The 141,097-nt window shown below is 38.4% G+C and overlaps 14 protein-coding genes and 1 long non-coding RNA gene across 23 annotated transcripts; 7 read left to right on the top strand and 8 right to left on the bottom strand.

The window, feature by feature from the left end:
* The first annotated feature begins 2,459 nt into the window (after positions 1-2,459).
* LOC112164381 (TMV resistance protein N-like) lies at positions 2,460-3,221 on the top strand. The gene is made up of 2 exons (XM_024300582.1): positions 2,460-2,774; positions 3,210-3,221. Exons 1-2 carry the CDS (start codon positions 2,460-2,462, stop codon positions 3,219-3,221), a joined length of 327 nt encoding a protein of 108 aa, XP_024156350.1.
* Positions 3,222-11,982: 8,761 nt separating this feature from the next.
* LOC112202602 (TMV resistance protein N-like) lies at positions 11,983-14,246 on the top strand. The gene is made up of 5 exons (XM_040506048.1): positions 11,983-12,918; positions 13,178-13,218; positions 13,486-13,654; positions 13,793-13,843; positions 14,052-14,246. Exons 1-5 carry the CDS (start codon positions 11,983-11,985, stop codon positions 14,244-14,246), a joined length of 1,392 nt encoding a protein of 463 aa, XP_040361982.1.
* Positions 14,247-16,646: 2,400 nt separating this feature from the next.
* LOC121049056 lies at positions 16,647-17,501 on the top strand. Its single transcript, XR_005799231.1, has 3 exons — positions 16,647-16,762; positions 17,048-17,135; positions 17,214-17,501. It is a non-coding gene; the product is annotated as an uncharacterized LOC121049056 (long non-coding RNA).
* Positions 17,502-19,718: 2,217 nt separating this feature from the next.
* On the bottom strand, positions 19,719-21,869 carry LOC112166548 (peroxidase 15). Its single transcript, XM_024303421.2, has 4 exons — positions 21,572-21,869; positions 20,830-21,018; positions 20,431-20,593; positions 19,719-20,281 (listed from the first exon to the last, which is right to left on the bottom strand). Exons 1-4 carry the CDS (start codon positions 21,779-21,781, stop codon positions 19,869-19,871), a joined length of 975 nt encoding a protein of 324 aa, XP_024159189.1. The 5' UTR covers positions 21,782-21,869; the 3' UTR covers positions 19,719-19,868.
* Positions 21,870-24,614: 2,745 nt separating this feature from the next.
* Positions 24,615-26,281, bottom strand: LOC112166914 (peroxidase N). Its single transcript, XM_024303855.2, has 4 exons — positions 26,008-26,281; positions 25,749-25,931; positions 25,473-25,638; positions 24,615-25,266 (listed from the first exon to the last, which is right to left on the bottom strand). The coding sequence occupies exons 1-4, from the start codon at positions 26,236-26,238 to the stop codon at positions 24,842-24,844; spliced, it is 1,005 nt and encodes a 334-aa protein (XP_024159623.1). The 5' UTR covers positions 26,239-26,281; the 3' UTR covers positions 24,615-24,841.
* A 6,907-nt stretch (positions 26,282-33,188) lies between these two features.
* LOC112201738 (probable plastid-lipid-associated protein 12, chloroplastic) lies at positions 33,189-36,172 on the top strand. The gene is made up of 11 exons (XM_024342645.2): positions 33,189-33,469; positions 33,576-33,629; positions 33,721-33,795; positions 34,098-34,217; positions 34,323-34,514; positions 34,668-34,751; positions 34,842-34,928; positions 35,258-35,311; positions 35,441-35,520; positions 35,646-35,756; positions 35,846-36,172. The coding sequence occupies exons 1-11, from the start codon at positions 33,239-33,241 to the stop codon at positions 35,931-35,933; spliced, it is 1,176 nt and encodes a 391-aa protein (XP_024198413.1). The 5' UTR covers positions 33,189-33,238; the 3' UTR covers positions 35,934-36,172.
* A 266-nt stretch (positions 36,173-36,438) lies between these two features.
* Positions 36,439-39,933, top strand: LOC112201737 (FT-interacting protein 7). Its single transcript, XM_024342643.2, has 3 exons — positions 36,439-36,565; positions 37,278-39,629; positions 39,722-39,933. Exon 2 carries the CDS (start codon positions 37,297-37,299, stop codon positions 39,613-39,615), a length of 2,319 nt encoding a protein of 772 aa, XP_024198411.1. The 5' UTR covers positions 36,439-36,565; positions 37,278-37,296; the 3' UTR covers positions 39,616-39,629; positions 39,722-39,933.
* Positions 39,934-41,569: 1,636 nt separating this feature from the next.
* LOC112202841 lies at positions 41,570-45,096 on the bottom strand. Of its 4 annotated transcripts, none has more exons than XM_040505440.1 (3): positions 43,047-45,096; positions 42,057-42,517; positions 41,570-41,951 (listed from the first exon to the last, which is right to left on the bottom strand). In XM_040505440.1, the coding sequence occupies exon 1, from the start codon at positions 44,824-44,826 to the stop codon at positions 43,063-43,065; it is 1,764 nt and encodes a 587-aa protein (XP_040361374.1). In that variant the 5' UTR covers positions 44,827-45,096; the 3' UTR covers positions 41,570-41,951; positions 42,057-42,517; positions 43,047-43,062. The 4 variants fall into 4 exon arrangements, with proteins under 4 accessions (XP_040361374.1, XP_024199623.1, XP_024199625.1 ...); XM_024343855.2 differs by having other exon boundaries at positions 42,057-42,467; XM_024343857.2 differs by having other exon boundaries at positions 42,057-42,401.
* Positions 45,097-46,207: 1,111 nt separating this feature from the next.
* On the bottom strand, positions 46,208-49,721 carry LOC112201801 (chaperonin CPN60-like 2, mitochondrial). Of its 2 annotated transcripts, XM_024342714.2 has the most exons (6): positions 49,530-49,719; positions 49,261-49,440; positions 49,025-49,115; positions 48,486-48,556; positions 48,119-48,202; positions 46,208-46,882 (listed from the first exon to the last, which is right to left on the bottom strand). In XM_024342714.2, the coding sequence occupies exons 1-6, from the start codon at positions 49,578-49,580 to the stop codon at positions 46,460-46,462; spliced, it is 900 nt and encodes a 299-aa protein (XP_024198482.1). In that variant the 5' UTR covers positions 49,581-49,719; the 3' UTR covers positions 46,208-46,459. The 2 variants fall into 2 exon arrangements, with proteins under 2 accessions (XP_024198482.1, XP_024198483.1); XM_024342715.2 differs by lacking the exon at positions 48,119-48,202 and having other exon boundaries at positions 49,530-49,721.
* A 4,518-nt stretch (positions 49,722-54,239) lies between these two features.
* On the bottom strand, positions 54,240-77,764 carry LOC112168408 (callose synthase 9). The gene is made up of 52 exons (XM_024305525.2): positions 77,607-77,764; positions 76,980-77,184; positions 76,043-76,140; positions 75,512-75,675; positions 75,113-75,209; positions 74,554-74,664; positions 74,355-74,480; positions 73,801-73,890; positions 73,098-73,195; positions 72,850-72,967; positions 72,145-72,270; positions 71,198-71,274; positions 71,049-71,127; positions 70,546-70,668; positions 70,041-70,140; positions 69,759-69,882; positions 69,403-69,592; positions 69,244-69,296; positions 68,648-68,708; positions 68,468-68,549; positions 67,854-67,903; positions 67,402-67,488; positions 67,026-67,111; positions 66,899-66,923; positions 66,267-66,361; positions 66,088-66,169; positions 65,827-65,987; positions 65,590-65,710; positions 64,833-64,930; positions 64,662-64,752; positions 64,409-64,569; positions 64,210-64,319; positions 63,842-63,976; positions 63,226-63,294; positions 62,947-63,130; positions 62,282-62,396; positions 61,622-61,741; positions 61,334-61,449; positions 61,171-61,254; positions 60,970-61,082; positions 60,654-60,706; positions 60,411-60,587; positions 58,201-58,248; positions 57,678-57,836; positions 57,339-57,452; positions 57,166-57,254; positions 56,718-56,876; positions 56,528-56,630; positions 55,391-55,510; positions 55,114-55,164; positions 54,828-55,010; positions 54,240-54,732 (listed from the first exon to the last, which is right to left on the bottom strand). Exons 2-52 carry the CDS (start codon positions 77,179-77,181, stop codon positions 54,496-54,498), a joined length of 5,715 nt encoding a protein of 1,904 aa, XP_024161293.1. The 5' UTR covers positions 77,182-77,184; positions 77,607-77,764; the 3' UTR covers positions 54,240-54,495.
* A 2,417-nt stretch (positions 77,765-80,181) lies between these two features.
* On the top strand, positions 80,182-81,662 carry LOC112164380. Its single transcript, XM_024300581.1, has 2 exons — positions 80,182-81,505; positions 81,619-81,662. Exons 1-2 carry the CDS (start codon positions 80,182-80,184, stop codon positions 81,660-81,662), a joined length of 1,368 nt encoding a protein of 455 aa, XP_024156349.1.
* On the bottom strand, positions 81,636-87,288 carry LOC112168409 (callose synthase 9). Its single transcript, XM_024305527.2, has 4 exons — positions 87,179-87,288; positions 86,630-86,838; positions 85,341-85,438; positions 81,636-81,805 (listed from the first exon to the last, which is right to left on the bottom strand). Exons 2-4 carry the CDS (start codon positions 86,829-86,831, stop codon positions 81,740-81,742), a joined length of 366 nt encoding a protein of 121 aa, XP_024161295.1. The 5' UTR covers positions 86,832-86,838; positions 87,179-87,288; the 3' UTR covers positions 81,636-81,739.
* Positions 87,289-88,943: 1,655 nt separating this feature from the next.
* LOC112202371 (callose synthase 3) lies at positions 88,944-104,213 on the bottom strand. 3 transcript variants are annotated; one of them, XM_024343364.2, is made up of 44 exons: positions 104,091-104,213; positions 103,890-103,928; positions 103,532-103,767; positions 102,949-103,049; positions 102,510-102,634; positions 102,328-102,421; positions 102,105-102,215; positions 101,893-102,009; positions 101,651-101,743; positions 101,373-101,464; positions 100,981-101,107; positions 99,987-100,124; positions 99,674-99,750; positions 99,498-99,594; positions 99,248-99,370; positions 99,047-99,164; positions 98,028-98,362; positions 97,888-97,940; positions 97,730-97,790; positions 97,399-97,480; positions 97,260-97,309; positions 97,088-97,174; positions 96,698-96,832; positions 96,516-96,610; positions 96,285-96,369; positions 96,043-96,203; positions 95,777-95,900; positions 95,578-95,684; positions 95,357-95,495; positions 95,126-95,277; positions 94,106-94,215; positions 93,877-94,014; positions 93,708-93,776; positions 93,400-93,589; positions 93,156-93,312; positions 92,846-92,965; positions 92,253-92,368; positions 92,077-92,160; positions 91,687-91,799; positions 91,368-91,597; positions 90,484-91,281; positions 90,333-90,383; positions 89,639-89,824; positions 88,944-89,544 (listed from the first exon to the last, which is right to left on the bottom strand). In XM_024343364.2, exons 3-44 carry the CDS (start codon positions 103,722-103,724, stop codon positions 89,296-89,298), a joined length of 5,883 nt encoding a protein of 1,960 aa, XP_024199132.1. In that variant the 5' UTR covers positions 103,725-103,767; positions 103,890-103,928; positions 104,091-104,213; the 3' UTR covers positions 88,944-89,295. The 3 variants fall into 3 exon arrangements, with proteins under 3 accessions (XP_024199132.1, XP_024199133.1, XP_024199134.1); XM_024343365.2 differs by having other exon boundaries at positions 89,296-89,544; positions 103,532-103,764; positions 104,091-104,203; XM_024343366.2 differs by lacking the exon at positions 104,091-104,213 and having other exon boundaries at positions 89,296-89,544; positions 103,532-103,773; positions 103,890-103,915.
* Positions 104,214-121,337: 17,124 nt separating this feature from the next.
* LOC112202018 (putative E3 ubiquitin-protein ligase LIN-2) lies at positions 121,338-128,206 on the top strand. 3 transcript variants are annotated; one of them, XM_024342924.2, is made up of 9 exons: positions 121,338-121,747; positions 122,366-124,262; positions 124,588-124,824; positions 124,911-124,938; positions 125,022-125,664; positions 125,949-126,093; positions 126,659-126,922; positions 127,400-127,709; positions 127,834-128,206. In XM_024342924.2, the coding sequence occupies exons 2-9, from the start codon at positions 122,406-122,408 to the stop codon at positions 127,950-127,952; spliced, it is 3,603 nt and encodes a 1,200-aa protein (XP_024198692.1). In that variant the 5' UTR covers positions 121,338-121,747; positions 122,366-122,405; the 3' UTR covers positions 127,953-128,206. The 3 variants fall into 3 exon arrangements, with proteins under 3 accessions (XP_024198692.1, XP_024198693.1, XP_040361447.1); XM_024342925.2 differs by lacking the exon at positions 121,338-121,747 and adding an exon at positions 121,772-121,849; XM_040505513.1 differs by lacking the exon at positions 121,338-121,747 and having other exon boundaries at positions 121,779-124,262.
* An 8,306-nt stretch (positions 128,207-136,512) lies between these two features.
* LOC112165827 (dirigent protein 22) lies at positions 136,513-137,345 on the bottom strand. Its single transcript, XM_024302496.2, has one exon. The coding sequence runs from the start codon at positions 137,298-137,300 to the stop codon at positions 136,716-136,718; it is 585 nt and encodes a 194-aa protein (XP_024158264.1). The 5' UTR covers positions 137,301-137,345; the 3' UTR covers positions 136,513-136,715.
* Between the last annotated feature and the right edge of the window lie 3,752 nt (positions 137,346-141,097).

Below are 141,097 nucleotides of genomic sequence, written 5' to 3'. Positions count from 1 at the left end.
AAATAAGGACAAAAAGGAATATATATATATATATATATATATATATTATATAGCAAATACTCTTCTTACCAGCCCCCTTTAATATAACATTCAATTAAACATTTTTTTTTTCAAAATTTCCTTATATTACCTATATAATTTTATAATGTACCTAAAAACATTAAGTGAAAATAAATAATTTATATACATGGCCCCATCATTTAATACAAAAGTAAATTCAAAACAATCTGATTTGGAATTTTTTTAAACTAAATTCGTTGAATATTTTGGTGTAGTTATTACTAACTAAGATTCAATGTCAACTTCTTTTAAACAAGCTAAAAGTAGTCTTCTCTTATAGACGAACCTTCATAAGAAAGCGAACCCTAGAGTTCGAGACCAGCGACAGCGGAAGTCTCTCCACCTCGAGTAGAGTCAGCCTCGCTATTGGCTTCTGCGCTCGTGTTTCGGTGGGTGAAGGAGTCGGTGTTCGTGGCTGGGTTTTTGGGGACGGTTTTGGGCTGTGGGTGGACCAGATCTCGGAAGTCTTTGAGTGCTGTTGGTGGCTGGATTTTGAGGCCGTTCTCCTTGATTCCGGCCTGCTGCGTAGGGAGTGAGCTGCTGTAAGGGATTGCTCGATCCTTTGGCGGTCTCTGCTCGGATTTTTTTGCCGGATCTGATGTTGTAGTGGACCGGTCGGCCGCCGGACAGAAGGTCAGTGGCAACAGCAGGTTGGCTAATGAGGGCTAAGGTGACGGCTTGGGTTTGGGCTTGGGCTTTCGAGTCTAGGCTTAAACTTGTGCTATTGGTCCCTATGTCTTAGTGATGAGAGGTTTCTTTCAAGCCTGTGTGAGTTTGGTGAAGCTTCTATAAGTCTTCTATGACATTTCTAGTTTCTTGTTTGTACCACAATTGCGTGCCTGGCAAGTGAGGACTAGTTGAATGATTTCTTTTCCGTAGAAGGTGAGGTTTGATCATTCTTGTATAGTCTTGCTAAACAGTGAGCATCCCAGAGATTGTAATAGTTTGCTATAGCTTAGATAGGGCAGTTTGTTGCTTTGGCTTTCTTATGTAAGCTTTGTAGACTATAGCATTTTAGCTGTTGATCTAATGAATTTCAACTTCTATTTCAAAAAAAAAAAATGTCAACTTCTTTTAATTAGATTTAATCAATATATATTATTTATTTGAGAACCAAAGTCTTTTCTAGAACCAGTCATATTGAATTGATAGAGATAAAAAAATAATAATAATAAATTGTTGAAGATAGAAATTTAATTGTTTAAGGGTTGTTTTGATAAAATTAAAGAGGTGTACTTAGCCTTTTAAGTATTCAAAAAAAAAAAATTGAAGGTTTAATAAGTACGAGATATTAAAATATCAAATTTAGATATCCAACTAGAATCATAATATCATATATCATTCTGTTTTTATTGCCAGGCATCCTTTATAATAATAATAAAAAAATGGATATCCCATATATATTCCCATTAATCTTGTAAAGTACTTTAGCAGGATGCTACAATCTAAAGCGTGTACCATGCAGCATTTTTTCACCTCCAATATTGCCAAAATCTGGTTAGATTTCCGAGGAGAAGTTGGAGGGGCATTGAAAGCTCTACTGTTTTTCTCGCTATTGTTTGTTTTGTTTTCTTTTGGCAGGCCGGTTGTCAAAATCAATTGGCCGGGCTAAACCACGTACCTCTGTAATTTTTAAGTTTTTAACTTGATCTTCAAGTTTGAAACTTGTGCAGAAAGAAGCTAGGAGGAACTCGTTCTCAGTCAATTTCCTCGTTAAAAAAAATGTTGGAAAACACTACAACAAACTGGTGTTTAGTTCCATACAGGCTTTCTTATGTATAATTCATTGGTGTTCTTGTCCAACTGGCAAGTAGGCAGTGGCGGTTTATATTTTATTGTGATTTTCACTTAACCTAATCAGGGGAATGAAGACTAGCTCCGATCTTTTATGATCTATCTGAACATATATTGCCTGATTATCCGGATTGCAGTCACGGGTGTTCTGGATACAGGGGACGAGCTTTCAAATGCTCAGCAGCTATAAGCTGCGGCAGAGAAGATATTATATTTAAAAAGTTCTAGATCGGATGGGGCTCCTCTAAAATTAGAAAGTTGTGAAGTTACTATTCTATTGTGAATTTGTGATGCTCTAAATCTAAACATCTCTAAGTTTGCCACATCATGCATGTACAACCAAACTTAAGAATTTGTAAGGTAACTTACAGTTGGGTAATTAGCTTGGTAGGGGAATCGTGCTACCCAATACAAATACAAACGTGCATGACAAATACAAACATACAAATTTAAACTGCTTTGACGATGTGATGACAAACAAGGGACCTACTAATCTATTATATAACAAGCTAAAGATAGCCCTTGGCGGTCGATATGATCAACAATACCATCCCCGAACTCTTCAATTTCAGCTTGGTTAATTATCGATCGTACGACTTACAGTAATGGCCATTCACTTTGGAGCTTCTTCCTCTTCCTCTAGTACTCCTACCAGCCAGTCCGGAACATATGATGTTTTTCTGAGTTTTAGAGGTGAGGATACACGCAACACTTTCGTAGGCCATTTGTACCACAATCTGGTTCAAAGGGAAATCAAAACGTTCAGAGATGATGTTGAGCTTGAAGGAGGAGATGAAATAGCAGCTGCTCTTCAGAAAGCAATTGAAGAAGCAAAATTTCTTATCGTCGTTTTCTCTAAAAATTATGCTACCTCGAATTGGTGTTTAGATGAACTCGCTAAGATTATGGAATGCAAAGAGGTAAACAATCAAATTGTTTACCCTATTTTTTATAAGGTAGATCCATCGGAAGTACGGTACCAAAATGGTAGTTTTGGTGAGGCACTTGCTAAGCATGAAAGAAGATCCAAGGGAAACACGGAGAAGATCATAAGATGGAGGAAAGTTCTCACACAAGCAGCAAAGTTGTCTGGTCGGCATTTCTTGGACGGCGGGTATGTTCTTAGTTACCAAATTAAATATTGTTTAATTTTAGGTATTTTTTTTATTACGTTTAATTTTAGATGTTGGCTATTTCAACTGGGCAAATATTGTAGTGCACCCAGCATTCAAAGATTGTACTGTATTACTTAAACTTATTTAATATAGAAAAAATTAAATATATACCCAAATATCCAAGCTTATATTAGAGAAAACTCATGCATATTTTCTTTTTAATCTATATCCAATTCACAGGAGCTCTTCTAGTGAGTAAAATGAAGACTAGTTAAAACTTTTGTGTTATACCCACTTTTTTATCATATTTCTGCAAATCAACCGTTAGATGTTTATATATTTATGTGCAGATTATTTACACAATTTTTCAACTAAATTGAAAATAGTTAAGACATTCATAATCATGACTTATCAGTTATGAACATGAACGGTTTATGTTTGATAGATTTGATGCGTCCACTGATTTGATCTAGTTCTGTACCTTAACGATTAATAATTTGGAAGAAAATTTTTCAGAAGTGATCTACTCATGCAAACCTTATCTATAGAGTATATGTCTATGATTAAGATCTTTTTTATATTCTTTTTATCTGATTAATATACCTCATAAAAATTCCATCATCTCTATAGGGAGATCAATGAAGTGGCTCACCAGTTAGCTATTCAATTTTTTAACTTTATTTCATTCTCGACCACCTATTTATATTTTATAGGAGATAGGAGTACGGTAATTGAACGTATGTTCTATTTTGAATAAAGTTTGACAATTTGTCATCTCTTTCTCAAAAAAAAAAAAAAAAAAAAAAAAAATATAACCCACAGGAATATCAGTTAAGCATAGAGCAAACCCAGCAAATTAAAGACAATAACCGAAAACCTCGCACTGTAACCAATTGACCAGATAGGCGTACATCAGGCAACTTTATAACCAAACCCAGTAACTAATATACCAGAGAACACACCTTATGAACACACAGCAAATTCACAACCACCAGGCCAGAAAAAAAAAAAAAAACAATAAAAGAATTAAAGAATTAAAAACAATAAAATACCTCTTGCCCGGGCTAATAAGAAGCATACTGTCGTATCTCTTAAATAGACAAATACATAACCAGTCCAAATAATAAATATACCTCATACACAGTACCATTATCGAACTGCAGTAGTGTTCACCTGGTCACTTGCTGACCAAAGAATTTATGCTCAATAACCCTTAGATTTACATCCAAGGGTGGAAAACAAAACACTTCAACTTAATAATAATTCTATCTGCCATTGGATTTACATCCAAGGGTGGTTGAGCATTATTTTCTTGGTCAATAACTGACCAGGTGATCATTTTCGTATCCAACTGATATACCTCATGACCTGAACTAAATGGAACTAAACAGAAGGTATGCAACTAAATGCTTAATAAGCATTTCATCGAGTAACTAAGGGACGGTGCACCTCAAGAAAAACACAAATGAACCATGAGAAGAATTATTCTCACTCTTAGTCTAAACAAGAAACAACCTAGAGAGTAGGAATTAAAGATCTTATCTCTGTGACATAAGGCATGCGTAGCCGAACAAATGCAATGCAACCCACCTACACAATCCATTTACACCACCAAACAATCGACATGAACTTGAAAAAGAAAACAACAAAAGTCGCATGATTCCAGCAATGTTAGTGAGGATACTGAAGCCAAAGTTTACATAACCTCCTATCTTATTGGTATAGTGCATCTCTGACCTAGCTCTACTAGGGTTTACTCGACCGTGGTGGCTTTCGACAAACTTCTCAAACATGGCCGTTAACGATGAATCTCGGGGAGGGCAGGGTTTTGTTACCTTTTTTCTTTGGTTGGTTTGAGGGCGGTGGCGGCGGGGGATCTCTCTGACGTGCCTGTCTGATTTTTGTTTTCTGTTTTCTCCTCGTTCATGGGGTTGATCTGGCTGTTGGATCTCCAGCGTCGTTTCGGATGGGTGATGGTTTGGTGATGGGCGGTTTTAATTTTGGAACCAACAAAGATAGCCTGTTTTGTTTTGGTAGCTGGTCCCGAAATCAGGAGCAGGGATCTGATAGGGTAAGAACCCTAGCTAAGCAAGTAGAGAGAATTGGGAAAGAAAAGAAAACAAGCAGAAGGGATTTTTTCATAGATAATTCTCCAAAACGATTACAACCCGAAGTTTATATCTCATACTGCTCACACATAAGATGACACGTGTCAGCCATGAAGAGGAGATAAGTAATTAACCCTAACAATAGTTAATTAGCCCTAACAACTAATTAACAGATAAACTAGCAACTAATTAAAGAACCATGTGCGTAGCAAGTGCAACTGAGGATTCCTGGTTGTACAGGAAGAGTCTGGAAATGGGATTAACATCGATTTCGTAACATTCCATCCCGCCCAAACAAAGCTTGACCTCAAGCTTGAAAATCAGGGAAGCGCTTCAGTAAGTCCTCAGCTTCTTCCCATGTAGCCTCCTCCACTGTTGACCCAAGCCATTGCACAAGCCACTTAGTTGCAGCTGCATTACCCATTTTGAACATCTGCCTATCCAACACCTTGGCAGGGTACCACCTGGGGTTGTGAGGATCGACATTGGGAGGAAGGTGTGCTGCTATCACTGATGCATCACCAAGTTTCTTTTTCAAAAGGGACACATGGAAGACCGGATGTACTCTAGCAGAGGTTGGAAGCTTGAGCTTGTAAGCAACTGGGCCAATTCTTTTCTCCACCTGAAAGGGACCATAGTATCTAGGTGCCAACTTGTGTACCAGCCTTTTTTCCACTGACTGCTGCCTATAAGGTTGCAGCTTCAAGTATACCCAGTCTCCCACCTCAAAAGTTCTTTCCGTATGTTTCTTATCATAGAAGTGCTTCATCCGAGCTTGAGCAATGTGTAGGTTGCGTTTGAGGATTGCCAACAGTTCATCCCTAGACTGGAGTTGTTGATCGACTGCATCCACAGCAGTAGAGCCTGGAGTATAGGGGGTTACAGATGGAGGTTCATATCCGTAAAGGGCCTGAAATGGAGTCATACCAATAGCTGAATGATGAGCTGAGTTATACCACCACTCTGCCCAAGGAAGAGCTGCAATCCAGGTATGAGGCTTTTCTCCAACCACACATCGGAGATATTGTTCCAAGGTCCTATTGAGGCTCTCAGTTTGCCCATCGGTTTGGGGATGATAAGCAGAACTCATGTTAAGTGCAGTTCCCTGAACCTTAAAAAAAGCTTCCCAAAAGTTGCTCAAGAAGATAGGATCCCTGTCGGAAATGATTGATTCTGGCATACCGTGAAGTTTGAAGATATTATTGATGAATTGCTGAACAATCATAGAAGCGGTGTATGGATGAGCTAAGGGAAGAAAATGTCCATACTTAGTGAACTGTCCACTATTACCATGATGACAGTTTTCCCATGAGAACTAGGTAAACCCTCGATAAAGTCCATAGAAATGCAAGTCCATGCTCGTGCTGGGATTGTGTTAGGTTGTAGCAGGCCTGGGGGATTGATTGTTTCATAATGATTTTGCTGACAAATATGGCAAGTGGATACAAACCTCTTGACATCCTGATGCATTCCTGGCCGGCCAAAAGATCTTGTTATTCTCTTCATTGTTCTGTGCCTCCCAGCATGCCCTCCACTTAGGCCATTATGAAACTCAATTATGATTTTGTGTCTCCAATTATCCTGTTTTGGGACAAATATTTTGTTCCTGTATAGCAACTGGGAATGAAGCACTGAATATTGAGGGTATGAAGTTGGAGCAAGCTGAACCTGTTGTAGGATGGCACTAGCTTCAGGATCAGCTAAGCAAGCTGCTTGGATGTCTTGTATGAAGTTATGAACAGGCGAAGATATTCCAGTGCTAGTGTGTAAACTCCCATACTTTGTAATAACTTGAGTGTCATGATTCTGCACTTCTGCCATTCTAGAGAGGGCATCAGGTGCAGAATTATTCTTACCAGCCCTGTAATGGATTGAGTAGTCATAACCAGCCAATTTAAGCAGCCACTTTTGTTGCGTAGGTGTCGAGATCTTTTGGTCCAAAAAATACTTAATGGTTCTGTGGTCAGTATAGATGCTAAAATGATTCCCTAAAAGGTATGGCCTCCAGTGCTGCACTGCAAACACAACAGCTAGCATCTCTTTGTCATAAACAGACAATGCCGCATGCCTAGGAGCTATCGCCTTACTAAGAAAAGCAATGGGATGGCCTTCCTGGGATAGCACAGCTCCAATGCCCACTCCAGAAGCATCACATTCCACAACAAATTCTTTTGAGAAATCTGGAAGGGCTAGTACAGGTGTATTCATGAGTGCTTCCTTTAGGTTTTCAAAAGCTGCTTCAGAGTTTACAGTCCATATAAAGCCTCCAGTTTTAAGCATATCAGTCAAGGGTTTTGCAATCAAGCCAAAGTTCCTGACGTACTTTCTGTAATATCCAGCTAACCCCAAGAAGCCTCTTAATCCCTTAATGGTAGTTGGCTTGGTCCAGGCCTTAATGCATGCAATTTTGGCCGGATCAACAGAAACTCCTTCTTTGCTAATTACATGACCTAAATACTCTACTGATGTCACCCCAAAGCTACACTTGCTTTTCTTAACCTTCAAGGAATGTTCTTGCAGCTTTTGAAAGATCTTTTCCAAGTGCTCCAGATGAGCTTTAAGGGATGAACTATAGACGAGGATATCATCAAAGAAGACGAGGGCAAATTTCCTCAAGTATTCTCTCAATACATCATTCATTACTGATTGGAAAGTGGATGGGGCATTTGTCAAACCAAAAGGCATAACCAGAAATTCATAGTGGCCATTGTGTGTTCTAAAAGCAGTCTTGCTTATATCAGCAACATCCATCCTAATCTGATGATATCCTGACCTTAAGTCAAGTTTTGTGAAAATTGTGGAACCATGCACCTCGTCTAGCAATTCATCTACCACAAGAATAGGATATTTATCTTTAACAGTTGCTGCATTCAAGGATCTATAATCTACACACATCCTCCATGTACCATCTTTTTTTTTAACCAGCAACACAGGAGAGGAAAAAGGACTGACACTTGGCCTAATTACACCATTAGCTAGTAGTTCTTGCACAATTTTCTCTATCTCAGCCTTTTGAAAATGAGGATACCTGTAGGGCCTCACACTCACTGGAGGTGTGTTAGGGAAAAGCTCAATCTTGTGGTCTTGTGTCCTGCAAGGTGGTAATGTGGTTGGGGTGGTGAAGAGATCCTCGTACTTACTGATTAGGGCTTGCAGCTGTGCATTTGGGGTATGCATCTTCTCATTATCCACAACAGGGTGCACTTGGACTAACATGGCCTCCTTTTCTTTTTTAAGCAACCTAGTCATGGCTTTGCAACTGATAGCAGTGGCTTTAGCAGTAGTGTCTCCTTGCAACTGATACTCAAAACCCTGTACACTAAACCTCATCCTCATCGTATCAAAATTCCATAGAATATCACCAAGGGCTTTCAACCAACAAGCTCCCAAAACTATTTCACAGCCAGATACAGGAAGGATGTAAAAATCATCTGTAAAAGTAAATTGCTGGAGTTGAAGCTCAATCTTGGCTTCCCCACTAGTCTTCATTTTTGCACCACTAGCCAATATAACATTTAAAGGAGATAAGTTGTGTACCTATACCTTGGTACCGCGGAGAAGATGAGGATGGATGAAATTGTGAGTCGCTCCTGAGTCAATGAGCACATGGACCATCCTCTTGTTGAACTTCCCTTTAAGTTGCATAGTGGCTGGGCTGGAACTACTATCACTCATCACTTGCAACCTGATGAGTGGTTCCTCGAGATCAGTAATAGGTGGAACTTCCTCTTCGATAAGGTCCGATGAACTTAAGAGATCACCTTCTTCAGGGATTACCTCCATAATCATTAGTTGTCCCTTCCTACAATTGTGGCCTGGCTTGTAAGTCTCGTCACAGAAAAAACATTGATTTTTTGACCTCCTTTCCTGATATTCAGCCTGAGATAATCTCCTGCCTCCAGTATGGTGAATATTTCCACTTGAAGTTTGAGCAATTCTGTTCAGGGGATGTCCTTGCAGTTTGGCATTGTTACTAGAAGAAATGGTCCTTTGGTTCGGAGTAGGATTAGAGCCAGCACTGTTGCCCGTGAGAAGTCTAGGATGTGGCTGATGGGAACTTCTAGCATAAATTCTATGGCCTTCATTCCTTGTTTCATAGACCCTGGCTAATTCACAAGCCTCATAAAGTGTTCTAGGCTTTTGTGCCTGCACATCAACCCTAATGTCTTCTTTCAATCCCCCAATGAAACAGGCAAGCAGTACTTCAGGGGGGAATCCAGGGGCTCTTCTAGAGAGTTTGGTGAACTGTTCCTTGTAGTGTTCCACACTTCCGGTTTGAGACATTCTAGCCAACGCAGCCTGGTATTTAGACCTGTTATAGCTACTAAATTCTCTCATGAGAAGGTCAGCAAGTCCTTGCCATGTGTGAGGGAATTCATGTCGAAACATATACCAACGGTCTGAAGCTTTATCAGTTAAGTGCATAGTCGCAATGGATAGTTTCCTTTCTTCTGGAATCTGGTAGAATTCAAAATACTGTTCTGCCTTGTTGAGCCACTCAACAGGATCACCTCCCCCGAAGATATTGAATTCTAACCTCATTTGTTTCATGGTTGGCAAAGTGGGATCAATGTAAGGCATGGGGCTAGGTTGGTGAAACGCAAATGGGCCAGAAGGATTGTGAAAACTTGGAGTAATCATCTGTGGGATTGATGAGGGTGGGGAAGTAACTGGGAATTGGTTGCTATGAGAGGTACCGTTTGTAGTGGTGGTGGTAGCAAACGTAGGAAAAATCATGTGATTTTGAGCTGAGCCTTTAGGTTGTGTGAGGTATGGAGCAGCACAAGCAACTGTGGTTGAAGGAAACGAATGCATGGTCACATTGTAGGGGCCGGAATAAGTCATGGTGAATGGATCAGGTTCCCACACAGGTTGGCTGAACCCTGAGACTGGGGGTTGGCTGAACCCTGAGACTGGGGGATGCATAGTATGTTGCATACTAGTGCTATGAGCGCTCAAAAATTGTGAATACGGAAATTGCTGTGGCTGAGAGGTGCTCCCACTCCCCATCTGCAATTGAGGTCCACAGCCACTGCTCCCACTAACAGGCATAGAAACGCCAACAGATATAGGTTTAGTGCTAGGTAGAGGCATGCCCATAGTCGAATGAAGAGTACTAGATGGAATCATGTGCTGGCTAGTTGGGCCATCAGGTAATACTCCCACAGTGCTAGTCACAGCTTCACTAAGAAATCCTAGCAACACATCATCAGTACCAAGCTGAAAATTAGGGATCTGAGGGAAATTACCGCTCTGAGACATATGCCCCTCCGATCTGGCTAGAGTTGACGAGGTCGCCTCCGACGGAGATGGAAGGAGCGATTGAATCACTGGGGCTGAGACCGAACCAAATCGCACCGAGCCATTCGGAAGAGGAATAGCAGTGCTACCTTGCTTGGTGAGCTGGAGTTGTTTGATCTCCTCCATAAGCACCGATTTGAACCCCACTAAGGAGGCGGCCATGGCATCCTGGAACGAAGCCTGCAGAGTGGCCTTCATCTCCTCGAGACGAGCAGCAGTCTCATCACGATGGATTTGAAACTCAAACTCAAGGTGAGAGAGCTCACCGGGGACGTGCGGTGGAGATGAAGGTTTCGCCCCCGCACCCTTAAGTTTGACCATAACTTGGCTTTGATACCACTTGATAGGGTAAGAACCCTAGCTAAGCAAGTAGAGAGAATTGGGAAAGAAAAGAAAACAAGCAGAAGGGATTTTTTCATAGATAATTCTCCAAAACGATTACAACCCGAAGTTTATATCTCATACTGCTCACACATAAGATGACACGTGTCAGCCATGAAGAGGAGATAAGTAATTAACCCTAACAATAGTTAATTAGCCCTAACAACTAATTAACAGATAAACCAGCAACTAATTAAAGAACCATGTGCGTAGCAAGTGCAACTGAGGATTCCTGGTTGTACAGGAAGAGTCTGGAAATGGGATTAACATCGATTTCGTAACAGGATCGAATTCGGGGAGAAGGTCTCCAGTGAGCTTGATGGTGGATCGATTGGCTGGCTTATCATCGGACAAGTCCGTTGAATTTCGTACTTTTGCGGACATGGTCGACGGAGGTCGGAGTCTACTTCCTTCTAGCGTCGATGGTTGTAAATAAAGAATTTACTAAATATAAAAAATTTAATTGGACAATCTACTAATGATCTAAACTCTAAAGTGGGTGTAGATCGATAAAAACAATGAACGGGTTTAAATTTATAATCACTAGCCTCTTGGCATGCGCTTCGCACTTGTCAATTTGCTTTCATAAAAAATAATTAAAAAAATGAAAACTTTTATGTGGTAGAAAAGTGAAAGTTTAAGACAGCATTTAACGGTTACAAACATGAAATTTGATGTTCTTATCTTTTGTTTTGTTTTTTTTTTTAAGGGAAAATAACTGTTTTGGTTTATTTACTATTTTAGCCTTCTAATATAGTTTTTATGAATCAACAAAGGGCATAATAGAAGTTTCAAAAATTTAACCATGAGAAGTTAGAATTTGCTTAATTATATAAGATTATCAAATTGAGTGTAGAACTATTTTTCTCTTATTAGACCTTAACGTGTTTCTAATCAATTTCAACCGGATATTGTTCGTACCAGGAATTTTTGATGAATCTCGCGTGGAGTATATTGGCTAAACTCTGCACTGTTTATTAGTGTTTATGTTCTTAATTTGTATTTTTTTTCCCTGACATATGTATATGTATATTCATCAACTATTTTCATTTATTTTTTCAACTGGCAGACATGAAGCTGATTTTATTGAAACAATCGTTGGAGAGATTTCGGCAAAACTGCTAGACCTTACACATTTAGAGGTAGCAGAGTATCCAGTTGGAATCGAGTCTCGTGTAGAAGATATGCTCAATCTTTTACATGTTGGGTAAAATGATATTCGGATGGTAGGTATATGGGGAATTGGCGGAATTGGAAAAACTACGGTTGCTAAAGCTGTCTATAATCAGATTGCCCATGAGTTTGAAGGTAGATGTTTTCTGAAAAATGTCAAAGAACATGGACACCTAGCTCAACTACAAGAGCTTCTTCTTACAAAGATGCTGGGGAACCTGACATTTAAGGTGTCCAATGATGATGAGGGAGTCGGGATCATAAAAACAAGGCTGAGACAAAAAAAAGTTCTCATAGTTATCGATGACGTGAATAATGAGAACCAGTTAAAAAAATTAGTGGGAGATTCTGATTGGTTTGGCCCAGGTAGCAGAATTATCATAACAACAAGGGATATGGGTTGTTTGGATGCCCATAATGTTAAAAAGATATATGAGGTCAAGAAACTAAATGATGCAGATGCTTTGAGGCTCTTACGTTTGAATGCCTCCGAAGGAAATAGAAGTCTAGATCAAGATACTATGGCAATTATTCATGACGTACTTCATTACAGTCAAGGCCTTCCATTAGCTTTGGTCGTTATAGGGTCACTTCTACGTAATAGGAGTAGAGATAAATGGCCAGCTGCACTAAGAAGTCACCGAAAATCTGGTAAGGGAATTCATGAACTCCTGAAAATAAGCTATGATGCACTGGCCGATGACGAGAAAGAAGTTTTTCTTCACATTGCATGTTTCTTTAAAGGTAGAAACAAGAATTATGTGATAGATATACTGGGGGGTTGTGGCCTCAACCCCGGAGATGGTATTGACGTACTAAGAAAAATGGCCCTCATTAGCATCACTAAAGAGGAGGAAATTTGGATGCATGACCTGCTAGAAGATATGGGCAAAAATATAGTTATCCAAGAGTCACCAACTGAACCGGGAGAACGAAGTAGATTGTGGAATTACGAAGATGTGCACCATATTTTTGTGGAAAACACGGTAAGTTATCTATGGCTTATATCTAATGTTACTAATTAAATGTGTTGCTAATGTATAACCAATGTTTATGTAAACACTGAGAAATTAAATTATAAATTTAAACATTTAGATATATGATTTAGGAAACAGTCACACACAATATTTGCACAAAAAGTCACTCTAAATTTTGATTTCTCACGTTATGATAACTTCACAATGGTTAAACTCAACCATGCATGTATTATTCATACTTCCTGTTAATAACATTGTTATTCCATAGATAAAAAAAAATGGCATAAAGGTTAGCGGTGCTATTGACAGGTATGAATAATGGATCGGGTTTATGACTTGAGGTACCATTATGAAGTTATTATTACTTGAGGTTTCAAATTTAGAGGGAGTGTTCCTGAGATAAACGTTTCCTTACTATTTTGAGGAGAGCTTGTATAGTTACTCCGTTGCTTTTTCATAGGGAACACACAAAGTTAGAGGCATCGTGGTCGATGGCATCTTTCAACGACAACAGATACCCTTGAGCAGTGAAAGCTTCTTAAAGTTGAAAAATCTTCAAATTCTTATGATCTCCAGAGAACTATTCAATGAAGAAATTGTGTGTGTGGATTATCTGCCCAACGAATTGAGGCTAATTGATTGGGTGGGTTGTCCTTTACGGTATTTTCCGTCGAACTTTTATCCGAGGAATCTTGTTGTACTCAAGATGGATTTCAGCAGCCGACTACCACTGACGCGATCTGAGGTATTTGAAATTATTGATCCAACATTGTTATTCAGAGAGAGTTTAGATTTTCTTTTGTTTTTTTTTGTTTTTGTCATACTTAACTTTTTGAGTTGATCTGAATACTCTCATTTTGTTATTTGTTTTTTGGTTTCAAAGATAGTGATTCCACCCATACTTGGGACGTCACCACTGGGGAAGGGATTACAGGTACTTTAAAATATTCAACCAATATTCTTACCATCAAAAGTTTAGGTTTTAGAGTTTAAAGATTACATACAATCTTACCATTTCATCATGTTTTCTTTTCACACAGACCATGGAAAATTTGAAAACAATCGAGTTGGTTAGTTGCAATGGTGTAACAAAAATTTCCGACTTGTCTAGATTCCCAAATTTGGTAGACTTGAAAGTACAGTTATGTGGAAGTTTAAAAGAAGTTACGGTTGGGGTTCTGAAGAATCTTGTTAATTTGGAACTTAGTAGCAACAGAGAACTTAGTAAGTTCAAAATTGTGGGGGAGATGGAATCCTTGAAACGCCTGAATCTGCAGGGCACTGCCATCAAAGAATTGTCTTCATCGTCAATCAGATATCTCAAAAATCTTGTATAGTTAAATTTACAAGCATGCAAAAAGCTTACACATGTGCCGGGCACCATCTTCGAGTTGCAACATCTACAGCATCTTGATCTCTCGTGGTGCGAACTGGTTACATTTTCTGAAATGTATTCTAGTAACCGGAGGAATTAGCATGTCAAGTACTACGGCCATTTATTTGTCAATGTGAGGCGATGCAATAGTGTGGTAGAAATTTCAGAATTCGCAAGGGAAATAGATTCGTTAAATGCCGGTAGTTGCTATGCATTGAGAAGAGTTTCGAAGTTGTCAAACATTTTGGAAGGTAAAGAGTCAAACATGTGTCGTCGGATGAACTTGTTCGGTTGCCGTATCCTGTGCAGCAATCTGGCTCGTGACGTTTCAAAGTTGAAAGAAAATTTACCGGATAGTTCAGAAGTAACGGCTCTGTTGTCTCTTTTTCTCTCATGTCTTCAATCTGGATTCGAGGTTACGTTTCCCGGAAATGACATTCCAGAATGGTTCACCTGCCGTACGGGTTTTGGGCCGTTACCCTGGTCTCGGGATGTCAATTACAGAGGGCTTCGAGTATACAAGTTCGGAATTGAGTTTCCTGGAAATTTCAAATGGGAGAACAAAGGATTGGCTTTCTGTGCTCAAGCTGATAAAGATTCCCAGTATCACTTTAGACATTTCAAATTCCACTCTATCTACATTAATGGCGTATGCATAGAGTCCATAATCTGGGAAGACACTTGGTTCAGGTTGGTGTTTGGTCATGTGTGGTTGTACTATATTCCATTCCATACAATAATAAGACTGCTCAGGGAGAGTGGCTTACCACCACCTTCCTTGTGTCTAGTTGATTTTCAATTTGAATATCAAACCCTCCAAAATTACTACTGGTTATAGGAAACGAGGCGAGCACTGATGGGAAGCTGTGGACTCCACGTAGTAATGCCAGAAGATGAAGGCGTTTTTGTAAATGGACTGGTTCATCAGCGAGAATATGAAAATCATCAGCAGGAACCAACAACTGTTTGATTACAGTCCTCCATCCTGCATAGAAGCTATGAGCTTCTGGCACGCCTTGCAGCATTCCGTCATTGAAACCTGTAAGATGTTTTCATGAGCAGGCATCATCTTTAAAAGTCGATTCTGTGTTGTGTGATTGTTTAATTGACCTGAGAAAAATGGATGCTTATATATGCATACATGTGTGGTCTTTCTTATAAGTTTGTAAGACAAAACATATCTGCTTGCCATTTTACAATCTTCTGTCTATTCTGATCAAGGATGACATTGATTTTGTCTGGACGTGCAGGCTTGCAGACATTGTTCACATCTCACGAAACACTTACCGGTAGAGAGCATGCCATCGAGAGACTATATGATTGTCAAACTAATGATGCTAAGGTTACTTATTAGCTGTTTTCTTTGGAACTAACAATTATAGATCTATATGGTTTTGTTGCTATTCAATTTGATACTGATAAGGATTTATTTAGGTTGACAGTGATTTCAAAGAATACTTTGGGTTCTTGGTAGCTTGCTACAACGGATACATTCATATGATTAGTTAGTTCTCAGTATGTAGTAATGTGCACCATAAATCTCTCTCTTGCTAGATCTTGATAAATCTCTCTCTTGCTAGATCTTGAGTTCCTCTTTGCTTTTATGGTAGAGAGGTTGTCCAGTCTGATAAAGTAATCTGGGGTTCACATCCAAAACCAATTGGCAATGGATGGAGTGACCCCAACTCTTATAAACCCATAGGCAAGGTCCCATTTTTCTCATGTGGGATGTATATATTCTCAACACGCCCCCGCACGTATGGCGAATTTTCAAGTCATACATGTGGACAACTTTTGGGTGACGTGGAGCCCGTGTGGCCGTTAGGCATGCACACGTGGGTAACCCGCTCTGATACCATGATAAAGTAATCTGGAGTGGCCCAAACTCTTATAAACTCATAGGCAAGGTCCCATTTTTCTCATGTGGGATGTATATATTCTCAACACGCCCCCGCACGTGTGGCGAATTTTCAAGCCATACATGTGGACAACTTTTGGGTGATGTGGAGCCCGTGTATCCGTTAGGCATGCACACGTGGGTAACCCGCTCTGATACCATGATAAAGTAATCTGGGGTTCACATCCCCCAAAACCAATTGGCAATGGATACCATGATAAAGTAATCTGAGGTTCACATCCAAAACTAATTGGCAATTGATGGAGTGGCCCAAACCCTTATAAACCCATAGGCAATGTCCCATTTTTCCCACGTGGGATGTATATATTCTCAAACACAGTCCTCTCGGCACCTGTGGCCTATTAAGTAAAAGTTACTTGGTTGGCATTAATGATTAGAGATAGTTGAGTACTTGAGTTGCTATAATTGTCTGATTATGGCAATTTTGTTACCTTTATGTAGGATGCTACAGATTGTTAAGGCCCTGGAAATTGACGTTGCGATGGCAAAGAAAATGTGGGGTGATATGATATGCTCCTGTGGAGGAAGGAATTTGCAATTGGTGCTGGCACTAGTATGGGGTATATATCTATTCTATAGCTCTTTGCTTTGAACTTGCCGTATATTCTATAAACTCTGTAGGGTGGATTCTAATTAACAAGCTTGTCATGCAAATGTGACAACTATGGATGGTAGTTTTGACTTTTGAGAGGTCCTATGTGTTTATATTTATTTCCAGTTCTATAGCTGCAAAGAAACACTTTATCATATACTACCAATCTGGATGCATGTATAACAAGTGGTTTTGTTACAGTCTATCTGTTTGCAACTTTCTTTGTAAATTTTTTTATTTTTTTGTATACTAGGCACACTAGACTTGATGTTTTGTTGGTCTGAAGCAGAGCTGAGAATTTTATGAAACTTGATGGTCCCAATATATATGGCTCAAGACAGGTAATTGTTTCTTCTAGAGCTCTGCATTTGGTTAGTGAATTGGCAGGCATTAACAGTGGACCTCTTTTGTATTCTCAGGAGGAATTTATATGTCTGAGCATGATTGAAAGGTTGGAAAACATGTGTTTGAACTCGTGAAGCTAAAGTTCACACAGACCGACCAAATCTCATTATCTTGGAATATTAATAGGGGGAATGAAGACTCCAATCTTCTATCTGAACCTCACAGAATGACTGGTTTCCAGATGGATAGTCATCCTTTAATTTACGAAAGCAGAATTTGACTGAGCACCTTAAACGCGCGCTTTGAGATAATCCCATCGCAGTCACTGCTGCATCTCTGGTTTTCCTGATACGGAAGTTGTGCTCTTTGGATAGATACACTCCTAAAATGTTATGGAGACAAATTTTATGTAATCGATCTTCTGTGGTCATCACACAATCTAATCTGCTGCAGTGTTCATCAAACCTCATGGCATTAATATGTAGTGCCACAATCAACAATGCATTTGTTATTTTTTAATTTTGGTCATTTCATCATTTAAAATTTTGAAATGATCCTTGAGAATATGATCAATTTTGTTTCACCTTCAGCACTGATCTCAACCCCTTCCACTGCATTCGCTATATTGATTTGGGATCTTTTCCCACGTGTGTTGCTTTTTGGGCCTTCCCTTTGTCCTTGGATATCAACTCCAGTTTCTCCAAAAAAAAATAAAATTAAACGAACAAACAAAAATTCGATATTACCACAAAATGTAGACTCATGAGAAACCCAAACATTTTATAACGTCAAAACAATGAAAATGTCAGACTTATATAGATTATCAAATAGATGGACTAAGATTTTGAAATTCAAAACAAAGAGATTGAAATTGCAATTGCACAAATACACACTAATATAAAGGCCATAAAAATTAACTGGCCCTCAAATTTAAGAAGAATGGGCTTAAATTGTTTTAAAAGGAAGAAGAGTGGGCTTAAGGATTGGCTTCAACTATGTTTTAAGTTCCTCTTCGGCACCATAATAAAGTCATTAATAACAATTAATCATGATAGCTGATATTGCGTAGTGGGTCATGTCATTTGAGTCTAATTGATTTATTGTATAATGATGTTTGATTTATAATTGACTTGCCAAATAGGAAGAAAAAAAAAATAATTACAAGGGAGGATAGTTAGGGTAATTTATATAAAAAAAATTAAATTAAAGTAATAGAAAAATTGAAAGGGTGTGTGAATAGAGAAAATGGATGTGTAAATAGCACCATCCTTTTTTTTTTTCTTTTTTCCCTTTTCTTTTATCCCAACCCTACCCAATACGCCCACCCATTATGTTTGTAAATTAAATCCGTGAGCCAAATATTAATTTAACAGACTATGTGGCCCATAATTTACTTGTGATCGAAAAAATAAGTAGACTCCAATTTGTAAAATTTCAGCTCAAAACATCTTTAGTTTTATAAATCTTTGGTATAAACCAACTGATGTAGGACGAGAATGGACCCAGTTTAGCCGAAAAACCATAAAAGTAAAGAAGCGGTGTAGAATCAAGAAGAGTGATTGGAAAATAGGTAACTCACGCGTAATCAGGTTACTAGCCGCTGGAATATTCAAGAAGATTTGGTTTTGGACTTTTCGGGTTTCTCGTGCGAAAAGTCAGGTTTTGATTTTGAATCAGATTTGACTAACTTTTGGCCAGAATGTCCGTTTGAAACGCATGATACCTTTCCAGAATGGGAACGACGAGATCTTCAAGACTCACTTTTGTGAGCCCTATCAGATTTAAGCCAAAATGTATCGTCTTAATTATCCGATTCGTGATTTAATATTTTTATGTTAGTTTTACATTATTTTTATTTTAGGTTTTCTAGTTTATTTTGGATTTGTTTAGTTTTAATCCGTGGGCTTTAGGGTTTCATTGTTAGTCGCCCTAGGGTTTCTTTTCCCATATATAAGCAACCTTAAACGGCTGCAGAACTATCTTTTATCATATTATCAATCAAAATTGAGAGTTTTCTCTTTTATCTCTGGTGGACTCCAGAATCTTTGTTTTAGGTTTATTGCTTGTAAACCTAGGGTTACTTCCTCCCGCATCATTTGGTATCAAAGCGGGTATCGCCCGCTTCTTAGCAGACGACGATCCAAGGGAGAAGTTCACTACCACCAACCTCAACGACGCTGTAATTTCACGATAGTAAGAGGCGGTAGTGAACTTCTATGTGCCCTATATAAGGCACCTCTTCGATTGTAATTTTCATTCAAGTTATCAATAAAAACCCAAATATTAGAGAAGTTTCTCTATCTTTCTTACGGCTGTGCCCGTAATTGCTAGTGGATTCTAGCTCATCTCATATGGCTTTCGACGCTTGACGGAGCCTCTTACTATCGTGTTCACGCTTCCCGCATCATTTGGTATCAAAGCAAGATGTTTTGAGAAGTTCACTACCACCTACCCAATACGCCCACCCATTATGTTTGTAAATTAAATCCGTGAGCCAAATATTAATTTAACAGACTACGTGGCCCATAATTTACTTGTGATCGAAAAAATAAGTAGCCAATTTACTCCAATTTGTAAAATTTCAGCTCAAAACATCTTTAGTTTTATAAATCTTTGGTATAAACCAACAATACTAGCAGCTACAGTACAGTACCCTTTAGGGCATAATCTTAAGTTCTTGACCCATGATCTTTATTTCAAATTAAACACTATTAATTGATGTTGGTCACTTAGTTAACTCTTTTACAATCAGACCTAATTTCTCCATCACTTCCCGTCAAAGGTTTTATATTTCCCATATTGATCATGGACTTGGCAAAAGTGTCAAAGAAGTCGCTTTGGCTATTAGCAAACCGGTCCACAATGGAAATAGTGTCGGCTCCACTGGTCGAAAACAGCTCCTGATCCGTCTGGAGAAGCCCCTGCTTGTTCTGAAGGTTTGTGAAGTAGTTGTTGTCGAAGCCATTGGGCGTAGAAGGATCAAGGTTGGCCAATGTACCTCCATTGCCGCCTTCGGGACATGTTTTGCGTAGGGTTTCCAAGTAAGTTGTGTCCAGGCTTGGGTCGGGGTTCCCGGTACCACTGAAATTGTATAGGCGGTGGACGAAAGTTGAACACTGTGCCCGGCCAAATGTATGAGCACCTGAAAAAGAAGACAGCTAGCCATATGTTAAACAAGCGAGTGGAGTAATCGAGTTTTTAATTCGAGCAATTCTTTGACTACGTCAAACTCTAATGACAATTGTGTGATTAAACTTCAAACCGTAGATTTTAAGCAAAGAATGTATGTACCAGACAAAGCAACGAGATCTGTGGAATCAAGTCCTGCATCAGTGAACTTTTTGGTAATTTGCGCAAGGGTCTCTAAAGGGCTTGGAATGGCAGTAGTACCAGCCCGGTTGGCTGTCCTACTGTCTCTTCTTCCCAATTGAACTTCCCAAGTCGGTCCTCCATTCTGCAATATTAATAAGTACATTTAAATTAATTAAAGGTAGAGAAAGTATCAAAAAACATTCTTGACCCAATTAGTATATTTCTATTAATTAATTCTGTTTTACTATTTTTTTATTTTGCCGGGTAGGAGTAGACCATATCCTTGAGCTGTTCATTATTTGACCTTCTAGCTAGGTAGCTAACTTAGTCATACCATTGGAACCTTAGAAGATTAAATTGAAAGAACAGAGAGGTTACCTCAGAAACGAGTATCTGAGAAGCAAGAGCTACAATATCAGCACAGGAGACAACACCAGGGCAAACATTCTCGAGTGCAGTTTTGATGTCATCAATCACAGGATATCCAGCTGTGGATAGATTCGGAACTGCATTTTTTTCACTGTCTATGTCGTCTGCATCGTCGAGCAAAAGTGATGCATCACACCCCTGCATATGTGCATCACCCATAAAATTATATATTTTGAGTGCTAACATTTACTCAAAGTCATTGACATGCATTTATGGTATATACTCATAGTCATTGACATGTAATTCATGACAGTAATTATTTGGTACTGAATTCCATACACGACTTGGTATATCATACCTCCCAGATACAACCATTTGCTAGTGCATAGAAGCAAATACTGTGAGGTACACATTTAAATTTTATAAAAATAAGCACTAGACTCTGAAATATGAACCGTAGCTAGACCTGAAATCTATATCATCAATATCATGTAGTTTATACACCGCTGAACTGGTGTATTGGATACACAAAATAATTTTTTTCTGATCACATAGTGACTCTTCACAAAAAACTGGTGAATTTATCACACATAAAGGTAAAAATCAACCCCATAAATAGTTTAATATCATTGTAGGTGTCAAACTGCTGGTAAGAAAACAATTAAATGTGTGTGTAAAGCGCATCACAGAACAATATGCAGAAACCCTTGAAATCATGACTTAATTATGAGAGATTATAATGTATCATTACATTGACGAAGCAGTCGTGGAAGTGAACCCGGATGAGTTTGGCGCCAATACGAATATCATTCTGTTGAGCTTTCTCCACCACATTACGAACCACCCTCGACACATTAGGGCACGTTGTGTCGTAAAAAGTGGAGCTGAGCTGAGCATTGGAGTTGCCCAACACAAGGGTAAAGAGAACAATTGCTGCTGCAACATATGAAAAAGTAGACATGATGATTATGATAGATGAGGAAATGAAACTTTGATGAGGAGAAGCTATATATTTGCTAGGAATTGCTCTAACGTTGGAGGTGAGATTGGTTTTGATTGGAGACTAATGCATCTCAACCCTTTTATAGAGAGCTGACGAGTAAGTAGTAGGTGAGTGAATAATGTATAATATCTCAGTCCTCCCTAACTTTTATTTCTATCATTCTACTTTGAATATTATTAGTATATATGTGAATCAGAACTTTTCTACGTAAGCTTAACTTACTAGTACAAGAATTTTCAAAGCTCCGAGTGGAGGGCGCGAATATTTCTATATAATTTTGGAATAGTAGAGCTAGCGAGTTAGTTATATATTGTCAACAAATTATTAATTGAAGGATTGCTACTTAACATATACCGTAGTGTGTAATTACTGTATATAAGTTAAATTTCTTCGAGTTTTGATTAAGACCGTTCTTCCAATTGATCAGAGTTTCTATAGCCATTCAAACCTGTTTATTTGAATCATGATAGGTTCTGCGCACCCTAGGGCTCAGGGGATGAAACTAAAGATGACGGTCAAGTCACTAATTTCGCTTACTGAGTCAGTACCCATTACAAATAAGACGCCTACTATTAACCTTAATTCATTACTCGGTTGCTTTCAATTGTTGAATACTTATACCTGTACAGTGGTGCTTAATTAATTATTGTTTGGTATTCATTGAATTTCTCCCACTTTTGATTACTACTGTTTATTCAACTGTTCAGATATCAAAATAGTCATTCACACAAACAAGTTTATTTTGTCAAACCGTGTGATGTTCAAGCTGAGCTCAGATGTATAACTGAACACATGGGCATTGATTAAAAAGAATCAAATTAGCTATCTCTTTGAGTTAGTCATAGCCATGCAAATTAATTGATATTATTGCATATTAGCTATCTCTTTGAGTTAGTCATAGCCATGCAAATTGATATTATTGCATGGGAGAAGACTTGCACTGTACAGAGTAAATTACCCCAAAAATGATATTTCATCCACTTTTTTAATAGGATCCACTTCGTCCAAGCTAGCCTCCCAAATTTGACTGCCATTACACTTCCTGAAACTCAATTAATTAGCCAATTTATGAAATGTGTTCGTCAGTCAAGTAATTTTGAAGTATCTTTATTTACTTTGTCATAAATATAGTTGAACTTTGATGAGCTTATATAATTATAGATAGTTTCGTGATTTAGGATATTGATTTAGTCTTTAGAGCAGTATACTATACAGAAAAGATTTAAGGCTTGCTAAGAAATGTAAACATATATGTCTGCGTGTGCATGAAGAGTCGATCAGGAATTTGTGCTCTCAAAACCGCTCCTTAATTAGTTATTGAGTTATATTTGAGAACTTCTCATTGTTAACGTCAGAGGTGTGGATTATAGCTAGACAGAGACACAGAGTTTAAGTAAACAATACATAAAAATGAGAAGAAAAAATGTTCTTGTGAGTATATCAATTTATGATTAGTTGAGAACTCGGATTTGTTTTCTAGATGGCTGACTACTCGGCTTTATCCATAGTGTATCTATTTTCAATTCGTTTTATTCTTTGTAGTCATTGGAACAGAACATGTTAGGGGAGTCATATTTTAAATATCATCTAGAAATGATTTTATGTTCCAAGACGTGGTATAGAAACTAATTAACTTATCAGAAGGGTTCCATTAAACAATATAACATTATAAGGTATATCTTATGTGGTACCTAGATTGACAATTCACGGTATTCACCTATTTCGATTAGGTTCGTATTCTATAGTCACGATTCTACCATATATTTGTTTTTCATTCCGTTGAAACGGTATAGACGCTTATGACCTCCCCCTCTATGCCTTGCGGTAATGATTCCTCTGGCATTACGACCTTTACTACAACAATGCTGTCCATTCGAGAGGGCTTGGTGGTCTTAAGAATGTGGCATCGGTAGTAAGTAATAAAGTAGAATGCCTAAAGAAAGACCGAGCTTAAAGCCCCCACCGCCTCTTGCTTCCAGGGGCAATCCCCAAACCGAACACGTAACGTAATTGTACAGCTCTAAATTAATATGTTCACCCTAGTACAAATCCTTATTGCATAATGTGAATTACTTGTATTGATAATTAATAATACCTTGACTATTTTTTTTTTTTGGCAATAATACCTTGACTAGTTCGAAAGCTTAATTTCATGAGGTTTGTAGGCTTGTAACTGAACCTTTATGCATGCATGGAGCCAATAAAGAATAATAGCTAGCATACTTTGAAACTTTAGAGAAAAAGAAGGAAACACTGTTCTTGTTTGACAGTAGGCGATCATCGACATCGTTAGATTATGATGTTCCTGGAGTAACCGCCAAAACTTGAGTTAGTGATGTTGGCCAGGTCAAATCACACTTTCTTTCTTTTTTGTTTTTTAGTAGAACTGATCGACAAATCTTATTGAAGCTCAAGGGAGAACTGTCCTGCACCAATTCTTTTATATATGGTGTTGATTTTGGGTTGTTCATTGCGGATGAAATCACAGACAAAAGAAAGATAGATATATATCTCACTATTACAAGCTTCCAATCTCATTATTATTAGCAGCGACTGCTTTAAGATAAAACTTAGTCTAAATTGGTGACTGGACTATTTCAATCTTCTATTGGACTAGCTATATATAGGCCGGTGATATTGATATTGAGATAGAATTAGTAGGAGTAAGTCACTCTCATCACATGCATACAAAACCCAGATTCTTTTGTACATGCATGGTCTAATTTTACCGATTTTCTTTTGTTCGGGTTGAAGGATGAAAATCTTGGTGCATGTTAATAGTGCATATATATGACTGATGAAGTCTCATTTGATAAATCAGACCATTATGCTCTCATGAATTTGGTCACAGGATCGAACATGGCGCGGGAGCGCGCGCGCACACACATTATTGCTTAATTGATGGAAAGTCACTAATTTACTTTCTTTCTCAAGGCATTATTAACTGAAAATTACATGTGGAAAGTGAAACTACTTGGTTCTGACTACATGCAACTTTTTTGACTGTGTACCATTTATTCAAGAATTAACAACCCTGCAGTTCTTTCTTATCTCTCCAGCAGACCCGGTGAGTGGACTTATACTTCCCATTTTGATCATAGAATTAGCAAAATCTGCCAGGAAAAGGTTGGAATTAGAGCTATAGCTTTGGACCAAGCTCTTGATACTTGTTGTATCGGCTAAATCACTAGAAATTAAAAGCTGATCAGAACTGAGAAGGCCCTTTCCGGTGAGCAAGTTCTGAAAGTAATGGTTGTCGAATAAATCTCTAGAGTTCCGATCAAGAACCGCAGTGTTGTTTCCGTCGCTGGTCACAGGGCATAGGTTCTGTAGATCAGTTGCCATACTTGAATCTAACGTGCTGTCTGGACCACCTGTTCCTTGGAAGTTGAACAATCTGTTGCTGAAAGTTGCACACCTTGCTAACCCAATTGTATGAGCTCCTACAAATCATTGAATCCATTAAGCAACAAACCTAGTGGCCAAATTATCCAAGTACGTATGCTAATTCTGTCCTATCGATCCCTAATTCATAGTGGCAATTAGATAACAATTACGTCTAGAAGCTAAGCCCCTTAACTACTCAGCTAGCATCAATCACGAGTATGTGTGTGTGTGTCTGGTATGTGTACACGTGTAATATATGTACCTGATAAGGCTACCACGTCTGTGACATTTAGGCCTACATTGGCGAACTTGGAAATGATGACATCAAGCGTGTCAAATGGAGAAGGAAGCCCAACGTTTGCTCCTGTCTGGTTTGCCACAAACCCGTCTCTTCTTCCCAGCAAAACTTTCCATGAATTTCCTCCACTCTACAGTTACATGTACATGTACGTTCAAGTTTATATTTTAATCTTTGATCAGGTACCAGTAACACTAAGGATCCTATTAAAACTTGATTGATGTTAATTAACTAACTTACTAAGACCACAGAATCTCGGGCAGCTATGGTTAGTATATCAGTACAAGAAACAACTCCACTACATGCACTCTCCACGGAGCTCTTGATTGCATCGATAACTTCAAATCCTCTCGCTGAATTCACGTTCGGAAAGGCAGACTTCTCACCATCAGGTAAATCGAGTAGTATCGACGCATCACAACCCTACATTTCAAATAAGAAAACAGAGTTATATATATTGAGTTCCATAATAGTATTTCAAACTACTGAAAGTACTCACGTTGACAAAGCAGTCGTGGAAGTGAAGCCGAAGCAACGAAGCAGCCATTCGCATTTCGGATTTGATAGCATTCTGAACCTCTGTCCGGACGATTTTGAGAAGATTTGGACATGTTTGCTGGTAGAAATCCGTACTCAATTGGGCTTTCACAACCGAACTCAATGCAAATAAGATCATAACTACCAAAAAACAACGACGAAGATGAATGAAACTACTGAATGACCTTTTCATGGCTGCACTCAAATGTATGAGACACTCCAATTAGTGTTAATATATCTGCGTAAGGGGTAATTAAGCAATTTATAGACAAGATCATGCGAGAAATAGCAATTGTTTAGTCATACAATATAGTACAAATTAATAAGCTATTCTAGTGCCAGTGAATGATGTAAGGCGGCTGCACCTAGTGCTTGCCGGAACTGAGAGAAATGCACTGAGCTAGAGAAGTAGTAATCTTAATCAGCAATATGACAAAAGATTAGTGCTTTTAATAATACCGACATTGGATCAATAGCTCAAAAGAGTGGTGGCCTAAAGCTTATCAACTGGCTGATTCCATGTACTTAACTCCCTAAACCCTAATTAATTAGCACTTAATCACACTATCTAGCTATATAATGCCTTCCAAATAAGAGAAATTAGTCAATGCTTTTCTCGCTACCACGTACATCGGCGCATGATCAAATTGTGCACGCATTAAGAGTTTTAAGAATAAAATGTTCAATTTGATAACTTACAAAATTTTAAAATTTTGTCTTTCCTTAATTCTTCTTGATTTGACCTCCACCCTGAACGGTCCAAACACGAAGATATGGACAACGAATATCAAGACACCCATCTAAAATAAGACAACAGAAGAAAGCCAGCCAAAATCCAATGAAAATTAAGTATCAAAACCCAAACTCCATGGATCAGAATGAGTCCACAACAAGCACTACTAGTAATACAGACATCTCATACATTTTTTTTTTTGACAAACGAAGAAATTTATTAGATAAAAAGGATAGCACCTAAGGGGGACATGAAGCTAAGAACCCTTAGAAAAAACAACAAAATCAAAATGCAACTAAAACACAAGAAAGATTAAGTAGAGCCAAGCTAATTGAATCAAATATCAAAACGCACAACTGGCGCCCGATTGCGGGTAGGGTAAGGGTCTCATGCATTAATCTCTTTTGGTCTTTGATTTTTTATTTTGAGACTTTGGGAGAGACTTAAGAAGACCGAAACTCTAGAAGATTTTCATCTTTCAGAGTTGTATCACCCTCATCAAACCAGGAACACAAAGTCTCAACCCGAGTGTAAGTATAATGACCAAGGGGTTCCTCATTTTCCAAATCACCCCAACAGAATTTAGCTTGATGAGCACTAAATTCTACCAAAGAAGAATCCACATTTTTAGTGCCAACCAAAGTGTCATCGCACTCTTCAACTGTCTCTTGCTCAACTGCAACAATGCTCTCGCCTTGCTGCATTTGAGCAATAATCTCAAAACTATTACAAGAGGAAATATTGGCATTAGCAATACCTAGAGAGTTTGTTGGAACTGAACTTGCAATTGAATTTGTTGGCTCCTAAACCATCATCGCCATCATCAAGCTGATTAATAATTCCCTTGCCAATATGGCTAGCACTTTGATCCTCTAGCTATAGGGAAGAACTTTGTGAATTTCCTAGAGTAGCATGCTTCATGCTGGGCTCTAAGTCTTTAGGAACACTAGACTCATTCGTTACAATGTTAGCTAAGCATTTAATATGCTCAATAGCAACCCTTTCAAAAGCTTCATTAACCAAAGCAGCATACAGGCTGTTGTCAACTAGATTCGTTACAATTTGTGATGTACTAAGAACCATATATATATATATATGCTTGAATCAAAGGCTCCTGAATAACGGTGTTAGTAACAGCTTGTTCATAACCTAATTCACCTCAACTACACCATTTTGAATAATTGAAAGATCATCCCCTTTATTGGAAGTACGATGAATTTCTCTATACTCCTGACGGCTGACGCACAACTTTGCGTTGTTTCTTGTCCCGATGGGAGTGTGTCTTATGAACTTGATTTTGCAATAGTTTACAGCGACCCATAGAGTGACCAATGACCTCGCAATTGGATCACTTATTTGGCAAATTTTCATACCGAATCTCTACTGGAAAATAAAAAGACTCATTTTCAACCATAACCGAGGTAGGGAGATCAATAACTAAATCCACATCAACTAAGACACGAGAGTAGTAACCAAAATGACTTTCCTTCCACTACAACAAAACTGGTCTTTTACGACACACAATGTGCGCCGTAAAAGACAACTTTACGGCACAAAAAAGTGTGTCGTAAAAGACAAATTCCTCTTGTGGCACACAAAATGTGCGCCGTAAAAAATATTTTTTGCGTGGCGTAAAACACTCTTTTGTGTACCGTGAAAGAAAATTTTCAACTTTGCGTGTCGTAAAATACCCTTTCGTGAGACCATTTTGCATGTCGTAAAATACCCTTTTGCGAATCTTAAAATGCCCTTTTGCGTGTAGTAAAAGATCATTTTACGTGTTGTAAAAGATGTCTTCATTCACTCTTCTAATAGAAAATACTTTCAATTAAACCATTTCATTCAAGCATAATAAACAAAAGCATTCATGTAGTGAATTATATCAATTAAATAACTTCACATTACAAAATCATATTATAATTAAACTGGTTTTCAAATATAGAACATGCTAGCTAGATTAGAATTGTCTTCAGATTGATTACATGAGTACTTGAAGGGGCAGATTATAACTTGATATGATGCCACATGCCAACCATTTCCCATAAAGAAGTCGTACATCATAGAGCCTACAAAGACAAGCAATTACAAGCATTAGTGAAGTTTGGTGAAGTTGGCTCTTCAATCAGTACAAATGAATAATCCATGAAAGTCAAAACAAATAACCAAGAGCACAAGAACTTTGCTTTTACCTTAAGGTTATCAGCATTCCAGACTGCACCTTCCACCATTGTCATCTCATCCTAACAACCCCCATTCCATTTACAATTTCTAACATTGGACATTTAGCATAATCCACAGTAACCCCATTATCCAAGATTATACTAAAGGGCTCTGATAAACGCAATTCAAATATAAAGGACCAAATTTCATCAAGAACTGAAGATTTGTTCACAATTGAAGGGTATATTCAAATTGGACAAGTTTTGAAAAGGCATGATCTAATAAAAACAAATCTTTAAACTGCTCACGTCAAAATCAAAGTTCAAATTTAGCATATTACACCCAATAACCCTCCCCACAGTCCCACCCCCACAATTGTCATTTCCAGAATTTGTTTCTTTACTCAAATCATGAAGCATAATTAATTGAAAATACCAAGCCATTTCCTTCTCAAAACTTTCTTGACAACCAAACAAAAGCAAGTAAATTGCAATAAGAACTGTCACACTAAACCCATATTAGCAAAACCCAGTTACAGAAAAACCCCAAATTTTTGGACAATTTCTAAACCCCATAATCCACGGTAAATTGGACAATTTCTGAACCCCTATATTCAATCTTGGCTTTTGCAGAGAAAGATTCAACACTAGGAACAAAGCTTGATGACAAGAGAACAAATTAGCTCATCTTTTCATCCTGATCAGTATCAATTCATCAAGTGGGAAAGTTAAACCAAACAGAGTCCATAGCATACTAAGTGAAGAGTCTTGAATAGATGATTTAAACAATTGATTTTTTTTTTTAAAAAAACTTTCTGTATGCATTACCAACATATCCAACTTTCATCCCCTTACACACACTTACGTTTTCTATTTCTACATGAACTGCCCAAAAATTAGAAATGCATTGCCTGTGCAATCCATGTAATTTTCAATAAATAACAATTCAAATAAACCTAATTTCTAAGCTCTTGTGCCCGGCATAAATACAAACTGTTTCCTTCTATTAGTCATCAACTACTTTTCAACATTGTTCGGTCTATCGAAACCTTTTGAGGTATGTTCTCAATTTCAAGTCATGAACAGTTCAAACAAAACTCACAACTACCCCAGAACAATCAATAAGGGATGGCAACAAAAGGACTGAACAAGCATTTGCAGATTATCTAATCTAATGCACAAGAAGCAACAAGTAGATATACACCAACCTAGAAACATGAACTTAATAGACGGTGAATAATGAGGATCATGGAATTAAGAAACTGTGCTATATATGAGTAAACCATTATTTATATACAATCAATAGATATCTGTAGCACCAGGATCCCTACCTTTTGTCCTTCAAAGAAGCAATAACACCGGCAGCTTCGGTGGGAAAAACAGGTGACGGGGAGTTACCCCTAGAACTCAAATTGGAAGAAGAAGAGGTTCTACTAGGAGTTATTTGCATTGGTGATTTTGCTCTTTGACTTTTGCAGAGTGAGGATAATAGGACTGCTGTGCTGGAGCATCCTCGGGACGTGGCTGAGCTTGTGGCTCCTGTGATCCCCTGTACATAAACACAATCAAAACCTCCATCTTCCAAAGCCCAACCATATCAAAACCAAACTAAAATCACAATTCAATGCAATTCGCAACCAATCAAGCATACACAATCAAATCAGTTCATAAAATTAAATTATCGCAGTTTCACAAACCAATTCAATCAATCAATACATCAATTCTCACAAACAGTTGCGTAATTTAAACCGTCATCTGCTATGAAATTGTTAAAATGAAGGATTCGGTATCGGAATTCACCGCTGGAATGACCTGAATAAACACATTCCGATGGCACACATGATATGTGTGTAGTAAATGACGGTCTTTTTTATGGCGCACGTCAAATGTGCACCGTAAAAAACCGATTTTGCTGTAGTGTTCGTTGCCTTATCAAGTTGTAAAGGAGTACCTACACCCGAGCCATCTCCATAAGGAGGTGAGGATCTATGCCAGTGAGGTGTGATCTGTTGGTAAATTATAATTCCAACATTGTAAAGTCATAGATTTGATTCTCAATGGCATATGTAAGGATAGGGTGGGCTAATAGGTTTTTGAAAAAAAAAAAAAGGTGAGGATACCAGTAATCCTGGCTCAACCACAAAATTTGAATCCAAACCTGCGCATGAGTTTAGGGCATGACATCACTAGGCTTGAAGTCCGGCTTCCATTCAGAGAGACAAAATATGCCACTGACAAGAGTTCATGTACCCCCTCCCCAGATGCGTCGCATGTCCTATTCAGTGCTAAAGTGAATATCAAAATAACCCTTTCCCAGAGGAACTAAACGCTTGAGCCCTGAGGGTCTCCATAAACTGTCAAGAGTCACATTGAGATCAACTATCTTCAGAGGAACCGAACCCTTTCTCAATAATAATCTCCTAATGAGGTTTGGGCAAAAAGATTTCAATTGCTCTTGATATATGCCATCATTAATCTTGACATAGATCTTATCCCCACGAACCACTGGGGCTGTCAATTCACTGAGGTTGATGGAAGACTTTACGGAGTCAGAAACGGTGAAGGCAAAGGTCTTGACTTTGAAATGAGGCTTAGGAACAGAGGTATCTGGGACGCTGTGGGATAAACTCCACCGGCAAGCATTTTCCCTAGGTCTGCCGAAAGGGTTCTGCATCACAAACTTACAACGGCACCATGGCGTGAAACGAATGTGGAACGGAGGCTAGGGCTACTGCTGCGACAAACCCTAGATGCTTTGTGTTTTTTCGGTGGGAGGGATACAATACTGTACTCGATCCTCCTTAATTAGTGAGGGAGGGGCGAAGGACTGAGAGAGGTTCTCCCAATAATAATGGTTTTTAAAAGACATATTTTTACTTATACAAATTTTTTAAAAGCTACATGTATATGTATGAAAGACAACTTATACAGATAATTGAGTTTAATTAATATAACTGAATCTCCTCGCATAATTGTGTGAGTTGAGCATTAGTGCCCTCTATCCTCTTGCAAGAACACGGAAAAGCAATCCATACGTGGACTATAAGTAAATGTTTTTTTTTTTTTTTGGGAGGTATAACCATTAATAAAACCATAGAATACAGTGGGGACATAGTGCCTAAACCCCAACTTATAATAAACAATAAGAGAACGTCCTGAAATAATATAAGGAGTCTCTACTAATCCTGTTCATTCTAATACACATCAATTAGCAAAGAACACGGAAAAGCAATCCGTACGTGCCCTCTATCCTCTTGCAAGAACACGGAAAAGCAATCCGTACGTGCACTATAAGTAAATGTTTTTTTTTTTGGGAGGTATAACCATTAATAAAACCATAGAATACAGTGGGGACATAGTGCCTAAACCCCAACTTATAATAAACAATAAGAGAACGTCCTGAAATAATATCAGGAGTCTCTACTAATCCTGTTCATTCTAATACACATCAATTAGTAAAGAGTGCACAACTGGCTACTTTATTTGATTTACAATTTTGGCAACGTACCGGAAAGATAATGTTCACGCGAAGCCATAATACACTAAAACTAACTTTCCCACTATGTTGCATGCCATCGAAAAATAAATGAAGTGACACTTGTTTTATTCTACCACTAGAAGACTGCGACAATTTGACCATGCAAGAAACTCGTTGCCGTCCTAGGCCAAACACGGTACTCATAAAGTGTACAAACCGAGCCGATGCCCACCTCGCCCTATTATCCTAAAGCAGGAATTTATTAACAGCTGAAAGCCAGCTAAAAATAAAAAACAAAAAGCAACTCCATGACCAATACTAAAAGGTAAACATAAGCTAAAGCAAACAAATAATAAAAACACAAGCAAGGCCCAAATGGGTCCAGGCCCAAAATCAAGCCAAGAGCTGGTTTCAGAAGCCCACCAGCAATGGCCCAGGCATGCCTCTAGCACTAACACCACCACGCACCACCCCTGCCGGATCACCTCCGATGGTCGTCGACCACCGTCGCTTCACATGTTTCTGTGAGAGAAACTTATTTCACACATTTTGAAATCCCGCAAGTAATCGTTGTTTTGCGAGTGGTGAAGCCCCCCCCCCACTATTTGTTTGAAACAAAAAAAACCAATAAAAATATCCACTAGTAATTTCTGGCGCCAATTCGTCGCGGAAAGGTAAACAGTATCCCAATCCCATTCGGGACGTGTCTGATCCAAAACACTCCACGTGGCAACACTAAGATATTATTAATCAAAGCATGTACACACACGCACGCTGTGAGCTTCAACCTCCTCATTCTTCTTCTTCTTCTTCTTCTTCATCAATGGCTCTCAGAGCTCACACAGTGACGTCAGCACCGACCTTCCATTCCCGCCAATTCCAAAGGCCCACATTCCCGCCCACAACTACTCTTCGCTTCAGAAACTCTTCACCAACCCGAGCGAACTCTCTCACCGCCGAACAAGTTTCCTTCACGGAGGAAGAGAACTCCCTCGTCGAAGCCCTCATCGGAATCCAAGGCCGCGGCCGCTCCGCCTCTCCGCAACAGCTCAATGTAAATAACCAAAACGCCGTCGTTTCGCTGACATTCTCATCTCTATTAACTTTCTTGGCTTTAAAGAATTAATCTTTTTTTTTTAAAAAAAAAAAATTAATTGCAGGAGGTTGAGAGTGCAGTGAAGGTTCTTGAAGCTCTGCAAGGAGTTCCTGAGCCGGTTAGGTTTTTAATTTTTGGTCTCAATTTCTGTTAAAACGATGCCGTTTTTGGTTTTTGTATGTAATGTATATGTAGGTGTAATAATGCAGACAAGCTCAAGTTTGATTGAAGGGAGGTGGCAATTGATGTTCACTACAAGACCTGGAACTGCCTCTCCAATCCAAGTATGATCTGCCAAATTGAAGTTCCAATTTTTTTACGTGTTTTTCCGAGAATTGTTATTGAAATTTGGCCTAAGTTTGGATCAAATTTTGTTTATCAAGATCCGGAAAATAGTAGCTGTATAAAAGATGAATACGTGCAATGTGTTATGTGTGAAGATATGGATGTTTGTAACGGACACCGAAATTGAAAACAAGAATTTTCGTGTGTACTAATCTGTAGGTGATCAGAATTTGGATTTTGTAAAGTAAATACTTGGTTTCACTCTGTGGTGATGTTTGCTTGATGCTTACGTAATTTGCAGAGAACATTTGTGGGGGTGGACTTCTTTAGTGTATTTCAAGAGGTTTATCTTCAGACAAAGGATCAGCGTGTATCTAATATTGTAAAGTTCTCTGATGCAATAGGTGAGCTGAAAGTAGAGGTATGATTTTGCTCTCCCCAACTGCTAAATACTTTTCATTTGGGTTTTATAAAAAAATTGGGCTTTTCTTCTCACTTATGTTTTGACTATTTTGTTCTTGCACAGGCAGAAGCATCAATCAAAGATGGAAAGCGAATACTTTTTAGATTCGACAAAGCAGCCTTTTCGTTTAAATTTTTACCATTTAAGGTTCCATATCCAGTGCCATTCAGACTTCTTGGAGATGAGGCAAAGGGTTGGTTGGACACCACATATCTGTCCCAATCTGGCAATCTTCGTATCTCAAGAGGAAATAAGGTAACAGGGACTTTGATTATCTAGCACACTCCATATTCTAACTCTCTCTCTCTACTGCTTTATTTTATCTGACCATATAGTGATATATAATTACTTCACACTAAATTGAGTTTCTCCTAGCTAAGAATATGGACAAATAACTTTGTAGTGCAGGGAACAACATTTGTTCTGCAAAAGAAAGCTGAACCTAGGCAAAGACTATTGTCAATCATCTCGACTGGTACAGGAGTTAAAGAGGTAATATTTGTGAATCCAAATGTTTTCTTTGTATGTCAAAGTGAGTTTTCTTTGCTGATATGGTTTCTGGCGACCATATTATTACTGCAGGCAATCGAGGAGTTTATCTACTTAAATCAAAACATAGGTGAATTGGAACTCCAAGAGGGAGAATGGCAAATGGTTTGGAGTTCACAGGTAATCCGATGATATATAGTCTTTGATGTTGTCTATTCACCAATAATAGAGGAAGACGATTCCAATGTTTTTGACCAGAAAGTTTAGAACGGGCAGTGAGAGACTTAATTTTGTACTGTTCAGGAGTCAGAAACCTGACTTAGCTGATCATGTGATGAAATATTGATGCATTAGTTTGAAACCAAACATGGCTTGCCGTTTGTTCAAGCAACAGCATTAGCTTATATAACAATGCAAACTGTGTTACATATGAAATTTGCATTTTTTTTTTCATTTACATTTAGTCCACCATGGTACTTAATGTTAACTTGTGCCTCTGTATGTGGCAGGAAGAGACGGATAGTTGGCTTGAGAATGCTGCCAATGGTCTTATGGGAACACAGGTAAGCAAAAAATTGTAGCTGCTATCGTTTTCAACCGATTTGTGTTTTACTTGCTTTGTATATTTAGAATCTGAACGGAATTATTTCAGTTGGATACTTTCTCAAAATTTCTTAATGCTGTGATTATAGATTGTCAGGGGAAATGAACAAATAAAGTTTGTGGTTGACGCTTTCCTTGGGCTCAAATTCTCCATATCTGGAACCCTCGTGTAAGTTTCTCGTTACTCAATTGCAATAGTGGTATTGTAATTTCTAGAATAAATCTGTCACCCAGTCACCCTGCCCAAATAGGAGACTTACAATGAAACATTTTCCTATTTTGTACACTTTGCAGCAAATCTGGCTCCCGCACTTATGATGTTACAATGGATGATGCAGCCATCATTGGCGGTGGCTTTGGATATCCCCTAGAAGAGCTAGGAAGCAAGTTTGAACTAGAATTGCTGTAAGATATCTAATCCACTCTACATACAAGTACATACAAGATTTTGATTTGCTGGCGTTAGTGCTTTAACATGACAATGTATGTTGCAGATATAGCGATGACAAGATCAGAATTAGCCGGGGATATAATAAAATACTCTTTGTGCATATACGAACTGATGGTTTGAAACAGAAATAGTAAGGCAACCAAATGTGACAGATCGAAGACCCAATTTCAAGTGATATAAATTTTGCTTTTGGTGGGTGCTACTCTCTATTTGTCAAAACGAAAGCATATCAAGTAAGCAACTTGATCGGGGATGGAAACCATCACCTCATGTGTTTGTTAATGGAATCATTGCAAGAAGTTTATATATTGCAACTCCAGAAACTAAGTTTACATCTGGTAATTACTTTTGACATGATTTTCTCCGTTAATTGTTGTTTTCCTTGTGTACCATCTAATGTAATTCTATTGAGAGATGGAGTTGCAATTGACCAAGTAGTATATGAAATGTAATTATTTTCTGTATGCTCAGAAACGAGGGTTATTGGCTTCATAAATGTTTCTGTGCATATTGTGAAGTCATAATTAAGTTGATGAAACATGGATTGTATATTCCAGCCAACTTATGTAGCAATCACAAGAACAAAATTCGACATGGAGAGCTTAAATGAATCCCAACAATCTTAGGAAATAAACATTACAGCAGCACGGAAGAGAAGCAAACACTCTCCATTAAGAATCATCTATGTGCTCATTAGATGAGAACTGCAAAGGGGTGCTTGTCAGATAAGAAACCCTATATTGAGAAATCCCCGTCATTTCTGGTAAGAACTTGCGTAAAAAGAAAAGGTGAATCTTATGACTAATTTGCATGAGATTTTCTTAATCGGAAATGTTCCCTTTTCTGTGCTAAAGAATCTTGCGTAATCTTTTAAGGCTGATTGCAGAATTTTGGGACGAAGCTGCTTTGTGTGAGTTGCTTCATTAACATGCCCGATTTAACCATATATTTGTAAACAAAAAATCAGTAGCATGTCAAAGATTTTCATATTAAAACTTTCCGTACTCAGCATGCTGTAGATTTCTTTAGGTATAAAAAATCCCCACTAGATTCTTTCTATTTTCGATTCCACCACCCCATTCATGTTATAAATCTCTGTTTCATAAAACCCTAAAACCACCCAAAGATAATCTCTCTGTTCATTCTGTACGTTCAAGCGTGCCACGGTACTTTTCCTATTATACTCTGTCTTCTCTTTGGTTTTTTCTTATTCCCTGATATTTAATCGAGTGTTGTATGAATTTTCGGTCAGATTATATCTGTAGTTTTATTCCAGATGCAACACATTCTCGGTTTTGAAATTCTTTTGCAATGAAACTAACTTTTAAGTCTTATCTAGATATGGGTTTCGGGTTGAAATTACTTCTTCTCTTCAATTAAGTAAATAAAAGCAGGGCATCAATAAGCTCTTTTTATTTCTCATATCAATCTTGTTAGCTGTTCTGATTTGCAACACTCTCTGACCTTTCTTGCAGTGTACGTATACAAGCAGCAATGGCTAATCAAAAGAAAGAAGTTTTTTCTGTCAAGGAGACCAAACCCTCCATCCGTGCCAAGAATCCGCTGAACGGTCCCACCACCTCCTTTGATCTTGTGGAGGAGATGCTGTATCTATATGTTAGGATTGAGAAAGCCAGACTACTCGTGCTTGATCACAGTGTCCTCCAAGTTGAACTGAAGATTGGGAACTACAGAGGAGCAGCAACAACTGAGGCGAATCCACAGGGGGAGTTCAAATGGAACCGGGTGTTTGCTTTCACCAAAAGCAGACTTCAAGATACAAGTGTGCAGGTTTTGGTGAAGGATGGTGTAAATGTCGTCGGCCAGTGTAGCTTTGGTGTATCAGAAGCAGAGAAGAGAGTACCACCTGTTCCTCCATTGTCACCTCAGTGGTATGCACTGGTGGACCAAAAAAGGAATGCTAAAGGAGAGTTGATGATGGCATTTTGGACTGGGACACAGGCTGATGAGGTCTATAATAGCGCTTCGCATTCTGATGAAGCAGTAGATCTAAGCCATAAGGGTTTACTCAGTATTCGTCCTAGCGTGTATTATACACCAAGGTTATGGTACCTCAGAGTTAATGTAATTGGAGCTCAGGATCTGGTGCTTAATGACATCAACAACAGAGAACAGCCGGCACAGATTTATGTAAAAGCTCGTGTTCTGCTTTGTGAATTGAGCACTAGAGCTTGTTTAACCAAGACCGCGGATCCTAAGTGGAATGAGGACTTGATGTTTGTGGTTGCGGAACCATTTGGTGAAACTTTGGATGTGGGAGTCTTTGAGCTAAAGAAAGATGCATCAGTTCCTTCTGAGGAGCAAAAGAAATATGGGAAATATGAGGTACTTTTAGGGAGTTGTGAGATTCCTTTGAAGAATGTGGGGAAGAGGACTGATAGATCACCGGCTTCTAGTCCGTGGTATGATCTTACGGTAATGGAGGGTGAGGGGATGAATGCGAGATTTGCTAGTAAGATTAATATGAGGATCAGTTTGGATGGCGGATATCATGTTTTCGATGAGCCTACTGAGTTTTCTAGTGATCTTAGGCCGTCGTCAAAGATATTGTGGAAGCCAGCAGTTGGGATGTTTGAACTGGGAATTATGAGCGCCTCTGGATTGTCCCCAATAATGCCTAATACTAGTGTAGACGCTTTCTGTGTCGCCAAATATGGGCCAAAGTGGGTGAGGACAAGAACAGTTGTTGATAATTGTTCTCCAAAGTGGAATGAACAATATATGTGGGAAGTCTATGATCATTGTACAGTCATAACCATTGCAGTTTTCCAAAATAAGTACTTGCTCAATTGGGAAAGAAACCGTGATCGGGAAATTGGAAAAGTAAGGATTCGGCTATCCAATCTTGAATTTGACAAAGTTTACACAAATTCCCATCCCCTTGTGAGTCTAGAACCTTATGGGGTGATGAAGAGAGGTGAACTTCAATTGTCTTATCGATTTTGTTCTACATCTAAGTTGAATGTGTACCATAGTTATACACAAGCCCTTTGGCCCAAACTGCATTATGTTCTTCCACTATCAGTAGCTCAGATTCACAGACTAAGGCCTCAAGCTGTTAAGCTTACAGAATCAAGGTTGCAGAAGGCTGAGTCACCACTAAGCCCAGAGGTTGTGCAGTATGTGTTGGATGATAATAAGCATAAGTTTAGTCTCCGAAGAGCTAAAGCTAATTTTTTGAGATGTATGAAACTTTTAGAGTGTTTCTCACTTTACAGACAGCGGTTTGATCGGCTGCGGAAATGGACTAATCCATTGCATAATGCTGTCTTTATAATTTCCCTCATTGAGGTCACTTGGTTCCCTTGGATGGCACTGGCTTCTATGTTTTTCATGCTTTCTGGTATAGGGGCTTGGGGTTACTGGAAGAGGCCTAAACAACTTCCTCATATAGACACTGAATTGTCTCAGGTTTATAGTGTCCACCCTGATGAGATTGCTGAAGAGTTTGATTCATTTCCAACAAGTGCATCTGGGAACATTTTGACGATCAGATATCATCGACTCCAAGGCATTATATTGAATGTTCAGACAACGCTTGGTGACATTGCAACTACAGGGGAGAGGGTGCAGTCTTTGTTGAGTTGGAGGGATAAAAAAGCTACACTTCTCGCTCTGATCTTCTTTTTCTTTGCTGGGATGGTGTTTTACATTTACCCTTTTAGCGTGCGAAGTCTTGTTTTCTGGACTATATTGTATATGACCAGGCATCCAATGCTTCGTATTGACCTCCCTTCATATTTCCACAACTTCATTAGGAGGATGCCATCAAAGATAGACAGCATGCTATGAGGAGCTGTAGCTTGGTAAGAGACACACTTCATATAGCATCTGAATTCTCCTGTATTTTTTAGATGTTCTCAGGGATCTAGATAAACACGTGTTTGCATATATGCAGGTTATCGTTAACGGTCGTTCCAGAGAAGCAGTTTTGTGGATGTGAATGCCTTCTTTCTTCAGTTCTTTTATAGTAAAATTCTAGTGAATTGATTATATGGAATTTTCTAGTTATGTACGTGCGAGACTATCCCTTTTGCATGTTTAGTTCACTGATATTTTGTGTCGAACCTTCCTTCTATATTGAATTCCTAAGCCCTGTCTGGTTGACAGAATTTCGTTCTTGAGGAATTGATAATCGAGTTTCTCTATTGTTCTTGTCAGTTTAACAATGACCATACATAAAACAAACCGTTGTATCGGAAAAGATGCTATTAATATGTAAGCAAAATGCCCGAGGACAAATATGATTTAGTTTCAGAAAATAAATAAGAATTTTCAGGGCATCAGTTCATTGTGGCACCGCGTTCTTGTTTCTTGAAGGTAAATCTACTAACGGACCAAATTTTATTAAATTTGGATATCCATTGTTTTATAGGTTTGGATTTAATAATCCAATCATTTAATCCGTTAACCAGTGATCCGTTAATCCATCTTAAGTGGACCCGAAGTGGATCAAATATGGATCTAAATCTTTGATCCGAAATATACTCATTCAAAAAATTATTATTATAGATTTAGATAAAATTTGAAAGATGCTCATTATTCTGCTGGATACAGATTTAGATTTGGATTTGACTATTAAGGAGTTTCATAAAGGGGGGTGAAATTTGCACCCCCAAATTTACAAGCCACACCCACTTTCAATTTTTTTATAATATTTCATCCCAAGTTTTTGGCACTTCCTAAAACACCCTCCCCCTCTCTCTACCAGACCACCACCAAGGTCCCCGTTCTTCTCTTCCCACTGCCGGCCAAGTCCTCCACATCCACTGTTGGAACCGCCGTCAAGGTCGCCGCCGCCGCACCAAAATCGAAGGGGAAGGTGAAGCCCAAAGCAGACGCCGATGCCGACGCGATCAAGCCCAAGAGAAACGTCAACAGGAACGCTGCCATTCTGAAGCCGACTCCGATCTCTCCAGCTCTCGGCAGCTTCCTCGGCGGCGCCCCTGAGTGTTCTCGCGCCGAGGCTGTGAAGCAGATCTGGAGCCACATCAAGCTCCAAAACCTGCAGGTCGTGATTTCGATCTCCTTTGCTTCATTCTCTGCGTTTATAATGATGATGGTGTGTGTTGATGCAGTGTTAAATCCCTGGGTTCTGAAAAATTTTCCGGTGGACCTCTGCGAACCCAACCCTCATCGACCAAGCCCTCTGAAGCTCCAGCTCATCGTCTTCCTCGAAGAGTTCTCCTACCCGCTCTTCACATCCGACCCGGATTCCCTCCCCAAAACCCTCCACCGCCTCATCGAAACCCTCCGCGCCCTGATCCAGAAACCCGCCGATGGCGTCCACGTTTCCCTCGCCCTCATGGAGCAGACCATGCTCTCCGTCACCGCTATCGTCATCGCCGCCGACTACATGCCGTCGAGCTGCTCCTCACACTCTTTTTATATCCACCTCTTATCCCATCTATTCAACATGATTATATATCTTACCCTGATAGGAATTGAAATTTCCAATCCACAGAAATCCAGACTGCCAAATAGCTAGACAGATAACCGGTGGTTTTGGAAGAGTTGTCGTGATTTTGGAGAAGAGAGAGAGAGAGAGCGAGAAAGAGAGACAGGGAAGAAAAGACCCAAAAAGAAGAAAAAAAAATTTTGACTTTTGAGGGTATTTTAGGAAGTGCTAAAAGATTTAGGATGAAATATTATAAAAAAATTGAAAGTGGGTGTGGTTTGTAAATTTGGGGGTGCAAATTTCACCCCCCTTGATAAATTGAGGAAGTAAGAAATTGAGTAAACCGACTTGAAGATTCAAAGTTTTCCACTTTTCTAAGAAATAATGAAAACAATGACGGCTACTAAAATTGAAAAATTATTACTTGAAGATTCATTCACATATAAAAGTCGATGCTAGAAGAGCCACTCACACAGGGATCTTAAACCAAAACCACAAGCTCAAAAGCAATTCAAAGCTGATTTGCAAGCAATAAAACATATACGTCCTGAATTCCGCTTACAGTTTCAGGTTTTCACCAACAATAGTTTCAGGGAAGTAAGCCAAGGAATGATGCACATTATCATGCACCTTTCACAAAGCTACCCGTGTCACGTTTGTCCTGGAAAATTCAGCACACCACAAGCTGAGTAGCCTTGATTGTAACAGCCATCTTATTACAACTTGGAACCTGACTCGAAAAGCATGTTTCAATGTGTAAGTCATGGAGGCAGTCTATTCAAGAAACATCAAGTCAAAAAGAGAAACCTAAATGCAGCATTATCCTCGTTCTTACCCACAGCCACATGGTTGAGTCTGTAGTGAAGGAGTCCATGCAGCAAACCAGAGATTGGAAGATCACAGATGGAGCGGATGAAGCAGCTTCCTCATACAATAAACATGTCTGCTCAGTGATGAAGTCCAAAACAAGTACTGGTCTCTTCTCAATCTTTGGACTTCTTGACGACGGAGAAAACAGTCTTATACCTTCAGTATGGGCTAGCTCAAACTGCGAATTGGAGATACCCTCAAAGGCAGTTCAAAAGATTGGCAATGGTGTAAGCCACTTCCATGAAAGATAAGATACAACCCAACCACAGAGGGAGCAAAAGTAGATAACTTTTCAGAGACAATGTTTCTCCTATATTGATAAAATTACAGAGTTGAATGTTTACAATTGCATAATCACCACCAGTCTCCCCCAGACCTTAAAGGGAGAAAAGTAATCTTTAGAGAACTGCAAACAAAAATATAATTCTAGCAGAAGAAAACACTATCAATATTAATTTCACATATAATAAATATGCTGCAATGTTTATGCAAATTGTAATTTGTAAGTGTTATACTCCGAGACTCAAACAACAGATAATTCATAGAATTGCAGAAGAATATTAGGAAAGGTTTGCATGACATTAAGTAAATGAAAATTTAGTACATCATACCCTAGTGAATTCACAGGTCCATTTCAAACTTCAGACCATGCAGACATACAGATGTATCCTTTTAACAGAATGAACCTGAACTAACTCTAATACAACCCTCATCCCAAAAGAAAATATAAAACCTACATTCCTGATCCCTACGAACATTATTAGGTCAGAAAAGAGAAGAATTTCAGAACAACCCCAGTTCATCCTATCCTTCCCCATCAGCCTGGCAGACTATTAATGAAACAGACAGAAAAAAAAAAATCCAAATATAATCTGAATCTACATAGTGCATATATCCAGAAGTATAACGATCGTTCACCAAGGGAAATGTTTATCTGTTCAGAAGAGCAACTTACATTAACGCGGGACATATTAGTCACCGACGCCAATGCTCCTCTCTGTGCTGCCAATTCCCATTTCTTCATCCCTCTGTGCATTCATCTGACCCTGCATCAACTCACTCTCATTCTTCGTCTCAACTTCATTCTTCACCTGACCCTCGGTCTTATTATTCTCTGTGCATGAAGTTCCCATTTCTTCATCCTTCTGTGCATTCATCTGACCGCGCATCAACTCATTTTCAAGCTTGGTCTCAACTTCATTTCTCATAACTTTAGTTTCATTCTTCTCATTGCAGGCAATTACCATGTCTTCAGCCTTCTCTATGTTCACCTGACCCTGCATAAACTCATTCTCATTCTTTGTCTCAACTTCACTACTCACCAGCTCAGTTTTATTTGCAATTACTTTGTTCATTATAAACTCATTCCTCACTTCCTCAACCTTCTCTGAAACGACCCCATCACCTACAGGGTCATTCCTTCTTCCCTCGTTCTTACGTTCAATCTCTTCATTACCTACAACCTCATTTCTCACTTCATCTTTGACCTCATTTTCCTTTAAATTCATTTCACCATGCACATATTCTTCCATCGAAACATCCCTAAACCCACCGTTTCTGGACACATAATCTACCACCTCAATGTTGCTCTCTCCCCCTATGCCCATATGGGGCACATCCGACCCTCCATCACTATCGTTCTCCGACCCATTCTCCACAACCTCCTCATTAACCTCCTCCATCACATGGTGCCTCCTCTCAAGAAACAACATCCTCCTCCTCAAGTCCCCCAACTCCCTCTCCATCAAGAACAGCCTCTCCTTCAAAGTCAAATTCTCTTCCTCCAACTGAGCAATGTGTGTATCCTGATCATCCACTCTATTCTCCAGCACATTATTATACTCAACCCCACTGTAATTCGGGTATATCATCTCGAACCGGCTCAGATCATGGTCCAACCTCCTCTCCACCTCCACATGCTCCTCCACATCACTCTCACTCGACCCACCCCCTCCCTCCTCATCATCATCATTCCCTGGAGACCGAAGCCGAATCAACCCTTTCATCGACCCATACCCATCCACACCCCACTCCTCCTTCGCCGTGTCCCCCAAAACCTCCCTCGAGGGCGAGAAAATGGGCGTGGGGAGCACGGCAGGGGTCACCGGACAAGGCGAAACCAGCGAAGCAATCCCACCGGACTTCTTAGCTCTAATGATAAACGACGTCGTGTTCCTTGGGGCGTAAGGCGCAAACCTATTGTTAAACTTCTTTTTGGGGTAAAATTTCCGAGCTTTCATTCGATTCTGTGACTGTAACTCGTTAAGCGTCGGAGGTATATACCCTCCTCCGCCTCCTCCGCTGCTCTGGCCACCACTCAGGGGCAAATTGGGAACATTATACCCTCCTCCGCTACTGCTCTGGCCACCACTGAGGGGTAAATTGGGAACGTTCTTGTCCATTCTCCGCTTGTCATTTCCCTTCTTACCCTTCCAATTGTTCCTTCCCAGATTCGACTGCGCCGGCTTCGGGGCGGCGACGAACTGTTGCTGCTGCTGCTGCTGCGGCGGCCAAGCCTTGTAGCTCCGGTTCATCATCAACGGCTGAGATTGACTGTTCATCATCATCTGTTGCTGCTGAGCAGCAGCAGCCATGGCTTGAGAAGACGGAGCCATCATCTGCGGCGGCGGCGGCTGAGCCATCATCGGCGGCGGCTGGCTCATGGCTTGAGCTTGGCTCAGACTCATCATCGGCGGCGGTGGGGGTTGATTCATCAACTGTGACTTATCGTTCATCGTTTCTCCCCTCCCCCAAATGCCACGGAAAACTCGAAGCCCTAAATCTCCCAAAACTACGTCGCTTCCCGCTCAGATTCCGACCAATCGCCGATCCGATGGCCGGAAAAAATTCAAATCAAGATTTCGATCTTAGAGAAATGAGATTTAAATTTTGAGAGAGAGAGAGAGAGAGGTTTTGTGTTCGTTTTTTGATTTATGATGATGACGATGAGGAGTTTTGGGTGTTGTGAAAATCTCGATGGACACGAAGCCGTTATAAGAGGCCGGGCGGTCCGGGTTTCAATATATAGAGGCAGATTGGGGACTTAGGGCGGTTGGATTGGGACTTTGTAAATCTGACGGTGGAGATTGAGTGTTACGTGTCGGTTATTGGTTATATATAGACCGGGTAACCGTCGTAGATGGATTAGGGGAAACTTGCACTAAAAGGGTTTTAAAGTGTCGAGAAATTATTAACCAAAAGAAGAATGGCGAAATCGGAGAGTTTGGGATGTCGTCCAGAAGGTGTTGAAATCTCTGAGAGAGGAAGGATGGGAGAAGCTGAACGCAGGCAAAAATTGAATCGGATTGTGGAAGGGATAAAGGAATCTGAGTGCAAGAAGAAAGAGAAACGTGACGAATAATTTAGACCTTGATAGTTGGTAATCCAAGCATAACAATTATGTTATCATAATTGCTATTATGTTTGCAAACCCTAGAAATCTACTATTGTAAGCAAATTTGGAGTCTATATGGTTCACTAATCAATGTCTTATATCTTCACAATTTGTTTTACAATTTTTCTGAGTTGAAAAGTAAGAATATTCATTAAAAAAAGAAATAAATAAGAATAAACTCTATGCACCCGTTGAAGCTAGTAAATGGACTGTTTGGTTCTCATAACTATTTGAAATTCTTGCTTGCTACAAAAAAACATAGTTATCTAACTCGACCGTCTTTTTTAAAAATAAAAAATAAGGACTGATACAGCATTCCTCAGGCCTTAATTGATGAAACTGATAAATACAGCAAGGGATTAAACTCAACCGTCTTTTTGAGACGAATAAATTTGCTATGTGGAGGGGTACATTGAATCTTCCATAAAAGCTTATTGCAAAGCTTTTAAGAACCACTAGTATCCAAAAATTTAAAGAAATAAAGCTTTAAGAACCACTCATATTTCTACATGTATCATATCATGAATTTGTTCGCTCCTAACTTCTTCCCCAACCCCATCAATATCATCACGGAAAAGCTCAACTTCAACTTCTTTTGTTATGATAACTCCGAGGAAAAATAAAAACTAAATAGCAACGAGTGTACGTTATCCGCATAAGGTGCAGACGTGCAATAAGAATCCTCTTAACATGGTACTATCAACTGGATGTCGACAATGTAATACAGAAATGGAAGCATTACAACTACTTTAGTCATACAAAGTAAGAAGAATTCCTACACAAAATTATTATCTTTTGAACCTCAGTACCAAAGAATCCAAATTCCATTGTTCCAAGCTCTCAAACAAGAATACTACTAGATTTTTATTACTATCTCAGTAAAAATTTTGTTTTCCAAATTTCACCAGCTCTCTTAAAAGCATTCAGTCACTCAGCAACAGAGTCAAATATGAAGGCAAAACTACAGGCTGTTTTCAGGCACTCTTGGGCTTCTCTGCGCCATATTTTGATCGGCCTCTCCTTCGGTTTGGAAGTCCCAGCAAATCCTTAACTCCTCTGATACAATGGAATTTCACACCTGGCAAATCTTTCACTCTGCCCCCTCTTATTAAGACCATAGAATGTTCCTGCAAATTATGACCTTCACCTGGAATGTAAGAAAATACATCATTTCGATTGCTTAGCCTTACTTTGGCTACCTTACGCAGAGCTGAATTTGGCTTCTTGGGTGTTCTCGTAAAAACCCGTAGGCATACTCCTTGCTTTTGGGGGCATTTATCCAAAGCTCGATTACGGTTCGTGCGACTTTTCTCAGTTCTATTATGACGGATCAATTGATTTAATGTGGGTGACATGAGCAGTCTGTCGATACTGAAACTTTTATCTTCACTTATAACCTAAACAACAAATACACGAATTATATACAAGTCGATATGTATTAAATACCAGGTTTAGAAAACTAAATTAGCTCTCGCAAAATGAGGGTGGCTAGATCATCTAAAATGGCTCTCCTATTTTCCCCTATACCAGAATCTTTGAGGGAAGAAACCTGAGGATAATCCACTAGTTACAACAGTGCATGTTGACAAGAAAATGTTCAAGACTAATGAGAAAACATCAAACAAACATGTGAAATTATAACACACCTTCCAAGTTTATACACATAGAATACTAATGGAGAGAGAAAAAAAAAACACCTGAGAGACAGACAGAGAGAGGTTATGGTGTCTGGCTTCAAGGACATGGGTGATAGTGACAGATAGGTGACCTAAAGGAAGAGCTAGCTATTATCCCAAAAAAAAAAAAAAAAAAAAAAGAAAGAGGAAGAGCTAGCTAAGGCGGCAGTTAAGCTACATATGTAAAAATTAAAAAATTCATATCTGTGTAAGTGAAGAAATATAATTTTTGTTATTTTGTTCCCATATTTCTACAAAAACCCACTGTGCGCACTTTGATTGAACTCTTAACTCAACCATTGCATCACTCATTTTGTCATCACCACATTTACGTGTCCTTACCGTGGTGGAGGAAATCACCTGGCATGTATTTGGTTTTAAGCTTAAGCCTGTATATGCTTGACAATAACAACATAGTTTTATGTGTTTTAATTTCTGATTTGGTGGATCAAGGGAAACCAGGGCACATGGTTAGGCACTTAGCCACCTAATAAGTATGTACTGTCATCCAATCTTCTTCTTAAAGCTCGTTTCTGTAGTGTCTCTAGTTTCTGAACCAATAATTAAGCTAATGGGATGGATAGTTCGGAAACATTTTGCATATCATAAGCTGGACAGATATTTGCTACATAAATGCACACATCTAATAATCGCATTTGACAGATATAAGCTAGAGTAATCTATTATGAACAAGTTTCAATATGAATTTAATGTCTGTGAGAGGTATAATTAGTAGTGTGAGAGGTATAAATATGATACAAGCACTTCTAGTGTATTCATCTCTTGTGCACCATTGCATTTCCACAAGGTCTAGAACTACTATTTTCTTCTCAGGCTCAAGTTCATTTTATGCTTAATCATATCATTGATCGGCACATTGGTTTATTAGAGAGAGAAAGAGAGGGGCACAAAGATCCAGTTCCCAATTAAAATACCAAAAACAGACTACAGACTTACATGCCCTTTCTTTTCAACGTTCTCCAATGCCCTTGCTAAGAACTCTCCAATCTCTCGTTGACCATTTGCAAAAATAGAGGGAACCTATTCATTATATATTGACTGTGAATCTCTGATAAAGGAAATATTTAGACAAACAGAGCGACCTATGTTCATATAAAAATCCATGTCATAGCAATGAATAATAGCTAGTATCAAATAGACAAAACTATTCCCCTAGGCTTTAACTGGTAGATCAATCATAAAATGAACAATACCCTCAGCATGTCTCAACATCACACTCCTCTCATGAGGAAAGAATAGATAAAGTATACAATTTTCACAGAGCTACGGACGCAGTTTTGATCAATTAGGAAAACTGACTTACCCCAGCACCTATGGACTGGCAACATTCTGTGACTGTTGCCTGCTTAGTCAAGACAGCAGCAGAAGTTGTACCTGCTTAGTCAGATAATAACATGTCTTCATGAAGGTATATGAATTGCAAAAAGAAACGACATTTATTCTTCCAGGTAACACAGTAGAAGTTGCATCACGAATTTCAAGTTTCAAATCCAGTAGCAACTGAAAAGATAAGATTAAGCCAGCACCGATTCATGATTTGAGCATGAAAATTGGTTGTACCAAGAAAAAAAGGCCGTGTTTATTTTATTGAACACAACCAAGATAATACATTAGAATGTGTCTCGAGTTTCCATCAAAAAAAAAAAAACAGTTTGATGAAGCTGACATTTTCTTCTTCACATTCACAGGCATAGAGACTTGATTGTATAATGTACATAAGCATTCCACTTCTACTGTGCCTAATGAAGTAACCTAAAGTCCTCCGCCTCCCAAGGAAGCCTTAATTCATTAATCTCAAATTACATTATACACACTAAACATGCAGTTGAGAGAGAAAAGTACCATCTCCTCCAGCAGTATTAGTAGCCTGTTTCGCAAGCGTTTCGCTCGCATTCTTGTACTTGTCCTCATAACAACCAATGCCCTTGGCATCCTGAATCAACCAACACACACGAAATAGCCGAAGAACATCAACAAATCAATGCATTTTTGTCCCGGTAAAACAATAACTTTCCTATATTTCATCACACATCCAGCTCTCTCTCAATGCACATAATAAAGCAGTAGTAATCCAATACCTTTGATCCCATGGTAACTCCGTAGGCCTCCGCGAGGTGAGAGACGCGTTGCAGGAGAGCGGCCATGGTGAACTTGGCAGCGTCGGCAACCTCAAACAAGGCGGCGCGAGGCCCAATGTGGAAGGTGAGACCTTGCGCCACATAGTTCCTATTGGATGAAACCCTAATACCGCGGAGGACCTTGCAGCAATCACCAAAAGAGAAAAAAAAATTACAAGAAGAAATGAGATTTGGAAGAAAAAAGAGAGAGGAGATTGGGGACAAGTTACCTGCAGCTTCTTAGGAGTTGAAGAGGCGAAGGATGAAGCTATGCGGTACATGGCCGCCGGAAGTTGCAGAGAGAGTGAGACCAACAGTGACGAAGCCGTTATAAGACGCCGGCTGATTGGGGACTCGGGGCAGTTGGATTGGAACTTTGTCAATCGACGGTGGAGATTGGTTATTGGTTACATATAGTCATGTAGACCGGGGATATTTGCACTTCAATGGGAAAAAAATATAGGGGAAATGATCATTTACTTAATTTTAGCTTAAAAATTAGATAAGTGGACAAACATTCTAAGAGATTGCCCACTTATCCAAACACTCTAAGAGATTATTTCCCTATTACCCAATTAAGTATTTTTTAATTCCTTTTTATTTATTTTTGAGACAATTTTGTCATCTCATTCTTTGTCACTTAGTGAGAGAAGTCATCTGAGACCTTGTCGGACTCCGGTGACCAGTGGCCGGCCGGGGACTCCGATGGCAGACTCCGGCGACCGGTCACTGGAATCCGGCAACTGATTACCGGAATCCTGCAACCGGTCACCGGAATCCGACTACCAGACTAGTGACTGGATTCCGGCATCTGATTTTATTGCCCCCTAATAATACCCTGAAATCATATTATTATCTCTCAATAGACATGTATAACTACTCAATAAAACTTTTTTTTTTCATTCTTCATTCTTCTTTCCTTATAAGCCTTCTACCAAATTTCCCAAAAAAAAAAAAAAACAGAACGACGTCGTCCGAGCCCTGCCAGCAACCTCTGACGAACAAAACCGGAGAAGCCCAGACCCGAACTTGGAGCGTGGAGCTTTGGAGCTTCCCGGACCTCTGACGAACAAAACCGGCGAAGCCCAGACCCGGACTTGGAGCGTGGAGCTTCAGAGCTTCCCAGACCTCTGAAGAACAAAACCGGCGTCGCCTCTGTCCAGATCAGCTCCGTCTTGTGCGTGTACTAACCTCCGCCGTTCTACGTCTTCTGCACTGCGATCCAAAACCGAACGCAGTAGTCGCAGTAAGTGGCACTGCCAGCAAAGCCCAGACCGGAACTCGTCGGAGGTGACCGGATCCGAACGCAGTAATCGCCTCAATCTTGGAGATGCAAAACTCATCAGGGGTCTTGGAGGCCACCAGAAATGGAGGAATTGTAGAGAGAGGTTGGGCAATTTAGGGTTTGTAGTTTGGGATATGAGTACGAAGCAGAGAGAGAGAGAGAGAGAGAGAGAGAGAGAGAGAGAGAGAGAGAGAGAGAGAGAGAGAGAGAGAGAGAGAGAGAGAGAGAGAGAGAGAGAGAGAGAGAGAGAGAGAGAGAGAGAGAGAGAGGGCAATACTGTCAAATACTGTTAGATTGGGTAAATGGGGGCAATACTGTCAAATACTGTTAGATTGGGTAAATGGGGTTAAAAAACTCTTGGTGGAGTAAGTGGACAATTTTTAGGCTAAAATTGGGTAAGTGGTCACGGCCCCAAAAATATAAACAGTACTTGAGGAGTTGAGGTAAGGCCTATTCTAAAATTTTATATCCAAGTTTTCGAAACTATCATAATGGTACCCAAAATAACCAGCCCGACCCAATATTCATACCTGCCGTCATGGAAAGCAGCGTTAACCCGCATGCTACGCGCCAAAATTAGATGGGTATTTGGGTAATTTTCTTACCCAGCCCTTGTCTGTCTCCTCCATCGAAGCAGAGTCCCTTTTCTTTCTCCCTCTCTGTTTCTCTGCCCCTCTCTCTCTCTCTCTCTCTCTCTCTTCCCCCTCTCTCTGATCGCGTCACGCCGTCGATAGTGGAGGAACAAGCGTTAGCTTTTGAGCTAAAAAAGATCTTCCTTTACAAGCTTCTTCCTTCCATCTCTTTCACACTCTCTGTTAACACCACCACAACGCCAAATCTCACTTTCAATCTCCGCCATCACGGCTTGATGCAGCCCTCTCTGGTAACGCCCATTGGCTCCAACAACCACCGATTCCGCCACCGAGTACTCTAAACTCTCTCTCTCTCTCTCTCTCTCTCTCTCTCTCTCTCTCTCTCTCTCTCTCTCTCTCTCTCTCTCTCTCTCTCTCTCTCTCTCTCTCTCTCTCTCTCTAGCATCATAAGGAACACCATAAGCAGTGCGCACCACTGCAAGATCAAATTCCTCAACGCCCAATTCGGACTCTCTAGCATCATAAGGAACACCATAAGCAGTGCGCACCACTGCAAGATCAAATTCCTCAACGCCCAATTCGGAACAAGCCGCTAATTTGACCTGTTTTCGGACAAGTACAATGCCCCTCTTCCAGCCACCTCGAAATTGAAATCCGATCATACGTCTGCCCAGTCGAGATTATCACAGGCTCTCTCATCAAATCCAAGCTAATGGGGTAGCAAAAGTCCTTGGGAATCGTAATAAAAGCCTCAACAATCTCTTGACTAATCAAACCCTTCCTCGACTTCTTCTGACTCCCAACTCCCACTTCCTCGAATTCGAAAAGCAAGAACCTGCAATACCTTGTAAACGCCACAAACCCATTAAGCACAGATACTGTAGGCTCAACATCCCCCTCGTGATTAGCAATCTGCTCCTCCAGAACCTCAATCTCATGTCTGCATCTCTGGCCTCCTCCAGTCGAAATTTGTACCCCGTTTCTGTATTTCCTACCCAGTTGCTGGGTTTTGTTGTACTATGTTTTGAATTAATGCAAGTTCTTGGTTTTGCTTGATAACAGGTTTCTGTGTTTGTTGGATTTGAATGGGGACGAGATAGAGAGAGAACATGGGTTTTCTGGGTTTCAATGAGGAAGAAAGACAGAGATAACAATACTTTACTTTTCCTTTTTCTTTTTTAATTTCTCCCTCTTCATTAATTATTAATATTATTAATTTATTAATACTAACTTAAAAAACTTAACCACTTGGTCGGATTTACCCCCAAAAATACGCCACCTGGCATGCAGCTTAACGCCGTCATGGACGGCGTGTATGAAAGTTGGGTCGGATTGGGAATTCCAGGTACCATTCTGATAGTTTCGAAAACTTGGGTATAGAAATTTCGAATGGGCCTCAAGTTGGGTACTGTTTGTATTTTTTTTCCCGCACTTCAATATACATACAGTGCTTCTTTACTATGGACACCTCCGCATATATTAAAATATGCGGATTTTCTTGATAAACTCACTTTTCGATCACATATTCACATCTCGATCGTTCAGTTTTTAAGTTCTAATATATAGATCACTTTTGCAAATTTTCAGCCAAATTGATAATCGTTAAGGCATTCATAACTGCAATTTGCAATTATAAATATGAACGGTTCAAGTTGGATAGATTCAGTTTGTTCATTGATTTAATCTAATTCGATATCTTAACGATCATCAATTTGGCTGAAAATTTACATAAGTGATCTATATATTAGGACGAACGATCGAGATGCAGATATCAAGGAAATCCACATATTTTAATATACGCGAAGGTCCTTAGCAGAGAAGCACTGCTTCAATATATATATTTTATGGAAGCCTAAAAGATTAGTTCTAATTTTATAACGGGTTCTTTAGGCTCTAATTATTTACTTATACTAATTACCATTTATGTCCCAATCTTATGACTTTATTCTCGAACCAATGAAACTCAAGAATCACGACACAAATTTTTTTCAAAGATTTTTCAAAGTGAGATTACCATAAAATTTATTAAAGAAACCATTTCTGAGGTTTTGGTGTCCCGTCAATTGGAACTTATAAAACCCATGTTCTACGTGTGGTGAGTTTATGATACAAAAGAATTTCAAGAGAAAAATAATGTTAACAAAAATTTAACATGCTTTGCAATGTCATTACATTCCACAAGTTCCCCAATAAACACTCCGCAACGTGATATATCACGCTAAACTAAATTCTGTTTATAAATATCATGTCTCTCAGTCTCAACATCACCATTGGTAAAAGGAAAAATTTCACAAATAGTCACTCTACTATGACTCATTCGACACTTTAGTCACTGAAGTTTCAAATATATAACTTTGGTCACTCAACTATTACATTGTCAATCACTTAAGTCACTTTGTTAATTTTTTTCATTAAAAAAAATTATAAAAAATACTTTTTGAGTGACTTAAGTGATTGACAGTGTAATAATTGAGTAACCAAGATGATATATTTGAAACTTAAGTGATTGACAGTGTAATAATTGAGTAACCAAGATAATATATTTGAAACTTCAGTGACCAAAGTGTCGAATGAGTCGTAGTTGAGTGACCATTTGTGGAATTCTCCCTTCGTAAAATATGAAACTTAAACTGTATTCCGGGTTGCCTAAAATACAAAAACGTCTAATAATTTTTTTTTAATGATGTTTCCAAGTTAAAAAGTAAGAATATTTACATTAAAAAAAGAAGAAGACAAAAACAAAAAAGAATCAGCTGTATACACCCGTCGCAGCAGACACACTCATCAATGGTGGGTTTGCGAGCTGGAGCTGCCATATTGCCAAGAGGTGTAAACACAGAGCGGATATAAACAATGGATTATTTGGCAAGCATTGAACATAGTAATCTAAGAGAGTATCTTTTTGGACGAGTAATGTTGCCATGTCTGGCGAGCATTGAATCTTTCGTACTTTTCTCTAAATTTTTATTGCAAAACTTTAAGAACCAATAGTATCCAAAAAAAGTATATAAATAAAGCTTTAAGAACCACTTCTCCCAACCTCTCCCCCAACGATGTTGACGGAAAAGCTTAACTTCAACTTCTTTTGTCATGATAACTCGAGGAAAAATGAAAACTAAATAGCAACAAGTGTACGCTATTCGCATAAGGTGCAGTAATAAATCAACAAAACTGATGGGGTTAAAAATAACCGATGATATACATGACTATTTACAAGGTTTCAGAGATCAAAATCCCAACTACATCATTAGTCGGTGAGCAGATTGAAAAATAAATACACACTAGCCCTAACTCAACCTAGAAAAACACACACACACACTATAATCCAGAATTGGGGTTGTTTCCAGCAAGTAGCACAGAGATTTCCAACCCTCGACTGAAAGCCTGGTTGAACATGAGCCGAGTTTGGAACGTTGATACGAATGGGAACCATGATGACAATGCAATGGGAATGAATATAACCATACCCATCCCAGCATCATAAAGAAGGGCAATGGAACGGATGGATTTCCACAAGCCCAGTTTCTTCATCAAGGGTTTCCAAGCTATGCAAATCTGGCCACAAAGAGGAGTGTAAGTTATGAACATGTAACCAAATATTGATGAGAGGATAAACAAGAAACAGAAGAAACTAAAGTGAAGAGACTTACGGAAAGAATTCCCCACCCAGTGGGTACAAACGCTAAAATGGAAGCAAAAACGTCTGCAATTGTCAGATCTGTAAATTTGACTGCTACTGCTAAACCAGCCAGTGCCAACATGAAGGCGACCCCTTGAATGAAGCGCAACAGAAGCTGGAAGTTGACAGATATCTTCTGGCTGAAGGTGAAAACCTGTGAAACCAAAGAAAAAGAATATTTAATTAAATCTACTAGAACTAAAATCCCACAATTTCAGCTGTGAAGTATATGGTATTATTAATGTCATATTTTTCACCTTGAAAAGAATTATAAGCACCACCAGCACGATCCATGAGAGGCCATACACCTACAGTAATATCCGCAAAATTTTGGGTCAAACTTGCACATAACGACATTGGCATTTGGCAAAGATTAAATAGAGAAATTGAATAAAACCCAAACATTGCTGAACTCGACAGAGATAACAAAGCAAAAACTTAAAGATGCTTTTCACTGTTCACATATGATAATGACTCATCATTTTCCATATGGCAGACAAGGGAAACACACATATATAAGAAAGGGCCAGTTACCGTTAGTGATGTATTTGATCCCTTCACATCTAGCCGGTAGATAATTCCATACTGGAAGATAAAGAATCTTAGACTCAAAATTGTCTCTGCAATCCTTCCTCCGAAGGTTCTAATATGCGCCTGCAAATGAAAACCCAGGAATATAAACAAGTGATCCAAAATAACTTGGATGGAGCAAGAAGAAAGGTTGGTTTGTGTGTGTGTGTGTGTGTTTGGGGCGGGAACCCATAAGATTTCAGTGACAAGTGACTGAAACAAGGACAAAATCTAAGACAAAAAATATAACATGACAATGCGTAGTATTACAAGGAAGAGAAGCCCCTGACCCAATCGAGAATGTGACCTCGGTGAATTTATGGCGTACAACTCTAATTTAAAATCAGAGTACAATGATATTCATGCATATAGAATAAAAATAAGACCATAAGTCTCCCTGACGGCCCCACAATGATCTGACATATACGCTATAGAATGTACCTATCTTTTGTTTTTTTAATAGAAAGAAACTTTATTGATAAAAAGGAAGGTACAGCATAAAGAAGGTGGACCAGAAGTCCACAAAATAGGAGCAAAAGAGCAGAACAATGCTCTAGGCAAAACAGAACAGAAACAACCCTAGATTACAGCAGCCTTCCAACCAAAAATTTGCTTCATAACAGATTTACCAAATTAGATATAGAGGATGCACTGCAAAAACCAAGACTTTTAACCTTTTAATAGTTTGTTGAGTTATTTTGCCAGTGACTTTGGGGCAAACAGTTAACCCAAGTAATCGTGTGTAACTAAAGAAGGTTACAGATTCAATCTCATCTGGTAGATATGCACCAACTCTTTCCTAACCAGTCTAACTCGATGTTAGAAAGATCAAACTGAGCACCTGTTTAGAAGAGGTAGCTACAACTCATTCCAGCCTAGAAACCAAGCTCCCACAAGTATATGCCAACTGCCCGTGTGTCAGGCAAGCATTTTTTTTCTTGCACATTAATTCACAATATATATACAAGACTACATTATTACACAAACTTATGTTCAAAAATGACAAGGACTTTTCTTATACAGTTTGCTAGAACAGTTATTGTTATTTGGTCAAGTAACTAAAACAAGCCATGCAATTTGATGTAAAATCAGAAGTATTACCAGTTCTTCCTCCCACCAAGCTTCCCAGCTTTCTTCACCCTTAACTCCAATTCCACCTCTATAAAGAAGCCAGTTTGTCCAATCTCGGAAATCCTCCACAACCCTGAAAAGCAATAACATTGGTCACTTCCAATAAAGTACAATGGATCTATATTTTATTTTTTTAAGAGGAGAAATGAAAGACACTTACTTCTGCCACTCAAACCCAGATGGGTTGAACAAATAGGGAGCAAAAAGCCAAGAAAGAGCCATGAACCAACTGGTCATTGAAAGAAGAATGTATGATATAGCACCGCCATCATCATATCCATAAGCAAGGTACACTACCAACAAAAGAACTACTTCCAACCTGCAAACCAGAAGGAAAATAAATGATCAGTACACATACAAAACCTGAAATAGCTTTATTTTATTTTTCTTTTATAGGAAGCACATATTTCTTTGCTAACAAAGAAAAATATGGATTATACTTGAATGAACTTGAAAGTAAGATATTGAAAATATCCCAACATATCTGCCAAATTTTATTACTTCCCAACCTTCCCAGATGCTATAGCAATATAGAATTTCATAATTCACCATTATATAGTGCAACTTGTCAAAAAGAGAAGAGTGAAGAGAAAGAACAGGAATCACACCCTTTGATAAAATGACTGCGGGAGTAAAGCCTGTAATTCTCTGTAAACTTAATATGCCGGACTACAAATCCCCTGCCGGTTGCTTGATACTATTAAAAAATAAAAAAAGCACAAGTCAATATGCCATAGATTAATAGATTTAATCAAGAACAAAAGAGATAAAGAAAACTAACCTTTGCACCACCATGGAGAATTGTCCGGCCAAAATAATGTGTTTTGGTTCCCAAGGAGAATGTGAAGAAGACAGAACAAAGTTGCAACTGCATTGTGAGGAAACTTACTATGGCCTGCAGCAAGAATCAATGAAAAAGATGACTAATAAGGTAATGACAAGAGACAAATAAACTTCCTTTGAAATTATTAGTACAACCCAAAATTATTAGTACTTTGACTACAAAAGATAGGTCTATGGATCATGGGATGCTGGTGCGATTTACTTCTTAAACAATCTGTTTTAATTCAGAATCAAAATTCATCAAAGAAAATGAGTAAATAGAGAAACACATAATTACCCGCAGGAAACCCTGTTCCAAGATGGAGCCTAAAATCATCGGGACAGCAGTAAAGATACCAATTTGAAGGAGGAATTGTGTATTTAGAGCAGCAGTCAGTGCAGTATTCTTGGTTACCTCAGCTATGTTTTGCAAGGATTCACCAACCCCAGATAGCGCCTGAGATAAAAACATGTGTCAATCCTTGTGAAGAAGATTGAGAATAATCATAAGAGCATCATCAGAGTCAACACACGAAAGCACAAAGGTTAATCAAAGCATAAGCACTCAAGCTGGCCCCAAAGTAACCTTAAGAACTCATGAAAAACATGAAAAATTAACAAACTAGGATAAATCCCAATCCCATTCAAACCTGAAAAGCCATTGCTTGAATGCATTACCTCACTATTGATGACATATACATAGAAATACAAATTTACAATCACATTCAGAAGAGTGAAGATTATTGGCATATACTTGTTCCTAATGGTTTAGCAATTATAAATGCATGGCATAGAACGAGATTAACATAAAATGACCTTACCATATATGTTTTCCCATAGAGAAAAATGTAAACCGTCAGCACTGTTAACTGCACAAACCAAAAAGAAGGAAGATATGTGAGATACAAATTCATGTTACTTTGCCTTGGTAAATCCTTGGAAATACAATGCAGTAAACAGTAAAACCAAGTAATATTCCAACCACAAAGCAGAATCATTCTGAAGAGTAGGCAAGTAATTCCGTTTAAAATGCACTGAAACTTTAGCATGACGGAAAAATTTATTATTAGGCATAACGAGATTAAATGCAATTAAAATCCTAACTGAAAACAAAAAGAGGGTGGTGATGGCTAGAAACAAGACAAACCCAGTCATATCTTTAGTACATGTCACATTTTAGAAGCAGCCCCCTCATTCCCCTGCCCTAGTCTGTTTTCCAAATAATGATAAGTTGTCACATTATCATTCAATTGGAGTTGAGGTTTTAAAAAATGTTTTGGCTGAAAACCGCCTAGGCAACCCTGAGGTAAAGTGAAGAAGTATGGCTTCTGTTTCCGACAAACATGCACAGCCTTGAAGGGATAACCCTCCTTCACATTGCTACCGTCTGGTTATTTCCTTTTTTATTTGTAGTGTGAAGATGTGTGTTTTAAGTTGAGAAAACAAGCTGAAATCTTCTCTTGTTTTCTTTTTCCCTGGAACTTCTGGCCAAAATAACTCATTTTTGTTCTATTCTGGGTTCTTCGATAATATGTCTCACTTGAGGTCTAAACAATACTTGGAATCAGTTTTTCCTTTTCAAGAAAACAGCTGGCACTTTTCTACTATAGAACCTATTCCATAGTGTCATAAAATCGGTCCTATTCTGTCACTTCTCATATCCTATTGAACAGATACAGCCTTCCAACCTTCCAAGAGATGCTCCAATAACAGCTTTCCACAACCTTTTCTCTTCCTTTCGAGGCTTTTCTTTTTCTTTGGGCTGAATCATCTCAAGCTTTATCAAGACTATCAAGACACACCAACTATTCAGTGGAAAGGTTAGCTCTCCCTCTCAATTTTCCGATGAGCTGGGATTTTGGGTTCAGAAGAAACTTAAATGATCAAGAGATTGAGGAGTTTGCCTCGCTGATGGTTAAGCTAGAAAATGTCCGATTAGTGGAGTCCAAACCAGATGAAAGGAGGTGGAAGCTTGAGCCTAATGGGAAATTCTCTTGCAATTCTTTCCATAGTTTCTTAATTAGTGGTGGATCAGATCCAATTTTTCCTCCTGCAAAGTTTATTTGGAAGGTCAAGGTCCCTACTAAGGTGAAGATTTTGGGTTGGCTTGTGGTACTGGGGAAGACAAATACATGTGATGTTCTTCAAAGGAGAAGACCAGGAAGTTGTTTTTCTCCTCACTGGTGCATTTTATGTAAAGCTCAAGGGGAAAGTGCTGATCATGTCTTCGTGCATTGTGAAGTGGCTAATTTCTTATGGAAAAAATTATTTTGGGAAGCAAGAGTGGACTGGACAACTCCATTACAGAGAAATGACTTGCTAAGGGAAAACCCCATAGCGTTTGGTAAAGGTAAAAAGGCCAGAACCCTTTGGGGTTGTGGGGTGCTAGCTGTAGTTTGGGTGGTCTGGATGGAAAGAAATAAAAGATTATTTGAAAACTATGGAGGGGTGGAGAAGGAAGACCTGTGGGAGAGAGTCAAGTTTTGGGCATCCTTATGGGTTTCTATTTCTAAGGAGTTCAAGGATTATAACCTTTCTTCCATTATTCTTAACTGGCAAGCAGCTGTAGTATAAGCCCCTAAGCCTTGATTAGTATTATTAGACGAGATGCTAGGCCTATAGCCCTAGCTGCCCTCTTTAGATCATTAAAGCGGACTCCTTGTCCGCCTCCCTGTATCTCGATTTTTGCTTTTTTAATAAAAAGCTGTTTCTTCTCAAAAAAAAAAAAAATCATCTCAAGCTTTATTCTCCTTTCTTTTACTTTACATTATTTTAATATCTATATAATTGCAATATTTCCATATTGACGAAGGTTTACGCCCTCAATGAGTCGAGGCTTGTGCCTCATCTCGTCCACACAAAACAAGTCACTTTAGGCTTTCGACTTTTAAAACAATGTTGGAGTCACTAAATGACGGTTGAAGAACATACTTAATAGCAAGTTGCTTAATGAAATATAAATAAAAACGTGCTCTTTTTATAGTAGACTATTCCAACCACAACGGAGAGTTGACGTAGGATGAAACATTACCAGTGTACAGAAGTAGTAGCCGACAGTGGTAAAGTAAAATGACAGCATGCGGAAGAAATCAAACTGCTGCCCAAGCCTGTATACATCACGACTCAGAACCTGTTCACCATTACCACCAGAAACCTTCCCCTCAAATACTGCAATTTGGTTGAGCCCAACGTCCCGCCCTTTGCCAACCTGAAATGCACTATGAGATATTTCCCCAACCTTTTTCTGTCGCATATAAAGAAAGTGACAACTTACCTGAATATACTCATGGTGAGTCACATTTCCTTGGCGTAAAGTTGAGTTGAAGCCTGCATAATAATACCAACTGACAATTTAGTCATATCCTTCGAAAGCAAGATTATTAATCCTACTGTCACCTATGTCTTCTAGATTTCTTCTAATCTCAACCACAGTTCTAGAAGTATCAACTTACTAGAGCCAGTCTCGGACAAAAACGAATTTCCAGGATTCAAAAAAAAAAAAGGAAATTCATGAGCTGCAAAGAGTGCAGAAGGACAATACACCCAAAAAAAAAAAAAGCACCTTATTATTTATCAATTAAGAACCATACCTGCAAAGATGTCTTCACTGATGTTAATCACTCGAGAAGCCTTGCTAATACCACCCCGTGTTATGTGGAAAACTCTATCAAACACATCAGGATGACCATAATGCATACGGACCCTGTACATTTCTTGGGATCAGTTTTAAGTAACCGGATGTTAATGATCTAGAGGTACCCTGTTAATTGGTATCAGTAAAGTGGACTTACTTCAAAGGATTGGCAAGAACCCGCTGAGCTAGAGTTACAAAGCTTGTTTCCTGATGGGACATGAATGAAGCTAAAGAAGAAACACTGCAAAATATATAGATTATAACTTGAACAATATTGCAATCATCTTTTAAGAAGTATGCAAGTATACATTCGAATATACCTCCCCGTAAAGACATGTTCCCTGACACCAAGAATTGTAGGACGACGGATACCATGATCACGGTGGAATTCTTCGAGTAAATTTCTCATCTTCAAAGCTTCCTCAAAATAATTATCCTGTACAATAAAATAATAATATTGAGCAACATCACTGTTAGACAGCTGTAAAGGGAAGAAAGGTAACTTGGAAATACAAGAGTTACAGAAGTAAGATACGGTGTAACAATAATGAACTGATTTTAGGAAGCTGTTTAATGGGACACAGTAGTAAGAAAAAATAATCAGTCACCTGATTCATGTCAATTGTCTGAATTGCATTTCCACGAGTAAATACAATTGCATGATTTTGGTTCTCCGGTTTCCCTTCACCTATTTTTGGATTTCCAGGCAGTTTTATAGAGTAGATTTCCTGTATGATAGAAGTCACCGTCCACAGAAAATATTCAGAATAACAAGAGTGAAGAGGTGATGTACTATAAAAGCACCAATATTGATAATTAACAGATCTTTAACATAAAGAAAAGACTTGAGAGTTAATAACAGGCATTTTTACAAAACTTACCATAAAAATAATAACAAAGATATACAAATATAAAACACACATTTTCTTTTTTCTTTTTCTTTTTTGGTTGAGAGAAAATGTACTTTAATAATCAAGACAATGATACATGAGAAGTCCACCACTAAACAACGAGAGATAAATTTAACAAAAACTGGACAAAAGAAATACAAACAGTGAGCGATTTTCCCACTTAGAGATACACAAGCCTTGAGACAGTTACACTTCACCATGAAACAGAAAACAGAACAAAGAACCTAACTAGAACTTACAGAGAAACTACAGATACTGACTGATCACAAATTATCTTCTTCAAAAGTTATTCTAGGACGTAATTATGGAACTAAACAACAACTGGATACAAGCCAGTGAACAAAAAAGAAGTTATACCTTGTCCTTCCCATTGATATCTGCCTTTACAAGTTTTGAATAGAACTCTTTGTTCACTTTACCATCCTTCAAAGTCTCAACCTCATCGATAAAAGCAACTCGAAGAGCCTCATTTCTAACAATAAAGTCAACATAAAAATTAGGTTTTCACAAGTGCGGTATAGATACTAATGTGGATGTTGTGGAGGATGTACGAAAATTTTAATGAATGCAGTCCTGAATTTCATACGAGTTCATACCGATCTTTCTTGTGAATTTTGCTCACTAAGCAAACAAAAATTCATGCTTCTTAGGCCAAAGGAAAAAAAAAATGGTATGACATTATTCTAACCAGTGCTTCGTATCTAACAATAGAGAATTCTCTTTGCAAACGCCAGAGAAATAAAGAACTTGTCCAATCTGAGATTGATCAACATATTCTTGATGTTGACCAAATGGATTGGGCATCTGGCAGTGTTCTCTCAAACTTAAGGTATTTAAATATTTCATACTCCTAGTCAATCTACCCTGTTAGATTTTCCAGAAGACAAACTAACCATGGTAAAATTCACAAACCCCCTGGGACTGCAGAATGCCAGAAACCACATGTGCAAAACTCCAACATATGAGAACCAAACGAGAATATCCCCTTTTACACATTAAGAATTAGTTGTGCGGTAACTCACCTTTGCATAAGCAATGCTATATCAGCAGCCTCAGGTTTTTGGCCTTCTTTCTGTTTTCCATATATTTGACAAGTAACTACATATGTAAACTTCAGGTCTGCCTGAGCTCGTGCTTCAGGAGATAACTCAAATGCTCGAGTTTCAGCCGCATCACCACTAGAAATTGCAGCCTCCACATCTGATACTGTGAAGACACAGTTGGGTTCTCAATTTCTCATAAAGCAGAATAAATTAATAAGAGAAAATAGTCGTCAAACATAAGAATAAATAGCTGCCTACCTCCAGAATTCAATCTCTCCAAATAGGTCTGAAGCATAAGAGCCTTCCTATAATACATCATCCCACGAACTGCAGATCTCAAACAACAAAGAAGTTTAAGGGGGCAACCATCATAAAGACAAATAAACATTTGAAAAGCGTTCAAAATTCTAAACTATATTATGTAGGAAGTGTGAAAATTATTAGCCTTGGAATTTTCAAAAGATTGAGGGGAAGAAAGCAAACAATAATGCAAGTATAACAAGTTACTTTCCCCTGGTACTCAGTATCCTTCTCCACCCAAAATGATGTCAATTTTCAAAAAATTCAATACATTACATTAAATACAAGCTTTATGAGGCAAAAGTATCTGATAAACATTATCATTCATGTCAAATTGTCAATACAAGCCACCAGTATCATGGTAATTACTAATTACAATAAAAGGAGTAACAGTACAGAATAAGTTCATTACAGAGCTAAGGACAAGAAAATATGATTATACTAAAAATAAAAAAAACAAAGTCATTAAGGTTTACTATTGAAACAGTGAAACAAAAGCAAAGAAAGCCCTAAACTAACCAGTTGTCAGTTGGATAACCAATACAAGCAAGGACCTGTTAAATATGAAACTTACCAGTTCTGGCCAATGTTTGGCCTCGGTAAGACGCCCAAAACCGAAGCTCAAGAATATCAGAGGGATTATCATAAAGTTCCGAGTCATGTGCATTTTCGTCACGGCCAATCCGTAAAAGAAAGTTCTTCCACTCATCTGCCACGGCCACAGAAAATGACAAATGTTAATACCATAGGCAAGCGATACAATAAAAAAGAACATTTTTTCCATATAAATGCAAAATACCATGCAGATATATAAAAAGAGAAATATGAGCATATGATTAACCATAGTTCACTTTGCATTGGGTACATTTCTGGGTTCGACTGGTTTGTTTTTCTTTGTTTATTGTACCACTTCCCCACCTAATTAAAGGAACAAAAAAATACCTGGGTAAATCTTTTGAAGGTAAAACAATATTGATATCCCATCTTCATTTTTCTTCTGGAGTTCAGCGATACTATAGAGCACAGTCTCAGCATAATATGGAGTAAAAACACTGCATACATGAAAACAAATAGATGAGGCAGCCAGGTATGTCAAACACAAATAAATCTAACACAACAAAGGTGATGAAGAACTTATTACCTGAACGACAACATTTCACGGACTGGCCTTGCTTCGGGCATCTCCATGAAAAGAGAATTTGTAAAGAACTCCAGCCTACGACCGGCCTCCAGATTTTGGGGGACATTGGCAGCTGAATCTTGAATTGTCAACAATGAATACAATCTTTTGACTTGTGCTCTCTGCATATCATCAAAAACTTATAATCTCATACAAAGAAACATGACTGAACCATAAAAATAAACAGACAAGCAAAGAGACTTCTCAAACATACCAATGAAGGATCCTTGGGCCACTTCAACTTGGCAAACAACCGACCATCCGTCCGTGCTTTTGACAACAAATTCCATGTTTCATAGTTTTCCCTAAAAGTTGCCAAGAATTAAAGCCATATCTCACAACTTCTCTCTGCAAATACTGGCACATAAAGAGAAGTATAACTGACCTCATGTTAATAGAAAGGACATCATGGCGCACAATGTCGTAGAGATCTTGAACAGCCTTAATAGCACCATCCACCAGTGCAGATGTTTCCTCTTTTTTCTGTACATAGAATAAAACATTAGAAAGTAAATAAAAAGCGGTGTGCTTGATCATGCTACTTTCACACAAAATGTACTAGTAAGACATAAAACATCCCCAAAACCAATATATATCAGAACAAGAACAAAATTTAAAATTATCAGAAAATTATTTCATATTAATTAATATATATATATATATATATATATTTTAGAAAAGAAACATCTTTAATTGATAGATAAAAAGGTACCAGAGCTGTGGACAAGATGTTCACAGCAGAAAAAGAACAGGGAACAATAAACATCAGCGAGGCAGGACTAGCTTAGGAGACACAAAGCCAGAAACTTAAGCTACAGCAATCTTCCAGTCTTGAATGATAGATAACGATATTTAATTCTATATATTCAGTTAAAAATATTAAAAAGAATACAATTTAACTCCAGCCATAAAAAACTTTCCTCTCGACCTTAAAACATGGAATAATGCTATTCCTGACACATCAGTGGCATGGACCAAAACCAAGATTTCCAAAGATGTGTTAACATTCAACCAAATAAGCTGTACTAATTGAACACAAACGAGTTTATACAAAGAAAAACAATAGCAAAAGTATCATCAAGTGCCAATACACATCCAACAATGAGAACCACAAGAAAAGTAAGGATCCAACTAGTACAAACCAGAATTCCCATTAATGCAGTAACTCTTGAAATCACGAGTGGCAGCTTGTTCAGTTGAAAGTCAGCCTGAATACTCTTCTTCACTATGCTTACTTGAATATCATCATATATCCTTTCAACCCTGCCAAGAAAGAAGATAGATACAATAAAAAAGAATTTCTCCAACCTCAACGTCTGCTCATAATCTTATGCATATGAGAGGCTATATCGCATTTGAATCTTCTAACACAAACTTACCACAGCTTTCCTTCACCCTCCAATATTTCACTTAGGATAAGCTTAATGGTATGGAAGCACTCCTGGACAGCATACTTCATATAGTCATCTCTAGAAATTCTTTCCCAAAGCTCATCTTGTGAATCCCTGCTTTCAAGAGCAATATCTTTGGCAACAAATATCTACAAAATTTAATATTAATTAGTGATAAAGCGATTTATAAAATTAACAAAATTTAATTTGAGAATATAAAATTGCTCAAGTAATTAGTAGAAGTGTAACCTTGCTAGCAAGAAGGAAAAGGGGCCACTGAACTAAGGGAAGACTTCCAGAATTTTTAGGCATTACAAGCAGCTCCATTTCTCTGGAAAACAAGTGAAAAAAAAAATAAAAAAATTAGCTGATTGGTTGCAGGAAGGTGAGTGAGAAAATAAAATCAATGGAATAATTTCAACACTCACAGGTCAGTGATATAATCTTCTTCCCTCAAATTTTTTATGATTTCATTCCAAAAGGGAGAAAATCGACTAGCATCAACCTTGTTCTTCTCAATATCCTAGAAACGCACAGCAGTTATGCTTCCCATATACACCCAAAAATGATCCAGAACTAAATAATGAATAAAGAAACACCAACTGTACACAGCATCAAAAATGTGCGCTTCCTTCAAAATCAGATTTCACCACAAGAGCATCACCCATGTAAGAATATATATATATACACACACATACACACACACCATAGCACCAGACACGGTATCAGCGATAGAGACATAATTTTGCAAAAGAACTATTTTGACCAGAAAAGAAAATTTAAGATGAGAAAGAAAGAAGTACCAATCTATTAGAGAAGACTCAAACTCTAATGAGCATTACTCGCATGAGAACAAATCAATTATTAAACTTACATAACAAATGTTGGAAATTACTACCAAATACCACATTCAAATTAAAAAGAAAACAAGATCACAAAGACTTATTACTTTAATCAAAACAGTACACTAATATATAAATACTTTATTGCAGCCAAGGTACTCGAGATTTTAAATTTATTGAAAGATACAGCTTTTTGCCAGCCTCTTTTACTGACTCACCTCACTGGAAGACTGATGGTAAGCCCTGCCAAATATATAAGCAGTCAGATGAAATTTAAAGATAAGAGATCGACTCATGGTATTATGTGTATAGACAATTAATTGAATGAATATCTATTCATATAACCTGTTAGGCAGGCGGATATGAAGAGTGTCCATAAAAGCACCCGGAAACTGCTCAAATAGTTTATGAAGTGCTTCCAATGATCTAATCTGGAAATAATAATAAATAAATATAAACAAAACATTTCAGATATATCTAATGAAAAGAAAATAAATAAATAAAATCATATACACATATCCAAGTGAAAGGTGCTGCATCAATGAGCCGATGAAAAACCCCTTATAAGTAAAATTGATGGACAAAACCGGACGGTAAAGAAAAAATTGTACAGATATACATGTGAAAGGTTCTGGGTGAATGAAAAACCCCATTAAGTAAAATTAAAATTGATTGACAATAAGAACACAATGGAAGGACCCAAGCAACAGTTTTAACTGACCTCTCCAAGACGATCTCTGGCACCAAGCAAGAATCCCCACACAGCAGATATAACGGTGTAAAATATATAGAGATCTAAAAGATAAATCTGAAAAAAATAAAAAATAAGAAAGAAAGACAATAAGGGAAATAGAAAGGAAGGAAACATGCACCAGCAAAAGAGAAATGAGTTCCAATGAGCCAAACTCATTTCCAAAAAGTCTACCATCTCCAGTTCTATTTATCAGCATCAGGGACAAAATTTTAATTTTAAATTGAAGCAAACATAATAGTTCGAATTAAACGATCTTCCTCCAACCAAGGAAACAGAATCATTGTCAACACTAAAAATAAAATATACAAACAATGTGGGCTGAAGCAGGCCACAAAAACACACTTGCCAGATCCAAGAAGAGCAACAGTTACAAAGTTGAGTAGACTAAAAAAATAACAGATGAAGAATATCCAACTTACAACTATCACGGGAGCCCACAAAGCAGCAACTGTCAGAGCATTATAGTTGTCTGCAAGCACGACATGATGTAAACAGTTAGGAGAATCATTCAGGAAGATTCATGTGCCTTCACTATGACTTGAAAACATAATACACAGGACAACTCAATGGAATTCTGGGAGGATAAACCCTAGAAACTTTCTAACTTTAAGTTTGATTTTAAGAGTCAGAGGAATTTGAGACAATCGCATAAAAATACAGTATCATTATGATTGAAAATCGAGTAAAATTGGTATGGGTGATAGTTATAGTTCATCCAGCCTGCCCCCTCGCTTACCGCTAAATAAATTAAAAATTATAAAGTAAAATAGAAGACCCTCAACAACAGTCTTCTTTCCCGATTCAAAGAGCTGTACCAATTTAAGGTTTTATATAAATCAACCTAAGAATATCCACAAAATATATTAGCACAGATATAAACATTTCAATTACTGAAAGGCTATTTTTTTTTTTTTGGTACATTGGAGGGAATCAAGCCCCTGATCTCGCCTAGTCCAAACCTAATTCCCAACACCCCTCACCACTTGTGTCAATTACTGAAAGTTTTTCAAGTAATGATAGGATGGTTACTTACTTTTAGAAATAAAATCATGCCAAGTATACGTTATAGCATTTGTGTTCACTATAATTCTGGTTGGTTCCACCAACGGCTTGATCTAAAAATTTCCAAAAAGGAGAGATTAAGATTCATTCACAGATGAATAAATCAACTATAGAATAATACCACCATGGAAGCATGATCAATATTACAAACCTGGAGAAAGTATGCAAATGAAAACTTTCCACTCAAAATCACAAGCCAGAAAAACATGTACCTGCAACAAAATAAAAAGCCGACAAAAATAAACAAAAGAAATTGGAGCGACTTCAAGTGGTTTTAACTTTTAAGCATCAGATTTCCAATCCTCAATTAAAATATGTAAAAACAAGAAATGACAGCTAACTAATCACAATATATTTCTCATCACCACAAACAATGACTAAGAAGTCAAATTGATGTGTGGAACATTGTTCATTTACTCTACTTTTTTAATGAGGTATCTCTCTACATAAAATGACCCATCCATGGACATCAGCTGGTAAATGATCATTACATATTAGCATTTACCAACCTTAAATTGTCCATTGACTCAAAACAAGAGATCATAGCTTGATAGATAGTTAGATTGAGGAACTACTACAATTGTATTATCACAACCTATGGCTTCTTATCAGATAAATGGGCGACATTTCCACTTTGAACAATAAAAAAATATAACAGAGAAGATGCACCAAAAATTTGCTTAGTGTTCAGTATATCGTTCCAGAAAATAAAGAAAAAAATAAAAATCAACAGAGATTAGGGAATACTTGATGAAATCAGTAGTCCTCTCATACATGCCCCGTCCAACATAGTACCGTTCCTTAAAAATAAACAAAAGCAACAATAAATAATGGTTCAATAAAGCAGATGATAGGAAACAACTAAACATGATTAATGACAAGAAAGGAAACTCGTTAGAATAAAACCTGGCGCATCCACTTGACAAAGCGAATCAGAGGCCAGCGATCACATTGATTAGTCAGATTGTGGCAGGCTGGTATGCGCATGAAAAAACTAATGAAGAACTGGATACCAGCATATATGCCTACAATGAGCAGATACAACTTGTAGATAATATGGTTTCCATTTTGTTTACTCTCTTCCTGGAGAGCTTTCCTGCATTAAGGCACAGACAGAAATGTTACCTTGTTTAACAACATCAGAATAGGAAAAAAAAAAAATATATATATATATATATAAAATAAAAAACATAAAAAAAAACTAAACACAAAAGCAGACGATATTCTTATGCAAAAATGTAAAAGAGTAATCAGGAAATTACACATAAAGAAAAGATATGACCACTGATGCAGTGCCAAACCAAACAAATCGGAGAAAAATTCGAGAAACTGCTAGGCGCCGTGTTGTAGAATAGGCGCCATACATCATAAGAACATCAAGAACACCTACATGAAGAAGCATTTCTCAGCTATTGAATGAATTACACTAGTGGTAGTAAAAAAATAACTTGCCAATATTTAATGGAACAATGTTAACATGTAACAAGTTCTTATATGTTAAATAAAACATACACATCAACTTCTTGAGCGGTAAAGAAACATACTCTCGAGAAATTTCATTCCAACAAATGTCGGACCGAGACTGAGAATTTCTCTAATACATTTTGCATCAAAACTTCCATTGAATGCAATGATCGCAAGTCCCTGAAAGTTAAAAGGTATATAATATCTTTACAAAAAGAAAGATGAGTCATAGAAGTCACAGAATATAAACTTGGATATCTATTGGGATCATAAAGTTACCGAAATATATTATTAAACTAGCAATAATAGTTACAGAAGTAAAGATACCTTCTTAAGCAAGAAAAAATTAAACCAAAAAAAAAAAATTCTAGAGCATAAAGACCATAGTCAGAGAACCAAAAGACAAAAGTTTATTTTTGAAAGCAGGGAAAAAGGAAGGATTTTTCCAAGGCACTATGTTTTACTATCTCCTTGTTTGGGTAGGAAGCAGATCGAGGATAGGTGGAAGGAAGCAAGAACTATATGAAATACTAAACAAGAAATGAACCTCATATCAAAACTGAGCATTCAACTAGACATGCAAACCTGAAACATCATCACAAGGAATATCCACAGACGGTGGAAACTATGATACAGATGGAGAAATGTCCTATGCTCAACAAATGAAGTTTTTCCACGATGTTGACTTCTGCCAGATTTGAGAATATTCTGCAACAGAAAAGATGAAGTATATTAACTACATATGTCAAGTTGTCTGTTGGCGGAAAAAATATTGGTGTCACTTGACATTACAAATTCCATCCTCAATAACAATACCTCAATTAGGCATAAAACAATTTATAGTTTAGCTTCTTGACACAAAATCCAAATTTTGACAGAGCTTGCAACATGCCCAATGAGAGATATCCGGCTTAACCAAAGTATAGATTGACAAAATTATATATTTGATACAGAAGAAATGCACTGTAGACAACAGTTGGTGACATTGGATTATGTAGGAAGAAATATACAACCCAGAACTTACAAACCAGAAAACAGTAAAAATGTCACAACAACTAAGATTAAACATCACTATGAAAGAAGACAACCTTTGACCTTGGCGTTGGCTTTTGAAAAAATGATGAACCTTTGCGCCAGGGCCAACTAAGTTCAAAACAATGGAGTGACCTGAAAAGAATAGATGGTTAGCTTTAAGGTATAATTATAAATATACACATCACTCTTATAGATATCTTACCAGAAGTACTCATTAAAATCATCATAATTGCGCCAAGCAGAATGTGGTGCTCGTCCATTTTCATTGTTTCCAGCTTCCTGTGCAGATCTTATATTAGAAGCAGATTTCACAAAACCTTCTTGTAGCTAAAACATCCATGAAAAGACAAAATCCCCCAACAGACCAAGTATATGCGGCCCAATTGAATAAGTTCAACTAAAGTTGATGATTCACTATCAATATCTATGACCTGCTCACTTAGAAACAAAGTAACAGCTGAAAATTCAAGAATGAAAGGCATACATTATATTTTCAATGGGCCATATGAAAAAATAACTTACTTTTCATAGTAATAGAACTAAGAGAAGAAATCAACTGCAAGAAACTATCTATCAACAATGAGACAATATTATACAGAACAAGCATGGCAAACTCAGGGGAGAGGAGTCCATTTGACATCCTTAGAACATCATCTATGACAGAAGTTAAAAAGAGAAATACGTAATAAAAGAATTCATATTCCAACAGGGAAAATGTAAACAACAGAATCACTTGGATGCCTAAAAATAATAAAAACTCGTAATCAATAAGTATGCCTACCTCATGTAGCAATAATTTGGACGCAGAAAAGTAAACAACACGATAGTCAAAGCATAAAAACTTGAATCATTATTTGGATGAATAAATAGGTGTGTACTTGTCAGTATTATAGAAATCCCAATTTCCACACCAATCAGATGAAGAGACAGGTATACACTTGTCTCAGCAACAATCCAAACTAGCCACAGCAATCAGAGAAGGAAACAAATGGTAATAAACTCTAGCAGGTATACACTTGTCTCAGCAACAATCCAAACTAGCCATAGCAATCAGAGAAGGAAACAAACAGTAATAAACTATAGCAGTAAATGCTAGTGAACATCCTTATCAAATTTTAGGTAAAATAATAAAAGGCAGCCAATACATACCGCAGACACAATCTCAAACAGAGGATATATAACGTGATCAAGGAAAGAAACTCCATTTTCAGAATTACAACTGTTGGCTGGCTGTGCAGTCTGCTGTCTCAGAATTTCATCCATTTCCCTTGCCATCTGCACATTACATTCAAGGACAAAAGGATTAAGATTGGCTTCTGGGGGCAAAAAAGAGCAGAGCTGCATTGAGGAAGGTAAGAGGCCCTGCAGAACAGTAGCATACTATATAATAATAGACACGTTGTTGATTGATCATAAAATAATTATAAGAATAAGAATAAGAATAGACACCTTAATTTGGACTAAAAACAAACAACCAAACAGACAAGGAGGTATTTGGGGAAGCATTTAAGATCAAAAGGACAGACAAGTGTTTCAGATTCAACGCCAGTCTTTTGAAAATCTATAGAGATTCCATATCACTTCAAAATCAAAGGTAAGTAAATTCCACAATGACGCAACAAATGGAATGCCTATTTTTTCATTGTTTCATTTCATCGCCGTTGCTGCAAATTCACCAGAAAACATAGTGACACTTTATTGAAATTCATGTGCTTTGTATTTAAAGCATCATACTGATTCATTCACTTCACCAATTAAAACTAAATTGGGTGAACCATGCAGAAGGATGTTACGAGAGAGAAGTAAACAAAAACTAACGATCAATTCCAGTTGTTCAATAAAAGGTTCACTTACATGATGAAATATGTAGCACAAGCATTCTGGAAGAAATCTAACATTGGCTGCTTCACCCCAGATCAAACAGTACATGGAAACAAACAGTAGCTTTTTCTCCTTGCTAACTGACTGCAAACTGCACAAAATTGATTGATTCCATTAGTCACTATCATCAATCACCATCATTTAAAAAACAAGAAAATATCAACTTATCATCGGAAGAGTTAAGTAAGAAAGGATATGAAATCAGATCTAGAAGTCCATACTTGCTCCAAACTGGCTGAATGCACAAGTAGTCACACCACTTAATATAGTTGTCTAGGGACTTTAAAAATATATTTTGCACCGCAGCCTCATCCAATATCTGCGCAATACAAGGACACAAGTCACAATTTGTGATAAAAAAATTAAACCTTACAACAAGTCTTCAATAACACATGGCACTGTAATGAAATAACTGGAAACCTTATGAAGAGGTCCAATAAGTTCTTATGGAGACTGTTGAAGTAAAATAAGATGTGTACTTTTGTTTAACCATCTTTAACGATATGAATATCATATTAAGATAGAAATTTCATTTTATGTAAACCCCCACTGAGGCCAGCACGTCAAAGACAAACTTGTCCACAAAATTTCTTGTCTTTTCCAAATTATAAAGTGCAGTATTATCATGTCATGTGTCTGAAATACATGAAGAACTTCTTATAGATATCACTTTCGCATAGGTACCGGACGAGTAGGTAGATATAATTTATTATATTCAAGTTTAAATGATGTATATGCCATTAAAATCATGGATAGCTGGCATCAAAAATAAGATTTACAAAAGATCCCCAACCCATCCTTTACTTCCAATAACACTAAACTCAAGACAAAACATATATTAATTGGCAACACAACAATGCCGCCCCATCATGTACTTCTCAGTTAACTATCTCAATTAACATGGAATATTGATGAGAGACTTACAGGTTCAGTTTCTTCAGGAATACGAAGCCGTGATTGCTCATTTGCAAGGAGATGCACAATATGTTCGCGCTGGTTACAAACATTGTCTTTCTGCATAGGAGAAGAAACATAAAACCACTCAAAAACTAATGACATCAAAGAGATTGTGAAGCATATCACTATCTGATGAACTATGGATGGAAATTCATTATGGAAGTATAAAGAAAATAACAGGTTAATCAATTTGACACAGTTTTTTAAGCCAAATGTACCAACTTTTTCATTAGAAAACTAGTTAAACCCATGCTTATGAAGCGATCCAAACGGTAGTCAACAAAAAGCAGGACAAAGAGTCTATCCAAATCTACCATCAAAAATAGCCAACAACTGCCTACAAATTGTATAATTGTATAACTCCGCAACAAAAAATATAAATGTCAAATTTTATAGTAACTTTATCGAAAGAATATAGATGATGCAAAACCCAATTTGAAAACTTGGTTGAAAATTGAGACTTCAAGAAGCCAAAGGAAACATACAAACACAGGGGAAAGTGTAATCAAGATGGTATATACCTGAAATCCAAATACATAATGCAGGAAATCAAGCATGTCAGGCTCTCGTGTAGCAGGAATCGGAAAATCTGTCGGTAACTTTGGTAGGCCCCTGAAGTACTTTAACCCAGAAACTGCTGCTTGAACCTAACCACAATTTTCTTTAATTAGAGTGTGCACAAATACCAAGCTTTTAACAAACCCAAATAAAACAACTAACCTCAGCCAAGGACGTGATAACATTTGTAATGCTAGGAGCATCCAGTGGAATAATATTGTACGCAATCAGGTCTTCAGTCATTGCAGCATCTATCTCCATTTGGTGCTTGAGCTGTGACGCAGATAGACAATCTTATAACAAGAGATACCTATGTGTGTAATTACACGATATAGCAATGCAAGATTGAACATAGATAGGAGTAATTATATCATATACACATGATTGTACCAAAACATCTCTTGCATTCTGTGTAAAGACAAAAGAGTCAAAAGCACAACAAGAAAACATAACAATCATAAACTAGATAAGAAGCAAGACATATAAGTTTTACTTCATCACATTTTAACGGAACTTTAAGATGAGCGGGAAAAGTTGTCCAACTATGCTTATATGATTCATAACAGTTCGGCAAAAGAGTGACTTTAGGTCTTTAATGGGTCAAATACAGTCACTAGGCTTCATAGATGGATTCAGAGATCAGGGATAGAAAATTCAATTCTTATTTTATACAAAGGATGGTTCTATGCATTGAAAAGATTAACAGTACTATACAACCAACCTCTTCTGGAATGTCCTCTGTCAGCTGCTCCAAAACTTTGCCCAGAACTCTTAGAGTCGCGAATACTCTTTTCCTCTTCACTGTTTTCCTTTCCAGTCTGATTTAACAAACAACAGGTTAAAAAATGAATTAGAACACCCAAACAACTCGAAACAGTGCAATTATTCTTTCAATAACAGAGAGATTATACAATCTGACAGGAAAAACCCAGTGTGTGTACAAGTACAAAGCCGCATCAATCGACAATCGAGACATTAGACAGTAGACAAAATTATACATCATAAGCATAAAAATTCACAACCTAACGAAAATCTAAAGACATTACAATGTACTTAGCAGAAAGACCAGCAAAACAAAAAGAACACCCATATCAGGTCATACTGGACTGGAGAAACTTACTCGCCCAGGTTTCCACTGAAAACCCCAGACTCCCTCAACTTCATTTCTTCCTCACGCAATTGTTCAACATTATTTTTCTGTCTATACTGTTTATAGAACTCTTGTAAGCGAACAATGTCCTGGCTTCTATCTATGGTTGCCCCTTCCCTCTTCGCTAGCTTTTGCTGGATATTTGCTCCAATGGATAAAACAAAGCAAGTTATAACTAAATTGAAATATAAGAACTCCCACAACAACTAAATTATAAAAATAAGCATGTATGTAAAAGTAAGATAAAAGTGTTAAAAAAATAAAAATAAATAAATAAATAAAAACCACAAGGAACCTTTGATTGTCAAAACAAACAATAAAGTTATAAAGCAATGTGGACAAAATACAATCTAATTTGCAGTCAAGCTAATTACCACTTCTCTTCCCATCCTAATTCATTCATAAATAATGAATTGTGAACAGGGACTCGGACAAACAAACTAACATGAGCATCATGCATACTATGAAAGATAATTGAAGTATTCTACATAAAGAATGTACCTTAATGACAGACATCAACCCAGTCTTGAACTGTAATACTCCCCTTCCTTCACTATTGGGGTCTAGATTTTGAGCCAACGAATAACCATGCTCACATACTGCAGGTGAACAGAAAAATCAGTGTTTCCATTGTACATACAATCTCATACACACAATTTACAGTTTTACACCTATTTAATCCTGTAATTTTACAGGAACAACTGCATTTAAATGATTTCTTTGTCACTTTTCTTTTTTGAACGACAACTCAGATGATTTTTCCATCTAAATTAATATAACTTCTGCCAAAGATAAGAAGCTACTTCACATTGCACAGAAATATAATTCACTTCCCAAGTTGTCCACTCAATTGAAATAAACTACAATGAACAGATTAGAAAAGAAACATCCAGGTAACAGCTGCCTTCAAAATCAATGGCAGACTTTGACCCCTAAAGGCAACTGATACAGATGCCCAGAAAGAGGACCAAAACCTAACCTGTCATTTCTCCACTACCACCCTAGTTGAACTTATGATATATGCTCCCAAAAGAAAATCATATGCCGGTGTATCTCCTCATAGGTGCTTTTAGTCTTGATTATACTTTTGGAGTGCTACTTATCAAAATTTTAGACTTGGCAAGGAAACTGATCCTTATTGGCAGGTGCATATTTCAGTTATCTGATCCTAAAAGGCTAGTAAACTTTGGTGCTTTGCAGTTTTGCAATGTACATGGATTGTCTGATTGAAAAAAAAAAAAAAAAAAAAAAAAAAAAAAAATTGGAAGGTCTTTTATGACAATGTGGAGGGTGGACTTGGACGGGACAGAATTATGCATTTATCATCTCTCGAATTTTTTGTACAAAGAATAGAAACAGGGATAAATCTGCAGGTTTAACACAAGCACTGGAGAAAAATTTAAATAAATAAAAAATAAAAGAACAAAGAGTAACATACGGATTCTAGAGATATTGGGATCTTCATCTTGGATTTCATCTGCAACTCTGAGAATTTCATCAATATCCCTATTATTTTCAAGTGAAGATGGAACATTTCCGGCAATGCCAGTCCCATGCCGCTCGTATGCATCAGGCCCCATCCTTTCCCTCCTCAATACTGCGCGGACTAACCGCTCCCATCGATCCACAACTTGAGCCATTTTCTGCAAAAAAAAAAAAAACAAAAAAAAAAAACACAACACAACACAATATCAACACAAACTTCCATCTCCACGGCTTGCAAAGCCCAAATGCATAGGTTCTCTAATCACAGAGCCATTTACTCATCCTCAATTCCAATCTACAGAACAAACAGCTACGGAATTCTCAAGAATCCAACTCCGAAAAGCTCCATCTACTGCTCGGTTACTCAACACTAACTATAATCAAAATTAAACAACTATATCTAATTGAATGTTGAATCCAAGCTTTAACAAAACTCAACTCCTAACACTATAAGCAAATCCGAGCTAAACCTCTGAATTTGAAACCCTAGAACCAGCAACGAACAACAAGATCCCTATCTCCTAAAAGCTTAAACTCATTTCTCAGCAAAACCAAAGCAGCGAAGAGAAAATCGACGTACCGGATTCGAGAACGGAGTGAATGCGACGCCCTAGAAGAGCGAGTTGACGACGAGTTGAATCAGTCTCTGGTATCGAGGCTGCGGGTTTTTGATTTCATTGAGAGAAGAGAAGAAGAAGAAGAAGAATTTGAAAACTGAAGGAAAAAAGGGAAAGGGGAAAGAAAAAGGACGAATCTGATTGTAAGAAAATGGGAACCGGTTTTACCGGGTATAGCCGGTTGTCGTGAAGTTTTGGGTTTTTGGGTTACCATTGCTCGGTTTCACGCGGAGAAGAAAACTCGTGGCACGTGAGTCGCATGTGACCCATTACCATGTAGTTTCTCTATTTTTTTTTTTTGTTGCTTGGGAAGGAAATCTTGTTAACTAAGGAAGCCCTTTTTCTTAGAAACTTGCTCCCTAAGTGAAATTAAAGTTCACATTCTTTCTCAATGGTGAGTTTCTTTTAGTCGAATGTGCCCTCCATTATCTTGTGATCCTATTAAAGGGTCTACATGATAGTTATGTACCTATTTCTCCCAGAAACACACGAAACAAAGATATCAACTAGGTCAGGATAGAAAATCCAAAAACTTTAGTCTCTACTGAACTTTCTGGTACGCGCACTGAGCTTCTCTTGGCTTTTCGTTACCCAACCAACCCACCGCAACCACCCACTACCACTATTACGTCGCCGTCTTCGTGACGACAGCAAGCTCAGTGTTCCGTTTCTCAGCCGTTCCTCCGGGGAGCGGCGGGGAGGCCTTGCTGGCGATTAAGCAATATAAGTGCACGCTATATGAGGATTCATCATCTGCTCAGATCCAAAATGTTCAGACTGAAACGAGAGATCCTTTGCTGAGTCCGATCACTGCTAAGACGCCGATGAGCTATGCGAGCTCGGTTCTTCAACCCATGGGTCGTCTTTCCACTGCGATGATGGAAGATTTCACTCTATGTGAGAAAGATTACACTATCTCTGATGGTCAATTTGGGCCTAATCTCACATTTTCTGACAGAGTTGAGGCGAAACTTGATCTGGATTGGCATTGTGCGGTGATTATCAAACTTATGGGTCGACCTAAATCGGATGATGCTTACGAATTCATGAGGAAGGCTTTGACTCGGAAATGGACCTTGAAAGGTAGATGGCAGCTTGTGGATTTGCCTAATTCTTTCTTTATTGTGAAATTTCAACTATGTGAAGATATGGATTATGCATTGTGCAACGGACCATGGATTATTGCTGGCCAAACACTTGTGGTCCAAAAATGGCGACTTGATTTTGACCCTGCAGAAGAACAAATTAAACGCATGGCTGTTTGGGTCCGAATCAATGGCTTGCCTGTGAAATACTTCAAACAATACACAATGGAGATCATTGGTAGTATGCTTGGCCGAGTTGTTAAAGTTGATCAACACACCCTTGCACAAGCTCGTGGTAAATTTTGCAGGATCTGTGTTGAGATTAACTTAAATGAACCGCTGAAACCGTATGTTGAGATGGGTGGTAAACCTTATGGTGTTGTTTATGAAGGGATTTCAACAATATGTTTCAATTGTGGGGTTTACGGACATGTAAAGGATCAATGCCCTTATGCTTCTACTGAACCTGCTACTGGGAATTCTAGTCTTACACAACAAACTAGGCCTAGCAATGCTATGGATGCTACTAATACTTGCCTTCAGAAACAAAATGATGTTGAGATGCAGGCCTGTGTTTCTGATAAGCTTGCTAATGAAGTTGCTCCAAATACAATGCCTGGAGAAAATGAAAAGAAATTTGTAAATGTTAAGATGGGACCTTGGATGATCATGAATTATAAGAACAAGAAAGGGAACAATGCTAATCAAGCTTCTGCAAAAGGAAAAGGGTCTTATGGTTCGAGATTTGCACCCTTCCAAATTGAGGATATTGAAGAGAAAAGTGACACTGCTGAAATGGCCACCCCTGTGTCCAGGCCTATTTTTGGCTCTGTTGATAGTGCTAGTGAACCTAAAATTGTTAAAGTGTGGAAGCAGGTGCAGGATAAGGCTGCAAAGTTAGCAGCTAAGGAATCAAAATTGAAAGGCAAGAGTGTTGTGCCCAGCTCCCCTATGAATCAAAATCGAAAACTAGGGTACCTCTCAAAGAAATTTCAACTAATGACAATATTACTGTCAGTGATGCACCCACATCAAAATCAAAAAAGGGTGCTGTGAAGGGAAACAAGCCTTTTGAATCTGATGCTTATAAGAATCTGGCTTCTTTCTCCTTTATGAATGGTGTCTTTAAGGGTGGTACCCCTGGAGGTAACTCTTTATCTAATAGTGATCTAAAACTCCCAGCCACGAATTTTATTGCTACTCTTGGTAATGCACCTCCTGAGGAAGTGCTGGCGTCAAAAGTATCAAATGGGGTTGGCTGTTCAGTTATAAGTGGTGAGATTGATCACCATGGGTTCAAATGATATGCAGAATTCTGCTGATGGCAATGCTGATTTACAGCACACTGTGACAAACTTGGCTTCTTTAGAGTCCAACATGTCCTCTCCAATTGGAGAGGATATGATTGTTGCTTAACTTTGGGTTGTTTAACCTCTTTGCTTTCCTCTAATTAATGGATAAAATTCTCTTTTGGAATACTAGAGGTGCTGGAGGTGGTGATTTTAGGTCTATAATTGTGGACCTTATTAAGATGCATGATGTTGATCTTTTAATTATCTGCGAACCTAGAATTCAATTGTCTAAAGCTAAGAGACATCTTTTGAGCATTGGTTTTACTGACTTTGTAGTTGAAGAAGCAACTGGTTTTCCAGGTGGTATCTGGATATTGTGGAATAAAAATAAAGTTCAGCTCCAAAAGATTGACTCTAATTCTCAATCTATCACTGTGAAAGTTTCTGGGAATGGCATAGGTGATTGGTTACTCACCGGTCTTTATGCTAGCCCATGTCCTAGCACTAGACAAAGATTGTGGAACTATCTTACTGCGATGTCAAATTCTACTCAACTCCCCTGGATGATTGTAGGTGATTTTAATGAACTTGTTGCTTATGCTGATAAAAATGGCGGATCTTACGCAGGTAAATTTGGAGGTCTAAGAGATTGGGTGCAAAGTGAGGCTATGATTGATCTTGGATATCAAGGTGCTAATTTTACCTGGTCAAGTGGAAGAATTAAAGAAAGATTGGATCGGGGTTTCTGTAACACTGATTGGAGGCTGCTATTTGCTGAAGCTAGAGTTATCCATCTTGCCAAAACGAAGTCTGACCATTGCCCATTATTGCTGAGACTTCAACCACATGTCCAGAATTGTAGAATTAATCCTCCTTTCCGTTTTCATTCCATGTGGATGCAACATGAGGAATACAAGGGATTTGTGACTACTGCTTGGAATAATACTGTTGGTAATCTGCTCGACAAAACTAATCTTCTTGCTTCTGAGTTAAATACATGGAATAAAGACGTCTTTGGGAATATTTTCAAAAAGAAGAGAAGACTCCTTGCTAGAATTGCGGGCATTCAGAAGAAGCTATGTGTTCATGACAACCCTTTCCTGCTCAACCTTGAGAAAGAACTTATTAAGCAGTATGAATTTGTCAGGGACCAAGAAGCTATGCTATGGAAGCAAAAGTCAAGAGAAAAGTGGATTCAAGATGGTGATAGAAACACAAAATATTTTCACATTACCACTATGGTCAGGAGAAGGAAAAATAAAATCGATGGCCTTTTTTATGATAGTGGTGGTTGGTGTGAAAACCCTGAAGACATGAAAAATATTGCAAAATGCTTTTTCCAGATGCTATTTGCTTATGAAGAAAGTCCTAATATGAGATTCAATATTCCTAATCTTTTTCCTACAGGTGATACCAATTGCAGTGAGAATCTAGTGGCTCCTGTCAGTCTCCAAGAAATAAGATCTGCTTTATTCTCTATCGGAGGTCTGAAAGCCCCTGGCTTCGATGGCTTTCCTGCAGCTTTCTTTCAAAATCATTGGGATCTTTGCAAAGTGGAAATCATTAACTTAGTTACTAATGCCTTTCTTCAAGGTCAGATTCCGGAGGGTCTAAAGCACACTTTGATCACTTTGGTTCCTAAAGTTCAAGGACCTAAATATATGCATCTCTTCAGGCCAATTAGCCTATGTTGTACGATGTACAAGGTAATTACCAAGATCATTGTTGCTCGTATTCGTCCGTTCTTACAGCAGTGGATAAGTCCGAACCAAGTGAGTTTTGTTCCTGGAAGACACATATCAGACAATGTCATGATTACACAGGAGATTCTACAAAAGTGTAAGAATACAAAGGGGAAAAGAGGCTTCTTTGTTTGGAAAATTGACTTATCCAAAGCCTATGACAAGTTGAGTTGGAACTTTATTCATCAGGTACTTTATGAACTTCAGCTTCCTCATATTCTTATTAAACTTATAATGCATTGTGTCACTTCAACTAGTTTTCAAGTAATCCTTAACGGTGATTTGTCTGAGAAATTTACTGCTAGTAGAGGAATTAGACAAGGGGATCCCTTATCCCCTTACATTTTTGTACTTTGCATGGAAAAGCTCTCCCATCTCATTCAATCGGCGATTGAAGTTGGCCAATGGAAACCAATCAAATCCTCTCAATCTGGTCCATTGGTGTCACACTAGTTTTTTGTTGATGACTTGATCTTGTTTGCTGAAGCTTCTACCAACCAAGCTAGAGTCCTGAAAAAATGCATGGATTTGTTTTGTAGTATCTCTGGTCAGTCTGTGAATTTTGAGAAATCCAAAATTTACTGCTCTCCTAATGTTAGGACTAACGTTGCCAGAGCTATAAGTGGTATTTGTGGCTCACCTCTCACGAAGGATCTTGGTAAGTATCTTGGTGTGCCTCTTTTGCATTCTCGAGTTACTAAACACACTTACTCTGAAATGATTGACAAGGTTCATGGTAAGCTCTGTGGATGGAAAAGTAAAACTCTGAGCATGGCTGGTAGACTCACTCTAATTAATTCTGTGACTGCTTCTATACCTATTTACACTATGCAGACAGCTAAGATCCCCTTATCTACTTGTGATGCTTTAGATAAACTCAACAGGGATTTTCTTTGGGGTGATAGTGATGATAAAAGGAAAATACATTTGGTAAATTGGGACAATGTTTGCAAACCTAAAAATCGGGGTGGCTTAGGCATTAAGAGGACAGCTGATATGAATAAAGCCATGTTGGCTAAGGTTAGTTGGAGAATTCTACAAAATGATGATGGTCTCTGGTGCAATTTGTACAAAGCTAAGTATTTGAAACATGTCAGTGTGATTAGCAATCTCTACAAACCTCTTGATAAGTGCTCTACTACTTGGCGTAGTATTTGCTCTGGCGCTACTCTATTAAGACAAGGAATTATATGGAGAATTGGTGATGGTGGCACTGCTCGATTTTGGACTGACCATTGGTCCCCTCAAGGAATTTTGGCTCCTCTGGCTATTGATCGTACCATGGTGGATCCCAACTTACTAGTTCAGGACTTCTGGAATGGCTATGATTGGGATATCACAATAGTTTATGCTTGTTTACCTCCTGAAGTTGCAGCTAAAATTATTTGCATTCCTATTGATAACTTTGGGTGCACTTCTGATAAGATGATATGGAAGCCCACACCTGATGGTAAATTTTCTGTGAAAAGTGCTTATAATAGCATTGTTGATGATGGTCAACCTATTAGTGGTCTTTGGAAAGGTATCTGGAGCTTCAATATTCATCCAAAATTAAAAATCTTCACTTGGCTCTTTGTTCGAGGGAGGTTGCTGACTAATATGCACCGAGCACAAAGACACTTTGCTATGAACCCAAACTGTAAACATTGCCCTGAGGAACCTGAATCTATGATTCATTTGTTCAGGGATTGTCCCATGGCTACTACTGTTTGGAAGGAAATTGGAATGCCTGCTACCATTATTAGAACTTTCAATCTTGACTGGAATAGTTGGATAGCAGCTAACCTCTTGCAAAAAATCTGTAAGTTTTTGGGATTTGATTGGTCTCATTTGTTCATTTACACCTGTTGGTTTATTTGGAAATGGCGCAACAAGTATATTTTTGATGATGGCTTCCAAAGACCTCATAATACTGCTTCCATTATATTTCAGTACATTAGAGAATGGAGCTCTTGTCACATTAACTCTAAGAATATCTCTATCAGTAGAACTGAGATGTTGTGTTGGCAAAAACCTTCTGTTGGCCAATTCAAATTAAATGTGGATGGATCCAGAACCAATAATGGTTTAATTGGTGCTGGAGGGGTCATAAGGGACAGCTCAGGAATTTGGCATCATGGCTTTATGCACAACATTGGTAGTGGTGAAGTTCTTCAAGCTGAGGCTTGGGGTTTGTTTACAAGGTTGCAGATTGCCATTGAGCTTAAGATCAAGCATATTACTGTGGAAACTGATTCTGCTACCTTTTTGAACCTAATGATGAGTGCTAACATTGATCTCCATCCCTTGGGTACTTTGCTTTCTAATTGTAAGATTATGCTTAACTCCTTTGAATCTTATTCTATTCAGTATATCTATCGTGAGCGGAATATGGTTGCGGCTGGTTTAGTCAAGAGAAGTACTGATCAAGAGTTGGGGCTTTGCAGATGCCCTTCCATTCCTCCTTTTGTCTATTAATCTGTGATGGATGATATTGATGGCATTTCTAGGCCTAGAACCTTTATGTCTTCTTGGGTAGACTAGTTTTTTTGTCTCCCTCCTTGCATTCGGGCCTTGTGCCCCCACTGTACCAAAAAAAAAAGGAAAAAAAAAAGATATCAACTAGGTCTTATGTTATGGGATTTGTTAGAGTAGGCTTGCATTAGTCGTCTGCAATGAGATAGCGAGTGGAGGCTTTCGACATAAAAAAGCCTATTGGGCTTGGAAGGTCATCTCCAAAGTCGTTGTAAGCAGACTGAGGCTTCTTATGGGTCAATTGGTGAGTCCCAACCAGGTCAGTTATCCCCTTCTTGTACTTTTACATGTTACAAATGAATATTACTTTCTTCCATTCAAAAAGAAAATGTACACGTACATTTGCAAGAAATTGAGACAGTATCGCTCTAATCAAGAGTGTTACTCGTTCAAGATTTGGTCAAACCACTTCATTCAAACAGGTCCATAAAAGTTTATGACCTCAAAAATTATATGGGGTTTAGCCCATCTCCCTTGACAAGGGACTAAAATGGCCCCAATTTAGGTGCACTCAAATTCTACACATCCAAGTTATAACCCTCCCCTCTCTCTTTAATTTGTAAGTGGTGGGCTCCTCGCTACCCGATTGTATCACCAACCCAAGATTCTAAATATAGGTCCAGTTGCAGCCCAATACACCTTGCACCATGGACAATTAATATGTTGAAATTGCAAACGTCACATGCATTCTACTGGTATCAGGATATGAAGCTCTTTTCTCTCGTGCGACAAAGCTCAAGCACAAGTAGGTTAACCTAGATGACTTGTGTCTTCCTAAGACTGACATGATCGATAATTCATCCTTTTTTTTTTTTTTTTTAAGGAACTTTGGATTGTCAAAACAAACAATAAAGCAATGTGGACAAGATACAATCTAATTTGCAGTCAAGCTAATTACCACTTCTCTTCCCATCCTAATTCATTCATAAATAATGAATATGAACTGGGACTCAGAACAAACAAACTAACATGAGCATCATGCATCTTCTCAAAAAAAAAAAAAAAAAAAAGGGCATCATGCATAATATGAAAGATAATTGAAGTATTCTATGCGAAGAATGTACCTTAATGACAGACATCAATTCGGTCTCGAACTGTAAAACTCCACTTCCTTCATTATTGGGGCCTAGATTTTGAGCCAGCGAATAACCATGTTCACATTCTGCAGGTGAACAGAAAAAATCAGTATTTCCATTGTACACACAAGTTACACATATTTAAACCTGTAATTTTACAAGAACGACTGCATATAAATGATTTATTTCTCACTTTTCTTTTTCAAAAAGAGAACTCAGATGATTTTTCCATCCTGTCATTTCTCCACTACCACCCTAAGTGAACTTATGACATATGCTTCCAAGAAAAGACATCATATGCCTGTGTATCTTCTCATGGGTGCTTTTAGTCTTGATTATACTTTTGGAGTATTCCTTATCAAAAATTTAGGTTTGGCAAGGAAACTGATCCTTATTGGCAGGTGCATATTTCAGTTATCTGACCCTAGAAGGGTAGTAAATTACTTTGGTGCTTTGCAATTTTGCAACGTAAATGGATTGTCTGATTGATAAAAAAAAAAATGCTTCTATTCATACCTCCCATATAGTTATTTGGACCTCCTCTTATTTTTAAACATTTTAAAATCCTATTCCCTTCTAGTAAACTGAAAAAAAAAAAAAAAAAAAAAAAAAAACTATGAACATCAAGATCCACTGTACTTGGATCAAAACATATTCTAACATGTTAGTTTGGATGATAGAAGAGGTTTTGGTAGTTTCTAATATATTTCGATGACATCTTTTTGAAGGGATTGGAGTGGAGTTCTTGTGGCTACACCGAGTTTTCTTCCTCCTCTTCTTCTAAAGCTTCGATCTTAAAAGCTCGTTGTTTCATTTTTGGTTTGACTTTTGTTCAATTTCTAATATTATAACAAGAAGAAGATGCATCCAATTTAGCAGAGGTCTCTCTCTAGCTGGGTGTGAAGAGGTGAGACTCCAGAGGAGTTGCAGATCGAGTTGGGAAGAAGGGAGGTGTTAAAAAAAAAACAAACAAACAAACAAAGGACAAAAGTGAAAGTTTGATGATAAAGTTTATTATCGGAGGTTTAAATATTAATGTGGAAGGTATGAATAGAAGCACTAAAAAAAAAAAAAAATAGAACATCCATTATGGCAACATGGAGGGTGGACTTGGACTTCATATGGGACAGAATTATGCATTTATCATCTCTAGAATTTTTTGTACAAAGAATAGAAATTTATATGGGTAATAACTTGCGGGAATAAATCTGCAGGTTTAACACAAGCACTGGAGAAAAATTTAAATAAATAAAAAAAAAGAACAAAGAGTAACATACGGATTCTAGAGATATTGGGATCTTCATCTTGGATTTCATCTGCAACTCTAAGAATTTCATCAATATCCTTATTATTTTCAAGTGAAGATAGAACATTTCCGGCAATACCAGTCCCATGCTGCTCGTATGCATCAGGCCCCATCCTTTCCCTCCTTAATACTGCGCGGACTAACCGCTCCCATCGCTCCTCAACTTGAGCCATATATTTTCTGCAAAAACACAACACAATATCAACACAAACTCCCATCTCCACGGCTGCCAAAGCCCAAACGCATAGGTTCTCTAATCACAGAGCCATTTGCTCATCCTCAAATTCCAATCTACTGCTCGGTTACTCAACATTAACTATAATCAAAATTAAACAACTATATCTAATTCAATGTTGAATCCAAGCTTTAACAAAACTCAACTCCTAACACTAGAAGCTAATCCGAGCTGAACCTCTGAATTTGAAACCCTAGAACCAGCAACGAACAACAAGATTTCTATCTCCTAAGCTTAAACTCATTTCTCGGCAAAACCAAAGGAACGAAGAGAAAATCGACGTACCCGATTCGAGAAACCAGTGAATGCGAAGTCCTAGAAGAACGAGTTGACGACGACGAGTTGAATCAGTATCTGGTATCCAGGCTGTGGGTTTTTAATTTCATTGAGAGAGAGAGGAGGAAGAAGAAGAAGAATTTGAAATGTGAAGGAAAAGGGAAAAGGAGGGAATCTGATTGTTAAAAAAGTTATGGCACGTGAGCCGCATGTGACCCATTACCATGTGTAGTTTCTCTACTTTTTGTTTTTTGTTTTTTTTTGGTTGGGAAGGAAATCTTGTTAACTAAGGAAGCCACCCATGGAAAGGTTTCTTTGCGTTCTTTTTGAAATGACTTTCAATCCGTCAATGAGGAGCATTCCTGGTGGTAAGAGTGACTCGACCTCAACGTGATCCGACTCGATCTAAGTTAAAATAAGGTCTAGTGTGACATCTTTCTAAGAAACATACTCCTGTAAGTGAAATTAAAGTTCACTTTTCTTTCTCAAAGGTGAGTTGTTTATAATCAAATGTGCCCTCCATTATCTTGTGATCCTATTAAAGGGTCTACACGGTAGTTATGTACCTATTTCTCCCAGAAACACACGAAACAAAGATATGAACTGGGTCTTATGGGATTTGTTAGAGTAGGGTTGCATGAGTCGTCTGCTATAACTCTATAAGATAGCAAGCGGGGGCTTTCGACATATAAAGGCCTATCGTGCTTGGAAGGTCATCTCTAAAATCGTTGTAAGCAGACTTAGGCTTCTTAGAGCAAATGCACCAACGTACTGATTGGCTGACCAATTGAGATAGAGAGTCAAATTGAGTAATGCAACAGGAAAAGATTGCCTGACCAATCTGTAGGGACCACGTGGGGGCCACTTGCCCGGGCTATTGGGTGACTGATTGTTGCCCCGACTTTGGATGGTGGGCTCCACACAAGCAACACATGCTTTGCAATGGTTATTTAATTTCAGACGTTGGATCTCAATCCAACAGTTGTAATTAAATACCACCAGTAATTCATTTTTATTCAGTTTTTCACACAAAAAATAATTCGGAAGATAAAAAAAAATCTGAAATATATTTCTAAAAATTCTATGAATACCCATTCCCTCATCTTAATTTCTCATACCAAAATTTTCAAAAATTTTATCTCTCCATCTTCTCATTATTATTTGATTAATTAATTAAATTATAAGTTTAACATTATTTTGAATTAATGAATTATTCAAATTTAAAGTGTGAATAGTAAATCGGCAGGCAAATTGTCTTTTATTGGTGCATTATGCAAGTTTGAGGCAATTGCCAATTTAGCATGAATAGTGGATTAGTAGTATCAATTTTGTTGGCAAATCAGCAATTGCCTTTAGTTCATGGGTGCATTTGCTCTTAAGAGTCAATCGGTGAGTCCCAACCAGGTCAGTTGTCCCCTTTTTTCACTTTTACATGTTACTAATGAATATTACTTTCTTCCATTCAAAAAGAAAAACGTACACATACATTGGCAAGAAATAGTAACAGTACAATCACTCTAATCAAGTGTAACTTGTACAAGATTTGGTCAAACCACTTCATTCAAACAGGTCCATAAAAGTTTCACTATGACCTTAAAAATTAGTTAGGGTTTAGCCCATCTCCCGTGATAAGGGAGTAAAATGGCCCCAATTTAGATGCACTCAAATTCCACACATCCAAGCTATAACCCTCCCCTCTCTCGTCAAATTGTAAGTGGTGGGCTCCTCGCTACCCGATTGTATCACTAACCCAAGATTCTAAATATAGGTCCAGTTGGAGCCCAATACACCATGCACCATGGACAATATATTGAAATTGCAAACTTCACATTCTACTAGTATCTTCTTTTCTCTCGTGCGACGAAGCTCAAGCACAGTAGGTTAACCTAGATGACTTGTGTCTTCCTAAGACTGACATGATTCATCCTAACGAAGATAAATAAAAACTCGATATATATGCATTTTTACTACGATCGGAACATCGACAGGGTTGCAGTCAGTTAAATTGAACTAACAAAAATGCACCCCAACATATTCATAATTACAACACAACAAGATCTTTTTAAACTTGTCTTCTGACCGTAGCAATCAAAAACTTCGCTTCAATGTTGATCTTGTTAGCAAGGTCACTCCTTGTTCCGGGATGAACGATCCTTGCGTTGCCCGCCAAGAATACGAGAAATCTGTAAACCTCTACTGAATGCTTGGTTGAAGAGCATACGAGTTTGAAATTCTGAAACAAAAGGAAACCAGGCCAAGAATGCAACTGGGGTGAACAGAAGCAAGCCCATAACAATCTCAAAGCCACGAGCAAGAGTCCGAACTGATGGCCATAAACCAGCTTTTTGAACAATAGGCTTGCAAGCTTGGGCAATCTAACAAAAAGAAATAAGAACACAAAAGAGCACATTAAGAAATCTGTGGGCACAGAATTGCAAGACGGTGAGACGCAATGATGACTCAACTTACCATAAGCATCCCCCAACCAGTTGGCATGAAAGCAAGAATGCAAACAATGATGTCCTGCAGGGTCATGTGAGGCAGCACAATCAAAGTGACCAAAATGGACACAAAAGTAATGAATATTAATCCCTTGATCAGCCGGAATACAAGTTGGTACTCAGCACTGAACTTTCTCCTACCAACAGATACAGTCTGCAAGGGAAAAAATATAATAATGTGAATTTGTTAAACAATATAGAAAAACACAGTCCAGTGGTATGTTCTATGTACATATGATAATAATCTAAAACTACAATGCAGCACAACCACAGGTCCTCAAAACTCAAACCAAGACCAATAAGAGTTGTAACTAGGTTTCATTGTCGTTTGCTCGTGCAAGCAAATAGTAGGACACATCAACCCTTAATTTTAATTAGTTCCTGAACAGATGGAAATTTTTTACTTATTTTCTTTTGAATTCTCACTTTTATTGTTTTATTTGTACCACCAAGGGTGATTTCACAAAATAATCCGTTCAAAATCAGATCTATGCACTAAATCCACCCAAATGACACCTTCCGGCAAGATTATCACAGTAGCAACAAATTATTGCCTTTGACATAGCAATTACAGGGATATGCAGCTCGCATATCTTGCGGACAATCAACAGAAATTGTTTTCTATTGATAATCAAGCAGATAAAAAAAGAATTGAAACTCACCTTCATGACAAACAAAATAAGGACGATCACCAGCCATGAGATACCATAGACCTGTTACAAAATGAAAATAATATGATAATGAGTTAACATTTGCCATATTCTGTAAGAGTGAGAGGCAGGAGAGAGAGAGAGAGAGAGGTCTACTATTTACCAGGACACTCTTGGTTTTCTTTGCAATGTTCAAGTGATATACGAGCCCATACTGATAGATAAAGAAACGTACGGATAGCAGTATCTCAGCTACAATACCACGTTTTCCAGAATATTGAAGATGTTCTTGTTCCTCCTCCCACCATGATTCCCAACTTTTTTCAGGTGGAACACCTATACCTCCACGGTTGCTTATCCACTTATTCCAATCAGTCCAATCATCAACTATCTTTTGCCACTCAAAACCAGAGGGATTGAACAGAAAGGGAGCAAAAAGCCAGGTAACCACCATAAACCACATAGATACAGTGATTAAAATGTAGGCAACAGCACTTCTATAAGTATGACCAAAGATCTGGTACACCACAAGTAAAATCAAGAGCTCAATACCCTTAACAAAGTGGCTGCGAGAGTAGAGCCTATAGTTGTCGGCAAACTTGGCATGGAACACCACAAACCCACGACCTGTCGATCTATATTTGGCACCACCATGCAGTAATGTCCGTCCATAATAGTGGGTCTTTGTCCCAAGTGAGAATGTGAAAAATACTGGGGCCAATTGCAATTGCATCAACACGAATTCACTTAATGCAGTTCGGAAACCCTTTTCCAAGCCAATTTCCATCAACATAGGCAAAGCCATCAAAAACCCTATTTGAACAAATGATTGAGAAGCAAGAGCAACTTGAAGAGGCTTATTATCTCGAATTGCTGCTTGAGTGCTCAAACCTTCTTCAAGTCCACTAAGAACCAGGTAGAGGCGACCATAAAGGAAGACATACACTGTAAGGACAGTGATCTGCCACAACAATACATATCCATGGTCAGAACCTCTAACTGACTACATAATATTTAAAGATCCAAACTAAAGAGCATATAACATACCAGAGTACTGTAGTAGAAACCAATTGTGGTGAAATAGCATGACAACATACGGAAAAAGTCAAAACGATGTCCAAGTCGGTATATATCACGACTGAGTGTCTGCTCCCCGTTGCCATTAGCAATTTTTGCCTCAAACATGGAGATTTGGTTAAGACCGACATCTCTCCCCTTCCCCACTTGTATGTATTCGTGATGAGTTACATTGCCTTCACGGAGAGTGGAATTAAAGCCTGCAATCCCAATCACATTGTAAGTTTACTATAGCCCAGTTGTAGATTGTAGTAATAAATAAACGTTGGCTCAAGTGCCTTAATCATACCTGCAAAAATGTCTTCACTCAAATTGATAACCTTGGATGCCTTACTGACACCCCCTCTACTAAGGTGAAAGAGCCTATCAAACACATCGGGATGGCCATAATGAAATCGAACCCTGGATGAGCAGAACAAGAAATTAGCACAACTTCAGTATAGAGAAAACAGGTCTGCAGAGAAAACACTTCGGTTCAAAAAATTAAAAAAAGGAAAGAAAAAAAGACAAATGGAAGCACATTCTTGGGCACACATTTTTTTTCTTTGGGACAATTTGGGCACAAACAGATACATTACACAACATGACTCTTTTGGTAACAGTGACCCATCACACAACATTGATGTGCTATAACTTTCAGTTGCAAGCTCTTTTCCCCCAAATTCAAAGAGAAACTTACCTGAGAGGGTTGGCCAATAGTCTTTGACCAATAGTAACAAAACTGTTCTCCTGATTTGACATGAACCAAGCTAGAGAAGAAACACTGCAATGGATCATGAAAGAATATTAGTGATACCTAGTTATAATCAGTTCGTCAAAAAGCAGCATGCCCTTAGTTGAGAGAGCAAAACCTACCTTCCCGTAAATATATGCTCCCTAAGTCCAAGAATTGTAGGGTGCCTAACGCCATCATGTTTGAGAAATTCTTGTAGCAAATTCCTCATTTTCAAAGCTTCTTCCATGTAGTTATCCTACAAGATCAGTCATATTAACTAACATTGTACAATGGGGGCACAGGCTGTCCCAGACTGCCAACTAGTGATTAATACATGTATATATTTCATTTATTACACATTCATTTTATACCTCACAAAAGGAAACTCATTTAATTAAACCAAAGGGAACTTTATCACCGGATATACATATATATGAGGACTATAAATAACCAAATATGCAATTGAATGGTTGACTTTAGTTGCACATCTCAGATAATCATTATTATGAAGTGGTCATACTGCTTTCAAAGAACGACAACTTGCAAGTATATTCAATCAAAAAGCTAGCATCAAGTATTGTTGTTTTTTTTTCTTTTCTTTTTTTGTTACTTTTTTTTTTCCTAATACTTGCATCAAAATAAAGTTGTCGAATCATTGATCATTCATTTAAACATGCTACCCACGAAGGTAATATCCCAGATCCAACAGCCTTTTAGTTAACAACCACCATACCTGGTTCATGTCAATTGTTTGTAAGCCTTCTCCACGTGTGAAAATAATGGCATGGTTTTGATTTTCTGGCTTTCCCTCTCCCAAGATAGCAGGTCCCGGAAGCTTTATGCGATAAATAACCTGCAAGAATACCAATTGTCAGTTTCTTAGCAAAGTTAAACAAGGGACCTCAACACAGTATGAGCTTTGAATATAGATATGGATATTGAGGATCAAACATGTACTGAAACACATTTTACAATCCATAGAACATATTTACATGACAGTTTATGCAACCTAAGTGAAAATAGTAGTATGTATAGCACAATACCTGGTCAAGATTTTGTACTGGCTCTGAAGAATCAATTGACTTTGGCATAGCAGCCTTTACTAAAGTAGAATAATAAGCCTTTTGGTTTATCTTCTGAGCCCTATCTTTGCTAGGTTCTTCAACCTCATCAATATATGCCACTCGTAATGACGGGTATCTGTTAAAAAAAGGTTGTCCATCAGCAGTAGGACTATTTAAAGGTTACAACCATCAGCAACTCAGCGAACACTTCTTAATAACTTACGTTGTCATGAGCCTCAGAATGTCTTGTGCATGATGATCACCAGATCGCTTTTGAATCCCATACAGTTGGCATGAAACCACATATGTGAATTTCATATCAGCTACTGCTTGACATTGCGCCCATAGTGACCTTCCCCCCTTTGATTGATCTTCTGAATTCAACTCTATGGCCTTATAGCCTTCCATTAAATCTGGGAAAGTGATATTTAGCCAAGTAGCAAGAGCAACCAATATTTAGCTCACATTAGATGTCATTAAATGCAGGTTCAAAATATAAAAAAGGCAACACCAATGAAAAAAAGTTTGTACCGTCATCTTTGGCCATATCCAGAAAAGCCTGAAGCTCCAAAGCTTTCCGGTAGTACATCATCCCTCTTACTAGCATTCGGAAAGAAATTTTGGTAAATACCTAAGTAGAGCAATGCTCACAAAGAATATCTTGCAATCATTCTGTAAGATACATAGGTAGATCGAGTACCAGTACGAGTCAAAGTTTGGCCTCTATATGATGCCCATAGGCGAAGTTCTTCTTCCAATTCATCAGACCCTTTAAGAAAGTTGTTCAATTCATCTTCGTTGGTGCAATTCACACGCTGAAGAAAGTTGTTCCATTCATCTGTTTGTTTTCTCAGCCAATAAGAATCAGGACAAAATTTTATTGAAAATGGAAACCGACAAAATAATATTTCAGAGGTGGAAACAATAACCTGGGAAAATCTTTTGCAAGTAGAAGAGAATAGAAACACCATCTTCATTCGGTTTTTCCAGACCTTCAATGGAAAAGAGAACCTCCTCGGTGTAGTAAGGAGTTAAAACACTACAAGAAAGGTTATTATTTCAGAAGCAAGTATTACTCAAAGGCCTAGACAATCAAGATGAAGGACGATAAAAGAGATATTCCTAAAATACTTTGATGAAGACGACCATAGAGAAGCTACATATTAAATTCTATCCGAAAGTAAACCAACATTCCAATAAGCAAATACAGTCATTGCCATAAGATAATTGCATTTCACTGGCCCCAAGGCCCAAATAATCTTCCACCAGCAAGAATTACCAATTCCTGGGACACTATTATTTTGAGAATCTTAAAATTCCTAGAATTACTAACGACGGTAGCTTCTGTGAAGTTTAAACATGTTCATATTGTTAAATTCTAAAGCTGTACTGCTAAGTTAACATGCTCATATTGTTAGATTCAAAAGCTGTAGTTGATATAATGTTGTTATCTTCAAGTTTATTTGCCTTGCTAGAAAAGCTGTAGTTGATATAATGTTGTTATCTTCAAGTTTATTTGCCTTGCTAGAAAAGCTGTAGTTGATATAATGCTGTTATCTTCAAGTTTATTTGCCTTGCTAGGGTTGTGTTCTCTTAGGCATAGTGCAGCCTCTCTGTCCCGATCTAATTCTCTATTGTACTTGTTGCTTTTTTCTTATAAAATTTCAGCTTTTTTTTTTCTTCCTTTTCCAATAGAAAATCCTTTATTGAAAGAGAGGAAGAGAAAAAAGAAATAAAAGCCATGGACAAGAGTTTAAAGAATTCTATAGACCAACGACAGCATTCAAACCATATACCCATCTAATAATATCAAATTATCAAGCAAGAAAAAAGCAAAATAATAATCTAGTGCACGAAGGACAAACTATGCATTATGCACAAAACACATCACAGTGTATTGCACAAGAAAAGTTTTAGATCAGAGAGCAAATTAATTAATGAAAACTTACGAGAAAGAAAGCATATTGCGAACTTTTGGTGCTGGAGGCATATCCATAAACAATGAATTCGAGAAGAAAGAAATTCGCCTTCTAGCTTCTAAGTTGGATGGCACATCCATGGCAGACTCCTTTGTGGTAAGTAATAGATAAAGACGGTTAATCTGCAGACATAGGTAACCAATAAGGATTACAGGATTTACTGACAATCAAATTTTTTTTAATTATCTACCAATGGCACACCTTCTCCTTCCAAGCCTCTGTTACATGTGTAAGAGGAAAGTTGATAGCTCCAGCAGATGCAAACAACTGATGCTGTTGATGTTGATCAAGAGGCATCATCCCCTCATGGCCCGACCCTCCGTGGACTGAATCTACCAAGCTACACAGAAAAAGTTAACATCGTAGATGTCATTTCAAAATATAAATGAACACGAGGAAGCAATCATATCATGATATTTCACCTGGTTATATGGTCCTGGTCCTCCATCATTATATCTCTTGTCACTACCTCCAGCATGTCCTGGAATAGAATCACAACTTGATCCCTGTCCTCCTGACTATTCTTTAACTGCAAAACTCAATTAGGACAAAATACCTCAATTAGGATCATTCATCAAAGTGACAAAATACCTTGTCCTTGACCAAAAATTAAAATCTTACCAAAAAATTGATAAGGCTAACAAAGTGGTCATAGAGGCTAGGAAGAGCACTCATCTTGAATTCACGGATCAGGTTACCATCTCCTATGTGCTTGTCAACCTCAAGAAATATGTAATCTATAACCCTGAGAGCCAAAACACTTTTAACTTAGCGAATAGCGAACTTGAAGTGATCCTTACTAGTTGAAAGATGTTGCACAAAACCCAGACAGAACTTTATTTTCTCTATTTCTGAGATAAAGCTTATTAAAATTCACAGAAACCTACTCTTTCTCACGGCTCCCCTGAACCAGAAACTTAATTATGTTCTTAAATGAAGCATAGCATTCACGAACAGCGCAATGCATGTATTCATCAGCCGTGATCCTTTTTGTTAGCTCTTTATCCTTGCCATTGCTGTCCTTGGCCATGTCTAATGCTATCGGGATCTGATGAACAATTACAATCAATAAATCCACATAGTGATTCAAATTTCAAAAATTCAGAATGGCAAGTACACTAAAATATACCTTGCTAGCAAGTAAAAATGGAGGCCACTGTATGAGGTCCAAATCACGATCAGCCCAATAAGGAACAAGCAAAAGGTCCATTTCCCTGAAAATTAAAAAAAGCTTAGCACACAGCACAGAAAGAACATACGCAGTAGAAAAATACAGAAAATGTAGTCACGCCACAGCATTCAACTACTATAAAAATAGAATCAAGACTATATCCTCCAAACCAGTGGCTGGTCAAGGTACCTATTGCTTATAAGATCCTCCTCTCTGAAACTACTTATTATTTTGTTCCATAATTGCGCAAACCTTGCAGCCTGTTTCTCTTTGCTACCTTCAACCTGCAGAGTAGACACGTTAATACAAACCAGAATTGGAAATATAACAGACATGTAACGAATTCTACATAATGAAAATAATTCTTTTACATGACCAAAGGTGCGGGACAATGTAGCCTTCAGTCCTTTCTTCTTTGGCTCACTCTTATCCACCGGAATTAAACGGGCGTTAAAAGCACCAGGCAATGATTCAAAGCGAGATCTTAGCATTCCTAGTGTCCGTATCTGAAATTAATTTGAAGAATAAACACTAAGATGCTATAAAGATAATCCTTCAAAATATCCACAAAGAAAAGCGAACTGATAAGCACTCGTTCAATTCTTATAATGCATAATGTGATAATGCAACAAAAATTTATAAAGTTTAAACAATACAGATCTTAGAGGATAGCAAGTTGCTAATTTTTATGTTTGATATTTTATAAGAAAACTGCTAAATTAATTGGAAAGACTAGAAGAGTAAGGGATAGATCAATTCACCTCTCCAAGGCGACGGAATGCACCATAAATACCTCCGAATATTGTCGAGTATATTGCATACCAAATCTGGGTATCCATAAAATAGACCTGCAAAAGTACATGTATACAAATTACAGTATGTTATAATGGATAACAAGAAAACACAAAGTAAAGAAAACAAGATAAACCATACCAGGATAATTGGAGCCCAGAGTGCAATCACAACACCGATATTGTTCTTTGCTGCACAGAGAATAATTAAATAGTAAACAGCATATTGAGGAACAAGTTAACAATAACAACAAAGAAAGTAAGAAAGTTTGCTGCATTACCACGGGGAAAGAACTCATGCCACTGGAAATTCGTTATACGTACATTCATGATAGCTTTTGTTGGACCCACTAAAGGCTTTATCTGGAAAGAAAGATAAGTATTAGAAGAAGTAAATGGACTGGAGTCTGGACAGCAGTACAAGAAATTCCAGTTAAATTGACTTGAAAACAGTATGCCCTAAATAAGATGTTTCTTCCCAAATGAATGGGTTGGGATGTGTTTCATACTCATCTCACTTTCTGCTTATCATTATTAATTTTTTTTTATTCTTGTACCAAGAGGTAGCACATAACACATAATAAGAAAACCCTAAGTGGTTAGAAGAAACACCTCTATGTAGTAACTGAATGCCAACTTTGTCACTATAAGAAGAACCCAAAACATCGTGTACCTGAAAATTTTCAATACAGAAACAGAGGTCATATGTAGAAAACAGTGACAACATTAAGGCAGTCATCCAATTTATCTTTGGAGCAATGAATTCTTACTTGAAAAGAGAAAATGTGCTCTCATGCATTCCCCTCCCAACATAGAGACGAGGCTGCAAAATATTCAACAATTTAGCAGAAAGTTGTGTACTTGAGAAAAAAAAAATCAAAATACTAATAGAAGAACCTGTTCCTTATACCTGTGACCACCACATCATAAGCATCACAATCCTATAGTTTGATCTCTCAAGGAATCGGCGAATAAATGGGAAAAGAAACAACACCCCAGCCAGCATATTCGGTGACAAGTAGATAACAACAGCCAAGATGAACAAGGAGGGCGCATTTTTATTACTGCCAAACCAACCTTTAATGGTCTGAGCAAACCCAGGAGGGTTTTCCCAAGTATACGCATAAGTAACCGGTAGAATTATTACCCATGCAGCAGCTGAAATGACCTTAGCAATATATCTCAACTTAACATGGAATGACATACTCCGCCTAGACTTCCAGCTAAGAATTACATCTAGAACAGCTGCATAAGTAAAGAGAATTAGTGATCAACAATTGCCACTTGGTACAATTTTAATTGCCAGATAGCAACCCTATTGCAACTTAAGTAAATAAACAAAACTCAAATGTTACACCTTCATTGGCCCATGTTGTATATTAATATTATGGTTGTGGACAGCTGCTATAATATAAAATGGAATTTATCAATCCCTTAAGTTGGATAGACAGGATAAAGAAGGAAGGTCCTCAAGAGCCTGCTAACGTTAATGGTACTCCACTCAGTTAAACCTAGCTCATAAAGTAACCAATAGGGAATTATATTAGAACAAAATTGTTTGTGAAGTACAGTGATTCAAAGACCAATTGACTAAATCTATCTTCCCCTATGTGATTTAGGGAATTACATTATAACAAATTGTTCTTCAAATGTTACACTTCACGCCTCTATACTCTATAATAGAGTATGATTAACACACAGGGTGCGTAGTGGGGTCCCCGGGTAAATATCTAAATAGATATATAGAGGCATGATAATTTGGTATTGGATGGACTTTACTCTATAAGGGAGAATTATTAGGACCTTATTGCAACATCACACTTATACTCTACAAGGGAAACACAAGTATGGGATGGACTTTAAAGGACTTGAAAACGGTAAACCACACAATTGTCTACTTGCAACACAACGTTGGTAATTTTTAACTACCTTGCCCAAGCTTCAATATTGCAGCAGTTATAAAGACGCTCAAAGCTTTCTTGAATACATCGGCAGAAAATATTGATGTGGGTTGGCCCGAGCCATTCCAAGCAACAATTATCATAACCTTATATGGACCAAAAAGAAAGGACTTCAGCACTCTGTTAAGAGTTAAAAGATTAAAAGAATATCACATGGGAGAGACAGAACCTGTAAACATAGAATAAAGAAACTCCACATGCGGTCAAAGCTTCTAAAGATATGCCAGAATGACCGTATCTCAACAAAGTTAACTTTCCCCACCCATCGATCTCCACTAGCTGGTTTGCTATCCTGAATAAGTCCGCCAAAAAGTTATGCATCACGTGAGAATTGTCCCACAAATAGGACAGCAGTCACAGCAATAAGTAGCTCTAGCAGGATAAGTATAGCTTCTTCAGATAAAAGAAGTAGTGTCTACCTCACTATTTTTATCAAAACTAAGTCGTTCACTAGGCAAGCAAAAGAAATCAGCATCTGCACGCATCGGCCAACCCAACCGGAAACAATCCACTGACCTGCAATACATCACAGGAATTAAGAACTAAAATGATACAAAACAACAAAGGAGGGTAAAGAGAAAGTATATGCTTCTACCAAAAGTATTCATTTATATCATCATAGTTCCTCCACTGGGAATGCTTTGATTTCCCTCGTTTGCTCCAATCAGCTTCCTGTCAAGAGAAAAGCCACAGCGCCACCATAAGATGTTAGTTAACAGATTATGCAGTTTTCAAAGAAAACAAAGCTCAAGAGGTTCTTGTGCCCTCCCCCATGTGCAGATGGGAAAGGCTGTACACATCCATGCCTCTGTTTTCAGATAGGATATTTGAAAGCCTTATCTTAGGACCAAGACTCCACTCTTAAATTAATTAAAAGTTAGAGAAAAAGAAAAAGATATCACATATACCCTGGCAATCACGTTATAGATAGGAGTCACAACTTTTTTCAAGAAAGCCTCTTCTTCACCTCCATAGGCTGGCTTCACATTTTCTCCTGTCATTGGACTCACATTCCCAGCTAACATACCATACAATTCAAATGCCATCTACAAAAAGAACTAAACAAATTAACACCCAAGCACGCTATTATGCATTCATCACAAATTGGGAAATAGATTGGGCTTGTTACTCAACAATAAAAGGATGCCAAAGGCACTTGGTGTCATACTACCCTAAGAATGTGGAGGGTTATGGGATTTAGTATTACCATAAAATTATTTATACCTATTGAAGCCAACTTAAACACACTACAAGCAGTCTTTTTCAATCCATTGTTAGAAACTTAGGACAGCTTGATTACCATTGCTCTAAAAGAATAAAATCATGGTACCAATAACCAGATACAGCCAAGCCAACATTGATAAAGTCATTTAATTGAATTTGGGAATCCAATATGCATCATATGAGGGATTTCTCAAGCTTATGAAGAATACACCATAACACTAGTATAATGATACAGTACAACTGTTGGGAAAACATGAAAAGGAAACAAATGAATTGACCACCCGATTTGCATCATGTCAAACATACCTCAGCCATATGCCTAGCAATAAACCAATATAATAAGCCACAACATAGCCTATCTTATCAACTTTGCATCTAGCTTTGGGTAACAATAAATACATGGGGTTGAGCTTTTTTCTGAGGGGATTTTAGAGCACCCAGCTAATCAACTCCCTCCTCCCCAACAAAAGCAAGAGATTTAAAAGGTATATATGATCGATTGACTCCACTTTTACATGACCAAATACAAATATTCTTTTCAATGACCATTGGAGCTTTCTTTGACTTCATTGTCCAAAAAGAATAAAGGTAGGGAAGGAAAAGACTAAGGTCAAGATAACTAAAAATGCCATAGCACAGTTGCATTTGTAATGAAGAAAAAACCATTTCTATACATACATGATGATAAATGTAACAAAGGCATTCTGGCATGAATCTCAAATTTGCAGCTTCCCCCCATATCAAAAGATATAGACCCATGTAAAGCAGCTTGCGCTGTTGCACCTCTTGCTGTATGGTTGGTAACCTGAGAAAACAACCACAAAAGCATTATAAACTTATCTTCTGCGAAACTAATAAAAAATATAAACACGATAAGGACTCCTATTCACATTGAAGTTTAGAGAAATCAATTTATATTCATCTCCAACAAAACTCTTTTCTTTTCTTTTTTTTAACTTTTATCTATTTTTGAATTCCTAAAAGACACACTTTAAGCTGTAACATGCCCAACTGGGGCTATAGAATACAACTAGCATATCAGACGGTGACATCTGTAATAGAAATCTTACCAAAGGCTACTTTTCCGGCCCAAGAACTTGCACCATTTTTTGTAATTCTTGAAAAGCTTCTTCATCACTTCTGTCAGGGCACGGTCATCCAACTAAACAAAAAAAATGTTCATGATGTTAAAGATTCAAAAATTAGTCATGCCAAAAGTAAAGTGTTGTGTGTGTGTGTTGTCTGGGTTGTTGATTTTTTTTTTTTTTGGGGGGGGGGGGGGTGTTCTTTTAGAGGGAGCGAGCGAGTGAAATCACAGGTGCACCAAGTTTACAAAAGAAGTACAAACCTTGGGCTGTTGATCAGGCTTTGGAAACTGCCTTATGTGCACATTTGCAAGTAACAATATCAGGTGCTCCCGTTGATTCGCCACATTGTCCTTCTGAAATTGATTACAGTAGTTCATTAGTATACACTAAGAGAACAAAATACATTGTACTCTGATTCAAGAAGAATAGTTAAATAAATACAGCCAACTGCACTTTGAAAGTAAATAATATGTCTATTCACTCAATTGTCTAATTACATCACCTGAAACCCAAACATTGACTGCAGCCAATCAAGAACATCCTCATCTTTTTTCTTTTTGTATTCCTTAGGCCAAGGAAGACCCCTGGTGTTACGAAGAGCAAAAACAGCAGCTTGAATCTGCAGAACAATATAAAGTATCAGTAAAGTTGAAGCAGAGAAACCTCAAATAGGACATGGTGGTACTTTTATAAATCCAAATATCAATACTTTACCTCTGGGTATGTCATAATTGCTTGTTTTGCACTATCAGGATCAAGTGGAAGGATATTGTAAGGAACCAATAGCTCTGTCTTTTCTGCAACTTTACCATGAGCTTCCAAAATCTACAAGCATTGAATTTAATGTTCATTGCCAAACAGACAAGAAACAGACAATGGATGTAATAGGGTAGCAGTAAAATCTTGACAATAGCTAAAACATAACATGAACTTTCACCTCACGATCAACTTCCATAGATTGCGTCATATTAACAGCCTTTAAAACCTCAAATAGAACATTGGCAGTCTGGTATGCCTTGGTAAGTTGTGCGCTGTATAAAATAAAAATTAGCATCAGAAAAAAGGAAGTAACCTTTCCAAACTTACTACCAAAGAAAACTAACTGTCTCCTGAACCCACCGGTCAGCTTTATCGGCCGCATTTTGCAAAGCTTGAATATATTTTTTGTAATAGTGTTGATAGAAGCTCTGCATTTCACGTGCATCACTTTTTTTTACCCTTCCCATAAGAGTTGGATCATTCTCCTGAAATAGAGTAGAACTTGGCTTAGAGAACAAAAACCAGAAACAAGGAACCAACTAAATTTATTGAAGACCTAAAGCAAGAAAATTTCTTATGGCATATACATCATACTTGTTTTCCTTTCTGCCCTTTGTCAAAGGCAGAAGAGAAGAACTTTTTGAATTATTCTTCTTAATATGTTAAAAAACTTAACAAGGCTACAAAGGAATGCTCATTTCTAAATAGGGTTTAAAATATTTTATACATTATGAGAACAGTTCTCATTCTGCAAGACAAACAGTCAAGATGCTTTGTATGAAGAGATAATGATACATACCCTTTCAAGACGTTGAAGAAGAGCAGTTTTGAACTGACGAACACCACGTCCACTAGAAGTGGGATCCAACCTATGAGCTTTCTCAAAGGCATAAAATCGACCTACAAAAACCATCAGACATAGAATCTTATTTCACCAGGTCATCAAAGAAAAATAGATACCAACAAACTGCCTTAAGAAAACTAAAACAAATTGAACACATCAGATTTAGCACGTGTCAATGAGAGTAACAGAAAATCAAATGACCATAGAAAGACAGATTATGCAAACAGCCCAGACTGTCTCCCTGATACAAAAAAGGACGGAATCACCTAGGTACACAAATGCAATAATACATGCACCAACTAAGCTCCAGTGCACAGAATGCACACATGACCAGGCAAAAACAAGGCTAATTTCATTTTCCTTAGCACACTCAGATGCCAATTACACAAAACAATCAACTAATCCCCTAATGCAACCCGATTACACTACAATTTCTACCAAATCAACACACAAAACAAACTGAATAGCAAGGTAAACATAGATAAACGACATGCCGTTCTTCCAAGTACAAAATCTCTGTGGCTTTGGAAAAACTTACATAGATAAGCAACTCTGGGATTGTGCGATTCGACCTCGTTGGCCACACGAAGAATGGGAGCGATTTCGACAAGCGATGACGGCACCACCTCACTGTCGAAAGCCGCCTCCCCGAGGTTTCCAGCTGTCTGCGTCCGCTGGATACGCCGCTGCGGCGGCGGCCCCTGATCCGGCCCCGCTCTCGACGACGACATTGCTCTTAGCAACCGATCAAAACCTCACAGCTCAATCACTCTACTGAAGCTCAAATTCAAAAAAAAAAAAAAAAATTTAATAATAATAAATCAAATTCAAATTTCACATAGACAAACATAGAATCGAAAAATCAAGAACTACAAAAACTAGAACAGAGAGCTCACCCGGCGAAAACAGAGAAGCATAACCTTGCGATTCAGAATCTGAAACATGCAAGAGAGAAAGATTAAGCGGAAATATAAAGTGGAAGCACGAAAAAAGGAGGAGCGGAATGTGAATGGGGAAAAGGCGAGTGAGAAAAGAGAGCTTTACAGAGGAGATACTTGAGGTGGAAGAGAACCCTAGGAGAGAGAAAATTCACTTACCTAAGGCCGCGCAGAGAGAGAGAGAGAGAGAGAGAGAGAGAAGAAGAAGAAGAGTGCTGAAGGTTTAAGCAACTTAAGAGGAAAGGGAAAGAAACCAAAGCAAAGCTACTCTAGTACTGCTACAGTCCGCTTCATCAAAGAAAGGGAGAGAAATTTACTACTTTTTTCAATTGTGGGGTCAGATTCTTAGGGTCCATTTTGACCATACTACCCTTCTGTTTCGTACCTTAATCAAATGACCCTTGATTACCATTTTCATTTCATTTTCAAATTTTTATCAATTTGGGCAAAAATCTAGTAACACGGGGACATAAATAGTACTAAATTGAGTCAAATGAGTGTGTTTTAATTGATTTTTCAGTTTTTAGAAGCTCGAAAGTATAACAAATATTTCTAGCGACACATTTGGTAATCAAAAGGTTGAGAAATTTTTTTCTTTCGTTTTACAAAATCAATTTGAGGTATTACAGTTTTATAAGTTATGAGAGGGATTGTTATATAAGATTTACCGGTTGTGACTTGTGACTAATAAAAGTGACTTGCCGACGTACATCCGAATATTTCCTATTTAGATTCAATGAACTCAAGATATAATGGCATACAAAAACTTTTTATGGCAAAAGGAAAAAGTATTCATAGCCAATTTGTGGTTGGGTCAAATTTGTAATTAGCAGTGAATGAACCTTGGGGCAGCTTCGTCATGCAATTTGAAATTCAAAAAGGTAAGATTCTCAAAGATCCACAACTAAGAAGTCGGATAAAAGGGTTAGCCGTTTTGAAATCACAATGGACGATTTTGCCCCGCGGTAAAAGCTTAACCCCGCCTTACCATAGTGGGAGCCCGCAAGGACAGAACAATAAATCTGCCAGGGCAGCTCCTTTTTGGACTGTAGCTCTTTAGATGTGGACAATGGCGGTTTAGGGATATAATAAGAAGAGAGGGCCAATTAGGACATTTCGGTGGGTCCCTAATTATCCTGGGATAAGAGACTATTGTCGGTTTGTTTTGTGTGTTAATCTAGGTTTAAGCGGGAGAGAATGGGGCTCACATGTGCGACTGTGAGTGACAGAAAGGCTCGACACTCGAGGAAAAGGAATGGACTCCAGTCACTTCCACTCTCCGCATCGACTCCAAAACGACCAATCAATTATGCGTTTAACGTGGGAAGAGGAGAAATGCAAAAATCTTTTTACTTTCTTCATTTTTTTTAAACTTTATGTAGTTTTCACAAATTTGATATTTGTTCTTCTTTTTTTTTGGATAACAATATTTGTTCATTTCTTTAGTTACGTGACAATGTGTCTTTTTTTGTTAAAGTATTTTTTCTTTTTTGAAAATATTTAGTTAAAAGATTAATAGATAGAATATTTATTAATCTGTTAATACATATTTGAATTTGGCTCTCAATGATCAGTCAGATTATTAAGTTGACTAAAGTTCGATTTTGCTTGTTACTGAACATATCATAATTTAGATCAGTTAGCTCAAAATTCAGTTCATTGACAAGTGTAGTCACTAATTCGGCTTCAACATGTTACATGTCATATGTATCTTCCTTCAATCTATGTTCAATGCTATTTTTAGTCAAATATAAGAAGATTGAGAGAATGAATTGTCTGATATTCTATTCATCTCACTGTGGAGGTATATAAAGAAGATTACAAGAGTACAATAGGTAAGTATTAACTACGAAATAATTACAATATATTCTATTCCTAACGTTACGCTATGACTCACGCTAACACTCCCCCTCAAGTTGGCGCATACACATCAACCATGCCCAACTTGCTTAGTGAGTCATAAAACGCCTTTCTGGAAACTCCTTTGGTAAGCATATCTACAAGTTGCTCTTCGGTTGGAACAAAAGGAAAGCTAATAATTTTGGCATCTAGCTTCTCCTTTATAAAGTGACGATCAACCTCGACATGTTTAGTACGATCATGTTGTACTGGATTCTGTGATATGTCAATGGCTGCCTTGTTGTCACAATACAACTGCATAGTACCTTTGAGTTTGACACCCAGATCACGTAACAGATTTCTCAGCCACAACAATTCACATACTCCGTGAGCCATACCTCTGTACTCGGCCTCAGCACTAGATCGTGCCACAACTTTCTGTTTCTTACTCTTCCACGTAACCAAATTACCTCCCACAAAGGTAAAGTAACCTGATGTTGACCTCCTATCTGTAATATTTCCAGCCCAATCTGCATCTGTAAAGCCACAAACCTCAAGGATGTTGTTGTGTTTAGAAAACAATACTCCCCTTCCTGGAGCTGACTTCAGGTACTTCAAAATTCGCATAACAGCATCCATGTGACTCTCACTCGGGTTATGCATGAACTGACTCACCACACTCACTGCATATGCAACATCTGGTCTAGTATGAGCCAAATAAATCAAGCGCCCAACTAACCTCTGATAGCGAGCACGATCAGTAGGTACCTGATCAGGATACTCAGCTAAACAATGATTCTGCTCAATAGGAGTATCAATAGGTCTGCAATCCAACAAACCTGTCTCTGTTAGCAAGTCAAGAACGTACTTCCTCTGGCACAGATAGATCCCTTCTCTCCCCCTGGCTACCTCAATTCCTAAGAAGTACTTAAGTTCACCCAAGTCCTTCATCTCAAACTCAGAGGCTAGCTGTCTATGCAGCCTATCCATCTCAACAGTATCATTGCCGGTGATTACCATATCATCCACATAAATAATTAGAGCTGTTACCTTCCCTTGTTGATGCTTGAGGAATAAGGTATGATCTGAGTTGCTCTGTTTGTAACCAACCTTCCGCATGAACTGTGAAAATCGCCCAAACCAAGCACGAGGCGACTGTTTGAGACCATACAGAGACTTTCTCAATTTGCATACAAAATCACCAGGAGAAGCAACTACATACCCAGGTGGAAGGCTCATGTACACTTCCTCGGCTAACTCTTCGTGAAGAAATGCATTATTGACATCAAACTGTCGGAGTGGCCAGTTTAAACTAGCAGCAAACGAGAGCAGAACCCGAATAGTGTTCATCTTGGCAACAGGAGCAAATGTTTCATCGTAGTCTATACCATACGTCTGAGTAAACCCCTTTGCTACAAGGCGTGCTTTATACCGATTCACTGATCCATCTGGATTATGTTTCACAGTAAACACCCATCGACAACCTACAGCCTTCTTGCCGTGTGGTGGAGACACAAGTTGCCAAGTATTGTTCTTCTGCAATGCCTCCATCTCTTCCTCCATTGCCTTCCTCCACTTTGGATCCCCCAATGCATCCTGCACTCTGTTAGGTACTAATACAGCAGATATTTGATTCACAAATGATTCATATGACTTAGACAACCTCCTAGTGGACATATAATTGGCTACTGGGTATTTTGATTTGGCAGTAAGAGTAGGTTCATAGCTTTTGGCTGATTGACCTCGAGTGGTCCTATTTGGTAACACATATTGCTCAACATTAGACTCACTATTGCTAGTACCAGTGGGTTGACATACCTCAAATGGATGATCTTCAGTACCAGGAAGTTGTGGGTCAGGGGTAGAAGTGATGGCAGGAGGGGCAGTTGTGTCTTCAACTGCAGTTTCAATGCTTGAGACTGGTGTCTGGACGTCTGGAGCCTCTGCTTCTGGAGGTGAGGAGCTGATGCTCTCAACTGGATCCGGCAAAGTGCCTCCTGCCTGTGCGACTTACGATGAAACATTTGCTCCTGTTGTCAAGATGAACACTATTCGGGTTCTGCTCTCGTTTACTGCTAGTTTAAACTGGCCACTCCGACAGTTTGATGTCAAGAATGCATTTCTTCACGGAGAGTTAGCCGAGGAAGTGTACATGAGCCTTCCACCTGGGTATGTAGTTGCTTCTCCTGGATCCGGCAAAGTGCCTCCTGCCTGTGCGACTTCTTCACTTTCTGATTCCTCCCCCTCTCCATGATACAGCTCTTCAAAATATGAAGTCTCCCCCTGAAGAGCTGTAGTTGAGGAGGAAAAATAACTCATGTCCTCAAAGAAAGTAACATCCATAGTGACATAGTACTTTCTGGTGGGTGGATGATAACACTTGTACCCTTTCTGATAACCGCCGTAGCCCACAAACACACACTTCAATGCTCGGGCATCCAATTTAGACCGCTGGTTTTTAGGAATATGGACAAAAACAACACAACCAAAGACACGAGCTGGAAGATTATGAAAGGAAGGTAAGGAAACATGAGATGCAAGAACCTCAAATGGAATTCGTCCCTGAAGGACACTAGATGGAAGACGATTGATAAGATGAGAGGAAGCATGAATGGCATCGCCCCAAAGATACTTAGGCATATGAGCACTAAAGAGAAGGGCACGAGCCATATCAAGTAAATGACGGTTTTTCCTTTCAGACACTCCATTTTGTTCTGGTGTTTGTGGACATGAGGTTTGGTGAACAATCTCATGGGTTTTGAAAAACTCTTGGAAAGCATGATTAACATATTCCCCCCCATTGTCAGAACGAAGAACTTTAATGGTGCTATGGTATTGTGTTTGAACAAGAGTACGAAAAGTTTGAAAAGCTGGAAAGACTTCATCTTTGGTTTTAAGAAGAGCAACCCATGACAATCTCGTACAATCATCAATAAACAACACAAAATATCTCATACCAAACACAGTGGGTTCTCTAGAAGGTCCCCAAACATCAGAATGAATCAACTCAAAAGGAATAATACTTTTATTAGAAACACTAGGAGAATAAGTAGCACGATGACTCTTGGCCAAGACACATGTTTCACAATGTAAAGCAGACTCATCCACACCAATAAACAGGGTAGGCATGGTTTTTCTCATAAGACTAAAAGATGGATGCCCTAAACGGCGATGCCACAACCAAATTTCACTTAGCTTATCAGAATTCGAAGTCAAAGCGGTGCGGGACTGTGCTCCTGGTTTCTCCCCTGCGTATGTCTGATCTAGATGGAACAACCTGCCCCTCAGATACCCCCGACCAATTAACTCCCTGGTGAGAAGATCCTGAAAAATCACATACATAGGATAAAAAGTTATGGAGCATTTAGACTCAGTATTCAACTGGGGAACAGATATCAAGTGATGAGACAAGTCAGGCACATATAACACATTATGAAGTTCTAAAGTGGGAGTAATACGCACTGACCCTGACCCTAACACAGGAAAAGCCTCACCATTGGCATTGGTTACATAGGACACTGGTGGGGAAGACAATTCAGTAAAATATGATTTATCATAAGTCATATGGTCAGAGGCACCAGAATCAATAATCCATGTATCAGAACCAACAAAGTGAGAAACCTTTAAAGCCATACCAATCTTACCACGACCAGCTATAGAGGCTGTAGGAAGAGCCCCTCCTGCCGTATGATGATCTTGTCCAGCCACTCCATAGAAATCTGGTTCTTGAACCAATTGAACAGCAGCTGCTCTCGCCTTAGGACGATAACCTTGCTTTTTAGGTTTAAGATGCGGGTGTAGTTTCCAACAAGTCTCTCTAACATGGCCAATATCATTGCAATAAGAACACTGAGGACGAGGGCGGTGGGCAAAAGCTGGCGGAGGTCCTTGTTGATGAAGTGGGACCGAAGGCTGCTGTTGGAGGAAAGGTGTTGGTGCTTGAATGGCGAGGCTAGAAACTTCAACTTGTGCATGTTTGAGACTGTCCTGCTGAGATTCATCCTTACGAATATAGGTAAAAGCTGTGGTCAAGCTAGGAGGGTCTGGCATTCTAAGCAACTCTCCCTTGGCACTATTATGTGTTGCATCAAGTCCTCTCAAGAATGCATGAACCCGCTCAAGTTCCTTCTCTTTCTGGTACCATGCAATATCCTCCTGATTCTTGATCTTACAAGGACGCTTCTGATCAATTTCAGCCCACACATTCTTCAGCTTGGTAAAAAACACTGACACTGGTTGCCCATGCTGTTGCATTCCTGCAGCTTTGCACATCAGTTCATGAACCTGTATAAAATCAGACTCATTTGTATAGAGATCTCCCAGTGTCTTCCATATTGCCTCAGCGGTTTCACACTCCTCCACCATCTGTAGCACATCCTCAGTCATGGCTCGAAATAGAATTGACATTACAAACCCATCATCGTCTTCCCACTTAGCATAAGCTTCCACATCATCTTCACTAGGAGCCTTGGTTGTGCCAGTCACATGCCCCATCTTGTGTATCCCACGGAGATAAACAGACATAATCTTCTTCCATGTTCGGAAATTGGTACCGGTAAGTTTGGTACCCCCAAAAGATCCACCTTCTGAGCTTTTTACAGAAACTTCAACCTTCTGGACCTCACTGGTCTTAGAATTGGAACTCTGACCATCTTTCGTTTCTTCCATTGAAATAAGCAACAACAATGCAGACAAATCTCAAAGTAGGCAGCGGAAATAAGACAAACAGAAGGCTCCAAAAAATAATAGTAACAGATTTTTTTTTTATTTTTTATTTTTTATTTTTTATTTTTTTGTGGAACCTGTTAGAATTGACTGGGTTGACCGAGTTTGAGATGAGTTGACTCACTGGACTGGGCGAGTTTGAGATGAGTTGACGAGTTGGGGCGAGTTGACGAGTTGACTCACTGAGGAGCAAACCCGGTCTGATAGAGCGATGGAGAACGCTGATAATCTGGACTACGTTGGCTGAAGAACGATGTTGGGTGGACTGCAACTGGACTGGGCTACGACGAACTGGACGGAGAAGAGTGACGGCGGTCCCTGAAGACGAAGCCGATCGAAGATGAGCGCCGGCGATCGTGAACTGAAGATGAAGCCGAGCTGGACGAGGATGAAGCCGATCTGGAAGGGAGACGGAGCCCGCGATCTGAACAGAGGGAGGCGGTCTGAACAGAGGGAGCCGGTGTGGCCGGGTGGACGGAGCGGACCTGGTTTGGATTGATCGGGAAAGAGCACCAGGTCGGTCTCTAAGGAGACGAAGACCAGTATTTGATAGAGACCGGAAAAAGACAAAACAAAACCCAAACAAAGGGGTTTAGTTATGTATAAGTGTCTCGAAAAAAAGAAAACTAACGAGACAAAGTCCTTTCGGATCTTTGCTCTGATACCAAGTCAAATATAAGAAGATTGAGAGAATGAATTGTCTGATATTCTATTCATCTCACTGTGGAGGTATATAAAGAAGATTACAAGAGTACAATAGGTAAGTATTAACTACGAAATAATTACAATATATTCTATTCCTAACGTTACGCTATGACTCACGCTAACATTTTTGCACTTTGGTAAGATATCCTAATGAATTGGATCTCAATTGAAATCTCATGTGAATCAAATTTAAATAAAATGATGGATCTAATATTTTATGATCATGCTTATAAACTAAACAATCCGAATCCAAGAATGCATTAAATTATTGGAATAAACACAGGTTTAATCAAATATAATTTAATTATCGGACTAGCTTAAAAAATGAATCTATCAAGAACATATCGAATATCAACTTAAGTTATTATCTATAAAGCCGGAAATACATTACAGTTAGGCCTCGTTTGGTTTGCGGAAAGTAAGCATCAAGAAAAAAAATTTGTTCATTTCCTGCGTTTAGAATATTTCATTCCATATTCCAAATGAATAATTTCCCCCCATTTTTTCTTACATTTATTACTCACAACACATTAATATTGCGTTAATTATAAACTTTTTAACAACTTTCCGAATAACTTTCCTTATGGTACCAAATATCGGAATGAAAAGTTATTCGAAAATTTCATTTCCCTTTTCATGGGAAAGACGAAAGAATTACTTTTCTTTCTGTGAACAAAATGAGGCCTTAGCATTTTTGAACAAAAGATCTACGACATTTTTTTTTAAAACCCCTTAGCCCGGCCACTCCACCCTTATATATACCAGTAAGAATCAAACTCATGACATTTACAACATTAACATTATAATTTACCAATAGGTTGTTAGTTTTACCCATTTCACACAAATTTCAATAACTATCTCACCTATTTAACATAACTTGGTCCTGAGATTTTACTGGGCCTGAAAACAGGCTAGAACATTAGGAACCTAAATATTAGATGGCAGAGCTAAAGTTAACCGGAGGAACCCGGACAAAGATCCAACAATCCCAGACTGGGATTCCCAGTACTATTAACCAGTGCAAATTGCAACTATCATATATAGTACATTCAAACATATAGTAAATTACTAGTAGATTTACAAACTGAAACAGATTCCATTGAAAGTTCCAACTGTACGTAATATATTTTATACATTCAAAATATACAGGAAATTACCAGTAGATCATCTGGATGATACCAAAGGCCAAACGGATAAACTTCTTCCACTTATTACTTTTACAAATCAAGTTTCTTAAATCATCAGATATGAGTCTGGTCTAATGCCTGGGTAAGTTTATCATGAGCTTCCAAAACCCACAAGCATCAAAAGCAATGTTCAGTGCCATAGAAGACAAAAACAAAAGACTAGCAGTTAATCTTTACAGTAGCTAAAACTTCAACATCAATTAAACATTGTCCATCAGCCAAAAAAAAGGGAAGAAAAATTTACGAAACAGAAATCGGAGGTAAGATGAAATTTCACCGCACAATCGACTTCGGCAAATGCTTGGTTACTAATTAACAGCCTTTAAAACCTCAAGGAGATCACTGACAGTTGAGTATGCCTTGGTAAGTTGTTCGCTATATGCGTAAAGAAGGAAAAACCAGCATCAGACGATGTTTAGACAAAACTTTTCTGAGCATACCACCTAACACACTCGATTATCTCCCAAACCCCACTGGTCAGTGCTATCAGCAGCATTTTGCAAATTTTAGGAGTAATAATGTTGACAGAAGCTTGACATTTCCTTTGCATCTCTTTTTCTTACCATTGCCATGAGGGTTAGATCATGATCCGGCCTGAAATATAGATAAAACTTGCTCACATAACAGAGAACTTAACAAGGAACAGCTACATATAGAAATGAAGATCAAAGATCTCATGTTCGCCTCAGTAAAGAGGATATCAGCACTATGGAAAAGCACTCTCCTTTTTTCCTCTTTAGCGAAGAGGGCCATGAAGGTAATAGTATGGAAATGGAACAGACTAACCTCATATGTTGTGTGGATATAAGATGGATTGCTGAAATCCAGGTATATATAAAAGACATGAAATTTAACTGAGAAAATCAGGAGTATAACATAAACCAACTCAATTTTCAAAAGCTGATGGTGCAAAAGAGAATCCATCTTTATTTACTTAAAAGCATCCACAATAATATTAACTTAAATGCACTTTCACAGTAAAAAGTAAAATAAATTCACCCTCTCTAAGTAAAATCTGTGGCAGAACTAATAAGGAGTTGCTTTTTGCAACATTTGACCTCATTAGCGGTACAAAGAATTGGTGTCAGTTCGGTGAGCGTGGGCGGCACGATCTCAAGGTTAGTTCTGAATGACTCTACCATTGTTCCTTAAAATAAAAAATTCAAGCAACAAAAATATACCAAAATCAAATTTCACAGATCCCAAACCGAAAATAAAAGAGAAAAACAAATAATAGAGTAGCTTATACCAGCGGAACACCAAGCTTTAATTCAAGGATCTGAAAGATAAAAGAGAGGGATTATATGCACTGAAAAAGCATGTGTGCGTGTGAAAGAATATGTATTCTGTTACATAACTGATCTTCTACAGTTCATGTATTAATTACGTACGTACTTTATTTTGGTCCCAAACAGAAAATCAACACCCTAAATGAGTAATATCCAGTTGTTTTTTCTCGTGGGGGCTCCTGTTTCTCCGGAGCGATACCGAAACCCTCTAGGTTTCGCGTAGCAGTGCGGCGGCGCTCCAATCTTGTCTGCAGCAGGGCGCTCCGGCGTTGCAAGTGTTAGTAGGACAAGGTTCACCTCCTTCATGCTTGCGGAGGTGGTTTGGCCGGAAGAGAAAGTTGAAGGTTCAGATCTTGCTTTGGGTTTGTAAACGCACCCGGTTTTGTTTTGGGGCTGCTTCAGGGTCGACGAGGAGGCGGTAGACGACAGGCTCTCGGGGTCTAGAGGAGGAGGGTAGTCGGAAACGCCTGCTAGAGATTCGTTTTCGGGTTGCCGAATAAGGCTTTTGGTTTTGTGTTTGCGGAGCCAGACTATTGCAGCGAGCAGGTTTGGTCGGCGGCGAGATGGTTGCTATGGTCCCCTGCCAGGGGAGGCCACCGGATTGACGAGGCAGTGGCGGACGGCTTCTTGGAGGCTCTAGATTCGGTCGGCGGGTTGGGAATGTAGGGTTTGGGCAGTGGGTCTTTTGGGCCTCTGTCTTCATGGGCTATAGCGATGCAGTCTAGCGAATTTGACAGGACCCGACCCAGATTTCACCCTGAAATCCGAGGTGGCCCTGCAGGGCCCACCTTAGAAGAAATTTTTCCAAAAATTTGGCAGAACTTCCCCTAAAATGGACTACCCAAAACCTGTAGAAAGGAAATTTACACTTCTAAGTCATTCATCTTTATTCTCTTGGAGCCACCCTGCTCCTCAAATCACAACATCGTCCAATTCACATAACACAAAACACAACTTGAATAACATTAATCCCACAGGTAATCAGAGCAATTCTAATAGAAAGGTAAATAAGGGAAAACCTAATTCAAAGGCAAACGCGGAAGCCGTGCAGTTGACTATGCCTCAACTCCATGTACGCCCAACCTCAACTAATTTTGCTTGCAAACTGGGCATTTGAAACCCGAATGGCCCAGAGGAAAGTAGACGAAAAACGTTAGCATGAGTGGACAAAAATAAACAATTTTAAAGGAAAAGAAATTCATACTTTCCCACATATATTTCATTAAAAACCGATGCATGCAACAATTAGAAAACACAATTAGCTTTAAATCCGAGGATTTCAAACGATAAACCGACTAGCCTCGCTAGTCACAACATTCGAAAAGATATATCGTAAAACTGAAATCTCATTTCTCAAGAAATAAGACCAGCCCCGCTGGTTAAACGGAAAATCGGACTAGCCCTGCTAGTCAAGAATATAATGAGTAGGGGAAGATGATAGCCATACGAGTGAGCCTCCCAGGCTCGGGTGATAGCCTCCCAGGCTAAAGTACTCCCATTACTCCCGTAATATACCCTTACACCACTATGTGTAGCGATAGGATACTGGGCTTGAGAATTACTGTCACATAGACAGTAACCAGCGCCACAAAGGCGGAGGGCTTCAGTGATCCCATCACCTCGCCACAAAGGCGGAAGATCAATGCTAGCAATGATAAGTCACCCAAAGTATGGCAAAAGAAAATCCGAAAACCACAGTAAAATCATAAATACATAAGGCTTCCCCATCTCTCGTAAAAGAATTTCCAATGACGTGTCCCACACGCCAAGATAATCTCAAATTCAAATAAATAGGAAGAAAATAATAATAAGCATGTTTTCCGTAAACTGAAACAAAACCAATTTCAAAATCATCATCAAGGCATTCCCAATGCCAAAACCGAAGTCGATAAATAAATAAGGAATATAACTCCATCGAAATCCCATTTCGAAAATCCTTTAAAAGTCTCAAATCAAAATAGATTATAATTAAGGGTATAATTCCGGAAATCACCTCGGAAATAAATAATTCGTCAAATAAGATTATAAATCATAATCAACTTCGGAAACAAATCATTATCGAAAGCACTTATATGAGATAAAGCGAAATCAATCTCTGAGATTAAAATCACACGCTCGAAATGTAAATTGATAAATAAATAGAGCATATTCAAAGAAATAAATGCATGCATCATTTACTTAAAAACAAAAGTCCACTCACAGTACTATTCCGACGATCACGTATACGAGTTCCTTCATCGAGCCAGAGCTCGGTACGTCGCCCTGTACATGATTATATTCCGTAAGCGATAATTCGACAATTTAATATGAATCCCATAATCAAACCCTCACCAATCAACTCTCCACTTGTTCTCGGATTCAACCCAAATTTTACCTCTAATACTAATTCATTATCTTAAAGGTTCCAAGTCAGAACCGAGAGATATCCGATGGTCGGATTCTCGTAATTCGATAATTGAAACCCTAAACTTCAAAATTCATAATTAATTCCAAGTTTCTCCAAAAATTACCAAATTTCACATACAAGCTCTACACAATTTATAGGATTTAATGGGCTAAAAAACGGAATTAAAACACTGCCCTACACGCCTCCACGCGCCACCAACAGTGGCATCGCGTGGGCCCCACGCGCCACCTGCAACCACCTCCGATGGCCACAAAAATTTGGCAGCACCATCTACTCAACAAACCCAACCTCTTTCTCAACTACAACAAGTTCCAATTTTACCTTGAAGGGCTCCAAATTGGCCGGTGAAATTTTTCCAGAAAACTCCAAGAACCCTAGAAATTGCAAATCGTTAATTCGACTTCTACATTGCAAATTGAAATGAAAGTCCTTAGGGGAAATGATCTATGTCGAAAACCGAACCTTCGGCGCCGGTTTGGTGGCCGGAGACGGCCGGAATTGCCGGAAATCGAATGAAATCCCGATATGCTACAGTAACCTTCACAGCTCCTAATCGAGCTCTTCCGGCCAAATTGCTGCAAAACACCACCACAGACGTGACCAAGGTGAGGAGGCGAGCCAGCTGATGTCTAGATTCCATCGTGGGGTGGCCGGAGGAGGAAGAACCGGGCCGAAGAGGAAGAAAAGGTCGGGGGAGAAGAGAGAGAAAAACTGGGTAAGTTTCCAAAAATGGCAACTTACCACAGTAACTCGGCTATTTATAGAAACTTACTACATGAACAGTAACTTTCGTCTTTCGCTTATAACTTTCTCATACGAACTCCGATTTTTACGTACCACATATCCACGCGCTCGGTTTAACGTCCCCTACAACTTTTATGAAGAACATTTTCTCAAATTTTGACCCGAATAAAAAGTCAACTTTTAGGGTCACTAAAAGCACTAAAATGACAGTAAAAGTGGAAGTAAAGGCCGTTTACCGTCCAAATGACTAGTAAACCGGTAACTTCAGGTTTGGAACGTTATAGGGCCTCTTAGTCCAATTCCCCTATTTTCTCACCTTCGTTTGGATTTGGGCCTTCTTGGGGTGGTTGGTCATGCTCTTTGTCCTGCATCTGTTCCTTGAATGTTGTTGTGGGTGTGTTGAATGTTGCAATGTACACCAAAAGGGTCTTAGGCGTCAAGATGTTCAGGACATTGGTTCCATTTTAGGGCAGTGTAGGATTAGGGAGTTTTTTTAAAAATTCTGCATTTTCTTTTTCAGCAGTTCCTTTAGGATTTTAGTTTTGAAGTATGGATTTCTTTTGGATTTAGTACTCTTCGTGAGCTTGCATTGTAATATGAGGGGTGCTTGTACCCTTCATGCTTGACCGAGTGAGGTCGTCATGATTTCGATCAATGAATTAGTCTTCCGTTGCCCTCAAAAAAAAAAAAAAAACACCCTAAATGAGTATAGACTTTAAGCTTTAGAGCATCTCCAATAGAGTAGCTAAAATGAGATTTAATTATATATAACTAATTTTGCATAATTAATAGTGTAAACTAGCTATTGGAGGGTCCTTCTATATATGGTTCCATTGTTTTAGTTGTCTGAGATTTTTCGCTCCCCGCATGCAGGGCATTTCTTCGGGAGTATCCAACACTGCCGGCAGCCTGCGAGTGCAAGCAAATTTTTCATCACAGAACACCATTGCTGAAGAGGGCTGTTCAATTCACTTGATTAGACAAGTCATTTCTCATTTCACTTCTTGCCTCATTTAGTCCTAGGTATTTTAATTTCAAACTTTCAACAAGAGGCCGGGAAACAGAGTCGGCAAACTAGGAATAGTTACCTAATCAAATTAGGAATAGGAATTTAGAATGTTTGTCCCACAATATTGAAATGTGATTATAAGAGATGCTTCCCAGTTGAAAAGAAACTTGAAAACAGATTGAGTACAAGTATGAAATTTTCCGTCAAACTTGCTCTCTTTACCCTTCATTAAAAACCTGCGAGCATCAAGTGTAATGTTTGATGCCTCAGAAGACAAACAAAAGTCTAGCAATTAATAGCCAAAACATCAACAATCACACAAAGTGTCCAGGGGGAAAATGGTAATGTAAAACAGAAGACAGCTTTACAAGCAAAGAAAAGGTCAAAGATATTATGAAGTTTCACCTACAGATTAAACTCCATATATAGATTCTGCCGTATTAAAAGCCTTTCAAATCTCAAGGAGAACACTACTGCCTTGGTAAGTTGTAGAACAGAAGAAATGTGTTCCTAGCACACCACCTAACAAAATCAATTATGCAAACAGCCCTTTGCATTTGGAGTTTGCAAAACACATTTTCTGCGTGCGGCAGTGATGTTCAATGTTCTGTTGCCTGTTATTTGTATTTTACATCACTTTCCTGACTCGGTTCATATCCTTGTTCAGTGGTAATGGAATCTAGTGCCAACAGTTTAAGAGCAAACAAATGAATGGAGTTTGTAGGTATCTACGTAGGAAATTCTAAGTCTCCCTAATGTTTCATGACCAAGTCGTATTCATGCGAAAATAAAAGTACGAAATAAATTGTGGATGTCTACCTGATAGATTTGTTTTAAATTTTGGCACATTTTCACTTATGCATTCATAAAATGTGGTCTTGGTTGGTAGCAGAACATTTTAGGGTTTAGGGACTCAAATGAGACTGGAATTTAAGATTTGTCCACTCAAACTTTGCCTTTTACTACTGCTGTCAAGGCCAAGAGCAGTGCTTTTTGTTTTTCTTTTAACTATATCAAGGAGTTCAGACCAAAAAAAATATATCAAGGAGTAAATTAACATCTTACCCTTCATTTTGTGGTAGAGCTACAATAGTGATTCCCTCGGCAACTCCCTCAAATTGATATTTTTCAAAAACAATCTTCGAGCTTTCAACCCTTATCAAACAGATTGAGCGCAGACATGAATTTTCTCTAATATTGGGTTTTTAACGTTTGCGATTTATTTATGTCTACTACGTACCTATGAGAGCTCTTCTCTTCTCTCTCTACTGGTGGCGGCAAACCCTAGTTCTAGGGTTTTGCACGTCGAGATCTTTGGCCTCCGATGATTCGCCTCGTGAAGCCTGTTTGTCATCCTCCTTGAGGTTGTATGTATCCTATGTTCAACCGTTGGGTTGTGGCACCCGGTTCTTGATGGACTGCCGTTCTAAATTATACGGCGGTGCTCGTGGGAGTCTGCTAAGGAGATCATTTGCTCGAGGGATTCTCGCTGGAGGAGGTGCTTCTCCAAAGTGGGTTTGTGGGAGAAAATCTAATTTTGGGATCCTGGATCTAGTTCGTCTCTTTTGCAGGGATGTAGAAGTGGGTGCGATAGGGACCGGGTAGGCTTGATGGTGGCAGTCAGTAACGGTGGAGGTCGGGATGACATCCAATCGCAAGAGCTAAAGGAATTTGGTTGGTATAGGGGTCCGATCCGGGTTGCAAGGTTGATTTGGGATAGTGGTCTTCGGAGCGTCGTTTTCTTCCGGTGCGCCTATATTTCCTCTAGTGGCGGCCATTCCTTGCCCTCGTGCTCTGGTGTACTGGCGGCAATGGTCGGGTGGTGCCGGCGAAGGGCTAGGGATACCGATTGGAGTGGTCTGGGTGCCCATAGTATTTCTCTGTGGGCCTAGGTCTGTATGTTGGGCCTTTCAGGGTGTGTGTGGGCTTTCCCTAGGCCTACGCACTCTTGGGCTCGTGTTTGGGACCCAGGTGGTTACTGTTGCTTAATCCGGGCTCTAGTTCAATTTTGGGTTCGAGATTCGGTCTCATGGTTCTTGTTCTTGAGAGTTCGATTGCTAACATCCAAGTTTTTGACACCCTTGGTCGCCTTCGTCCTCTCGGGAGCCTCACCTCACTCTCTTGAGGTGTATGTCCCAAGTTACGGTTATGATCCTGGTTACGGTTACTACTACAGTTTCGCTATTGAATTGATATATGCAGTGCAGTTTTTGGTTTTTCAGCTTCTAATCATGTCCGAAAGGCATTTAGTCATACCCTGGTTACTTTTCAAAATTAGATGCGCTTGTGCATCCTGTTATGTTTTATTGCTTTCTTCCGATGCGTTTGCATCACTCCATGTACTCCTCAGTTTCACTTAATAAAGCTTGTCATCTTCCCCTTAAAAAAAAAAAAAAAAACGTTTGCTATTTATTTCTATTGTTGTTTGTGTCGAGGTTTCTCAAAAGTAACAATACTTCTACTATTGGTGGAGGATGGTTCTGTCAATGGATTGTGTTGGGTCAAGGTATTTGTTGTGTCACAATATAAACCCAAATCCAATTCATTTAATAATTATGTCAAAAATTTAAACCCAAACCCAACCTATTTATTAAACGTGTTACCTGTTTCCAACCCGCTTAACGCATTTAATAAATAGGTCGTGTCTTGTTAGACAAAATAACTCATTTAAGCGTTAACAATGAGATCCATTTAACTAAAAAAATGCATAAAGTGATTAAATTTACTAAAAACTCTACAAGATGAAGAATATAAATAATTATATAATTCATAAATAATTAAATCCAATAATTAAAAAGCGAAATATTTCAAATTGTCTAATCCTATGACCAAATACTCCGAACGTCCAAAATTTCAAGAATAAACATAGCACAATCGGGTTATACGGGTTCACTTCGTGTTGGCGGGTTGACTCGTGACTGACCCATTTATTAAATGGGTCATGGCGGGTTGACCCACCACTGACCCGCTGTATTTCATGCTAGTTTTGAGTCATGTTATGGGGTCATGTCGGAATTGACAGCCCTAGTGGATGATATATTTACTCTTAGTTTGTTACTTAACACTTTTGTGAGTACCTAAAAACATAAAACACTAATTTAGAAGCGTGTAGTGATAATATTTTCTCGACTATATCTGTATATCATAAAATGGTGACATATCGTTAAGTTGAGACGAGAACACGAGATCTCGATTCATATATTGATTCTGTCTCAACCCTCCTAACTTAAAAACACAATAATTTTTTGAATCTTTTCCGAAATTGTTCAGTTTTGCAAGGATTTGTAAGAGTTATTTTATGTTATTAAAAAAAATCATAAACATATGATGTGCCAATAGTCATAATATGTAATTTTTGGGATTTAGAAATATGAACCAATAGTCAATTGTGATCCTCCAATCATATGATGAGAATCATTCTTTTCCAACCAAAAAACTAAGCTAGCTAGCTAAGCTAGTGATAGAAGGGGCGGCAGTTGAAACAGTTTGAAAACACAAGTACGAAGGAACACGCTTTGATAGTTTGAAACAGTCTCACTACTTCTGTAAATCTTTCTTCATTTGTCAGGTTTCTTTTGTCACCCCTTCCTCACTGATTCATTGCTTCCTTGCCTATTGTAGTCATTCTCCATCGTTTTCTCACTATTTTGGTTTTGTTTTTTTTCCCATGTCTTCAACTCCCTATATTAGACAAAGCCCTGCTCTTTCTTCTTCCTTCCTTAGATTCCTCCCCACCAGACTCTTTGTTTTTGATCAAACCCAAATCTTTTTATTCTTTGGTTTCTTGTTTTGACTGCCGACCCTGTTTGATTGCCCTCAATGTGTTTAATCAAATGCCTCTGACGTTTTGGCAACTGGGTTTTGCGTGAAGTTTCCAGAAGAGGCCACAGTTTGTTATAAAGAGGTTCAAGGTGAGAAAAATGGTGTCTTTGTGGGTCTCTGTGTTATTGGTGATTGGAGTTACTTTGTTTTCGTGGTTTAAGATATCTTGTTTTCGGCTTTAGCCCAATTTGGTACGAAACTCTGGTGTTTACAAAGTGGATTTTAGCATTGACTTGACATAGCTGTTAAATTTTGTCTCATATCTCTCTGGTTCTTTTCTTGTTGTGCATCTGTTTCTAATGGATTTTGATCACACTGGCCGATTAGCCTCATATTAATTAACTGTTGTATGTTCACCATTCTCTTAGAAGTTAACTTTTGCATGATTATACAATCCGATCATATGCAACATGTGTTTCAACATTGCAAAAATAGAACATCTTGCTCTAGTATATGAACTCTTGAGCTCCATTTCCCTTGCAAACCACTTCTGCAAGGACAAGTCTGACCCAAGTGTTTGATCGAATCCTCCAACCCAATTTTCTACTGATATAATAAGCTGATTTATCTTGTTTTCGAGGTTCATTGGTTATATGAATATATTGCAGTGTTCTTCATTTTCTTGTAGTTTACTGCATGCTTTTGTAACTAAAGGATGAGGTTTAGTTTAAAGTATTTGATCTTTGTTCTTTTATTCTGCTTTCAAGGTTTCTTGTTACTGTAAAAAGGGCGTTGATATCACCACATATGGCATCGTCTCTGGAGGACCTCCTTGCAGAAGATGGTTTCAAAGGAAAAAAATTGTGGGCAAGGTCGAGGACTTGCTTGCGGACTGAAACTATGCCTCATCACCTTAGTCCAGACCAACCAAAGAGACATTCAGTGTCAGGAGATATAATTAGGACAGGGAGGAGAAGGTCTGATGTAAATCTTAATGGTACAAAAGGTGATGTGCCGACAGGTGATGACATTAGAGGTGATCTCCTTAGAAGAGATGAAGTAGGTGGAGGATCAAAGAAAGAAGTTAGGAAGAGTAGACTTGGAGGACTAGGTTCTACTAGCGGGTGGGAAGCTAGGAGTTTAAATAGCAATTTAGCAGAGAGAGGTAATGCTAGCGTGTGGGAAGCTAGAAGTTTAAAGAGTAATTTATCGGATAGAGGTCATGCCAGTGTGTGGAAGGCTAGAAGTGTGAAGAGTAATTCATCAGACAGAGGTCATACCAGTGTGTGGGAAGCTGGAAGTTCAAAGAGCAATTTATCAGAGGATCAGCCGGAAACTGAGATAGTCGAGGTTGAAGATGAAGAATACAAGGACATATATTCAAATGAGTTGTATAGGTCAGAGGGAAGGAACGGTAAATATTCTACTGGAAGTATGGAAAAGGAAGGATTTGATGAGAGGTTAAGGAAGTTGAATGAGGAGGATAGGAGGCACAGCAACAGTTCAACTAACCATGTGTCTGGACGTGTGAGTTTTAGTGAAGTTAACAGGAAAAGCAGGAAACAGCGTGCGAGCTCTCATGAAAGATTAAAGAGAGGTTCATCAATCAGCAAAACTTCTGAATATAGCCGCAGCCAAAAGCGTGATAAAGTTTTACATCCTGCTTCTAAACCTGCTCTTGATGAAATTGCTATCAAGGCCATGGTTTCCATATTAAGTGGATATATTAAGCGTTTTATCAAAGAGGAGGAGTTCCGGATTGCACTTAGAAATAACTGCATGAGTTCTCTAAACTTCAATGATCAGGAAGAAGAGCATGCTGAGAGCAAAGTCATAATAAACCTGGAAGAAGCAATGGAAACAATAGCAATGGCTGCTGAGGAGTCTGCAAATGAAAAAGATCTAAGAAGAGCCTCTTTGCAGCTTAGTGTTATCACAGGGTTGACCTCCGATGATTTGAAGGACGGATTTACATCGGGGGTTTCTAATTGTAGGTTGTCAGCTTGTGCTCATCTCTACCTCAGTGTGGTGTATAAGATACTGAAGAAAGACAGGGTATCGGCAAAGCATCTTCTGCAAGTGTTCTGTGATTCACCATTTACTGCAAGAACGATATTGTTGCCTGAATTGTGGGACTATCTATTTCTTCCACATCTTTCACATTTAAAGGTGTGGTATGATCAGGAGGCTGATTCTCTGGCAGATGCACACAATGGGCCAAGGAAACTGAAGCTTTTAGGAAAGGTGTACAATGATATTTTAGACTCTGGGACTTACCAATTTGCAGTTTACTACAAGGATTGGCTTACAGAAGGAATTGAATCTCCTAGCATTCCTTCCATCCATATCCCTTCATTATCTCTTCGGCAAGTTCAGCCGGGAGGTTCTCATGGTCATTCTTCAGAGATAGCTAGTCCAGGTGGTCCGCAATCAATGGTCAGCAAAAAACTGTATGATGCAGTGTTTGGCCGCGCAAGTAAAACCGAATTGTATGAAGTTGAAGATGATGGAGAGATTGAAAGCTTTGAAGATTGTATGAGAACTCCTGATGGTTCAGTTGTTGTTGAACAAAAAAGACCGTACTCTGGTGAAGCAGCTCAATATGGGTATCGAGACATTGAGGAAGATTCCACTCAGACTGTACTAGAAGATGAATTCCTTGTTGTAAGTAAATTTTTTTTTTCCTGAATTTAATGCACCCAACAAGTTGCATATTCTATGTTAGCATTGCTACCTGTTAATTTTCTCTTGAACATATAAAGCTTTATGAAAGCTTAGCTATCTAGCATTGATCCCACATATACCAGGAAGATATATTTTACTGAAATCCAACCTTGAATCTTGGTAACTTTTGACAACTACTTATATTAGTTTGTTAGTTCTGTGGCACATAAATATAAATAATAGTCTGCTAATTGATTATCTTGAGAGTATCTTGATCGTATTGGGTCAAACATATTGGATCTCATGCTCTGTAGCATTTCTGTAGGAAAATGGACTCTCAATGGCACCTGAGCAACAATGGAGTTGTTTTGGAGACATCGATCCACCAGAAAGTGACCTCAATGACCAATTTGGTGAAATTTCTAGAGAAAATACAGAAACCAGCAAGATGCTACATCAACCAGCTCCCAAAGAAAAGGAGCTTACTCCAAAAGGGATTACAAAATCAATCTCCACTGTTTCGAATTCTAGTCAAGCATCAATTACCAGTTCTATCATAAATGTACTGAATTCTCTCTAGATTCTTTAACTTTGAAGAATGCCATTTTCTAGTGTATGGTATTTAACATTGTCTCTCTCTAATTGCAGCCAGTCAAAGCAAGTTCTTCTTCTGAAGGTGAGCCAAAAGGAACATCTAAGATAATATCATTTTGTAAATGCACTTATTGATTGCTCATATTTTACATTCACTTGGCACAGAGTTGCATGGAAGTTATGTTGAAGAAGGAATTGATTTATCAAGTATTCCCCAGGACTTCCTCTGCCCTCTAAGTGGGGAGTTGTTTGAAGATCCAGTGACTCTAGAGACTGGCCAAACCTTTGAGCGGTCAGCCATCAGGGCATGGTTTGATGAGGGAAACAGAACATGTCCTGTGACAGGAAAAGCTTTGGAATCTCTAGCAGTACCTCTTACAAATTTAATCTTAAAGCGTGTGATTTGTAGTTGGAAGTCTGAACATTCTAGGCAACTCTTAGCTTATGCCTCTCATGTAGTGGGGACCTCAGGGAGAGTTGGATCCAAACACTATGATGAAACAATTATTTTTGTGCTAGAGCAGCTTCTCACTTGTTTCAGCAAAAAGGAAAGAACAGCAAATGCCAGACATCTTATCTCTCTTGGATGCTTGCAGTTTCTTCTTCAACGGTTTGAAGTAGGAAAGGAGGAAGAGAAATCACGTGTAGCAGCACTCTTTGCCTGTTGCATAAAGGCAGATGCAGATTGTAGGAATCTAATTGCAAGCAGCATCAACAAACAGTGCCTTGTGGAGCTGCTTCAGGGAAAAGAGGTTAACATAAGAACAAATGCAGTGTTGTTGATGACAGAACTCATTTGCTTGAAGAGGTGGGATATACTGACTTTTGGGTAACAAATGACGTACTAAGTCATTTTCTCCTTAAATTCCATCATTCATCTTTGAAACATGAAAAACCATGCAGCTTTTGGTTGAGTGGAAACAACACATCTGTTGCCTTTTTTCTTCTTGACTTGAATGTAAAAGATACAAGAAAGTATTCAATAATGAATCTGCAAGGGTTGGATTTGCTTTCAAAACAATTAATTCTCATTGGTTATTTGGTTATTGAAGCAATCACCATTAAACCATGTTATTTTTGTCCTCATTGCAGGAAGAAAGATGTTTCATTATTTCTCACTGGCTTGCAGAATGAAGGGATGGTGAATACAATGGCCATTTTGCATGAGCATATCCAGAGTTCTTTACCCAACCAAAGGCCCCTGGCTGCTGTGCTTTTGTTCTACCTAGATATTTTGGTATACAGAAATTTTCCAAAACTTTTCATCCTTTCTTTCTCCATTTATTCAGATAGTATGCCACTTTATTGCACTCTTTCTTTGCATCAGCAGTGCCACCTACAAACCCTGAACCAGTCAATATGAAAGTACAATTGTCTGAAAATTTTAGTCACTTTTTAGCAATATGAGTTCATTCATGCTTAATGCTGCAGATACCAGTAACTGATTCTAGATCTCAAGTATAAATCCGTTGTTATATCTCTTTTAATTTATTTTCTGGACTAATTCAGTTGAGCAGTGAATAATGTCATATGTAAGATCTATTTTAGTTGTAGAATGGCAGAGATATGATGTTACTTCAAATCAGATCATTTGTTAGATCTGCTTATCAATAATTTTTCTAGCACATACTGGTTGGCAAAAGCATAATCTCGAACTGGCATCAAGTGCTCAACCCATTCATGTTTTCATTACACAAATTCTAATAAAATCATATGGCATTTATTTCTGGTGATTCGAAGATAATGTATTTAACTCTTTTAAGCATTAAAATGTATGTTACTAAGACAACCATATGTTACAGGTATCAATTAAACCTCAAGAGTATAGCATACATAGATCGGAAGCAGTTGATGCCCTTGCCGAATGTCTTGATTGCAGCTTAACTGATGTGAATGTCCGAGAGAATTGCTGCAAAGCGCTTCTTATCTTGGGAATGCATTTTTCCATATCTGGAAAATTGTTGTCAGAAAAGTGGATAACAGAGGAAGCAAATCCTAATGGTAATGGAGAAGTGAATTCGGTTGACAATGAAGACGGTTCACTAGCTAGTGACACATATCCATTGGTACATTTGAAGTCCCATATTCTCTATTTCCTTTGTCAGCTTCATTAGCAATTGATACATGCAGTGAATTTCCTATTTCCATTCATACCATGTTACTAGGGTTACAGGATATAGGCCAATTGTTTATAAGTTTTATTATTAGGGAACTGTTCATTTTTATCATCATTAGGTTTTATCCCTTGTATATTTTCCCCCTTCTTTTATTTGGTTATAAGAATGAGGCTGAAAGTTCAGTTCAGTTCAGTTCAGTTTGTTTTGTTAAGAACTAGTGTCTCTAATAGTCTATTCTAATTTTCTGTACATTTTCCTGATTAGAATTTCTTTGATCATATGGATCACATATATCTTCTCTAAAATTTCGAGCATGCTTTTTTTATTTTTCCTTTTTCCGAAGTGATGAGAACCTTAAATTTCAACTTCTGTGACTTTACTAATTTGATTAGATTCTAATTACCTGTTTGATGCTGCTAAATACAGGATGATGAAGAAAATTTGACTGAATATTGGTTGAGGTACTTGACAATCACACTCCTTGGATACGGAAAAAAATCAATTTTAGAAGTCCTTTCAAAGTGTCTATGGTCAGAACACTCGGATTTGGTCAGGATGTGCCTAATCACTGCAGAATGGTTGAGCCGAGCACTTACTTCACTATCTGATTCCGAGTTTCAGCTCCTAGCCTTCTCATCTCTCATTCCTCCACTGAAGGAAAACCTGAAGAACAGTGAGCACGTTGAGCACAAAATTCTTGCTTCAATGTCTCTGCTCAACTTCAGCAAAATCTCCGGTAGGCCCCTGCGACATTAACTTAATTTCCCCAAAACGGTTACATCAGAAAATAATTAACAAATTTAAGCATCTGTGTTCCTATTAATTTACTGAATGTGCAATGTTTGCTCCGTCTCCTGTAGAGTGCAGGGTGCTTTTAATGGAAAGCACAGAAGATATTTCAATTCCTCTACAGAACCTTGCTGAAGTAACATGGAGTGCAAAAGTGTTATATGCCATCATTTCTGGACACAATCTTTAGACCGGTTAGAAAGATATGCCGGTCTGAATTATTCACTGCCACGTTACAATTTACAGGCATCTACTTGAAGTAATCAGAAGCTTCAGTATCTCCTGGATTTCTGAATAGAAGAAAAATTGAAAATTCTAGAGGAAAGAACCATATCCTTGGAGGCACTCTGTTGCTTAATTTCTTAAGTCTAGTAACCTACAATATGAAATACAATAGCGGTAAATGCTATGCCCTGAATCCTACCATGTTGAACCAGCTACTCTGCAAACTGGGCATTAGAAACCGAAGGGCCCAGGGGGAAAGCACATAAAAATGTTAGCGTTAGTGGATAAAAAAAATAAGTAATTGTAAAGAAAATGGATTTTATACTTTCCCACGTTTATTCCTTTAAAAACCCAATGCATGCAACAATTATAAAACACATTTCTTTAAGCTTGAAAACTCGTGAAAATATACCAGCCCCGTTGGTTAAGAGACAACGGACTAGCCCCACTAGTCAAGTAACAGTAGAGTATGGACAAGAAGTTATTACCATACGAGTAAGACAGCCTCCTAGGCTCGGCTCGGAGTCTCCTAGGCTCGGCTCGGAGTCTCCCATGCTCTTTGCTCAACTCACCCACAAACACATAGTAAGTGGGGAGGAGTACTAATTGGCTAGCTAGCAAGAAAATAAAGCGATCCAGGTATGGTGGAGTAAAATCATACGAAAACCAGTAAGACTTCGCCAAAATCTTTCAAATAAAAACATGAGTACGATTCCCAACCGTACTTGGAGAATCTCATAATAATTAAATAAATCAACGACGTGTCCCACACGCCAAAAGAATATTTCCAAATCCATCAACAAATAAGTGATAATTAATAGATGAATATAATTTCCTCGAAAATCCCATTTTCGAAAGCCTTTCAAAAAATCTCAAAATCGACGAATAAAATATAATGTTTAATTCCGGAAATCACCTCAGAAAATGACTCATCGAAAATCATTATAAAACATAAATCCAAATCCGAGTATCGCAAACTCATATCCGAAAATCATGATGGAAAACCAATCAATGCCAAAATTATAATCCAAAACCAAATAATGTGCTCGATAAATAAACGATAAATGAATAAATCACTCGTTCAGAAAATATTCGCATGCATCATTTAAAATCAAAGGTCCACTCACATTATATAGCTAACGTGGTACCCAAGCGTAAGGATCCTTGTCGAGCGATGGGTCGATACCTCGTTCTGTACAAAATTATATTATGTAAACAACAGCTCGAAAGTTAAGTCCGATTCTAAGACAAAACCCAAAAATCCCTTGTAACTCATGATCTCCATTCCTCCTCGGATTTAATCTAAACTTCACCACTAACAACAATTCGTTAATTTAAAGGTTCAAGGGCAAAACCGAGAGAAATCCGACGGTCGGGTTCTTGTAATTCAATAATCAAAACTCCACACTTTGGAGAAATTGAAATGGATAACAAACTTCTCCAATTTCTGCAAGATTCATATTTACAAGTTCTACAACTCACAACCAACTTAACTAGCCAAAACAGAAAACTAGAACCGACCCTACGTGCCTCCACGCGCCACCAACAGTGGTGACGAGTGGGCCGGCCAACTCCGATCCGAGTCACTAAATTTCATCAACATGATCATCTCAACAAACCAAACAACTTTCTCAACTACAACAAATCCCAGAAATACCTTGGTTGGCCGAAAATCGAGCTTGATCGGAAAAAGGGCCGATTTGAACAATAAAATCTTCAAATCTTCAATTTGTCCTCCACGCTTCGAATTGGTGCAAGAGACTTGGAGGGATTTATCAACGAAGGATGGGCTTTCCAAAATGACCGGTTTCGTCGAAGATGGTGGCCGAAATCGGAAGAAATCGCCGTTTGAAGTAAACTGCTACAATGATCGGTTTTGGGTTTGATCTCTTCTTTTTCGGCCAATCCGCCATGATCCACCACTATAGGCGTGTGCAGCAGGAGGAGGCAGTTCTAAAGTGACCGGTGGCATGCCGTCAGGTGCCCGGACGGCGAAGAAACGCTGGAAAAACTGAAACACCCAGAGAGAGAGAGAGAGAGAGAGAGAGTTACCGCGGTGGGTTTCCGGAAATGGAAACCTACCACAGTAACTTTCTCTTTTTATACAAAATTACCATGAACAGTAACTTTAGTTTTTCGATCATAACTTTAACATACCAACTCCGATTTAAACGTACCATATCCACAGACTCGGTTTAACGTTTTCTACAACTTTCCTGAAGAAAATTTTCTCAAAAACTGACCTGAACAAAAAGTCAACTTTTTGGGTCCACTAAACGTACTGAAACGACAGTAAAAGTGAAAGAAAATGTCGTTTACCATCCAAATGACTAGTAAACCGGTAAATTTAGATACGGGATGTTACAGCGATAGAATCCGAAACTTGTCTTAGAAAAGTGAGGGCATTTACATATCTCTTCCCAATCAAGTAGTCACCTTAGTGAGCGTTTCAACCTCATTGCAAACGTGCTCCGTGGTCTAGAGCCACTTGATTTGGGTAAATGAAGTTCACAAGGAACCTTCATGTATATTTCGTATCTAGATCCTCATAAAGATACGTAGTGACCATATTCGTAAGCTACATGTTCAGTTATTCGGAAACTACCAAACTGACATGGTAGTGGAGTGCAATGACATCCATTACCAGAGAATATGTCTCATTATAGTCGATTCCAGGGCGTTTGTGAGAAGCCTTGCTCCATAAGGCGAGATTACCATCTCCTTTTCTCATCACGCTTTCTAACGAAGACCCATTAGTCAACATGTTATATATATGTCAGGAGATGTTGGCATCACTGGCTCGGAAAACCTTCCTATTCGTTAGAGAATCCAACTTAACATGGATCGTATCTTTCCATTTAGGCCAATTTCTCTACATTAACATTCATCATCAACGGAGCATGGTTCTATATCATCAGACTAAAAAAACTCATACGTTATGAAATGTGCGAGTACATCATCAATCATGATGGAGTTTCTATCCCACGTCTCATGTACACTAGTGTAATTTTCAGAGAGCTCTATATTCTCAAGAATAGGTTCTGATGTTGAGGCGTCTCCCAACGATAACCATAATCCGGAACATTCTCATGAGACGGATTTTGAGTGTCGATGATCAAATAATTGAGTTGTGCCAAAGTATCATTCGTACCCACGGGGCTCTGACGCATCCTACCTGGGGTCATGGCCTATAACGCCAGAGTGCCACTCTCTATGGCATTGATGCCATGCCTAGCTCCGTGTAGGGTGACGCTACGTTCTCTCGTAGGAACGTCCATCCTTGCAGGCATGTTTGCAGCAGAGATATGTGTGATCTCGTCACTTTAGGGTGGATCGAGATGAGACATAGTGGGGATAGACCACGATAATTCCTATTGTTTCTATTGAACATCCGTGTTCTTATCTATTCCTAACGATGGGAAAAATGTCTCATCAAAGTGACAATCCACAAATCTAGCGGTAAAGAGATCGCCTAGCAAGGGTATTAAGTGGTGGATGATGGTTGGACTCTCATATCCACCATATGCGCTCATTCGTCTGTGATGACCCATCATGGTGTGCTGTGGCTGCACACTTGGCACATAAATGATACACTCAAATATGTGTAGGTACGAGATATTTGTACTCAGTCACCAGCTGTAACACAGAGATAGATTGAGTAGAGGTGCATCGTAGATGAATTAGTATAGCTGCATGCAATATTGCATCACCCCAAGCAGATATAGGGAGATTGGTGCGCATTTCTAATATCCGACCTACCATTGTAGTCATTTCTACAAGACCACTTGGGTGTGTACATGGGAATATGATGTCCAACATCATTCCCAGTGATATGCAATAATCATCGAAAGTCTTTGATGTAAACTCTCTAGCACTGTTAAGTCAAATTGACTGAATGGGATGATTCGAGGAGTGAGCCCGTCGTCATATGATATGTGCTAGGTGTGTAGAATAAGCAGCATTACAAGTGGACAATGGCACAACACGTGACCAACGTGTTTGCACATCAACCAACGTCATGAAATATTTAAACGTCCGCAAGCCCCTCGGATTCTATGTAAGAACAGAATGAGTATGTACATATCCTTTGCACAGGACGGTCTCTGCCCTAATTTCTCTAAGGAACAAGCTTTGTAGAACTAGTGAGGGGTCTCAGAAGCAACCAATGAGGATTTTGGTTGGGCCAGAGCGTCTGAAACGCTATTAGAAGCAAAGTTTGGTGATTGCAGCCTGACCTAGGGCGCCATCACCATGATGGATATGGACTATGTCGAACCTAGGCTGACGGTGGATGGCAGCGGTGATGGTCACACTCAGTCTAGGAATTAACTTTTGATTCTTGTTTCATTTTGCTCGAAAGAATGGATGTTCGTGTGAAGTGTTTAGTAGACAGAATATCATATCATGACTAGGATGACCTATCATGTCATGACAAATCCAATATGTGTTTAAATCTAAGAGATCTTCTTTCATAACTTTATTGGATTTAATAGGTCGAATTGTAGTGACATAAAGTCCACTAGATTGACACATAAGCTTCTCTAAGATGCTCTTCCATCCACAATCATTAGAGGTAATGCAAATGAACTCTTTTTCGTTCTCAGTATGTGTTTTTGCATGGAGTCCGCTGGCTTGAATAGCTCTATATGGTTCGATTTTCCCGAGGAGCGTAGAGAGTTTATGCGACAATAATCAAAGTGCCATTTGGCAAGAGGAATTTAGGCCATTCCATGTCCTTGAACTAATCCTGATGACCCGGCCATCGTAGTCACAGAGGAATATGCTTAGAATTAAAATGGAGTCATAATAAAAAGAACTCGAAATTGTATTCATAAGCCAACGGTGTACATCATTGTTTCTTAACCATTAAGAAAATCTAATCTGAAACTAGCTAATGCAAAATAGAGGTAGTCGTTTAACTTGTTTCGATAACTCCAAAATAGATATGACCAGGTGAGTAAAAGATGTCGATGGAGCAAAGCTCGCTTAAGTACCACTTATCTCAAAACCTTCCTAGACATTATACTCATTTTGGATGAGTCTAGTTGAAGAAAAACTAAACCAATAACATTGAGTACAAAAGTATATGGCAATTGCCTATTACATATCTTGGAAAATAAAGACTTTATTCAAAATCGTCAGTCTCTTAATCTTGGCCTGATTTGAAGTCTTAAGCCTTTAGTTGAGATCACCTTCTTAATCTTGTTCCACATAATGAGCTTCTCTTGCTTCACAATATGCTTTGTAGGTGGCGACAATATTTTCATGAGCTCTACAAATGTGTGCCCAATGACCAGATGCTCCACATCGAGAACATACATCTTTGTGCTCAGACTCCCATGATTGAGGCGCTTTGAAAGCGTCATTAGGATGGCTCTTAGTGTTGGTGGAGCCACCAATATAGCCAAAAGTTTTGCCTCCCTCTCTCTTTCCATGTTGACTTTTTTGGTTCCGTGTCAGCCTATTTTGGCATTTACCTTCCCAAGTAGAGCGATTATATGGAACAAAATGTCCTGAAGTATCCCTCAAGTTAGGGTTTTGCTCATGGCGTTCTCCCTTTGGGGCGCAACTATAATTGGACTCCAGAATATACTATGTTCCCACGGGTCTCGAATTATAGTTCTTCACAAGGATGTTGTCATGTCTTTCAACGACATTCATGGCTCCAATGAGCTCATGAAACCTTGTGATCCGTCCTGTAGTAACATCGATTCGATAACTCTTAGCAACCATCAAAACAGAGATGGAGAAGGTAGAGAGAGTCATCTCAATCAACATCGCATCTGTGATATCTTTTCCACATAATTCCATTAAGGATTTAATGCGAAGTGCTTCCGAGTTGTAGTCAAGAATTGACTTGAAATCATAGAAGCGGAGATTATGTCGTCTCACTTCTAGGTCAGGAAGCAGGGAGTCACGGACGTTGCCAAAGCATTCTTCGAGTGAGATGCACAACCTTTTAGGGTCTTCTTCATTCAGATACTCATACTGGAGTGAATCATTCATATGACGAGTTATTAGGATGACTGCTTTTGCCTTATTTGCCTCCAAGACTGCTCTATTTGATTCCAAAGCTTGAGCTTGCTCAACAGTTAGCACGTCCTGGCTAGGCTCAAGAATCGTTTCTAGGATTTCTTGGGCCTTGAGATGCTGGCGGACATCACGAACCCACTTGTGATATCCAAAGCCAGTTGTTCCTAATGCAGCAAAGTCCAGTTTGTTTAGGTTACTCATCCTGAAAAGGAACAAGAAAATGGTTAGTTTCAGAGCAAAAAGGCTACCATGAAAACAGAAGAAATTTCTGAGCGTAATCGCTCCCAAGAAATTCGATTCCAAGAGATTTTGGATTAGATTGAAACAATGATGTGTTTGTGGTTGATCGTATCTTCTCAACAGACTCTAAGTTTAGAGGTCTCAACAAGTTTCAAGCTTGGAGATAGCACGAACCCCCATAGTTTGGCTTAGGTCTCCCCACAAAAGAAGAAGTAGAGAGTAGAAGAGGGGAGGTTAAAAGTCCCCGAGAAAAAAAAAGAAAAGAAAAGGATTGAAATCTTAAAGAAAAGTACTCAAGTAGGAACTTAAAAAAAAATTACCTGGAAAAGGGTAAATACGGGTTGCCGAATCTTTTGGTAGGAGTTTTGCTGGGAAAAAGTGCGTATGGACGGTAGTTGGCTGAAACTGGCCGAAGCAGTTTCCATCAGGCGGTTCAATAGTTCAGGTTGTCGATTCGGTGCTTTTACGGTCGGTTCTGGAGGTTCTGCTTCCGGTTCCTGGATCCTGGAGTCAAGGCGCTGTTGATGACCAAGGTTGGGCAGGCGAAGATTTAGAAGATGGTGAACAGGTAAGGTATTCCTTTATGCTTGCGGGGGCCGGTTCCGTACTTTTTCGGCCGGTTTGGTGGTTTGGCTTCCTGTTCTAGGCTCCTGGGATCAAGGGCTACATGGTGTCTTGTGGAGGCAGTTAGGGTTTCAAGGTTTCGTATTTGAATTTACGTTTGGCTATTTGTTTAAGGTTAGAGTTTCGTGCTCATAACTTGTTTTAGGAAATCAGAAATTGGGAGAGAATGATCTGTGCTTTTATTGATAATAGAGACCTCTTTATATAGAAGATTACAAGCAGAGAATATAAGTCTTACAAGGAAACTGAATCATACAATGAATAAGATATCTCCGAGAATATCTGTAAGGCTAACCCTATTACAACTTGGACAAGTCACTAGAGTTTAGGCCAGACACATAAATCAGATGTCCTTAAACAAGTATTAAATTAAAAAGTTTTTTTTATTATAGTTAACTATAGTTAACTTTTATACGATATGACAAGTTTTAATAGGGTGGTGATATCACCACAAACTTAAATGTTGTGAGAAAATTTAAATTCGAAGAATTAAGAGTAATGCCATTATCGACCAAAATAAATTCCACGCTAGGTTTTGAATAATAACCAATTGATGGTGCATTTTGAATAAGAACCATGGTATACTATTATCATTTAGTGACCGTAAGTCGAAAAGGCTTTGTCCCTTCGTGTACATTTCACCATTAAAGTGAGAACAATGTAATAAAAGAAAATTGACATGACGTAATGCAAAACAGAAAATTGGAAGAACTTTTGTACCTCTTATTTCTAATCAACTTTAGACCACACATACCACATCAACAAGTAACCAAAGAAGATTTGCTTCACCTAGAGATATGTGTGGTGTTATAAAAATTTTGTTCTAATTTTTCCATCCTTTTTCTATCCTTGCATATAATTGACTAAGACTTTTCCGAGTCAAGTTCTAATCTTTTCTATAATAATAATAATAATAATAATAATAATAATAAAGTCATGTTTTAATGGCCAACTCCCTGAAATAAATGAACTGCAACGAAGCGTTCTCTGATTGGTGCAAGATCTTGACAAGGCCGGATTTCTAGATAGAACAAGAAGGTCGAAGAAAAGAAGGTCGAAGACTGGAAATTAATTGAAGCTTGTGGGGCTAGGGTTGACTCACCTAACATTACCATTTGATTCTGATATCACAGATAGCATACCCCGATTTCTACTCCATTAACAAAAACAAAATCGACCAAAGTGTTTGCTAAATCAACTTGGAGGGAATATATGAAAATTATTGTGTATACAAAATGGGCGGCAATATTGTTTTCTCAAATGGATTAAGTAATGTGCTTAGTTCCTTCTGTGATTTTGTCCAACTTGTTGAGTAGTTGCTCTTTATTAATATGGGTTGCTAATCTTAGCAATTGGAAGCTATAAAATGATTTTCTACATTTGGCTGGAATTCATTTCCATAAACTTTCACTTTAATATCAGCAAAATGAATCAATGATTGATGAACTATATATTGTGTTAACGTTGAAAATATACTAGTTACAAGAAAAAGAACTTCTACAAAGTCAGAAACATATGAGGTTTTGAGGTTTTAGATGTATAGTTCTATCTTATCATGGGATTTAACAATTTGAAGACTCACAACATTAGGTACTCCGATAGAAGACTAGTGCAAGAATCCTTAACAATAGAACTGAAGATAGTGAAAGATGTCTGATTATTATAATAATTATGCACTGACTTGTAAAAAGATGGTAAAAGCAACAACCCGCTAGTTTAGCGAAGTAGACAACGATGGGTAGCTGACATAATTAGAACGTAGCTATGACCTCAAAAGAGAGTACAACCACGAAAAGCTCAAAGGAAGAAAACAACAAAGAGAAAAGAAGCATCAATAATGGAGCACATAGGCATTGTACTCAACGATGGCATTTCGGGTGCTCAGATTGAATGTGTGAGTTCTTGCTTCAACATAACCTCTTGCAAACCTGAAAAGTCCACTTCCTCCGATCACCGGCATTTCCCTCACCTTGTTGAACACCGGGTTCCTCCCCAGCACAGTTATGGTGCTCCCGTTGTACTTGCCCTGAATAAAATGAAAGTTCATGGCCATCAACAGCCCGAACTCCTGTTGTGAAGCTGATGCGTAGAACCCTTCAGCCCTCCCCAGCAGCTTCGAGCTCAGCTCCGGCTTTTCGGTGAGGCGATTGTCGATCATGTTCACGAATCCGAAGAGCGTTGATGAGTTAACGGGTGATTTCACCACTCCGATTGAGCTTGGGTTTTTGCCGCTCAAAATGTCATGCCAGTACAACTTGAAGTGGCTGAGCTTTTCTTTCTTGAGCCCCAAGAGATCGCGGTCCATGGCTCTCACGAAATCGTGATCATCTTCTCCCTGGACCAGAATTAGGGCAAAGGAAGAAAGAAGGGAGAGAACTATGAACTGTGTAGCAAAGATGGGAGGTATTCTGGCCATTGTTGGAACCTTTTTCCAATTGAGAGGGTTGTGTCCACATATATACCGTGAGTGTAGTGAAATGATTGAGTAGAGTCATACAGCTTGACCTCAACTACGGACTCCCAGTCTCCCACAATGTCTCGTTTTTTTTTTTTTTTTGATAAGAAACTTACAAAGAGAGAAATACACTCGTCTTTTTTGTTGTTGGTAGTCAATGTTGATACATTTATATTATATTGAAGAGACAGCTTTGTTTACTCCATTTGTTGGAATCTTTCATTATTAGGTTTTTAATTTTATTTAGAAGAAATGCTCACCTAATTGATTGTTTTAAAGGAACTATGAGTGATAAATGAATATGACCGTTGAAAATATATGCACAATTTTAAGTTATTATAATTTAATCTTTTAAATTTAATACGTGTGATTGAAATACATGCACTTGTCCCTCATAGCCGCTTAAAACTGTCTATTAGGTTATGAAGACTGTTTACTTAGGTAGGGAGCTCTTCTAATGAGGACTAGTTGAAAATTTTCTAATTAACAGTTTGGGAGACCAACTTTTCAATTACATTACAGCAAATCAACCGTTAGATGTTTATATATGCATAAGTAGATTACTTATGAAAATTTTCTTCCAAATTGCTATTTATTAAGGTACCGAACTATATCAAATCCATGGAAGAACCAATTTTATCAAACATGAACCATTCATGTTCATAACTGATAAATTACGATTATGAATGTTTTAACGATTTTCAATTTGGTTAAAAAATTGCATAAATGATCTACACATAAATATTTAAACATCTAACAGTTGATGTGTAGAAATGTGATTGAAAAGTGGGTCTAACATAAAAGTCCTCAACTAGCGCTCATTTTAATGGTCTTCGATCATTAGAAGGGTCCCTACTTAGGTATATCTATTTGTACTGCAAAATCAAATCTCATGTTTTGTATTAACAATAATGTTTACTTGATAGGTAACTGATTAAAAAAAAAAAAGACTTAATCAATAATGTTTCAACCTCTTTGCAAAAGCGCTCAATGGTCTAGAGCCACTTGACCTTGGTTAGCCTCTCCAGCGCACATGAAACATTGTGATATGTTCTGCAGTAACATCGATTCGATAACTCTTAGCAACCATCAAAGCAGAGATAGGGAAGGTAGAGAGAGTCCTCTCAATCAACATCGCATCTGTGATATCTTTTCCACATAATTCGGTTAAGGATTTAATGCGAAGTGCTTTCGAGTTGTAGTCAAGAACTGACTTGAAATCTCAGAAGCGGAGATTATGTCATCTCACTTCTAGGTCAAGAAGCAGGGAGTCATGGACTTTGCCAAAGCGTTCTTCGAGTGAGACCCATAGCGTTCTAGGGTCTTCTTTATTTAGAAACTCGTACTAGAGTGAATCATCCATATGACTAGTTATTAGGATGACGGCTTTCGCCTTATTTGCCTCTAAGGCTGCTCTATTTGCTTCCAAAGCTTGAGCTTGCTCAACAATTAGCACGTCTTGGCTAGGCTCAAGAATAGTATCCAGGATTCCTTGGGCCTTGAGATGCTGGCGGACATCACGAACCCACTTGTGATATCCAAAGCCAGTTGTCCCTAATAGAGTAAAGTCCAGTTTGTTCAGGTTACTCATCATGAAAATGAAAAAGAAAAAGAGTTAGTTTCGGAGCGAAAAAAGCTACCACGAAAACAATAGAAATTTATGAGCATAATCGCTCTCAAGAAATTAGAAACTTCTTAGCATAATCGCTTCCAAGAAATTAGGAATTTCTGAGCGTAATTGCTCCCAAGAAATTCGATTCTAAGAGGTATTGGATTAGATCAAAACAATGATGTATATGTGGTCGATCGTATATTCTCAACAAACTCTAAGTTTGGAGGTCTCAACAATCTCCAAGATTGGAGATAACACAAACCCCACAGTTCAGCTTAGGTCTCCCCATGAAAGAAGAAGGGGAGAGGGGGGGGGGGGGGGGGGGGAGAGGGGGGGGGGGGGGGGGTAGAAGAAGCAAAGGTTGAAAGTCCCAGATAAAGAAAAAGGAATTGAAAGTACTGAAAGCGGGAACGTTTAATAAAAAGTACCTCCTTTTCAAGTTTGCCGGAAAAAGTAGTCGGACGTCGCCGGAAAAAATTGCTGGTAGTCGTAGGTGAGGGGTCGACGAGGGGTTAACAAGGCTGTGCAGGGGCTGATGTGTGCGTGTGTGTTGCTGAGGCGAGGCTAATCTGCCGCTAGTGAGGCTAACTGAGGGTCTGCAGGCGAGGGCGTGTGCTAGCGAGGCCAACAGAGGGGTCAGCGAGGGGCGCAAGGGTGCGTACGGAGGCAGGCACACGAGTGTGCTAATGAGGCTATTCAAGCGAGGCTAACAGATTCGGTTCAGTGGCTTTAGCAATCGGTTCAGTGCTTTTTCTACCGGTTTTAGAATCGTCAGGTCGAGACGCTGCTGCTGACAAAGTTTTATGGCAAGAGGAGGTCTGGAAGGTGGCGAACCGGTGAAGAATTGTTTTATGCTTCCGGGGGTTGGTTCGGAACTTTTCCAACCGGTTCTTGGCGCAGGTTTTAGACTCCTGAGGTCAAGGTCTTCAAGGTGTGTGGCGGAGGCAAAAAGGGTTTCAAGGTTTTGTATTCGGATTTAGGTTTTGGCTATTTGTTTCATGATTACACGCATTTATATACGTGTAATTATATCTAAAACACTAGAATTGAGTTAATCCTCATGTCAATTATTATGTAACTAATCTATTTTTATTTATCTTGTAGCAAATAAGCGGAGTTGAGAGTTTTGGAAGAAAATGATGCAAAAGTGGAGCTATTTGGAATTTCCGACAAAAGGACAATTTGTCAACCCGGTCAAACCATGGTCAATGCAAGCTTGAGTGCGAAATCCGACTAGTCTCTTCAGAATATATTTGGAAATATTCGAGATTGAGGAAAGAAATGAAGAAAGAAAAATAGAAAGGAAGAAGAAGTTACAATTATGTTAATTGATTAATTAATCATTTGATTAATCAATTATGCATGATTGGCCATAATCCTGTGCAGCAATTAAACATTCTATGTTTAATTGGCTTGAGCAATTAGAAACATCACGTGGCTGCCACTTCCCTTTCTACTCTCACAAAGAAAAAGAAAAAAAAATCGTCAGTCACATTTTCTTCTTCTCGCTCTCACACCAATCTGTAAATGCCACCTCATCCATAACCTCATCTCATTCTCTCTCTCACACCAGCCACATACAATTAAAAAGAACCCTACAGCGGCACAACCAAAAGTAGGGCTGGCAAATTCTCCCGAACCAAACCGTACCAACCGCATCCGAGCCGAACCAACTGAATTGGTAGCCGAAAACTCGGTAACCGAAGTCTTGGTACGGTACAACCGTACCGACTCCACATACACGGTACGGTAGTGGTTTTGATTTTCATATATACATGGTATACCGTACCGTACCGAACTTATGTATAATACTCATATTTTTTTAATATTTTATTCTTCTCTTCTTTCTGACGCGTCTTCACACTTCACTCTTCTCTTTCTTCTTCCTTCTTTCTTCTTTCTTCTTTCTCTTTCTTTTGCCATCTCTTTCTGTCTCTTCTTGTCTCCTTCTTTTTATTTTTTTATTCTTCTCTCTTCTCTTTCTTCTTTCTTTTTTCTTCTTTCTTCTTTCTTTCCCCGTCTCTTTTGTCTCTCTTCTTCTTCTTTTTTATTCTTCTCTCTTCTCTTTCTTCCTTCTTCTTTCTTCTTACTTCTTCTTCTTTCTTTCCTCGTCTCTTCTGTCTCTCTTCTTCTTCTTGAAAAATAG

The sequence above is a fragment of the Rosa chinensis genome, chromosome 5 (genome assembly GCF_002994745.2).
Source record: "Rosa chinensis cultivar Old Blush chromosome 5, RchiOBHm-V2, whole genome shotgun sequence".
Lineage (NCBI taxonomy): Eukaryota > Viridiplantae > Streptophyta > Magnoliopsida > Rosales > Rosaceae > Rosa > Rosa chinensis.
Note: the sequence above shows the minus strand (reverse complement) of the source record. Positions and strands in the feature narration are given on the sequence as shown.

Coding starts and splice junctions, on each gene's coding strand:
- LOC112164381 (XM_024300582.1), top strand. CDS start 2,460: ATGGCCATTCACTTTGGAGCTTCTTCCTCTTCCTCTAGTACTCCTACC.
- LOC112202602 (XM_040506048.1), top strand. CDS start 11,983: ATGGTAGGTATATGGGGAATTGGCGGAATTGGAAAAACTACGGTTGCT. Junction 13,219..13,485: donor GTTAGCGGTGCTATTGACAG/GTATGAATAATG, acceptor TATGATCTCCAG/AGAACTATTCAATGAAGAAA. Junction 13,655..13,792: donor TACCACTGACGCGATCTGAG/GTATTTGAAATT, acceptor TTGGTTTCAAAG/ATAGTGATTCCACCCATACT.
- LOC112166548 (XM_024303421.2), bottom strand. CDS start 21,781: ATGTCTACTTTTTCATATGTTGCAGCAGCAATTGTTCTCTTTACCCTT. Junction 21,019..21,571: donor TCCACGACTGCTTCGTCAAT/GTAATGATACAT, acceptor GCACATATGCAG/GGGTGTGATGCATCACTTTT. Junction 20,282..20,430: donor AGATCTCGTTGCTTTGTCTG/GTACATACATTC, acceptor CTTCTTTTTCAG/GTGCTCATACATTTGGCCGG.
- LOC112166914 (XM_024303855.2), bottom strand. CDS start 26,238: ATGAAAAGGTCATTCAGTAGTTTCATTCATCTTCGTCGTTGTTTTTTG. Junction 25,639..25,748: donor CCCGAGATTCTGTGGTCTTA/GTAAGTTAGTTA, acceptor ATGTAACTGTAG/AGTGGAGGAAATTCATGGAA. Junction 25,267..25,472: donor AGACGTGGTAGCCTTATCAG/GTACATATATTA, acceptor AATGATTTGTAG/GAGCTCATACAATTGGGTTA.
- LOC112201738 (XM_024342645.2), top strand. CDS start 33,239: ATGGCTCTCAGAGCTCACACAGTGACGTCAGCACCGACCTTCCATTCC. Junction 33,470..33,575: donor CCTCTCCGCAACAGCTCAAT/GTAAATAACCAA, acceptor AATTAATTGCAG/GAGGTTGAGAGTGCAGTGAA. Junction 34,752..34,841: donor CTGGTACAGGAGTTAAAGAG/GTAATATTTGTG, acceptor TTATTACTGCAG/GCAATCGAGGAGTTTATCTA.
- LOC112201737 (XM_024342643.2), top strand. CDS start 37,297: ATGGCTAATCAAAAGAAAGAAGTTTTTTCTGTCAAGGAGACCAAACCC.
- LOC112202841 (XM_040505440.1), bottom strand. CDS start 44,826: ATGAACGATAAGTCACAGTTGATGAATCAACCCCCACCGCCGCCGATG.
- LOC112201801 (XM_024342714.2), bottom strand. CDS start 49,580: ATGTACCGCATAGCTTCATCCTTCGCCTCTTCAACTCCTAAGAAGCTG. Junction 49,116..49,260: donor GAGTTACCATGGGATCAAAG/GTATTGGATTAC, acceptor TGGTTGATTCAG/GATGCCAAGGGCATTGGTTG. Junction 48,557..49,024: donor TAATACTGCTGGAGGAGATG/GTACTTTTCTCT, acceptor CTGACTAAGCAG/GTACAACTTCTGCTGCTGTC.
- LOC112168408 (XM_024305525.2), bottom strand. CDS start 77,181: ATGGCTCAAGTTGTGGATCGATGGGAGCGGTTAGTCCGCGCAGTATTG. Junction 73,196..73,800: donor TTCCTGAAGAAACTGAACCT/GTAAGTCTCTCA, acceptor TGTATTGCGCAG/ATATTGGATGAGGCTGCGGT. Junction 64,753..64,832: donor GTCCTTTCTATTAACATGAG/GTCAGTTATACT, acceptor GGCAACTTTTAG/GGAAAACTATGAAACATGGA.
- LOC112164380 (XM_024300581.1), top strand. CDS start 80,182: ATGGATAAAATTCTCTTTTGGAATACTAGAGGTGCTGGAGGTGGTGAT. Junction 81,506..81,618: donor TGCTTTATTCTCTATCGGAG/GTCTGAAAGCCC, acceptor CTTCAAGGTCAG/ATTCCGGAGGGTCTAAAGCA.
- LOC112168409 (XM_024305527.2), bottom strand. CDS start 86,831: ATGGCTCAAGTTGAGGAGCGATGGGAGCGGTTAGTCCGCGCAGTATTA. Junction 85,439..86,629: donor TCCCAATATCTCTAGAATCC/GTATGTTACTCT, acceptor GTTCACCTGCAG/AATGTGAACATGGTTATTCG. Junction 81,806..85,340: donor AATTGATGTCTGTCATTAAG/GTACATTCTTCG, acceptor TGTGTCTTCCAG/GAACAAAACTCACTTGGTTC.
- LOC112202371 (XM_024343364.2), bottom strand. CDS start 103,724: ATGTCGTCGTCGAGAGCGGGGCCGGATCAGGGGCCGCCGCCGCAGCGG. Junction 97,941..98,027: donor TTATGATGTGGTGGTCACAG/GTATAAGGAACA, acceptor AATATTTTGCAG/CCTCGTCTCTATGTTGGGAG. Junction 96,833..97,087: donor CATTCCGTCGCCTTGGAGAG/GTGAATTGATCT, acceptor AATTAATTTCAG/ATACGGACACTAGGAATGCT.
- LOC112202018 (XM_024342924.2), top strand. CDS start 122,406: ATGGCATCGTCTCTGGAGGACCTCCTTGCAGAAGATGGTTTCAAAGGA. Junction 124,263..124,587: donor TAGAAGATGAATTCCTTGTT/GTAAGTAAATTT, acceptor GCATTTCTGTAG/GAAAATGGACTCTCAATGGC. Junction 127,710..127,833: donor CAACTTCAGCAAAATCTCCG/GTAGGCCCCTGC, acceptor CGTCTCCTGTAG/AGTGCAGGGTGCTTTTAATG.
- LOC112165827 (XM_024302496.2), bottom strand. CDS start 137,300: ATGGCCAGAATACCTCCCATCTTTGCTACACAGTTCATAGTTCTCTCC.